Source organism: Chironomus tepperi, unplaced genomic scaffold (assembly GCF_022539635.2).
Source record: "Chironomus tepperi strain 1889 unplaced genomic scaffold, CSIRO-AGI_Ctep_v1 contig_99, whole genome shotgun sequence".
Classification (NCBI taxonomy): Eukaryota; Metazoa; Arthropoda; class Insecta; order Diptera; family Chironomidae; genus Chironomus; species Chironomus tepperi.
In genome coordinates, this window is record NW_027226221.1 from 1 (window position 1) to 144,179 (window position 144,179).

Genomic DNA, 144,179 nt, shown 5'->3' on the forward strand with positions numbered 1-144,179 from the left:
CATAGATTAAACAACAAAAAAAGGTCAAACCTGTGACAGATATATGAAAGTCTACCTGTCAACAGGTGAAGACCTGTGACAGGTCGCGCCTGTGACAGGCAGACAGATTTGACCTGTCGACAGGTGAAGACCTGTGACAGGCGATACCTGTGACAGGTCAGGCCTGTGACAGGCAGACAGATTTGACCTGTCGACAGGTGAAGACCTGTGACAGGCGACATCTGTGACAGGTCAGGCCTGTGACAGGCAGACAGATTTGACCTGTCGACAGGTCATCACCTGTGACAGGTGACACCTGTTACAGGTCGCGCCTGTGACAGGCAGAAAAATTTCGCCTGTCGACAGGCCATCACCTGTGACAGGCGTGACCTGCGACAGGTCAGACCTGTGACAGGCCAAATTTTTCTGCCTGTCAACAGGTAACGACCTGTCACAGATGGACTGTTTCTGTTGACCTGTCACAGATTGCAACTCTGGTATATGGAACCAAGTTGATTAAGATTGACTTTTCCATACAAAATTTGAATTGACATGATTGAAACCCAATATAAATGTTAAAGGCTCTATCTACTTAATTGCACAAGTCAATTAATAGATCAAAAATCTGGTCCACGCCGGAATAAAGTCACGCTGGACAGTTACCAGATTTTGGTATCGACTTGTGCTATTTGAGTGTATTACCGTATTAAATGGAAGACGTCTCCTTGTGACTTTAAATTAGAGCGATATAAATGAAAAGTCACGATCTTGAAGGACACTTGGTTTAAGTATGGAAAAGTCGACTTGAGTCTTCTCGACTCCTATTCAAGTCGACGTTGAGCTCTGGAAAAATACTTTGCCAACAAGACTTATTTAAGGACACATAATTTGTCCGTAACCGAGACAATGTCACTTGTGTTGCACAAAACTTTTCATGCAATTTTTTAATCATGTTTAGACATGAACCTTATCAGAAAATCAGCATATTAGTATACTAAGTAAATACAATTGATGTCTCAACCTTGTGAGCACGCTTCTTGTCTGTTCAGGATTAGTCAGGGACAATTGATGATCATTGTCATGAAAGGAATTATCGTGTCTATGCCTGAAATCCGGGAATTTTAATTTAAATCATGAATCATTCATCAATTCCATCAGTCTAAAAGTTTGTCAAATTACTTCAAAATTTAATTTCTTCTTTTTAGCGCATTTTTGAAGACTTGTTTTCAAAAGGTAGCTTAATACATGCAATTTGTTCGTAACGTTCGTTCGTTCGTTCGTTCGTTCGTTCGGCTGGAACGCGAGATCTCGAAAACTTTTCATCGTAGAGAGCTCTGGTTTGTAATAATAGCTTCGTCCTATCAACCTTATTGGGTTATCGGTCATATTAGAAGTCTCAAATCAACGCATAAATACTATAATTAACAGTTTTTCATTTTCATATACAACAACAACTTGTGAACAACACGTTTTTTCATTGTTTTACAGTGTTTTTCAATGTTTGTCGATGTTTTAACAGTGTTTACTGAACAATGTTTGAATTTTTGACCGTTATGAAAGTTTGAATTATCGAAAATCCGTTTAATGATGAAGTTCTTAAATTTGTGGAAGTTTTATATGGATCTTGTTTTTAAGATCTGGAAGTGACCTGGATCTTACTGGATCATGTATTTTAGTTCTGGAAGTGAACTGGATCTTACTGGATCTTGTGTTTTAGTTCTGGAAGTGACCTGGATCTTACTGGATCTTGTGTTTTAGTTCTGGAAGTGACCTGGATCTTACTGGATCTTGGTTTTTAGGTCTGGAAGTGAACTGGATCTTACTGGATCTTTGTTTTTAGGTCTGGAAGTGAACTGGATCTTACTGGATCTTGGTTTTAGGTCTCAAAAGTGATCTGGATCTTACTGGATCTTGTGTTTTAGTTGGAAGTGACTTATTAATACAATTACTGATCGCTGGGAAAAAATGCGCTAATAAGTGCTCGATCAATAACACGAGGACTTTTGTAATTTTTTACAGTACATTTCAAAATTTAGGAGGGATGCTTCACAAAAGTCCATGATCGTGTTGCTTCAAAAGCATCAGTTTTGATCGGCGTTGGAATTGGAATTGCTTTCATACAATTGATGGGTAAGGAAATCTAATAATTGCTTTAATAACCATATGTATGTATTGCAATTGTTCCATATGTATGTATTACATTAATATTTCTAAGGATGTTCCTTAGGAAAATCAATGCAATACATATGGAACATTTTGGTTACATGGGGCCTGATAGAGTCCTGCCAACTCTGATAACTAATTACTTATTATCCAATCCTAATCCACTTCCATTTCAATTCTAGGAATCGCACTTGCAATTTGGTTAGCACAAGCTATCAAGAAAGAGCAGGCAGCTGCCGCCTAAGTAAATTATTTTAGTATTGAACCAAAAATGTTGCTCTTTTTCACTTGCTGATCATCTTTTATTAATTCTTAAACAGTTTAGTATTGCCTACTAAATATATAAAAATGAAATAAAAAAAAGTCATAAAAAAATTGTACTACAGAATAGTATTTACCTATGGTTAATGATAATAAAGAATACATAACCGTTTAATTTGATGTTAAAAATTATGCTTAATCATTGTAAGTTTACTTCCATTTCTTAACGTTTCAGTGGTTTTCTAGCTATTGAAATAATTCTTAAGACTTTAAATCCTTCGTCTGTAGTTTGTTGTCTAAAGTCGGTCGTTAAACAATTCTTTTAATCAAAACATGAGAAATATTATGCTGATTTTGATAGTTATTGTTATGCTAATAAGCAGTGCATCATCAGGAAGTATTCGAGAAAAAAGAGGAGGATCTCGTAAGGAACTAGCAGAAGCGATCGACCAGCTTCAAGTACAAATTGTAACAATGACTCTACAAATATCAAAACTTCTTAAACAATTCACTGGAAGGGACTTAAATGTAATTTATATTCATGATTTCCTTTTTTTATGTATTTAAATTTCCATTTATAAATTCCACAACAGGAATGGTTGCAATTACTACCAGATAGGGGTGAAAGTATAATGCAAATACAGGAAGCAATGTTCGAATTTCTAGCACAACTTGCAGGTAATGGGGAAGAGTAAAAGGCGTTAAGAAAATCATCAAGGTCTACAATACGTTTTATGCCTGCATGCCATATGCTACGGAATTTAAAAAAGTTTGTACATCAGTCTCGTGTAAATTGTCACACAAGAATTAGGTTGAATAAAAATTTTTTGATTAGAATATGAATAAATGAAGTGTATTAATAGCTGTATATGTAGTAAGAGAAAGTAGAACAATAGAAATGTAATAAGGAACTGTGTCAGTTAAGAAACTTTTGTCGACGTGTGTCAATAGTTCCTTTTTGAATGAAGATGTGATTGAAGGAAGTCCATTGTTGAAAAAAGTTACATTTGATGAATGAACTCCCTTTATAACTAGTTATGGGGTGAAAATAACCCTTAAACTGGCCAAAAAACCGTTATAACTAGCTTTGTAAAATAATCAGAAAAGGACCTTTAATAAACAGAATAGAATTTAAAATCATAATATGTCTTTATACTAGAATTTAGAAAATTTGTTACATATGTGCCTTTAAAAAGATGCCCAGCTGTATCGTGTTGTATTTGACTTAATCTTGGCTTCACCTATGTCATACTTAGCGATTAAATCCTAGACCTTTTCGACCGTTAATAATTTAAATTGTCTCTTAATAATTTAAGTACATGGCTATATATACAGTGGTGAGCAACCTTTATGCCGTGTCACACTAGTGTGATCGAGTTTGACAGAAGGAAGTGCGGATGGATTGTACACACTTTAAGGAAACATGAAACAAACATTGTGAGACAGACTTTGGACAGGTTTTGGAACGTAAAAAGAAAAAGGAATATTAATAAAAAGAAAATCACATAGCGTACAACTGTAGAGAAGGAAACAAAGCAACAACACAAAAAACTAGCAGAAGAAGCCGTAGTAGCCAGAATCAGAAACCTGTTCATTCGTTTTATTAATGCTCTATGGTTATCAATGGATCAATAGGAACTAATCATCATACCACTAGTGTACCGTCAAATTTCTTGTAATGCTATGAACCGCAAGCCGTCTAGGGTATTGATCGTAGCTTGCAACCTAGGTGTGTCGCGGCAAAAAAAGGTTGTCGAACACTTTTTGAAGTTCCTAAATTAATTATTTAGGTTACAAATTTTTAAGTAGATTCAGAAAAAAGGTATGGCCTACTGAAAAATGTGCCTTGACATAGGTCATCTCTACGATACGCAGTGATTACACATCGGAAAAATTCATTTCATTCACAGAATATTCTCGTAAGAATTTATTGATTTTTTTGCATGACAGAGACATCCACTGTTGTGGATTTTTGAAGATGACAACTCTGGAATTTTTAAAAATTGTTTTATTAGACATGCTTACAAATCATTGTTGCTTCCGTAAACCTTACAAAAATGTCCAAAATTATAGTCATTCAAAAAATCTATTAATCTCCAAAAATTTTCATGATGAATGAATTTTATGAGTCTATATGAAATTTGATATTCCTAAAAATGTGGCAATACAGTTAAAGCACATGTAGCAATTCAATCCATGACATTCCAAACTGATGAATGCGTAACAAAAAATATTTGCTACAGAATCTTAAAATTGCTAAAAATGAGTAATCTAATTACTATAAATATACAGAATACATCACGAGACTCATCAACAGAAAACAGACAGTCATGGTAGGCATGATTTTTTTCAGCAATAAATTTTACCTGGATATCGATTTTAATCAAATTCAATGACGTAAATACAGAAAAGCGAGATTTATTGTCGTTATCATATGAACAGAACACATCCTAAAAATGTAGGAAAACATCCAATCGACATAAATTATTCCTCAAAAACTTCAACAGACATTAATGAAGATTCACTTCACAGGAAGTTTATGTGAGTTTTCAACATCAAACAAAATATTTCGAAGAAATAAGACATAAAAATTTATGTGACGAGCCACTTGTCAAAAGCGTTAAACAATCTCAACACGTGGTTTAAAATTCATCCACATGCAACTTAAAATCAATATCATGCTTTATTGGACAACAAACAAATAAATAAATACAACGTAGGCAATTTTAAATGCAATTATTTTTGATGTGGGAACGTTCGGAAATTATGTAACTAAAAATAACGTTTATAGACCATATCATACGTTTGTAAGTCTGATTTTGTAAATGACAATAGAACACGTGAGCGGCTAAAGAATTCTTAAAAGGAAACTGTTGACAGAGATAGAGTAGCACTTGGTATCAGTAATTGACAAAGGACAGCCAGCAATAGAGCTGGATCACAGCTGAACTTTATGTCTAGCGAAATAAGTAAGTAAGACCACACCTTAGAGTCTTAGTAATAAAATCATGAACAAAATCTAGTGGACAAAAAAAAGATTGAACTCGACATCAACTGGACATTAGCTTGCCATTGACTAGATATTAACTGGACATTAACTTGGCACTGATTATTTCTAACGTATTTTTGTCCACTCTGACAAGATTTGTACTCCTTAACCAAATTCTAAATCAGTGTTGGGCAATCTTTAATTTTTTGCGACATACCTTGATGGTGAGACTTGACCAAAAACGAGTTCATGGCTTTACCAAAAAAAATTATCGCCTCACTAGTGCGCCAGGGCATACTAGTTACCCATTACTATCGTGGTGGTAAGTCTCGACCGAAATATCCTACGGCATATGGTTCATAACATTTCAAAAAATTTCTGATTTCACACTAACGAGTCTCAGCCCACAGGTTGTCCACCACTGTTTTAAACCAACCCTCTCCCCTCCCCTAACCGCAACGAAATATCCCTATCTAAAAAATATTATTTTAATGTATGTAGACCATGCATTTCTATAGAACATTCTAGTTGATATCATGCAAATGACTCATCTACAATGCAAATCATTTCATCATTAGTATAGTACATTGTTGTTCATGAACAAAACAATTTTTTTTGTTGGATATAGAGAAGTAAGTCGATTATTACAAATTATTTAATTTAAAACAATGTGAAGATTCATAAAAGTTATATTGAAAAGTTTATAAGGAAGTGACGCAGGTGTCTGTTAAATTTTTATAAATGAAAGTTTTTTTTTTGTTATGTCCGAAAAAAAAGCTCAATGAAAAGAAAAGTTTCTAAAATAGCAGAGATTGTTTATGTAATGTAAATAACAATAATACCGGTTAAGGTATTTAATACACTGTATCATAATTCAATACTCATACGTGAGTCGGATAATAGTTTGTCGGTTATAGATTCAGCAAAACTCACACATAGACACATAACGTAAAGACTTTCATGTAAAAAATATTACAATGTCTTAATATCTCACAGACTGTCCGCTAGTTGTCGCTTTTGTAATGTTATAGAAATATAAAGAAAAAAAAATTATTTTAAAGGATTTTAACTATTTTCAATTGAGTAAATGGGACGAAAATATATCCAGCACATCATTAAAATGATGTAAAACGATAAAAACATCGGCTTTATCGACAAAATGTTTAAAAAAGGTAAAAAATTTCAAAAAATCTTGCACTTTAGTGAAGCGATTCATTTTAATCGCAAAAAAAAAAAAAAAATTATTAGTTCATCATCATAAGGAGGAATATACAGCAGACTCATTATATATTGTTATCATCTTAATCAAAAACAATGAAAGTGACAAATATAAATGTTGAGTAAGAATCAATAATAATAACAACTTGTGAATGAATATCGTGATTGTGAACCTTGATATAAGCTCCATTGATGACAAAAAAAAGAGACTTTTTTTCGGAATTTCACTATCATCGTAAAAATCCCCAAAAAGAAAAATATGAGGAAAGAAAAAAAAAATATAAAAATTTAAGGTGTGTTATCATGAACGTAAATATCAATCCGTCAGTGGAGCTGAATTTTCATGAAATTTTCAAAACATTTCTAATTAAATGAATTAAATTTTACAACATTTATGGCGTAGTGAAGAATTCATTACATATATTTAACATTCAGTAGTCACAGTTGCACGTTCAAAATATGTGAAACATACAGATATATAGGCAGAGAAGAGGAAAAAAAAAATATGAATAGAATTACTTAAGTCAAGTTATTTAATATTTTTGTGTGATTCAGTGTATAAATGTGATCATTTAAAATATATACGATGATTTTATATAATAAGTCATAATTGTGGCAATTTCTTTTCACAAAATTTATAATTATACAGTTTTGTGGTAGTGACGAAAACTTTGCGACTTAAGAGTCAATTAATTAGCTTGTAAATGCGAATCCAACGAAGCTTATATTCAATGCAATTGTGCCTTTAAAACATTGACATTTTAATTGCAAATTATAAGACACAATTTTCATTTTTTTAAATTAAATATTACACAAAATGAGTCAGTGACTAATGTGCTTACTATGATAATAATTATTCTATATGAGTGTTTCATACTTAAAAGTTCAAGTGAAATTTAAATTTTTGTTATCAAATGTCAATTATGTTGGCTTGAACAAATCAATCAAAATCAAATGATATTCTATCGAGAAAAAAGAACTCCTTGTGCTGTGAATTAATATGTGTACCTAATAAAAACTTATTTGTTAAAGGCAATCAATTTAGATTATCATAAATGGTTCCATAACATATAATCAATCAAAACAGAGTTGCAATTCTATTGATATTGTATAGAAGGCTACTTTAATTATTATAGTTAGTGTCGATGTGACTTTCCTTGGACAGACTATGCTAATCTTTCGAACAATCAAGGAGCATGGTCATGAGTAAGCTTACAAAATTAAGCATGCTCAGTTATATTGATTTAATTAAGCATGCTCATTGCCTGCTAGGGTATTTGAGGTCTACGGATTTTATTTCACTGTTTTATGAGTAGACACTGCATAGACAGTGTCACTGCATAGACAGTATCTAAATTTTATTCAAAAAGGCATGAAATATCCACTAAAATGTGAATTAATTGTGTCCAGGGAAAGGCATGATTATGGAGCATGCCTGATAAAGGAGGATAAATCAGTTTTCGTATAGAAAATGCCTCTATCTACTGATTTAGTCATGCATCTACATGTCTACTATAGATCATGTCTGGTACAGACAGAGCAATCATTTTTTGTCTACGAAGTGCCTCTACATACCAATGTCTGTCCTATTTAGTCATGAATCCACTTCAATGTAATCTTTTTTGATTCAGAACATGACACCGTCTATAGAGCATGTCTGGTAGAGGCAAAAAATTCAGTTTCAGTGTCTAGAAACAGCCTTTATCTATTATCTTCCGTATATCTCCAATGCAATCAAAATATTCCATATGCATTACACTGATATTCAATCTAAGATCTGGCACTGATTTGTGCTATTCTGTTCGTGTAACCAAAATGTTCCATATTTATATATTACATTAAAGTTTCTATTCTGTCCGTTAATGGAACATTTTGGTTACACGGGCAGAATAGCACAATTCAGTATAATTAGTACGAACTTTAATGTAATACATGCATATGGAACATTTTGGCTACACAAACAGAAAAGTAAAATTCAGTACCAGATCTTGGATCGACTATTCGAATTGTGCCATTCTGGTTGTAGACAGATATGAATGCTTCCAAAATTAAGTTACCCAAACAGGTCAAGAGAGGTGGTTAGGTACCGTAGTGATCTTCCTGTACTAAGAAAGCATGCTCTATGCTTGTTAGGAGTTAGCCTTCATCACAAAGTCAACAAATTGAACAACTCTGAAATCAATAAATTTATATACCTGCATACATTAAATGATAAAAATCGACATCCATCTAAAAATTGTTTCCATTCCTTTGCAGATAAGTGAATTTAACTTCACCAAAGAAATCAAATAAAATAAAAAATATTTATCATAAATGAGTACCGGATAAACAAATAAAGAAAGTGAAGAGTCAACAGAAAATTATTAAAAATAAATCGCAAACAAGACAAAGTCGAAGGAGATACAACACACAAATAAAGAAAAAAAGAAAGAATCCTCTTCAGTGAAATTTATTTTCACGCGGAAAGGAAAAAGAAGGAAAGGCGGTGTGATTTGAAAAAGAAAAAGAGCACCAAGAAATGAATATCAGTAATACAACAATTCAAACAGGCCATCATCATCATCATCATCAAAACACAACGTCGAATGCAAGCTCATTATCAAATCAACAATCATACCATCACACAAACTCAGTGACAATACAACAAGGTCAACATCAACGAGCAGTCGTCAATCAAAATCCAAGTGTTCATAGATTTCAGACTCTTGATGAGAATCCATGGTTATTACAATCGTCGCAACCGGGACCTATTCCACCTCAACGACAACATAAGAGATTAGCAGCAAATACAACTGTTGTTGCTGGTCATCCATCATCTAGTTCTACATGCTCTCAGACACCCAAGTCACAAATAAGTCAACATCCACAATCTATTAACAATTCTACCTATAATCAACCTGTATACCTTACGAGTACAGCACAAACTCAAACAACACCTGGTTTAGCACCACAAACATCAATGCATCCACAAATTTCACCAAAATCGCCAAGTCAAAGTTTTCCACAACCAACCGCCACCGGTTTTAATTTAATGTCAACATCTCTTAGTGGTAACAGTTCGAATATGAATCATATGTCACAATTACATCACGTTGCCAATTTAAGCAATAACAATAATAATAGTGCTAGTAATAATAATAATAATAGTAACTTTGATGATTTAAACCTAAACGGTTCGTCTTCCAATAATACGCCGAGTCTTAAAAAATTGGAAATGAAATTAAACTCAATGCCGTAAGTACCTCTTTAATTATATTCTTCATGTTTTTTTTTTTGGGTAGCTGATAATGAAATTATGCGACGACAATGTCAAGTGTATTTATTTAAAGAAATTCAAAGCTTACTGTCGTACTTGTGTGTTTGTCAACGCGTTAATTTTTTTATTTCTATGAAGCTTTAAACAAAATAAGGTCACGATGATGATTATGACTATAATCGAAATACTTTATACTTGTTTACAATGAACATATTAGATTGATCTATTTCGCATAAAGAATTTCAGCTACTTAATTCCACGAATAACCGCGATACAGTTCTAATACTTAATTCCTCAATTCTCTCATTTTTAGATGGTTTTATGGAAGTATAACTCGAGATGAAGCCGAACGTTTACTACAGCCGCGCGAAGAGGGATTATTTTTAGTTAGAGAGTCAACCAATTATCCAGGCGATTATACACTGTGCGTATGCTTTCAAGAGAAAGTTGAGCACTATCGAGTGAAATATCATGATAAGAAACTTACGATTGATGATGAGGAATATTTTGATAATCTAAGTCAACTTGTGGCACATTATGAGCAAGATGCCGATGGTCTTTGTACGCAATTGATGAAGGCATTAGAAAAGTCTCATGGATTATCGTACATGGATTCAACTGATTTTATAGCTCAAGGATGGGTCATACCTGAGCAGGATTTGCAACTTAAAGAAAGTATTGGTAAAGGTGAATTTGGTGATGTGATGTTAGGTTATTTAAAAGGTGAAAGAGTTGCCGTGAAAATGCTTAAAGATTCAACAGCAGCTGCACAGAAATTTTTAGCCGAAGCATCTGTAATGACGTGAGTATTGGGATTATTGAGAACTTGAATAGTACAAATTGGTTAATTTTGGCATGGAGTGACTTTATGAGACCCCGGGATGACCCTGGGATATTCCAAATCACTCTGACATGGAGTCATCCTAGGACCCTTTAGGCCACTTTGGCATGGGATGATCCTGAGAGCTTACGGGTTGACTATGGCATAGTGTTTGATTTATACCTTATCCAGCACCATGCCAAAGTCACCTGGCATTGAGTTACCGATTAATCTGGCATAATGTTAGATTTAAATCAAATTCCAAAGTGACATTAATCTGGCATGATGTTAGATTTAAATCAAATCCTGCATCATGCCAGAGTCACCCTGGAATGATGATTCTGGCATGATGTAAGATTTAACCAAATAAGTGATTCTAGGATGCTCTGGGATGACTCTGGGATGTTGCTAGATTTAAATGAAATCCAGAGTCATCCGGGATTTAAAACATATTCATGATCTGATGCTGGATTATGGATCGACAAACCTCCATGTGCTACTCAGGGAACATGTTCACTTACTAATGAGTTTTTCATTTTTCATTACAGAACACTAGAACATAAAAATCTTGTGAAGTTTCTTGGTTTAGTTTTGAATAAACAACATATTTATCTTGTCACTGAGTATATGAGTAAGGGTTCATTAGTCGACTATTTAAGATCAAGAGGACGTCAACATATCACAAGGAAAGATCAAATTAATTTTGCAAGGTAAGTCATACGCACTAGTCTTATTCCTTATCGTCTTACAATGAACAAACAATGAGTCGCATTTAAATTTCTGAAGGAATTTGTAATTATAAATTTTGCATTTAATTACTGCTACACTGACTGTAGGTGTGCAGGCTTAACAAAAAAATATATATTCCCTGCTCGTTTTTATTCTATAATTAATTTCAATAAACATCTTCATACAGCAAATGATCACGTATGTTTACATACAAAACAGTTTGTGCTCAAACAGATACTGAGCGAGATGAACATAATTAATAGTTTTGGCGGACATAAAGAAGATCAAATTAGACAGTCTAATAGTAAATATTTTGATTCAATTTCAACATTAATACTTACTAATTTTGGGAAAATGATATGATTGCTAAAATGATTGATTACTTCCGATGCTGTATGAAACCACTACTCATCGTTATTATTCACTATTTAATTTCATGACTAAACTTGGTTAATCAAATGAAATAAAAAATATAGTTATATGAATAAAAAATTAGATTAGCTTAATAAGGGAATTATTGCTATTTAAGTAAATAACTTTTTAGTCATCAAGACTAAGCAAATTAGAGAAATTTGAATGTTTTTGTTGTTTGTTTTAAAATAAATGGGGAAAATCAAAATTTGACTGAAAATCACCAGTGGTGGGCAATCTGTTAAGGCAACCTAATGGTTAGAGCTTCGGAATACCGACTCTAACAACCCGGGTTCGATCCCAGGGAAGTCCTTGTCGGGTTTGAGCGCATTTTCGCTGTTTCTAGTCACACTAACTCTTTATGTATTCGCGATACTCAAGCTAGTGTTGGGCAACCTGTTGGGGCAGCAAAAAGACTTAGTAGTTAGAGTGTCGAATACCGACTCTAAAGACCCGGGTTCGATCCCAGGAAAAGCCTAATCGGATTCGGGCGCATTTTAGCTGTTTCTAGTCACACTAACTCTTTATGTATTCGCGATACTCAAGCTAGTGTTGGGCAACCTGTTGGGGCAGCAAAAAGACAGCGTAATAGTTAGAGCGTCGGACTACTGACTCTGACGACCCGGGTTCGATCCCAGAGAAATTCTAATTAGATTCGGGTTCATTTTCGCTGTTTCTAGTCACATTAATTCGGTTTATCTATTGGCGACACTTAAATAGCTTGAAATAGAAGAGAAGTAAATGTCAAGGGTTGAAAAATTCCCCATGACGTCTAAAAAAAGCTTTTAAAATATCCAAAATCGTTGACCGCTGACATAAATCTCGTTTGCAAATTTTAATAACAAAGAGAATTTGTCATCTATTTCCTGCTTTATGTTCCTTTGTTATACAAAAACTTTAATACTATGATTTATGTTTTTTATTCATCACATTTAGTGACACATGTTCAGGAATGGAATATCTTGAAGCAAAGAAGGTTGTTCATCGTGATTTAGCGGCGAGGTAAATTATCAATTTGTTTATCTTTAATTTACATTTTCTATCATAAATGTTAAATCTCTTGTCTTTATAAAACAGAAATGTACTTATCTCAGAAGATTGCGTGGCAAAAGTTGCAGGTAATTATCACGACAAAGAGTCAGAGTTGGTGATCCAGTTCAAACTATTTCAATGCCAACTTTGATTCGTTGACAATATTGTAATAAAATATTAATAATTTGATTATTCACAGATTTTGGACTAGCTCGAGAGGAGTGCATCAATAGTACAGATATAGGAAAATTGCCTATCAAATGGTCCGCACCAGAAGCTTTAAAAAGTGGCGTAAGTAACATAAAACATAAGTTCTCAAGACATGATAATTAATTGCACGACTTCTTCTTAATTATTCCATTCAGCGATTTTCAAACAAAAGTGATATTTGGAGCTTCGGAATTTTATTGTGGGAAATTTATTCATTTGGTCGTGTTCCATATCCGAGAATTGTAAGTTCTTTATTCATTTGATTCACACATTTTTTTATTTTAATTTACTTAACGGTTTCGTGATTTTTCGTTATTTTTAGCCACTTGCTGAGGTCACAAGGCATGTAGAAGCAGGATATAAAATGGAAGCCCCTGAGGGATGTCCAACCGAAATTTATGATATGATGAAACAGTGTTGGGACTTGAATCCTAATAAGAGGCCAACATTTAAAGAGCTTGCATTAAAACTTCATCATTTGAAGGCAAATACAACGTAAATGAATGTAAGAGTGCATGATTTAAATATTTTAAGACATTAATCGTTAAAATAGTATTTAAAGACGTCAGACAAAAAAAAAAAAGATTTATTGAAAAAAAAAGCCGCAAAAAAGAATCTTCAATCAACTGATAGAGTTGGGCAGAGAATTTATTTTAAATTATTTAATAATTTCAATAATGAGATTTTATTTTGAGAGAGGTATTAAAGTGGAACTAAAACTCTGAGCGACACAATTGAGGAGGGTATCAATATGGAGCAATTAGGGCTTCTTCAAAATTCCATTTCATTATAGTCAAATGGAAGTCTAATACAAGGTCTATATTACTATAGGCGCCCTATATAGAGCATAGGGTCTATATTACTATAGGCGGCCTATATAGTGTAGGGTCTATATTAGTATAGGCACCTATATAGAGCATAGGTCTATATTACTATAGGCGGCCTATATATTATAGAGTTCTATATTACTATAGGCGGCCTATATAGAGCATAGGGTCTATATTACTATAGGCGGACCTATATCTATATTACTATAGGCGGCCTATATAGTGTTGGGTCTATATTACTATAGGCGGCTATATAGTATAGGATCTATAATACTATAGGCGGCTTATATAGTGTAGGATCTATACTAGTATTGGTGCACTATATAATATAGGGTCAATATAATCAGGAGGGCCATCCAAATGGTGATAATAAAAGAACTTAAGCAGAACCTTCTTCATTTGAATCGCTCAGGAACAGACAGTAAATACTATTCTAATAATGACCACAATCACTTAATCCTTGACTTATGGATTTGAATCATGAAGATAGAAAGAAATCTCTGAATCTTACGAGAATTTAATTTTTGGTCTACATAGATAAACAGACATAAAATTTACTTAAGATGTTTTGTACATTTTTTGAGTTTTGTTTTATTATTTAAAACTTTATATTTTTTTAAAAAATGACGAAAACGTGAGAATATTTTTGGAATTTCAAATAAGTGCAATGAAAAAAAAAAAGAATTAAAAATATTAAAAAAGGAGAAATGGGAATAACTAGCTCAACTCTGATTGAATTATAAAATTATTACAATAAACATTAATAAGTCTATCCTACGAGTAGGCAAAAATACAGTTCAATCTCAATAATATGATAAAAAAAATTATATATATGAATAATATTCGAAAAATCTTCGTAAAATTTGATGATGCATTTGATGTGTCAAAATGAGTACTGAAAAAAAAGTTTTAAATTAATTTTTTTATTATGAAAAAATAAAAAACAATGTTAAATGTTTGATAATGATACTTTCCTTATGCCGTCTTAAAAAAACTTTTCTTTTCTATTTATTTTTTATTATTATTATTATTATTATTATTATTATTATTATTTAATAACTAAAGAAAAAATAATTTTTATATAAATTCAGTTGATTTTTGTTAACTTAAATGATAAATAATGTAAGCCAATATATACATATCTGATCATGCGTTGGAGATAATGACCGTTGAAATTTTATCATGTCCTTTCAGAAAACCTTTTATACTTGCTTATACTACTTACATAATAATAACAACAAGAACACATTCATTACAATCTCTCATGCATTTCCTAAGCTTTTCCAGTATTCTACTTGACGTATGCCTTTACTAATTGAGTATACTACATTTAGTATACTCCATTTAGTATACTTCATTTAGTATACTACATTTAGTATACTACATTTAGTATTCTACTAGATTTTGTATACTTCAATTAGTATACTATTTTAGTATACTTAATATATTATACTAATTTAGCATACTCTAATAGTATACTGAATATGTATAAAATTTTGTAAACTAATCTAGTATACTAATTTAGTATAACTTAGTATTCTACTAAGTATACTTCCTAATTAGTATACATTTAGTAAACTATTTAGTATACAGTTTAAGTAGTATAAATTTAGTATACTTTTAGTATACATTTTAGGAGTAAACTAAATATAATATACTTAATTTAGTATGCTCTATTTAGTATACTTTGTTTAGTATACTTTGTTTAGTATACTCTATTTAGTATACTTTGTTTAGTATACTCTATTTAGTAAACCATTTCGAGGTATACTATATCTAGTATACTCTATTTAGCATATTCTACATAGGATACTCTAATTAGTATGCTCGTTTTAGTATACTTTATGTAGTATACTCTTTTTAGTGTACTTATTGAGGCATACTATATTTCTATTTTTGTAGACTTTTTCTACTTAGCTAATATTCTCTTAATTATGGTCGAAAACGATCAAAAAGTCTATTCGGATGATCATAAATGTATATATTGTAATGAAATATAAACTATTTGAAAATTTATATTTGACGTTTTTTAATGAATTTTTAACAGTGCATCCAATGAATTTTTTAAGAGCAATTATTAATTAAAAATAAAATTTTATACAAAAATATAGAATCTAAACAACAAGGAAAAGTATATATAGTCAAATATAAATGGCTTCAAATGGTACAATATTGAAAGAAAATCTTCATTTATTGATATGTGAGATTAATTTTTTTCTTAAAAGCATAGTAGGAAGTAGAAGCTACAGAATTTGTTGAAATTTTTTCACTCTCTCTATGTCTTAATTTTCTTTAATTAGTGTCGAATGAGGGTTGTTTTGTAAATTTTTAAAAAAAATTGTATAAAATTACTAATTCCAAACTATTGTACTACATAATTGATTGTAACTTCCAGACGATACGAAGCACATACTTAAATAATTTATGTGTCAAGGACTGTTTCGCCAAAAAAAAAAATTATAAATATTTATAGAATAAATGACATAAAAAACGAAGTTGAGAATTAATAAAACTTATGTAGGTACTTTATATGATTGATAAAAAAAGACCATTCGTATCATTCTACTTCCTAATACACTTTAAAGCTTATATTATATTCTTAGTTGTCCATTAATTGTGAGAAAAAAAAGAAAGAAAACAAGAAGCATAAATTAATAAAATCTATAAATTTAGAAAACTAAAAATTGTGAAAAAAGGAAAATAAAATAAAAAATTATGTACATTAAAGTTTTTTTTCATGTCTTATATCTCAATTCATTTATTATCAAGTAGCTTTTAAATCTACCTATATATTTTATATTACAGGCAGAAAAAGGTACGACAAATATTTTTGAATGGTAAATAAATTTATTATTTATTTTTTTTAATAAAAATTCAACAGCTCAGCTTTTTAAACTATAAAAACTTCAACATATGTTAAGTTTCACCAATTAAAAATGTGGTGAAATGACAAAATATAATATGAGTTATGTGTGTGCCGAGAAAACTCCATTTAATGAGCAACTATGCAACTTCAAGATGTCAAGATTGTAAAGTTTACAAATTTATCACAACTTGATAACATCATAATAATGCAAAATATTCTCATTAAGTAGTTTTCCTTCATGAGGTGACATTATATAAAAATTTATCAGTAAATCTGTCAAAGTCTGTCAGATTAATTTGAACTAAACAATTTTTAATTAAAAATTCAATAAATTAACAATAAAATGTTTAATTTTTTTACATTTTGAAGCGTATTTTAACGTAATTCAGTGGTGGACAACCTATGTGCCGCGGCACACTTCTTTACCGTTAATAGCTCGTATGGACAAAAATATGGTATAACTAGTTGATGGCAAATTAATGTCCAGTGAATGACAACACAGGTAGCCTTAGGTTTGGCAAGAAACATTTCAGATTTGAGTAGGAAATGTTCAAAATTATACCTAACATTTGGTACCACCTTTCTGGGTTTCTGAAGCTCATCTTTTCTGAATATCTCAAATCTGTTAGTCGGTCAAAAGTCCGGCTCCAATCTGGCGTGATTCTGACTTGGCTCTTGCACCATGCAACAATTAAGCTGGTCTGGGAACCGATTTTGGACTGAATAACCGATTTAAGGTGTTCGTGTTTCAATCAATAAAATGTTGAACACATCTAGTATCTCACGAATGAAGAAAGGCCCGTCAAGGAGCTTTTAAATTTCCTCGAAGTTCTTTAATTACATCATATTGAAGATGCCTCAAATGAGCATCCATATCGAAGACACTAGGTGGCTGCTTCCGTTTGATGTTAATTAAAGAGCGTTGAGGAGCCCTCAAAACTCCGGAGAGAATCCTTCTTCATTTGTGTCACTTGGGCATATTAGTCTGCCATATAAAAAATCATTTTCTATTTGGTGTGTCAAGCCCTAACATGCAAAGATCATGCTCTCAAGAGCCTTTATCACCTTAATGCATGCTTGTGAGCATTGCAACTCTGATCTTGAGAACAAGCCATTTGCCTGCTAGGATAACACATCTCTAAGGCTAACGTGTGCCAAGACACAAAAAATGGTTGTCCACCACTGACGTAGCTGATCAATATCATTATGCTATTTAACGTTTTTGTGCATTTTAATGGACATTGTAGGATTAAATATGATTTTCATTTATGATATTCTATTAACTGCAAATAAGTGGTGCTTTTTTTGGTACTTAAAAGAAAATAAAATAATGTCTAAATTTTATAAACTACTTGCAATGGTGAACTTAACAATTGAAAAATAATAAACAAGTCAATTTAACTTATATGCTAGGTTTTAAATTATTTTCTTTTTTATGTGCATCTTGCTGGCATTAATTGTGATCGACTAACTTACAAAAATGAATTCAGAAGCGCAATTTTCTTTCTTTATTACTAATTATGGAAATTTGCATATATCCACAACTTCCAATACGTAGAAAAAATGAGCCTTTTATTGATGCGTTAAAATAAAGTTCCAAGTAGAAATATTTAAGTTTCATCAACGTTATTAAGTAGTTCGTCTTGATAATTAATAATTAAGGTTCTACGAAACTCTCTCGTCAAGCATTTTACACTCTATCTTGATGTTATTGCCTCACTTGTTGTTTATTATTATTTAGCATACGATTAGTCTCATGTGTGTCAGTTTCATTTTTCGGAAAGTAAACTACAACATCATTCGCTGGATTATCCCAAGGTTGTCTTTTACCTTTACCAAAGATGATGTAGAATACTGCACATACACCATAAATGGTCGATGCAATCAAAAATACAATCTAAATCAGAAAAAAGTTAATTAGTGAGAAAAATACTGTTTTTTTACTATATAAGTAAGTTGTGCATTCTTTACCCGCCACTGCGCTATTGTTGGCTAAAAATAGAAAAATACAAAAAAAAATCTCATTCAGAATTTGCGTTGTGAACATTACTAGTAAGTATCAGTTACCTTTCCTTCTATTATATAACCACATGTAATAGGAGCCAGCAAACCTATTGAAAAGAATATACATTAATTCCATATAGAAGTAAATTTTTTGTTGACAATGTGTCAACTAAACCACAAATTACCTGCCATATTTGCAGATGCATTAGTTAAACTCATCAAAATTCCTGCATAACGAGGCGAAATATCCAAATGATTTATCTACAAAAAATAAGGCACAAGTTTATTAACATAAAGTCTATTGATATTTAAATCTATTCTCACCTTAAAGCCACTATATATACCACCATTCAAACTTATACCGAGTGTGAGTAGAAAAACAGTCAATGCTCTATCGCATCCCGTATATGATACAGCCGCTAAGCATATTGCCGGTCCAAATTGACCAATTGAGTTGAAAATTTTTCTTGTCTTTGTAATAGAAAATTTATTAGTGGAGATGAGCCAGTCAGCTACCATTGAAAGTAATATTGATGAGATCCACATTCCTAAATATGGAACGGAGCTTAATACGCCGTTCTAAAATAGATAAAATTCATATTATTTATTGAGGAACTATGATTAATAATTTTTATGATCGCATACTTCTGTGATTGAAAACCTTAAAACTTGTTTCATATATGTTGGTAATTCAGTCATGAGGAATTCATATCCATAATTTTGAGCCATCTGAAACGATAATAATATTTACATCAAAAACTTGTTGACAATAAGAATAAGGAATTTGCTTACATGTGCAAATAAGATTGCATAGAATGGCATTGACGTTAATACAGACATCCATGGAATTTCAGGTGATCGATTAACAGCCTCATTACCCCAAATGGATTTAACAATAAATTCTTTCTCTTCTGGATCAATTTTTGGGCATGCTTGAGGTTCTGTGAATCATAGTAAGGTGTAGACAAGTTTTAATACTTGGCAATTATACGCAATTTGTCAAATAACATAATTATTTTTTAGGGGAAATAGTGATAAGCAATCTAAGTTTTATATACCTTCATATACAGTCCATAGGAAGATAATACTCTGTAGTAAAATGTAAAGATAAAGTTTCACATTTTTTTTTTCATGATTTCACAAAGTCTGAATACTCACCCACACCACACCCATAGCACCAAAGACGTAGAATATGGAAGGCCAAGAATACTGAGCCAGTATACCTGATAACGGCATTGATATAATTGTACCGAATTGCGCACCCGCATATACCATAGCTCCAAGACGACTTCTCTCTATAATATATACTTGCCATGTATACAATATTGAATAGTGATAATATAAAAGATAAATTTACCATTTGGAGGAATCCATTTCGCTAAAAGAGCGTGCGTACATGGCACCTAATACATATGATTGATAATTGATCAAAAATCTCTTAATTCAATAAAAAATGCAAAACTTACGATTGGTCCTTCTCCTAGACCTTGAATAAATCTCACGATAATCAGCCATGTGACACCCATCTAAAAATATCTTTTAAATATTGAGGAGAAAATATTGATTAATAATAGATACTAACGTGTGCTGATACGGGGACTAAAAATCCGAATACACTATTTATGAACATTCCCCATCCTAAGAACCCCAAACTTCCATATTTCTTTGCCAAAATTCCAAAAGGAATCTAAAAAAGAATAACGTTTAATATCTCTATGATATTATTTTATGTCTATGATATAATGTTTGAATGATAAAAAAAAGAGAATGATTCACATACAATATGAAGGAACAGACGACAAAGCCATACGCGATAAGGAAGATTTGCATATTTGAAACTACTTGTCGTAGTTCTTTAGATACAAAATAAATAAACATGTTATTGAACTAAAGAATATCGTCTATTTATATTTATATGACAAACTTCATCCACACACTCGAGATTTAAAAGCTCTTGACAGGCACGTTCTGCACTTTTTTTTTGTTCCTTAGACGGGGAAAAATGTCGCATTCACTTTTCATCTTCTTATATTTTTCGTATCAGTGAACAATTATTTAATTTATATTTAGATGACTAAGTGTAAGCGCCATAAATTATTATAGGATTTCATTATAAAAACAAATGCGCGATTATCATATGTATATAGTCGCATGAAGAGAACAGTTTACATTTTTAAATCACGTTTTGGTCATGAAATAAATCATCATGATTTCCGTCTTTTTTTTAAGTATTATTAAGCTATCAAAATATGATTACTGATAAGAAATTGCGGGGATGGAGTGCAATAGCATTCTTCGAAAAAACACGTCATCTGTCGTGATCGCATTAAGGATTTCCTTTAGTGATTTTGATCAATGAGATCCAGAGCTAAGTTAGGGCGTTTTGTGGCTAATGAATGTTTAACGTATGAGGGATGCGTCAGTTCACTACTGCACCAAGTTTAGCTTATAGAGAAGATCATCTGATCCTTTGATGACGCTATATTCAGCTAATTGACTTTAGCCTACAAAGTGAGGCTGTGAGCTGCGTTTCCACTGCATATGATTCGAAAAAGGACTAATGAAAAAGTTTCTTCTGTCGAGTTTCGAACCCATGACCACTTGGTCGGTATTACAATAATTAGGTGCCGAAGGACGAAACCATTCGGCCACCGAGCCACTTCGACTCACATTGAGCACATTAAGAATTTCCTTTTATAAGCTGATAACTCGAATAGCTATTTGTGCTTAAAATTCCGTGGAAATGCAAAAATTATTGCAAAAATAATTTACAGGTGGTAATAACGTCACCGGGAATATAACAGTATATTTTCAGAAAATATAATATGAACATCCTAGCCAAATAGATGTGTGGAGTTTGTTTTCTTCGATTATTTTTGTGTATGGTATATTTAGCGTATTTTGGCGCAAAAAATACTAGTCTGTGTTGATGAAAATGTACTACAATATACATCTATTCAAACATTATAATGAACTTGATTCTAAATTTTTGGAAATCTATGCATGATGGATTATTAGAATGAATAGATGAATAGCATACCTGTGTTATGACATATCCGTAGAAGAATGATGATAATATCCAACCTTGTTTCTTTGTGGACCAATCAAATTCACCATCCTGCATATAATCATGCGTTGAATTACCATAGTCAGTGTCAGGACATTCATCATCAAGTAAATCAGCATCTGAGTGGATAGCTGTGTGATTGACCATAGCGACTATAGCCACTGACATATTCTAGAATGTTTAATAATTCAATTATGTAAAGTATGTGAATTTTATGAAATACATCCATAAGAGACATAGAGAACGCTTTTTGGTACCGTAGTGGTTGAAAGCATGCCCTATGTCTGATGGGGTATGTCTTACAGTTCGCATGATATATGCATTAGCCATTCCCAAAAATAGCATAAAGGAAACATAATGTCGCGTTCCTACACCTGGAGCTGTAACAAGAAGTAAGTTAATAATTATTTCTTTATCAAGTAATTTAAAACATCATTAAAAGATTTTTAAAATGTCATAAGTGATGAATGATTGATGTAAAAATAAATTATTAAGCGTGGGTCGCCAACAAATCACGTTTTGATCATATTTTTCCTTATCATGTCCGATACGATTTTTACTTTTTTTTTTATTATCGCTTCTATAAAAGTTTATCAAAAATTGCAAAACGACGATAAAATCCCACCAATTTTGGGAGATTTTTCAGATCACATGAAAAATATTTTATCGTAAACGCCGTAGTAGTGCTTAAATGACAGCACGTTTCTTATTGGAACTTTGCACTACCGTTGATATTTCTATCAATATTGAACGCTAATAAAAAAAAAATCTTTTTAAATTATTAGACTACATCAGACACATGTGTATGTCCAAAAATATATAAATGTCACTGTCTTAATAATGATCAATCAGCCTAGCAACAGCTGAGCTATTACGCATGAATATTCCTACTTAGCGAATCACTAACGTGCTAAATGAAATGAAATAATCCGTTCCTTAACCTGTGTTCTGAGTGAAAGTGCTTGTCAGTGCCAAAAGTTGCATTAATCGTATCTTTAACACGCTCTAATAGCATGTCGATTGAGTGCAATTTGATATATGTTTTATTACTCTGATAATGTTCTTTATCAGCGGCTCTAAGAACAATAAAAATAGAAAACGCGTCACGTACAAAAGAAAAAAAAAAATTAATATTGAATGGCCTTGATGACCTTGATGATCTCTCTTAATTCTACTGACTGTCAAATTTAAATTGATGATGATAAATTTCAGCACTGATCAATTTTCATTCTCTCGCATATTCAAGGTCGAGTAAGCAGTATTAAAAGGAATAGTCAATAGAAGAAGTAGGTAACAAAGAAAAACGACTAAAAAAGTGATAAGAATTGGAATGATCTTGCTGACACTCAAGATGAACTGAAGAAAAAAGCATTATTTGTTATGTATACTGTATAAATATCCCTCAATCGATAGTGATAAACATGTGTGCAAATAGGTATCTTAAAACGTGTGTACCTATACAATAATCACCCATAGAGGAACGAAAGATATAGTTTTAACATTTGTCAGGCGTTTATTTTTTTGTAAACATGACTCTCTTTTTTTATTCTCAAATAGCTAATGATTTCATTTTCAGAGTAAACTTGTAATTAACTCGAGGAGAAGGAAAGAAAAAATCTTCACGTGACGAAAGGACAAAATGTTTTGCGAAATTTGGCAAAACACGCAGAAGAGACGACGAAAATGAAATATTTTTTAATAACTTTTCAAGCACCAAGTCTCTCATATATCTAAAAATATGAAATTATACTAGAATAATGTCCCGTTAAGAATGATGGGAGGAATCTCTTGAAAGGAAGGTGTTGATAGAGATAGTGATGCACTTGGCATTGTAATTTGGCATGAAAAAGAGTCAGCTTCAGTTTTCAATACCGGTATCGAAATACCGGTATACCGAAATTATTTGAAAACCGAAATACCGGTATGAAAATTTTCGAATACCGGTACGGTATGGAAAAATATAAGGGAAATTTTAATGTTTTAGTAAATTTCCGGTAAATTTTAACCTATGCGCGAACAAATTCACCAAAAAAAAAATTTTTTTCTGACATGAAATTTTTAAATGGAAATTTTTAAACGTCATGCTGATACCAAAATCACGAATTGATCAGATTCCGTGAGAAAAATATTTTTAGGATGCTCCACGATCATTTATACTGAATATAATTTCTTGCGCAAAAAAATATAATTTCTTGCGCAATTTCGGACAAGTAGGCGATTAATTTTGACGGAATAAAACATCATTTTTCTGATTACTTACCCTCTTTTACAACGCTGTCTTACGGATGGTTCTTGATCATTTTAAAATATTTCTGAGGTTGAAAATTCAAAAAAATTATCACAACAAAATTTTTTGTGCTAGCCTACTTGTCCAAAATTGCACATAAAAATTTCAAAATTTTGTTTTGGTAATTTTTTCGCGTTTCCAACTCTGAAATATTTTGAAAATAATCTAGAAGCATCCTGAAGCCCTTTGAAACCAAAACAACGTAAGAAAGGAGGGTTAATCGTCCAAAAATTAAAGATTTGTGTCGCCAAAATCAATCGCCTACTTGTCCAAAATTGCGCAAGAAATTATATATTTTTGCGCAAGCAGCAATGGAGCATCCTAAAAATATTTTACTGACGGAATCTGAAAATTCACTGAATTCTATGCTAGTGGGCAACCTTTCTCGAGTGGAATAGAATGCGATTAGTCGATCGTAAGTTTAGTAGCAAATATGTGACAATATGGCAAATTCCACAAATTTCAATTAAGTAACTAGAAATACCGTCGGGTAATCGCAGCCTGTTTCACTTAGGTTTGATACTTCACGGCACACTTCTGTGGTAAATCTCCATCGAAACCGGTCGCACAGATTACGGTCCTTGACATTACCGACATACTATTCTCGGCTCACAGGTTTGCCCATTACTGTTCTATGGGGATTTATATGAAGCTGTAAATTCCGCTAATGAAAATGTAGTTGAGGATTAAAAAGCAGACAGACAGTATGACAAACAACCTAAATTATAGCACTAAAAATATAATATGTTGTTTCAAGAGATCAAAATTAATGTGTATATATATATAATAAAAAATACTGATCTACATCATTCGCAGAGGGAAATGACATTGTTTTCATTAAATTCTGTAGCGGTTTTTAGTAATGATATATTGTTTTGATGAATAAAATTGTTTACTCTGAAATATTCTCTAAATTTTTTTAAGCTTCCTAACAGTTTTAATAATCTTTTAATGAGATTTGATTTGATAACAATAAATTTGATGCTATTTGTCCGAACAGTACAACGTGTAAGCTAGGAATGAAGTATATATATATAATAAAAAATAGTAGGATGGCATCCCCATCTTGGCCCCACCCCATGATAGCTTTACTCTAGCTTTAAGCCAGATTCACTGAAATCTAGCTTCAGACTAGAGTCAAATCAAGAGGGCAACATTACAGTACGACGAGTAGTTGACCTGAACGCATCATGACGACTGACTCCGATCCACTTTTATGGCAATAATTACTCTTCAAAGCATTGCCCCGCTCGGGATTGAAGACTAATTGCGAGGATAAATTTAGATTTAAATGACGTAATTCTACATGGTTATCTCTCATTTTCACTGTCACTATGATGATAATAGTTTTTTTTATGTCGAAACCGCTTAGCAAAAAAACATTCAGATAACACTCAAGTAAGAGTTAATTAGAAACACTTCAAAATAAAGGACAATCCACGAAGAGAACACGGGGAAAAGTGATGAATAAAGCAATTAGCGGCATGATCTTTTATCAGAATTGTAAGGTCATTCCTAATTACAACTGATTAAATTGAACTGAAATACTAGAATCATCCTGACTATCGACTTATCAGTGTCACTGACTGCAAGAATTATTTCAAGGATACTTAGTCATTTTTTTGCTGATAGAATTGATGATAGTCAATAAAAGATCGGTTTTAATAAAATATGCTGAATATGCTTCTGAATACAGAATCCTTCAAATAAGCAAGCCTATTTCCTACTTTAGTCTGCTCATATGAACAGACAGTGAACTCAACAGTGAATAAATCATAAAATTATTTAAATTCGTGGACCATCAATTTACATTTTCAAGATATCAAATCAAACTACAAAATCTACGTAAGAATCATGTCTGAAAAGACTTTGGGCATGGTTAGGTTAATTATACTGCTTGAGCATGCTGTCTGCTGGAGCATTATGAAACCGGAAAAGTTTATACATTTTCACTGGAAAATTGGAGAAAATTTTGGAAAAACTCAATGGAAATTTATACTTTTATATTCATTTTTCCTATAATCATTAGTGTGTCACGGCACGCAGTTTGAACACCACTGGTCTAAAGATCGTTCATGACCTTTTATGATTTTTAGAAAGAGAGTTCTAGAATACTGCAAATATCCTCAATGTCACCCTTGAAATTCCGATGCATTGTGAAGAAATTTGAGTACGAAAATGCTTTCAATATACTCAGAGAGTTCCTCTAAAATTCAGGATTAATTCTCAAATATTTGGATTTTTTCATAAAAATTAGACGAACGCCGCAGTAGCTAATAATGTGTAGGCATTGAATTTATTAAATATTTTTCCAACAGATTTCGTGGAAATAATTTTTATTTACTCATTTATGAAATTCCTTTATTCCAGGTATTCTAAGTCACAACGTCGACATTGTGCGCAAAAAATATAAAACCTTCAATATTGGCATCCTTTTCAAGAACAATATATTTTTAAATTGAATTTTGACTAGAAAAAACTATGAAATGTTCATGAATAGAATTTATGGCAAGCGTAAAAGTTGCAAATTTTTATTTTGTATGCGGCAGCATTTTTCATACATTTTGCAAAATCTACAAGAATTCCAAAAAGATAATCCGATTCCTTTATTCAATGAAAAACACAAAATGCTTTATGTCACGTGTATGAATTAACAAAGGAGAGTTTTTACGTAGACAACAATTCGATAAAATGCCAAATTCTATCATGAGATATTCTCGTGTATTTATTAGAATAAATTGTAAATTTATTGCGATTTAATTGAAGTAAGCAAATGTGTATGATTGCAAATGTATAGCAATCTGCTAGAGAGGAGGAAGAAAAAGTATTAAGGGAACCTTACACTTTATCCTTCAACGTAATTCCTCCTTCATGAATATGTGAAAAAAATAAAAATAAGCAACGCAACTTTTTTTAGCGCAATTTGAAAATTAAATGACTTAAATGCAGTTTATTTGACTGAATGGCTGAGGGACTAGATGCCACTACTTTGAAGGGTTCATCCAAAACGTGCATGCATGGAGCTTCGGATGAACTATATGGTACAATAGAACAATGCAGATCTGCGAATCTAAAATGCAGGAAATGCAGGTCCAAATAGACAAAGAGTATGCTCTTTAGAGCATCTAAAATGTACTGGATGATCATATCGTTCTTGAGCGTTCTCTGCTCTTGAGAGTATGATCTTCAATGACTACGACTGTTAGGGTTTAGTTTCGTTTATTGAAATTGAGACAAGAACCAGATAGATGACATGGTTATAGTAAGTAAATAAATAAGTAGGAAGACGTCCTCAGGGAGAGTAAATAAGGAAAGAGACATCCTCAGATATAATAAAATTCTAATGTCGTTATCAAAGCATTTTGGTTTATTGAACAACTGAATACAGGTATGAGCAATTAGCTACATTAACTAATGAAAGTCTATAGATACAAGATTGTGTTTCTACTCTAGTTGTAATGTCTTGTGCGAATACTTGTAATATGGACAACATTTTATACAGTGATTGAAAGATCGGTCTCTTGTATTCATTATTGACAAAGGGCAGCTAGCGAAGAGTCAGCATCAGACGTAACCTATGAGTAGACATGGATTGCAGATGATCTATTGGGCCAGCGAAGTAAGTAAGATCGATGTCTAGTGAGAATCGAACTCATGTACTCATAAAAGAATTATTCAGATATTCGGTCTGTTACTTAATCACTCAGTCACAATGACCTTACTCTCGAATTAGCAAATTCGCCAGAATATGGTGAAATACATCAGATAACACTCAAATCATACATCAAATTAGATTTTCTAACTTTAATAATTTCAAACTTTCATTAAATTTAAATTTACTAGAATATTCAAAATATGCTAATCAAATTAATGTACATATTGCTACAAAACTGCGTTCATGTTCCCGCGATCAATGACACGAGGACTTTCTTATAATTTATTTTCAAAACGAGACAACAAGTAAGCAAGTTGAAGAATGAAAAAAAAAAATAATAAATAAATCTGAAATCATTTCATCAAAACTTTGTAGTAAAAAGAAACACTCACATTTATTGATAGCAGCATCGTTATCACTCTCCATTTGTGTCTGATGATTTCCTACTAAAACGTGACCGTTCCGGTGATTATTTCGTGATGATACCATATTGATTTTAGACAAATGTCTTTTTTTCTTCTTTTAAATTGTAACGAGAACGCCGCTTTCCCAAACGTCGTGAAGGAAAATTTTCCGAAATTAATAAAATATATGTTTACGTCTTTTCAGTTGTAATCTTGTGATAGCTGCGTGTTTGAAAAACGTTTTTTTCGCACGACTTGAAGATCACAGATTCGTCAGATGAGATGAAATATTATCACAGGTTTTTTTTTTTTCGTGTTTGTAGTCTCCTTCAGAAACCCAGAGAGACGTAGATATACTTTTTTTTTTTCTTACTTTGCGCGGCCAAGTTCTTTCTCTGTCGGCACGTTTTTCCGATAGGAGTTTGAATATTTTTGAGCAAAGAAAAAAAGTCACAAGAGAAAATAAATTCTATTTTTAACAATAAACAAAAATATAATTTCACTAAGATAATAAGAACTTCTGTCTTGTGATGTGTGTCGCCCTCCTACAAGCTTCACAATTTCCGAAAGAATTAATTTTTTTATGAATTCTCAATTTTTTTTTTGCAATTAATAAACTGTTCGATGTGATCGTTGTATTGTATTTCCGACCGGTGCCTTAATTTTTTATTATATATTCCATAAGCTCTTTTATAAACAAATATACTTGTGGAATTTACATATATATACTTCCACTTGTGTGTATTCTCTTATTTTTCCTTTTAAGTTACATTTGAAATAAATTGATAAGATATTTGAATCAACTTAAAACACATGGCTTTTTTTTTTTAATAATTGTACATCCACACAAGGTCTTTTATATTGTCATCAGAAGTACAAAAAAAAAAAAAACTTTCTAATTAGTCTCTTTAAGTAATGTTTATATCACCAAATTCCACTGAACAATAAAATAATTTGCGTGCAGGTTCTTCTTATATATTTTTTTTATTTTTTTTATTTCTGTTCCTTCCTATTTTTTTGTAGGAAAAATTATTCTCTTTCTAGTAAAGTTTTAAAAGAATATGTTTACGACTTGAATGATTTCAGTGATCTGTTCCACACAATTTTTTATTTTCTCATTGTCGAGTGATATAGAGTGATTCACAATCACACTTTTACTTGCATGTGGTATAGAAAAAAAATATATTCTCAATTCTCTCAGTAAAGTTATATACAGTTTAGGTTTTCAAATGCGTACACATGAATGAGACTCAGGGGTGAATAATTAAATTTACACATATAAATATTTCGAACATGTGCTTCTTTCTAACACCCAAAAAAAAAAACCAGTTCGACTCACAAGCCAATTCTTATCACTTCTTTTTTTTGTTGAGTATTCTCTCATTTTTTACGTTACTGTGTTAATAGAGTTTTTATGACTCTACACAGAACAGAATGAAAAATTGGTAATTTTTGCTAAAGCTCAATGTCTTTTTTTTGGAGTGTTGGACACGCTTTTTTGTAGACACAAATTCGCCATACATTTTCGTCCTCTCATAGTGCATGCGATCACGTAGTCAGTCATCATCTCTCATCATCTTTATCATACTGCAAATTTGAACATTACACACAAAAAAAACCGGGTGAAAATGTTCAAATATGTTTATTAAAGGAATTCTTCATTCTCGGGGCGACACTGTCAGTCAAAATGTCTTTGAAATTTGCTTTATGTATGCTCTCATTTTACATTGTAGTTCATCGTATGATATCATATACCATTAACAAAAAAATATTATCTTTGAATGGAAATAAATATGCGACCCGCTAGTGTGTCATTTTGTTCTCTGAATATTTTATCAAATTTTCCATTTAATCGATTTACTTATTTTTGATTTAAATTTGTCGTTGTATTTAGTTGGAATTTAGTGGAAGTTGTTATCTAACAGCAGGGGTTCTCAACCTTTATAAAGTGCTTTTTAGAGGCGCAATTGCGGATATTTGCATATTTCGAAGTAGAGATCCGGTGTGGACAAAAATGAACATTGACCTGACATCAAGTAGTGATACCGTATTTTTGTCCATTCGGGAATAGATCCAAGTCAGTCGTCATGGTGTCGACAGGACAATTTCTCGTTTCACCCAAGTTTTGCCTTTAATTCGTCGATGTAGCAGTGTCCAATTGAATACGTTGAGTTAATTGAGATACAAGCCAAAACCTTCACATCTTGATCAAGATATATAGATGCAGTCATATAGAATTTACTCGACCATACCAAATTTTGTAAACTAATGTACTTACTTACTTTCTGGAACCATGCTCCGATGTGGAGCCTAGATTTCTACAAAAGGACTTCCATCTGACTCTGTTGCTGGCCTTATCACAAAGTTTGTTCAAATTCTCCGTCTTTGCATCTAACTGACATTCTTTTAAAACCGTCCTACGCCATGTTGTTTTGGAGCTCCAGGTCGTCTTTTTCCTCGTGGATTCCATCCAAACAAACTTGTGCCCGCATTGACATTTTCTACTGTGATGCGTTTTTGAAGTGTGTGACCTATCCAGCCGTACTTTCGCATGAGAATCTCGCGATAGTAACCTAATGTATACTCTTGTGATCTTGATCCTGTTTTGTATGAAAATTTGGCTAAAAACTCTAAAATTGCTCATGCTTAGTCTTTCGGGACAAAAGTGAGTTCTCGTTGTCACTACAGTAATTTTTTTCTCTTGAACCTGACTTGTAGTAAGGTTCTCGAATAATTAGTATACAGCGGAGTATAATTTAAGTAGGCGCAGCTTTTGTATACATTGTTGTCTAAATATAATTTTGATGACAGACTCATGATGATTTTTCATGGTTAATAATTTGAGTAGCACTGTATTACAATTGTTTTCAATGTTGTAATGAACATCTGATTTTCGGCACCTCCTTTCTGATGATAATCTTAAATTCAAGTGTTTGTTTGTGATCCAGAAATGGGGACTAAGTCATTAAACTGAACGAAAAAACAAAATTGAGTGGATAAAAAACATTAGTCATTAACTTGTCCTTACTCTATCCGCACAGATTTACAATGGCAGCCAGATGTATGCGACATGGCACCCAAGTGGCAATTTTTATGAAGATAACATTAAACTTGCCTCTGGACCACTAGAATCCCATGAATACTTTGTGCCTATTGCGTTAACTAGTCACTAACAGGTCCTTAACAATTTATAACGTCGTATCAGATTATCGTTCGTTGGAGCATAGCTAAGTCACTGTATAGCTGCATAGCAATGAAATGACGTCAATGTGGCCTGACATCATTTGATTATCGTTACGTATGTTTTATGAGTATTTTCCCAATAAAAAATTAGCATAATATGACTGTGACGATCAGGTAACTAAGTTGTTTTTAGCTTCTGGAGGGAGGATAAAAAAGTAATGACCAGGGATAAGACATTTTGCACGTAGAAGACAACAGCAATTAGAGATCGATATTATGAAATAACTAAAGGAATCTCCGTCTAGCTATTGATAGCCGTGTATTAGAATCTCGTGCTTTAAACATTCTAGAAAGTTCTATTTTTGAACTGCGTCATTTACAAATGTGTCGTTAACATCTATGACAGTTCATTTATTATTGCTCAAGGAAGATACACCCGGAGATGTATAAGGAAGGATATAATTAAATAAATATTAGAAAATAAAGAATATCTCCCTAATTAAAATATTAATATTTATATTATAAGCGCTAATTGTACCCCATTTCAATCTTATTATCACCTTGATATGAGAGTAATTAAATCTAGAGTTTTTGTCCTGAGGGTACGTACGATAGTGATACATCTCAGGGACAGTAGAATTTATAATATAACCTGCATTACTGGGGTTTTTATCTGATTAAGGTTTTATTTCCATTCAATTAAAATTATGAAATTTCAGACAACAACTTTATTAATAGACACATAAGCAAGCATTGAGAAAACAAACAAAATTGTTTTTTCAAAAAAACCACGTGCAAAAGAAATGAAAACTCAGAGAGCGAAGAAAAAACGAAGACTGTAAACAAACCATTGATTTTTATAGTCGGATCAATTAGTTTTATTAGAAATTCTGATGTATATGCAACTGTCAATACATGTTTCTTCTATTTTGACATGCATACGTCGTTTAAAAATTAAGATCCAATTGACAGATAATTGATTTATTTTTATCATTAATTCGTCTCATTTGTCATGTAATATTAATTGATTTGTTTATTTACAGATTTGTTGTTGCATATTATAAAGCATAAAACTGTTTTTGTGAATTTAATTAATGGACTTCTTTCGTAAAATTTTTGGTTATAACCGTAAGTTTGAATTTAAATGATTTTTCAAAAATAATTTTGAATTTTCAAAAACCGTTGAGCTTACTAAGATTTTTAATTAATTTCTTCTATTATTTTATTAAATTATGTTTAATCCTAATCAATTAACTGAATTTATTCATGTTAGTGTGTAAATTTGATTGCAAAACAATTCTCTTTTAATATTAAAATCCATTTTAAATTTAACGGCTAATGAAAATTCAAATGATTTTTGTTGTGATCAAAATTGAGGTCTTTTGAATGAAAATGATGTAAGTTCTTTATTTATTTCCTTGTTTTAACCATTTAACTCATGCAACCATCTCTAAATCTATATAGTACTTCATTTCCAAAATGTCCCCAGATCCTATGACAATAAGAAGTCTTAAGTTTGATACAATTTTTGGACATACATCATTTTCATTCGTAGCACTCAATTTTTTTTCAAAACAAACCAAAATAAAAAGAAGACTAAAAGAATATAATTTTGTTAATTTTCCTAAATAATGGCCAAAGCACGAGCTGGAAAGATCGAAAATACAATAGAGCTATGTAGAAGTGAAGGCAAATGGCAAAAATCAATAGAATTAGCAGAGGAATTAAAAGCTTCAAGTCCAAGTCACGGTAATTAGAAATTTTCAATTATCCAATGACAAATTTTTCTGACTCATATCCAATTTTTAGAGGCTTTATCGAATTTTCTAATCGGAGAAGGTAAATTAGAAAGCTATTTAGAGGAAAATCCACCAGTTGAGACAAATTTTGGAAAGGCACGAATAGGATTAGCAGATGCAAAGAGATTGTTGATTTCAGTTTGTGGAGAAGATGGACGGAAAGCAGGGCTTGCTCTAGATTCTCATTTATTACTTGCGAAACTGTATTATGCGTGTGGCGAATTTGAAGAGAGTTTAGAGCATTTTAAGCTATCAGATATAGACAGTCTTAAACAAGAAATTACATTAAGTTCAAGGACATTAAGGATTTTAGCTGAATCATATGCCTCAAAAGGATTATGTATCGAAGCAAAAAATCCAAAAGGTACGTCGAAATTCAAAACTGCCGAAATGGAAACAGAAATGGTAAGTTAACATCCATTATTCTCAATTTTAACGCAAGGCTATAAAGCATTAAATTGCAGATTAATTGCTTTGAACGTGCGGCTGACATTGGTCTATTATATTTGCAAAGCCAAGAAGGTCCAGCGAATATGGGTGCAATTTTGGAAACAGCACTACAACGTTCACCAATAGTTTTAATTAAATTAGATAGATTACAAGCTGCAATTGATCGCTATCGCTGTATGTTAAGTGCTGTTGAAACAAAAGCAACTCAATCATTACGATTAACATTAGCACGTCAATTGGCTGAAGTTCTATTACGTGGAGTCTCAGGTACACTTTATACGCCACCGTCAAATAATAGTCGAATGAACACAAGTGGAGCGAAAAAGTTGTGGATGCCAAGACGATATACGACTCGAAATCAATTTATTCCGAAAAATCAACACGAAGAAACGTTATTGTTGCTATTAATAGCTGAAGCACTAGCTAATCGTGATGCTGTTTTATCACAAAGTCCAGAATTTCGTATCGCACGTTTACATGCGTTAGGAAATGTTACTGCCGTTTATGACTTATTGACCCTAGCTACAGTTCGATGGGGTCAAATATCATTTCTACACGATTCATTTGAAAAGGCATTAAAATTTTCATTTAATGAGCCACATATATGGAAACAATATGCATTAAGTCTTATTTCATTGAATCGATACCAACATGCATTAAATGCATTAAAAGATTCCACAAAATTATCGCCATGCGATACTGTTCAACTATTAATGTCAGCTAAAATATGCTATGAGCAATTAGGATTAATCCATGAAGGTCTACAATTCTCATATGAGGCTTTGAAGAAGGAAACAAAAGGAATGAGATCAAGAGCTAATTTATTCATTGGCATTGGATTGCAGCAGCTTGCCATAACAACATCATTAAAATCGGAAAGAGATTTATTTAGTCGACAAGCAATCGAAGCTTTTGAGAAAGCTGTTCAAATAGATCAAAATGATCATTTAAGTGAATATTATTTGGCACTACAGCATGCAATCAATTATAATATTTCGGAAGCACTCGTTCATATAAAAACGGCACTTATGTTAAGAGCAGAACACTCACAAAGTCTGCACCTTTTTGCTCTACTTTTAACTGCTAATCATCGACCATATGAAGCTATGAAAATTATTGAAGATGCTCTTGATGAATTTCCTGATAATCTTAATCTGATGCATACACGTGCTCATCTAGAATTGTACTTGAAAGGATCAGAACAGGCTTTAAATACACTCCAGAAAATGATTAGTCTGTGGAAGGACTTGTATGAGTCACAAACTCAAGTGATTAGTGGAAGTCTTAACGAGTTTCACGACGATCGATATTCGGAAACGAAAAGTGTTGTACAATATCAACCGTCTCTTATATCCGATAAGGATTCAAGTAAGTTCTGCTGCATTTCTAGACATTCTTTTACTAATAAAATGATAACTTTACAGATTCAATTCATCCAGCCTCTCTGGCAGCATCTCGCGTAGATCATGCATTGAGCGAAGCAGCTAGTTCCTTATCTTCATTTACACCTCGTCCTGGATCACCAAAAGCATGGTCAATTCAATTAAAAATTTGGATCCTTCTTGCCGACATCTATCTTGCATCAGAATTACCAAATGAAGCTGAAAACTGTATTCAGGAAGCAATGTCGATTAATCCCTTATCACATCACGTAATGTACATGAAGGGGAAAGCAAATGTGTACTTAAATCAATGGCAAGAAGCAAAGCAATGCTATCTTAATGCCGTATCTGCTAATCCACTATTTCCTGAAGCTTTAAGAGCATTAGGAGAAGCTCATTATTATCTTGGAGAGCCACGGCTTGCTGAAAAGTATTTGAAAGATGCAGCCAAGATTGATCCTAACTGTCCTAATATTTGGTGAGTTTATTATACTTTACGTAAAATACCTGCGTATTACGTTTACGTATTATAATTACGTATTACGTTTACGTATTACGTTTACGCATTAAGTTTACGTATTACGTTTACGTATAACGTTTACGTTTACGTATTACGTTTACGCATTACGTTTACGTATTACATGTTACGTTTACTTATTGCATATTACGTTTGCGTATTACGTTTACGTTTGCGTATTACGTTTACGTTTACGTTTACGTATTACTTTATGTATTTCGTTTACGTCTACGTATTACGTTTTCGTATGACGTTTACGTATTACGAATTATGCTTGTATCTTACGTTTACGTCTTACTTATACCTATTAAAATATTCTACAATTTATAACTTATTGTAATGTTGTCTTACAGGTATACACTTGGGAAAGTGATGGAAAGTCTTGATGATTTTACAGCTTCATCGGACTGTATGGCAACATCGTTATCACTAGAACCGTCATGTCCTGTTTTACCTTTCACATCAATTAATTTAGCTTTTGATTGAAACGAACCATTCCAAAGATATTAAAGGAAAAAAAAAACTCATCTAATTGCAATATTATTTTATTAATTGGTGCCATTAAAGGTTGCAAAAAAATGAATATTTGTTGAAGGCATAAGCTAGTTATTTGTTTCTTAATAATCATATGATAATGTTGTTGTTTTTTCTTCTTATAAGAATATTGGAGGTAATTTTAATGAGGTATGGACCATATTCTCACTAAACTGTTATACTATTTATATGTAAAAAATTTTATTCATTAACGGTATTTGAGGAACTTAATCAAAGTTAAAAAACGAATCGCAACTTAACGTATTAAACACATTTATTATAAGTATCGTAATGGATATGATATTAGCATTTCATTCTAAATTTATGGACAAAAAAAACGAAAATATTTATCCTAATAGTTGATGAGTTTTTTGAATAAATCATTCAATAATTAATTCATAATAACAAAATTTGTTTTGTAATAAGAATTAATAGATAGAAAATATGTAAATAAGTATCCGTACGAAAAGAATAAAGACAAAAGTATTTATTGATGTGGAAATAACTAAAATATAAAGTGATTTGAATGAACATGCGATAGTTTACAGCATGATAGTTTGCATGCAAACTTATTAGATTCATTCAAAGCTTCTATTTCCTACGCCTTACGGGAAGCTTAATTTGAATTTTTATAAACCGTTGAAAGCTTTTAAAATTAAATAACTTGTTGATTTATTGGCACTTCTTCATAATTTTCAAAGCTTATTTATTTCAGCAGTAAATCTTAATTCAGTAACAATTAACGTTCATTTCATGAGAAAAGTTAGTATTAAAGAATTGAGATTTATAGATTCAATTTGAATAAAGAGATACTTACCACTATATTACCGAGGATATTATTCATGATTTTAGTGAAATTTTAAAATCATAATTGACTACATTATAAAGTTGATTGGAAACAGAACATGCATTCCATACATTGTATTAAGGACTCATAAATGTGTCCAGGTGTGCTAAGTTTAAGAGTTTTTTGGCTCAAATTTCAAGTTTTTTCAAATGATTACAAAGTTCTCAAAACAAAAGGAAGGATGACTTCTCATCAACCCCTCCGTCAACCTCAATGGATGTCCTTCTATACCAAGGTATTGATCAAAGGCATTGACACTCATAATCATTTCATCCGATACAAAGTCAAAATTTTATCCAGGACAATAGAACCTTTCGTTACAATTAAATTCAGTGTCAATGCCTTGATGCGATCTAAAGAAGGCTTGATCTTAAAGAAAGTCTAGTCGGATTCGAGTATTTTTTCGTTGTTTCTAGTCACACGAATTCGGATACTATATTCGCGACACGCAAATTGTGCCTAGATACATTGCATTGATATTTTCTGGGCCAGTTGTGGACAACATGTGTGCCTCGGGTCACTTTTGAGTTGCCAAAAACTTTGGAAATACCATAGATCGCAAGCCGTGTGTGGTTTTGATCAGAGCTTAGCACCAAGTTGTGCTGCAAAAAATAAAAGGTTGCTCACCACTGGTTATGGGTCGTGCAACTGTTCAGAGTTGGAAAATAGCAAAACATCATTTATGACAATTAATCAAAGAATATATATAACCTTTAAAGAGAGTTCTAATGAGGAATTGGGGAAGCCCAAGCATCTTATCTGAAGGGTGGCAGCCCTACATTCAGGCTAGGAATGGTATGGCTTACAATCGACCTATTTCTGAACTCAACATGTACAAAGAAAGCAACTTCAGGAGTTCTAATGTTGAGGACAATTAAAAAATTGGAGCAACCTTATTTACCCTCCCGATTTTAGGATTTCCAATTTAAGAATAAATCCATAATACATCAGCAAAATGTCAATATATTTGCCATTTCAACTCGATTCCAAGAAACATTTTCTATTTAAATGCAAATTACTTTTATTTCCATCCTTTTAAATGTTTAAGTAGGATATTCATAGACTACATGTACATATATGTGTAAGAAATACCTCGTTAGATGGTTAGTATAAATTGCTTATGCCAATCAATCAATAGCCATCAACGTCTCATTTTCAAACATGTTAAGCTACTCCGATAAAAATTTTCTCATTTCAACTGTGTGTGGACGCTCAATGGAACATGGCAAAAGTAAACATTTTTTTGCAAATTCATTCAGTGCTTATTGAGATGCTAAGACACAAATTCTCACATCATTTTCTCAAGCAGCACAAAAAGCTCTGAAAAGAAAAATTGAGCAAAGATTTTCGACTTGAGTTTCAAGTTTTTTTTTCTTCTCAGTTTTTCATTCATTAGTTTAATCTCGAGAAGAACGGATGAACAGACTGAAAAGTTCGCGTGGCTGCTCGTTGTGCTGGCTGTGTGTGAGAATTAAGATATGATATTAAAATAGATGAAAAGTATATATTTTGTGACATTTTAAAATAATTAAACAAATTGGATGAAAATTTTGGGTATCTTGTTAAAGGAACTGATGATGATTTACGTGCCGTGATATGTTTATGTGAATGACATTAGTGAATATAAAAAGAATCAGTGAATTTTTTCCATAAGATATCAATTTCCTGTGTGGGATTTGAAGGAACAGTTTATAGAGTGTGAAGTGAAAATATTCATGATGAATTTTCAGTCATTCCTACACTCCTTCCTTGTTACAGGTAACAAATTAACTCGCATCTACGTTATGAGATTTTTCATTCATTTTTTTATAATAATTTATGATTATGAAAACTCATTGGGTAGCGTTAAGCACTTGAAAAATCTGAAAAAAGTTGTGGAGATCAAAATTCAGCTGACTCAAGTATTCGGACTTTGAAATTAATGAATTTCATTTCTTCTGTTCACAAAAAAATGTTAGTCATCTGGAGATGAATTAAAAAGTATTTTTTTTTATGGCAAATTCTTTGGAAGTTCTTAATGAATTGAGATGATTAAGATGCTGTGATTAAGATTTATTAATAATATTCAGCGATGAGATGCAGGCCTGCATTTCCTGTATTTTAGGTGCACAGGATTAACATTTTTGGCTGTATCTTATAGATCCTCCATGACCTACAATTCTGGACGAACCTTTTTTTCTTATAAATAAGTATCCTTTATTTATAAATTCCAATTTACGGTTCTTCTTATAAATAAGTGAAATATTTCGCCATCAAGTGAAATTCTGTGCAAATTTTCTGTGGCTAATTCATTGATTATATAAAATCAGAATTAAAATAAACTGAATATTTGGATAGATCCCGATGCAGACATACATTTCTAAGTATAATTTGTTGTATATAGATTCAGTCTGAGCTCGAAGTCGACTTGAATTTTATGTAGAGTCGAGTCGATCCAAGCCAACTTTCCCATACAAAATCTGAGTCGAACTCGAGCTCTGAGTTCAGTCAAAATCAGTCGACTAGGTGCCTGACTTCTTAACCAACTTGACGATTGCCACTTTTTCGCTGCATTTGACTCAGTGCCGTTAAGGTACCTTTCAGTTATTTTGACATCTGCTTGATGACTGTGTTATGCCGCTTAGATCAGTTTTAAAAAAGTCATTTGTGAATTATTCTTTAGAATTTCGAACTTACCCAGAATCTCTTCGTTCAGTAGTTGAAAGCTGTCATAAAAATCAATTTTTATTTAATTTACCCGAGGCACAATTTGGTGAGCATTTTTCGCCATAAAAATTTATTGTTTTACGTGTCGTGGTTTAATACGGTGACATTGTGGTCCTAGCAAATACGGTGTACTGTTCGGGTTAGAAATTAATTTTTTTCCAATCTTCATTTCTTAAATTACTTTCTTACTTATTTCGATGGCCGTACAGATCAACTGTGATCCATGGCCTCCTTCAGATTATGTCTAAAACTGGTTCTTTCGCCGGCTTCCGCCTGCCAATTGCCAATATCAAATGCAATGCTGACTCTATCGACAGCTTCCTTCCAGGAGTTCTTCGGTGTGCAACGAGTTCTCATTTCTTAAATACCGTCAAGTCAATTTCCGTCATGACAGCATTCCCTAACAGACAAAAAGACCATTTTTAGGTTTGTCTGTTAAGGTTTTGCACCTTAAAATATATACAGCAACGTGTCGGTTCCCTAGCAAACACGCTGTGCTGTTCGGATCAATCACTAATCAACCTCTAATCCCTCATCAGTCACAAAATTTCCTACTCATTTTCTGAATGAAATTTTTAAAATAACTGTGATGTGATATCAAAAGCAATAAAGTTAAATCCACCGTTTGACGAAGAAAATATCTTGATTATCAATGATCTAAAATTAACGCAAGATTTTTTATTGTTGTTTCACTCAAAACAAACAAGTTGTTTGATATGACAATTAAAAAGAATTAACCCGTGCTGCATGTTGTGACAAATCACAATTTTTGCAATAAAAATAAAGTCAAAAACAGCTGTTAGGTAGCTTATAAGGCATTTTGTTGTCATTTTGAGATTGAGCAGACCACACTGGTGTCCTTGTGAATGTCCCGATGGCACAATGCGCTATAAAAATAGTCAAAATTAGCCGTCATGTTACTGTCAGGGCAACATCGTTTAGTGTTGCAGCGACACACTGTTGCAGCGACGTAGTGTTGCTTTATCGAAATACGTTGTGTTGTTCAGGTGTCATGTCGCTCTGATAAGAATGTCAATGATTCTAACTATAAACAGCTTCAATTCTAAATATTAATGCATAATTTAAAAACAATTTACAACCATAAAAGCTCAATGAGCAGCAGTGCTATACTTATTAAAATTGAATTTGACATTAGAGTGCGATTCACCGCACATAATTGTAACCGATATGGTGTAATGAATTTATGACGAGAAATTTGTGGCAAGCGTTTGACATTGATCATCCATGCCTTCATCTTCTTTCTCACATTTTCAACGTCACTTGTGAATCAGATGTGAGAATAAAAGTGAAAACAGATGAAAATCTTCACATTGCAAAAATAGCATCAGTTAGTCATTTGCGTGGGATGAGATCGTAACACGAGTTATCTAGAAAAAGCACAATATTATGACTGAAGGTTTGGACGGCCAAACAGGTGTAGAATGCATTGAACATTCCATCCACACTAGATTTGACATGTCCACCTTCTCGAAACATTCACGGATTTAAAGAATTTTTCATTCACGAAAATTCAATTTAATTTAATTTATTAGCTAAGCGTGGAGATACAGCATCAATGACAGATATATGGATGAACATTTACACATTGTAGACTAGAAATAAATTTGCAGTTAAATTAATGCTAATCAGATACAGCTTCAAAATCACATGAAAATTAAAATTATAGGTTCTGGAAGTAATTAGCAAGTGATACAAAGTGTTCTTGTTATGACATTTAGATCTAGTTTGGAAGTAATTGACCCGATGATCACTTTGTCTTCGCATGGAAACCTCAATGTAGTCATCCAGACGCCATATTGACAGTAAGACACAAAGTTGACTTGACGGCACCGTGACGGCTGATTTTGATCCATTTTCGGTAGTATGCTGCTCGGGCTTATTGCTTAATCAGACATCCCGAGCGACACAATATGTCGCAATAAAAATATGTCGAAATCAGCAGTCGCGATGCTGTCAGGGCAACTTCACGTCTAACCGTCAATACTACGACATAGCTGTCTCCTAGCAATCCAGTTGTGCAGCTCTGGAAATGTTCAATCAAACCTCAAATTCTACTTCAATAAGTTTCATAACTCATGCATTATTCTTCAAAAAAACGTCACCGTGTGCCTTAAAAATGCATTAATTAGTTGCCTTGATCAAAATTAAATTCAGAAATTTGTGTGAGTGGACACTAAAAAGGCAATACAAATACGACTGATAATTTTTATGTCACAAACTTGTATTGCTACCAATTTTGTACATATGTATGTCCACTAGAACACAAACAGATCGTTTTTAGATTAAACAAGCAAATTGATCGTTGTTATGACTTAATTTGATTTTGTGGTCGTTTAGTTATGACGTATAAGATGTTTTATGGGAAAGTTTGAGGGTCTGGAGTTTAAGCAGGAATTGATCATAAATGTTGCTGATTTCGGAAATGGTTAATTGGAAACCTTATCATTCCTTCCTTGACTGTATGACTACCTTCCTATACATAAGGTAGTTCGGATTATTATTGGCTGTCCTTTAGCATATTCGTTCCTGCAAACTCGATTATCTGTCCTGTATTTAGCGGTATATGCTTGACATTTGATCAGTTTTGGAGTCAAACTTCGACTTGCAAATCCAGCAACCGTTCACCAATTACGTCTGTAAGAAATGACCTTTTGATACTTACAATGTACAGCACAGCTTTAATTCTTTTATTCGAATGACCCCTAAACAGATTCTTGACGTCATTTATTAAGAATACCTAACAAGATGCAAATGCTTAACATTTTTGATGAATTAAGCTGCAACTTATGATTAATTCTAATAAAACATTTAAGATAATAATATAGTACAAGTGTTATGCCTTGTACAGCTATATATACTTAAAATGCAAAACAATTCTCATGCATATTATCTCATCGTTAGTTGAGCTAATTGACGATTAATCGTGTAAACTCAATAAAATAATTCAATATGTTCAAAATGCCAGAAACCATATAAAGTAAAAGATTCGCCGATTAAATTAATTAAGGATGACGTATGCATCGAGTGCATTTTTACTTGATTCATGTCAGAAATACTTGTAATTTCAAGGATTTACATGTTCTGCTTTGATTATTTGGCTTATTTATTTGTGGCTGACTATAATTTGCCAACTTTCCATTTCTATAGTCAATATCTCAATTTACGTCATTTAAATTAGAACGGATTGAACCCGAACAGCACAACTTGCTCACTAAGGCACTGATGCGTCGTCGTTTTAATCGTTAAGATGCGAAAGTTGCTCTGACAGCAACATGCAGATAGTTCGGTGCTATTGATCCATCATTCGGAAATTGTCGCTCGGGAAATTGATCAAGATCAGTGGTGGGCTACACCAGTGTGCTGTCGAAATGGCTGGAAATGCCATGAGCCTATGCAGTGTATGCAAATTCAGTAAAGGCTGAGACTAATGTGCCGAAAAAACAAAAGATTGCTCACCACTGATCTGGATATTTACCTCCAAATCTTAGGGACATATGGACAGTCCAATACAAAATAACCTCAAAAATTCTGCATCATTTAACAAAATCAAACACATTTATGTGTAGGACATGTGGAATTCCAAAAATCTACTTTCTAAATAACTCAATCCCATACTGCCTCACTTAACAGCTAAGCTGAATTTACGGTTTCATATTTCCCGCATCATTTAGCTTATCAAATCACCTCAAAAAATGTCACAAAGTATTTTTTTCGACGCAATAAGCAGGCAATAAGCAGAAGAAGATACTCAAATGTGTTGATTAAAACAAGACTAAAATATGATAATTTTCAGCACATAATTTTGGTGATTTTGAGCTGTGTGACCCGATCGGCATAGATTTAAATGCTGTCGTGATGGCGACGAGGAGGCACAGTATACTTGGAACCAAGAAACAGCTAATGTTCGGAAGCAACTGAATTAGCTGGTGGATGCAACTTGGTTTTAAGTACACAGCCACCAAGTCGCCATAACAGCAATAGAATCGGATGGAAGGCCTTTTGTAATAACTTAGGCTCTTTACCAAGTTGGAGCATCGTTCCAGTGGTAGTAGTAGTAAGTCACCATGACGGTAACATATTAATATGCGCTGATCGGATAAATTTATCCAAAAAGCTAAAAAGCCTCTAAAGATTCAATTTTGGCGCGAAAAAAAAGAATTTTATTCAGTCAGTCGTACAGAAAAAGATGTGAGCATTTGATGCCAAAACGTTCGCACGACAGATTATTTTTAGTGAACAAATAACAGAAACAGAATTTATTTTGGTTATTTTTTTCTACTGTGTGATGAAAATTATGTCTGAAATATACAGAGAGGTGGGATAATTGGCAATACCATCGTCTCTATCTATTTCTCGTATAGCTGTATATATTTTATTCACGTGAATTTCCATATCAGTAACATTACTTTTGTGGCATTTAATTTGAATGCTCATATTTATACACATATAAGTGCCTATAAAGTGCCTTAATTTATGCAAATTGCATAATAGAAAACCCTCAAAAATAGAGTATAAAAGAGAATTTAAATGCTCGTTCTAGCTCGCTACTATTAAGAGAGAGAGGAAGGAAAAAAATATGAAATTTATTGGCTTGAGAAAAACTGTGACTGAATGACTGTATTTATGGGCTGGGTAATTTGTTTCATCTTTACGTAATTTGGAGCTCATTTTTCATGAACAAATGTTCAGATAAATTGGAAGTTGATTCTGGGGTTTGATTTTTGCCACTACTTAAGGTATTCCGAGCGGCAAAATGCGGAAAATTAAACGCTACGGTATCACAAGCGGTATTCAATGCTGAAAGGACTTGTAAAACATGAGTCCCCGAAGGAAAACATACTGTGTTGTTTGCCTTAAATTCGGCATTAACAGATTGTTTAGCCGGTTTTTAGCCGATCGGCTGAGAAATCGGCTAAAGTGCAATGTTAAGCCTGAAAGTTAAGCAAATATGGCACAGAATCCAAGTATTTCATACATTCTATTTGACTTAATGCTTAAAGGACTTGTAAGACATGTAAGGCCATATTCGATAATTTCCTTCAAAATATCCTGAGGCTTAGGTCTCGGAAGACATACTATGTTGAAATGGCAGAAAATGCGGCCCCAGCCCAGTATAACTCTAGGATTAGTCTAGATTTGATGAGATCTGATCTCAGGTCAGAGTCAAATTAGGGTCTCAAGTTAGGGCTGGGTTCGGTGGTTCAATATAAAAATTTTCTCCAAAAAAGCATTATTGAATCTTTCAGATAATATATGTGACTAGATTTCAAAAACTTATAGTAACTAGTGACAACTGGATATGGTTCAGTATACGATGGTATGATTTCCCTTATACACACCACTTTAGTAAATATACAATAGGTGTATGAAACTATTTAAACTCAACAAAGAGCAGCAAAATTGGTACAATAACTTCGAACCACTCTTTTCGTCGTAAAAAGAAACAAAATACAAGAAATTGAAACCATATCCAGTAGTTTGTACCGTTATGATGTCGTCAGAGTCAATCTTGATTCTTCCCATCTTGACCGTCAATACAGTGACTTATCGATGCCCTAGCGATCATTATGCGTATTCTTTGGGACACTGTTTCAGTCATGTGGTTATTCAGTACCTAATACTAGAAATATCTGCCTCTAATTTAGGTTTAAGTAACTTTCCATTGAAAATTTCGAGACAGAACTCATCTCTTAAATCAGCATCAAATTCCTCTATAATTTTTTACTTGAATTAAGTTCCACAGCTGATTTCAAGTTCAAAGTCTCATTTCCTCCTTCATTGTGATCTTGATTCTCATAATTTTTCTCTCTCTCCCTTGCCTACATTAAGGCATTGATAAAATTTATTGAGTTTACAAAACTGATCATAAATTGAATGCTAGATTTTAAATTGTCACAGTGTATTGTCATTGATCTTCAAATAAATGCTCGAGTTGAACTCATTTAAGTGCTGTATAAAAAAAGAAACGTGAATATGTCACATGTGGACAAAATAGGTGCGCCACGGCATTTAAAATTCTAAATAAAAATGATTTTTTTTTCATCAAATAGAGAATATTCACAGAATTTTGGATGTCGTATAGTCGATATTGCGTGTTCATTCAGGCAGACACAAAATTTTCTCTAGAAATGATTTTTAAAGACTTTCCATGTAAATTATTAAGAAGTGGACAGATTTTATGGCACACAAAAATTTTTGTAGTCCATTGACTTTTGTGATATATGTCTTCATGTGGATATCTCTGGTTCTGATCAAGAAACAGCAATAAAAATTTGTAATAAAATTATCAAAAAATTTTTTGAGGAAATGATGACGATTCCGTTTTTATTGATCATTTCAAGTTACTTCAAATAACAAAGAAATCCAGTTTTATGCCCTTATAATCTTTATTGGTTTATGCTGTCAGTGGTCATTTCCATTTCATTATTGATAAAAAATTTGATTTTCAATTAGTCGGTCACTAAAAGATTCCAGCCGGTCAATAAAATAATGTAGAAAAAGTTGTAAAATTTAATATTGTTATGACAATAAAATATGAATCAGTGCCGCACATGGAGTTAAGGAATAGACCCGAATAACACACGTTGGCTGGTTGATTTAATATCTGGTACTAGGTCGGCGGTACTCTAGCATTGAGTATCAAATTCGGCACCAATTCGAGTGGACGAAAATACGTTAGAACTTGTCATCAACTTGTCTACTCGGAAAATGAGTTACGCCAATCTGGAGCTGGATTTGTGATCGATTAACCGATTTGTGCTTATGGAGATTCTTTGGAGTTTCCGCAAAACTGATCGTAGGAGAGTTTTATGCTTCTTTCTCATGTTTGGAGTCTACTTTCTTAAATTACCGGAACAACAAGGAGCACATATCACAAAATTGAATCATGCTCAATTGTATTGATTGATATATTTATGAGCATGCTTATTTAGGCATATGCTCATTGTCTGCTAGGTAACTCTGTATTAATTAGGTAATTATGAGGAGTATGCTGATATTTATCAAAGATTTAGGCATACCTACCTTAGACCATAGACCAAATTGTCAGAAATCCATTGTGGATGTGCTTTCAATGGAGTCTGGACTTCAAGGCATTTCCATTGTAGATAGCCTAACAAACAAGCATTTGCTCAATGAGCATTTTACGATATCAATGATCATGCCCATCAGAACCTTAGGAAGTCTGCCCCAGAATTTAATGTTGTTTACAAAATCAGAAAAAACAGAGCATACATGCTCAAAAAATACAAAAACATTTCAAGGACCCTTTAAAACTTACACACTTACTTACCTCAAAAATGACAAATACTCGAAAACTCACAAAATGTTAATCGTCATCATTAGCATCGAAATTGTGACATCTGTGCTGCCAAGTTTTGGTTCACCTACTCAATCTCCATGATTAATGTGATTTTTATCACGTTTACTAATTAAAAGAAGTTAATTTCAGTTAGTTTGTTAAACATTTTTTCAACAACTAATTCATTACAAAGACAATCATGCTGGGCTGCTTGATACTGAATTCCTCTAAAATTCATGTAAAAATTAATCAAGCTTACAGCCATATCAATTCACAAAAAAGAGTAAATAACTTCATATCACGTGTAGATTTTGTTCTATTTTTATTAGACCTCGTAAATCATTGGATTCGCCGACTCTCAAAAGTATTTACCGATTTTGATGAGTTTTTCATAGAGAATTAAATCATTTTAGCTTAATGGGATGTAAAATTATTTTGATGTACGATTATTGGTTGAAGCTTTAAATTGAAACGATTTTTAATGACAAAAAATTTATGAATCTTGAAATTTCAATCTTCTTTTTGAGTTTTTGGCATGACTTTTTCCCATCAATATCAATAATACATTTTTGCAAAATTACGTGAATTTGACTGGGGGAATTCATCTATTAGGTAGCACAATCTTAGAAGGGGAGCTTAAGATTTAACCTCAAAAAATGAAAACGTCTAAAGGAGATCTTGTTGCGAGGGATGGAAGTCATGACTTTTTGACTATTTCTCGTTACATAATATGCGTACGATCCCTCTGCAAATCTCTGATTATTATTTTTGACTTTAGACACATGCTGCTTTATCTCCCAGAAAAATAAAAAATCAAATTTGAATGATATTCTCTTTGAAGCATCTTGGATCTATAGCAGAATCATCATAAAAGTCATTGAATCAAGTTATTAATTCTAAATTTATTCCAATATCAATTAAAATTAAAATCAAGATCAAGATCATTAAAGCAAAAATTAATCAAGCAAAAACAGTGATAATGAAATAATTTTTTGGTTTTTGCGTTACTAGGCTAAGTTAAGGATCTTAGATTCACCAGAACGACACAAGGTTTCATATGCTCAACAGACAAGTAGCAAGAGTTTGTACACAAAGCTGAGCATGGTCAATTATATTGACATAAGTAACTCATGACCATGCTCAATTTAGTCAGTATGGTGACTGTCAATTAAGGATGGTAGACATTTAGAAGCCACACTAAGTTCCAAATTCAAAAGATTCCGTTTTGATCTCATATGGATGTCAATTTCTTGTAAGATCTTCTAGTTATATTAAATGACCAAACTTAAAGTCGACTCGAATTTTGTCTGGAAAAGTCGATTGCAGCTCGTTCGTATCCGAAAAGGATCTGCAACTCGATCACTTGGGAACCGCTACGACTTTGTTTTAACGATAACATGTAATATTGTCCCAATGGCTCCATAACGGTTGATTTTGACCCATATTTACGACAATCAATGTTCAGTACATCGCATTTTCTGCTTGGAATATGAAATTCGGACGTAAAGACTTCAAGTACTTAAGAACCGTTAAGTTTAACTCGAAAGCAAATAGAAAGATTGAACTCCAGAAATGCTCAAAAATCTCAAAATTAATTTCCGCAATTCCTTCTTCAAACTCTTTAAATATTTTCTAAATTTAAAATTTCTTCAAATCTATTCTTATTATATTCCCATTAATTCAATTGAATTTAAACTTGCGAATTTTTCGATCCATTTGGTTTTAAAATTAACTAGCTTCCACATCATTTGACTTGTCATTTCGCATCAAAATAGAATATCATTCAAATGAGCAATTTCAAAGTTATATTGTTGTCTCATTGTAAGTTCCAATAGAAAAAGTTGCAGTCGATGACTGAAAGAATAGATCATGTCAAATAGTTTTATGAAATGTCAACGATTGCTCTTGATTGACAATTATTTTATATCTAGAACAAAATTGATTATGCAAGCCAATTAATCGATAAAGTATTATGATGTATCATGCGTAGATCTGATGGCAGTAAGACTAGATAAATATTACATTGTCACGAAAATAATCAAAATTCTATGAGCGTTGACACAACTGTCTCTCACGTACATAACTAAGAAATCAAATAGTTTAAAAATCTTGAGAGAATTTTAATTAAATTTCAAGGAGAAACGTGAGTCCATCATTCATTCTATGCTGTATAAATTGTTTTATTGTGACTGTCTTAATTAGAAATTTACAGTCGTATTTAAGTTGTTTGCTCTACAGAAACACAACATTGCTAATAAAAAAGTTATAGATCAGAAACAGACATGACTGTAAATGTATATGATCGCAAGTTCGAGGTCAATATTGATCTACATAAAAGTAACTGGATATCACCCACAAAATAGATCATTCTATTGTTTAATTGATAAACTTCATTTCTACACATAATTTGACCTTCGATCGAGACTTTATAGTTTTAGAATTGCTCCTGCAAAACATGATTATTGTTTCTGTTTGAACAGATGTTTTCGAGCAGGCTGCATTTTTGATTCAAAGACACAGCACGAGTTTTTTTAGACACGTCTTCTTGTTGAATCCATCTCTTTTTGGTTAAATGAAGATTTAATGATTGTACAGGAAACAATAAGCATTTCCAAAAGGTGCAATTACCTAAAAATCTATTATGTGCTTAGGTATTGAATAAGAATCTTGTTCTACGTCAAGAGCAAACATATAAAATATTGAGTTCCATTCTATTATACAGTTCATTGTCTTTCTATGTCGAACAAAAGTTACGTTATGTCATCTCATATAAAGTTTGCAAACATTCATTTCTTTTTGCAAAATGTCTCGATCACAGATGATTGATTGATTGTTGAATGACTTTTGGAAATATGACACTACCGCAAATTGTTTCAATACACATAATTGGCATTTGAAATTGGAAGTTGATTTTTCATTCTATTGGATATTTGTAAATAAATGGATGATGACAAATTTCATCTCAGATGCTGGAAATGATCTATTGAGCTGATCTATGGAGCTAATTAACGATTCCTATCGCTTACACATTATAAAATGTTGAGAATATATTAACGGTCGTTTGAAATTTAAATTTTGTTTCTTAATACAATTAGTAGATTTCTTAGTTGGAAGCCCCTCTTTTGCAATATTCAGTCTGTTTTTAAACTCCAAAGAATAAACATTACAGCTATTATTTGCAATCCGTAAGGAGTTCCTAATTACAATTACACTACAGATACAGTCAAAACAGAAGATTCAACGTAAACAGTACCAAAAATTATTATTTCCTACAATTGTTGAAACATTTATGTAATTAAACAAAACTTAAATCCAGATTTTCGGATGTTAGGTAAGGAAATTGAATAGTTTTAAAATCATTTCGATAACATTATTTTATGCTTAATAAGCACTTAATTATAGTACGTGACCCTACGCATGTAATCAAACTATTTAATTATATTAAAATCTTTTTGTTTACATTGAATCTTCCGTTTGCGTATTTACATTGATGTAGGTCAATCCCATTAAAATTTCTTTGAGGCTGTAATTTTACTTTATTTGACCAATGCTTTCAATTAGAGGCAAGAAAAATAAATAGAGGAAATTTAATGCGAAATCTTTTTTTGATATTAAAGGAAGAGAAGGGAAATAATGGTGGGAAGTGATCAATAACAGAACGATCTAAGATGTAAAATAATTAGACAGAGGAAAGAAAATGAAAATAATTTGGTAAATTGGTAGGAATTGGAGGTTGGGAAATGATGGCGAATTGGTACGAAAATAGATATTAAATCAGTGGTGGACAACCTGTTTGCTGCTAAAAACTATCGTGGTGAACAAGAACCGTAATGTGCAGTTACGATCGAGGCTTAAAACCGACAAAAACTGCATTAAATTTTAGATTTTTTTGCCATGAACTATATACAGTTATGCGGACGTTGTTTTGAATCCAGGAAAAAATCTGCCATCTTGAAAAACATCAAAACTTTTAAAATTTTTAGTTTTTCATGATTTTTAGCTTGGTTGCTTCATTTAAATCAAGATGTGTTGCGCAATCATTTAATCGAAAAAGCTAAACTAAAGCTTTAAGTTAGTTTTTTTCAAAAATTGTCCAGATTTTTGGTTTTGTTTTCACCACTGCATGAAAAACATAAAAATTAACTTTTCTTCATCTTTAATTACAATTTTTAGGGGTCTTTAAAACCTCGCTAATTTAAGTGGTGCCAAATCCGAAAATAAGATAAAGCAATTCCAGTAACGTTCATTACAGAGTCAAGTCATTCTGGTACCCTGTCGGTCATGTTGCACCATCTTTAATCGAGTACAGTCTTTACATAAATGACACTTATAAATATTGACCGAGTTACAATTTCGCGAAAATCATTGGACGACAGACTATAAAATTTCAGAGACACCAACTTGGCAGTGACTATAATTGGAAAAATAGTCATTTTTATAATGTTGTTAATCTTTCACACCAGATTATTGCTCCTCATTATTCTAGTTAAAGTAGGTTGATATCACAGACATAAATCACTCGTATTTTACACAGAAATGCAGTGCATTAAATACAGCAATAAACTGTTGACACGAGAAATGAAATGTTTGGCGGATTAAACTTTAACTTTTTGATGCACAATGTATTTTATTTTATAGATTTTTTTTATATCACTTTATTAAGAATGGGATGAGCCAAGTGAGGAGGAATTTTATAGTCCACATAAAGTTTTATGCTAGAACATGTAAAGAATTAAATAAATATTATTAAAGGTATCTTTCCTACAAAGTTAAAAGAGAAAATGTGTGACTTAACATTATGAAATATTTCTGCAACGGGAATTTCGAATTCATTTAAGAACCATTAATGTCAAAATGATCGTTCTGTAACCCAATAATACTTTTCCTGCTTTAATAAAATTAAATCATTTTTGTAGACGAGGAATCAGAACATTTTAATGACCAAAAATGACAAGCAATTAAATGTTAAAATATTTTTGGGATGAAAAGATAAATATCGGAACCGGGAAACAGTTTTACAACATTTTAGATACTTTTTGACCATCATTTTGTCCAATTATCTTGTTACTTAGTGATAATGTCCATGATAGTCAGTCATACTTTGCTGTCCGTAAATATCAATTATCATCCATGGCCTTTCTCGGATGGCGCCTTAAGTTGGTTCCATTACTGGCATCCGACTGCCAATTTCCAATATCAAGTGCAATGCTATCTCTATCGATAGCTTGATAGTCATTGATAGTAGTTTAGTAGTAATTATAAGGGCTTTGATCAGGTTCCTGAAATTTGAATTTGAATTTGCCGCTGATAAAACAAGTTCAAATAAGCTTTGATGAACTCTGATTACACATATTCAAAATTATGACAATTTGCCGTCAACACGGTGACTTGGCAGTGCTCTAGAGACTAAGTTGTTCAGTTATAGATGTACACGAACAGCATTATGCACCGAACTGCTTTTAGATAAAGATGCTCGCATAAAGATGGTTCGGAATCAGCCATCCTGGTGTCGTCAGGGAAACATTGCATCTTATCGTTAATACGGCAACATGTTGGTACCCCAGAGAACATGCGTGAGCTGTTCGGGATACATACTCCTCAAGTGCTACTCAAAAACATATTCAATTTCACTGTTGCCCAAAACTATCATAAGAGCATATCCATTTGATTATTTCAATCATTAAGTTTCAAAATATCATCAAAAAAATTTTGATTTTGATGTAATACACAAGAGCATCTTTCACACATCATAAGTGCCTGTAATTCCATCTCAAACATAAACATTCAGTTTTTAGAAGTATTTTCAATTGAAAATGATAAATTCACATCTTCTCACTTGTCATCAAGTTCAAAAAAGATGATGATTATGTTTATGAAATCAAGTCATGTACATTACTCATTGCCACACACAAGTGATGAAAAAATTGACTGTCATTAATATCAAATAAGAGTAAAATTTTCAAGAAGAAGTCCGAGACTTTTGACAAATTAACGATCATTGCTGAAAGGAAAATTAGCTAGACGATGCCAATAATGTTGTTTTTGCACATGATGCTTTTCAATTCACACTTCTGAAGTGTCGTCGGTTGCTAGAGTAAATATTTACTCAAAACTAACAATGATATGTCACTCAGATTTGTTATTGACTCTTTCTTTTACTGGAGTAGGTCAAGATGAGTATAGCTTGATAAAGTTAGCATTAAATTAAATGGTTTTACATCTGAATAAGGAATATAAGTTATGGTTCTATTTGAATTACTGCTTTAGTGGCATTTTTGGCTTGTGATCAGCTGAGCTGTCATCCAAAGACTGACCCTGACTGTGACTATCAAAACAGTCTAGCTTGTAGATCCAAAAAGAGTTGGTCGACGGCGATAAGCAAAATGCGTCGAATAGTATGACTACTGATGTTAGTAGGTGTCAATAGTCAACGGACGGATGTCATAGACACTGCTGGTAGAAGTTAGAAAGTACCCAAAGACAGCAGATTGCGAACTCTGGACCGAAAATTTGCAGTTATTGCATCAACATTATTTAAGGTTAAAAACCATGAATTATATCGATGTTTCAATATCAGCGATCATTACGTAATCAATGAAGTGAAACATAATGGAAGCTGATTAGAATCTATTAAGTCATAACGTACAGAGAAATGCTCTCTTTCAGTCTAAAATCATGATTAATTGACATTTGTTTTCATTATGCAATCAACAGCGATGCTAAAACAACAATTATTATTCATTTACGTCTTTTGGGGTCGATCATAAAATGTAGGAACATCAACAATTTATGATATGTGCTGCATCGCCGCAATACGTCGGATAATCGGTCGATAGCACAAGTCGGATAAGCGATCCTAAATCCTGAATTAGGGTAACGTTACTCTGAGGAAAAGATAAAGTAGTCTTAATGCAGTGTGAGCTCTAGGAGCGTGACTGTGGGTTGGTACTGGATTTAAACCGAGTCTAGCACCATGTCAGAATCACGACGGCTTTTGGCGAAATTTTCGATTGATTAACCTATTTGTGTTAATCAGAATAGTGCCAAGACTTACTGTCGTTATTCAAAATTGGACGTAATCTACAAACGATCCCACTCATTTCCACTTAAATCATTTATGAAATTGATACAAATCGGCTATGAAACACATGCTTATAAAAATCTAAATGCATGAAATGTGATTTTTTCCACGGGTTTTCACTTTCCATTCTCAAATATGTACAATATTCAAATGGAATCGATTGGACATGTTTGTCTGAATAATGTATAATAAATGAATTTTTATAGCTTCTGGTGAAATATTCTCAGTGATCATTGATACGAAAAAAAAAAATCTGAAAACTGAAACTCAAATTGAATGCAGAACAGCACGAAAAAAGTATTTGAACAGCAAATATAGAAAAAATATAGATGGAGGCAGTAACTGAATAAGCACGTTTAAAACACAATGAAGTCTTGACATACTTCTATAAAAAATATATTCTACATTTTCATTCTAGGGAAAGATCAAGTTACTATTTTTGAATGAATTTTGTGCACTGCAAATGAGATGAATACACAAAAGAAGGGATGATTACAATGCGGTACAAATCAATCGTTTAGATCTTAATTTTAAAACAATTTTCAGTTTCTGTAAATGTGAGAAAAACGTGAGCATTGAATGTAGCAAGTTGTTCAATCTTAAAATACCGAGATGTAGAAAGAAAACATGTACAAAATCAGATTCTTTTCGTTCAAGTTCGAGGTAAAATTTTATAATGTACACTTGTAAACATTCAATATTGTGTACACAGCGAATGACTCACTTTAAAGTACATTAATTGATATTTTAATTCTCATTTTCGATGTATTTTTAGATACCAAGGAAGTGCTTTTTTTTTGCAAAAATTGACTGTTGTTTTAGTTATAAACAATTTGTAGACCATTTCATTTACTATAAACATTGAGGGGTCGTTTACAGTTGGTGAAATTAATGCATTTATTATGGCCAAGTAGCACAAATCGGTTAATCAATCAAGAATTAGGCCATAAGCTGGTATTGACTCTAACTCTGACTAAGTGTCGAATTCAGTTTAAATCTGACACCATGCCAGAGTCATGCCTGTTTGGGGCATCATGCCAGAGTCATACCTGTCTGGTGCCGGATATCCGATCGATTATCCGACTTGTAATATTCGAGAGGATTCGCCGTGATTAGATTTTGTTAGTTAACGAAAGAAATTTACTTGACCTTAACGGTCAAACCTAGACTCAGTTTAAATTGAGTTCATAATCGTTAAATTTTGAAATTTTCAAAATTGAGGAACTGACTCAAATAATTATTTTAGAGCGTTTATTCAGATAACTTCTGTCCGGATTTTACCCAATATCTGGATATTGAGGCATAATGTTTTTTTTTGCCATATTGACGTTTTGAGATCAGTTTCTGGTAGGAATCGAACCCATGTCCTTTTATAAGAGTGATTTAGATATCCGGTCTGTTGCCTAACTACTCGACCACAGAAGTCTTACTCTAGCACTGATTGATTCACCTTTATATGGATCGATACGCTAGAGTCCACTCGGCTCATATACCACAGATCAGTGGATCGTCAAACTATTCGCGATGCATCTAAAATCGTGTCGCATATCATATTTTGAGAAACGCTTCTTTAAAGAATCTCATGTGGTGATATGCCTTGGTCTTATTACGTTCGTAATAATTTAAATGTTTGCAAGCTTCTTGTTCATTTTGCAGTTAAAATAAACATTTCAGACTTGGAAGGTGATTTGAATATGAAATTTAAATATTAGATAATTTAGCTTAAAACAATTCCATCAAGCCAGACAAGAAGAATCGATTCATCCGAGAGTTTTGTTTAGTTTATTTCATGCACGAGTAAATCTTATCTTTAATTTACATATTTTCTACTTCATTATTAATCCTTTATTTATTTTTCTCGTACATTCCTCAAAAAATATTTGACTATCTATGTCTGTTAAGAAAGTAACTAAAAGAATGCATTCCTCCCTCGAATAGATAACAACGATCATAAAAATAAAACATACAATTAAGAGAGAAATGTAAAGAAAAACAAAAAAAGAAGGAAACATTAATGTATGCACGTAAAATATTTAACTTTCCTTGTTGTCTTGTAACGTCTATTCCTTCTTATTTCTGTTTACTATGCATTCACACGTTATTAGTGTACATTAGTGTATATATTAGTGCAATAATAGTTTATTACAGTCAATAATTTCCTTGGGTATTTATTTACTTTTTTTAAGGAACAAGACATTTTACTTTCAAACGTGATGATTCATAAAGGATGTCTATTTTTTATACTTTTTCAAGGTCTCTCAAAGCTAAAAATTGCATTTTAAAATTTCTTTAGATTGTATATCTTCATGTCGCTTGAAATAATTGAATGTCACAGTCTTTTGATGTCTATCTTTTGTAAGATTGTTGGTGTAATTTTGCAGAGAAATGCTAATGGAACTCATTTTGACTAATTAAAGCATTTGAATTAGAATTTTTGAATCTTCAGATCTGCCTACATATGTTACAAATGTTATTGCAATTATCTTCTTCAAATATCGAATTTTAAGACTGTGGGTTTGTTTTGAATATTTTGGAATTTTGTGATAAACAATCTTTGTATCCATAGTCATGTAGCAAAGGGAAGTGATGGAGTATGGGATAGTAGTAATGTAACAGGGGGCAGCGATGAGACAGGGGGCAATGATTTAGCAGTGGACATTTATGAAACAGGGGGCAATGATGTAACAAGGGACAGTGATATAGTACAGGGCATTAATGATGCAAGATGGAGGCAATGACGCAAGGGGGCAGTGATAAAGCAAGGGGCAGTGACTAAGAAGGGGGCAGTGATGAAGCAGAAGGTAGTGATGTAGCAAGGGGTAGTGATTTAGCAGAGGGCAGTGATGTAACAAGAGGCAATAATGTATCAGGGGGCAGTGATGTGGCAGGGGCAGTGATGTACATGGGGGTAGTGATGAAGCAAGGGGCAGTGAAGTAGAAGGGGACAAAAAAAAACAGGAGACAAAGATGAAGCAAGGGGGAAATGATGGAGCAGGGATAAATGTAGCGGAAGGGCAATGATACGGCAGAAGACAGTAATAAGCAGGGAACAGTGATGTAGCAGAAGGGACGGGGATTGAATATAACTCTTAATGATAAAATTCTGTACAGGGTACCTAAATCCCTTGATAAGTTTCTATCAGTTCCATCAAAAAACTCACAGATAACTGAAAAACAGTCAGTTATTAAGGCATGACTCAGAAAAACATTTACCTAATCTTCAGTTGTCGCAATTATTTATCTCACAAGACCTTTCTACAACTCTAATGACTCATCATATCTGTAAAAATTTATTTTTTTACTAAATCATGAACTAATTCAATCAAGATTTATTTCCGTTTGAGGCACCCGTATAATGAAGGACCCGACTAAGAGGCCATCCAATTATCTCGAAAATCTCATTCATTGACAAATTTCAATTTATTGTAACAGAAGAAATGGTCGCTGACCTTTAAAAAGAGATTCATTAATATGGCAATTTATGGAGTCCATTTATTTGGTCATGGAATTTACATTGATTTATATTTTTATGGGAGGTTTTAAGGGAATGAAAATTAACAAAGAATTTTTAGAATGACCAATTTTCTTTTCCTATTTTATTTATAGCATGTCTGTGCTTAGTCATCGTAAATGTTACTTTTGCCGGCAGTATTCATGGTATAAATAGATTTAAATGTGAAAACAGAAATGCAATACAGGTAGAAAATATAACATTGACCTTAATTCCTTTCATCTTCATGCATGCACACGTGATAAAATGTTTCCCAAATTCTTTTACAGAAATTCCAAAATGAAAAGGAAGTGGCTGAAAGACGAAATCGAATTGAGGTATTAAGGAATGAAATGCGTGTCAGATCATCACAGTCCCATGAAATTGATGCATATATTGTGACAACATATGATGAACATCACAATCATCTCGACGACGATGCCGAAGGAAGACTTAAATATATATCAGGATTTACCGGGCCAATTGCTTATGCTGCGGTATGTTGATAAATTGGATTTTAATGCTTATAAATCAGAGTATTTAAAAAGAATTTGTGTCATCATCGTGTGTTGATGTTGACGCAAGCTTTGAACATCTTCTTGTGTCTTTTTGTGTATATGACATGAGCGCATGGTATAAGGGTCGTGCCTGAATGTCATATGTCAGTTAATCGATCGATAATTCGGGGCTAGGTTGACGTGACTCTTTTTTGATGGCGACATTGGCTTAAATCCGGCATTAGCTCGGCATGGTGTCGGATTTAAACGAAATTCGGTGATAAGTTAGAGTCATGCTGACCTGGTGTCGGATATTCAATTTATTATCCGATTTGTGCTATTCTGGGTGGACTCTTCTTATTATAAATCATTTTTTAAAGCCAGTATTGGCATATACAGTTTGTACTGAAGTTACCCCTTAGATATAGTCAACAACATTACTTCATACGTCTAGGTAGATGATTCATAGTATGATTTACAGTAAAAATGCAAATATATAGTATTTAAATACCCAAACAGACCATAAATAAACCAAAGAACTTATAAAAAGTGCGCTAAAGCAGAATAACACACATACCTAAAAGAAGAAAATGTCTGGCAATTTTATGTCGTCATAATACATGAAGGAAAGAAGAATCAAAAAGTCTTATTAATGGCACTCTCACACGCTTTTCAATGATCTAAAATTTCTGACTGATTTTATATTTTTAGATAACATCAAAATCAGCTGGTTTATGGACTGAATCAAAATATTTCGAGCTTGCCGATCGTGAGTTGGACTGTGAATGGAAAATATTTGATATTTCGGATGATCCAACGATTGGAATGTGGCTTGGGGTAAAATAACTCAAATTTTTAATGAACCTTAATTAAAATGATTATTTCTGCAGAAGCAACTACCTGAAAATTCCTTTGTTGGTGCTGATCCAAAGACAATTCCACATCAATTATGGTTTGAATGGGAACGAGACTTAAATCGTGAATTCTTAAGCTTGTCGAAAGTAAAGAATTTGATTGATATAATTGGAGAATCGAGCGTTACATCACCACGCGATTACAAAATCAGAACACAAAATTCAACATTTTCAGGTTTATCATGGCATAACAAGACCGAAGCATTACGTGATATATTGAGAGCGCATCGATTCGATGCAATGATTGTCACATCACTTACTGAAATTGCATATTTGCTGAACCTTAGAGGCGGTGACTTCCGTTATGTTCCTGTTTTTAAAGCGTATCTAATTGTGACACATCGGGAAATTGTTCTTTACACGAATCGCACAAAAGTGTCAATTGAAGCGGAATTAATGATGAATTTTGATAACAAAACGAATTCATGCTTTAAGCAGAAATGTGTAATGTGAGTGTCGGAATACATGTTTGCTCATTGTGTAATGGATAATCATCATTATTGCTTTTATATGTATCATGTCTCCCCTTGTTTTTAAATGTAAAATTTTCATTTCTCGCTTGAGGGAAATTTTTCAGGAAAATTTTTTAATGATTCATTCATGCTTTAGCAATTTAAGCGAGAGACAATGATTGACATTGAAAATTAGGGTTTGATTATGCTTATTATGGTTTTGATGTCTATGATTAGAGTATAGTAGTTACAAAAATCGGATATTTAAGTACGTCAAAAATGATCTATTTATAACAGTGGTGGGCAACATTTTATATTCGAGGCACACATTGGTGGTTAGCCTCGATTCATGCCTCCACATGAAAAAGATTCATGCCTTTTGGCATGTGCACCAAAACATAAGTTGTTCACCACTGTCTTTAATGATCTATTTAAGAGACATAAATTTACATTAGTCATAAAAGATGTCCAAAGCATACCCGAACAGCGCACCATGTTTGCTAGGGCATTACTGCACCGCAGTATTCACAGTAAGACGCAAAATTGCCTTCACTGGATTGTGACACTGGATTTCGGTCCATCTTTATGATGAGCCTTAACATACAAAGAGCATGCTTACATTAATGAGTATACTCAGAGTATGCTCTTTGTCTGTTAGGGGAATAATGCCTTTCGCCATATTGTGCCGCTCGGGATGGAAGCTATAAAAATATTTAAAGGGGGGGAGCATAAAATGATTTAAAGTTTCGACAATTTTCGTAACAATTTAAATTAATTGAAAAAATTTTATGAATCACAGATGATAATCAATTAAAAAATTGTGCTTGATACTTAAAAAATTTATGGCTTGTTTGGATCTATTATTATTCATTAATGAAAATTCTCCATTCCTAACTATGAAGTAATGGTGCACTTGCATGACTTCAGTTTAAAATGGAAAATTTATCCCCTCTTTGAAAAGTAAACCCATCTCAATTAAATATTTTCATCTCTTCCTACACAAATAATTTTTGCACATTTATATCCCTGCTATTATTGGGCAATCCATAAATTTTAATTTTCGCACCCTCAAAACAAAAACTAAACAATAATGGATGAAAACTTTATTTTTTTTAATTTATGGACATAGAATCAAACATTATAATGATATTTGGAAGGATTTACGAACATTCTCAACGAGTTGGAAACGTATTCTAATGCCATCAATGAACAATTTCGATTTGGGGGTCTCGGAGGCTATTTATTCATCAGTGAACCGGGAAATTATACATGAACGCACCTCACCGATTGTTTACATGCGTGCACAAAAGAATAATGTGGAGAGAGAGGGCATGAGACATGCGAATATACGTGATGCTGTGGCGTTATGCGATACATTAAGTTATTTAGAGGAACGAGTATGTCTCTATTATGCTAATTGAATTTTCATATTTTTTTAACTTTATTAACTCAATTGAATTGTACATTTTATTATTCGTATCATGTCTAGTATATGCACGGTGATCAATGGACGGAATCTTTACTTGCACAACAGATTGATAGGCCAAGACATGAACAAAATTTAAATCGTGGATTGTCATTCAAAACAATTATTGCTTTTGGAAAGAATGCTGCCAAAGAATATTATTATCCAACAAACTATTCAGATGCTGAAATTACAAATACAAATTTATTATTGATTGATTCTGGTGGTCAATATCTTGACGGCACAACATCAATAGCTCGAACTATTCATCTTGGTGTGCCAACTGCTGAACATAAACGAGCCTATACAAATGTTCTAATGGGAATGATTAGACTTTCTATGCTGGCATTTCCTGAAGATTTGAAACCATCAGAAATTGACGCTTTGATAAGGGAGCCATTGTGGACGGCAAAGCAAGATTACCCACATTTATCGGGCTATGGAATTGGATCGTATTTAAGTGCTGAAGAATGTGAGTTGTGAAAAAATCAAATTCTATTGTTCTAGATGTTTTTGAGATTTATAGACAGTGTGACTTTTTATCAGAGATGGATTTCGGGGAATTTGATGGACACAATGCTTATATTGATAAGTATAATAAGAGGAACTCCCTTACGGATTTGATAAATGTGATGTTTATTCTTTGAAATTCTAAATCAGACTAAATGTTTACATGAAGGGGATTGACAACTTTAAAAGGGGTCTAACAACTTAAAAAGGGGAAAACAATTTATTGTAGTTTAGAAATATAATTTGAATATTAAATGACAGTTAACATATTTTCAACTGATTTTAATTATTTGGTTGATTTTTCGGGTGATTTCAGCCTTAATCGAGTAACTTGTCCCCACAGATCTAACAATCAATATTAGATCTAATGATTAAATTTCAATTTCCATTAGTAACTGAACTATTATACTTAAATAAATGAGTTTCCATTTGTACACGTCACAAAATATTTAATTAATCAGATTATGCTAAAAATTAATTTGAAATCCCACAACAACAAATTCTTTACAACCCATAAACATCAACATTTATTGTGACATCCAATTAAATTGATTAAATTTCTTGTCTATCCGTATCAACATTCAACAAATGTTCAACACCCAAGAATCCCTCTCTGAGAAAATAATATGACAATAATGTCGATAAATTTATTGATTGCCCAATATTCAGTCAGTCACTTTACATGAATGCTATTCACATGCTTTCATTAATTTTATTAGATAATTGAATTAAATCTCATGAATATTTCTCTTTTTTATGATGATTCTTTCGAAAGATTTCATTTTTCACACTCGATTTCTTCTTCTTTTTTACAGCTCCGATCTACATTTCATACACAACAAAGAATAAATATTCACTCAAAGATGGATATTTCTTCACGGTTGCACCTGGTTATTACAAACCCAATGAATTTGGTATTCGACTTAAAAATGTATTTGAGGTTGTTAATTCGGATCGGAAGGGATTTTTGGAAATTCGTGTAGTATCGTTAGTGCCATTTGAGACTAAATTGATTGACAAAACGATTTTGAGTCTTAATGAAGTAAGTTGAGTCCCGAATGACGCAAATGAAGATGGCCTCTTTGTGGAGACCAAATAGGGATCTTCTTCACTTGTGTTACTCGGGATTTTGGTTCCACAAAATAAAATTGTGACTATTTGATATTCTTATTCTCTTTTGTGTCTATTAGAAAAAATGGCTCAATCAATACAACGCTAGAATTCGTGAGGTTGTTGGCGATGAACTTAAACGTCAATTTAAAATGCCAGCATTTTACTGGCTAATGAATCACACTGAACACATTCGAGAATATCTCACGGAAGATGAATATCGCAAGAGTAGTTCTCATAGATTACAATTTAATCTCAATTATCTTATAATACTTACACTAATCCTGAGATTAAAATCTTACATCTATTAAGAAACAATTTCACTTCTTTTAGAATTAAAAAACTTTTAATTGTTAATAAATTGATGCTGTTCAAGAACCTTTCGCTTTCTAATGTATTCAGTCAATTGCGGATGCATGTATTGTAAATGAAATTTAGTTACCTTTTTATACAAAATTTGAACAGTTCTTATTTTACGTACACAGTTGCTTTGATGTTTGAGGAGTCATTAAGATAGGGGACTGTTTTGTTAAAGATGCAGTTCAAAAGTCAGAACTAATATATAGCAGCTAAATGTTTGTAGAGGAAAATCTTAAGTCACAATTTTGAATCTAGATCTTCAATCGGCTTTGGAATGCTCTTTTCCGTTCTCAAGTATGTTTTGGATGGACTTGAAGTGCCTAGTCAGATGCATACACACTAATACTTAATTTTTGAGCGATATACCCTAAAAGATGATGACCGTACTCACCTAAATGAACATACTCTTGAATATTCTCAATCAATATAATTAAGCATGCTCAATTTTGTGAGATCTTTGTCTGTTCGCGACATATACATTCATTAGAATCTTTAAGCACATCCAATGGATATTTAAAACGGGATTTGTAGGTTCTTTAAAAACCTTGAGGACATTTGGCTTCACTTTGTAGAAAAATGGAAGTCAGAGATTCCAATGTCCAATGATTCAATGACATTAGAGGTATAATGAAGACTAATTAGGCGTTTAGTAAAAATGAGATGGAAATTCAATTGAAGCATATGGAAATGTTGTCACCAAGGCTACGAGGAGGCATCATCTTTAGAACCAAGTGGCAGCCAATTGGGAAATTTAGTTATTTATGTCAAGTGGTTGTCACTTGATTCCAAATATACTTCTGCTTTGTCGTCTTGGTGTCAACTTTTCATCATGTGTCGATCTGGAAAGTTATGAAGCATACCTTGATCATTTTCTGCTACACGTCATTTGTGGACGAGAATGACTTTTTCCTCAAATTTCCTCACAAAATGCAACTTTCTGTTACCAAAGCATCAAGTCACAAAAACACAAAAAAATTAGACTAAAAGAATCTTAATAAATTATAGCCATTCTCATCATCATAAATGTAATCCCTTAGAAAATTTTCCAAAAAAAAGAAGATATGTAGAATGAAAAAAAAAACTCTTACTTAACTTTAAATTTAGATTAGAAAGGCCAGGAAGAGAAGATATGTAACATAAGTATATGTATAAAAAAATCCCAAGTGATGCTTTCATTATAATTTATTTATTTCTATTTTCGTTTTGAAATTATAATCTTCGATGTTAATGTATAATATTGTAATAGTTTGGAGAGATACATACCTAGGCACAAGAATAAGGCAAAAGAAAACTGATGTAAAAAATAATAAATTTGAAAATTTTAAAAGATAAAATTGAGTTTTTATGTTCGTGTTCACGGGAAATTTTCGGTGCTATTAAGGAATATTTAACATTAGTACGATCAATTAAGATGCACAAATGTGTCACATGACTTGTGACTTGTAACTTGTGCCACAATGAGTTTTTGTATTTTAGTAACTTAAGGGCATCAATTGATGGAATTTTGGAGATGGAATTTCAGAAATCAAATTAGATTTTATGGACTGCTTGAGGAGAAACAGACCCGAGTGACACAAATTAATCAGGCTCCGCAACGTTAGGATACACGGATTTTTAAAATTTTTTAGTAATTTCTTACTAACTGCATTCATGTTCCTCTGTGGAACTTAGGTTTCAAAAAAAGGCTTTTCATCAGACTCTGTTGCTGGATCTGTTAACTAGTTTGTACAAATTCTCTGTCCGCATGATAAGCTGTTATTCGTTCATCATTGTTCTGCGTCAAGTATGTAGCTTCTGGGGCTCCTGGTCGCCATTTGCCTTATCGATTCCATTCAAGGGCTGTGGAGCAAACTTGTGTTTCTGACCCAGCTAAGACATTTTCTGTTGTATTTTTCGACATTTAATATTGATTTGTTGGACATGCTATGAGCCGTATCGAATGTTCCATTTTGTTCGAGGCTTATCACCAAGGTGTGCCGCGAAAATAAAAGATTGCCTGTGTATATGAACTGTATTAACACAAAATGGAAGCCGTCTAAATTTATCAGCCAAATGATTATGCGGAGTCAATAAAACTCCTTTGCGGTGCATCCTTTATTTATATCGCTCGGGAGTTGACAATGATCAAATCAAGAATTATATTTACAGGAACTAAATTCAAAATGATTTCCAAAATTTTCATCATCCAAGCAAACATATTCAAAACAGGAAGAACTGCTCATAACATAAATTATTCAAGAAGAAGACATCGAGATCCTTGAAATTTTAACAATTTTTATGTTGTGCGAATGAAGCAAGGAACGAAAACAAAACAAGCAAAAGGTTGAATTATAAAAATTTTTACCCCTCTGCATATTTAACAATTTCAATGTCATCGATTTTTCTCTTGTGTGCAGGCAGCCGCCAGCTTCATGTTTATACTCTGTTCTTATGACATCATATTCATCCCCTTGAAGTTCATATAAATTGCAATGATTCATTTACATATGTGTGTATGTGTGCATATGCACATCTGAATACTCATCACTATTTCTATAGAACGGAATCAAATAGGCATGAAAACGAAGCGTAAACAAAAGGAAACATGAAAAATATTTTCTCTCTCAATTTTTTTGGTGCTCTCTCTCTCTCTTAATACCGGCAATTCTCTCGAGAACCCGAAAAATTTCAAATTTTATGTTTTACACTTTCAGTTGCCTGCGTTTCTTGAAATCGTCAACATCAACATCCAAAAGCATTAGTCGGAATATTGCGTGTTGAAATTCTGTTAAGCGTGATAATCATAAGCATATAGTCACCGGTTTTACGGCTAAACTCGATAGTTTCAATTTACTGATAAAAGCATAATTTAGGCTACAATATGGATTATAAAATTCTTATATTGTGCGTTACGCTTGCTAATTTGTGTAAGTTCTTGATATATATTTTTACACCATATGAAAAGTGAATGTGCAGCATAAATCTATTGCATTATGTGAAAATTATAAAAAGAGTTATGAAAAGGGGATGAATCTGCAAAGTCGATTGTGGATGAAAATTTGACAAATCCGGATTAAAGTGATTCATGCTGATTATTTTTTATTTTTTTGGATAGTGAAATTATTCAATTAAATATTTTTTTTTGTGGCTTAATAGAAGCTTTATAATTTTTTTTGGCCAATTTAAAAATCATGAACAACATCAGTGACTATATAAAAAAATGTCAACTATTTAGCTAATTGTCATATGACTTAATGGACTATTTCTGTGAAAAATGTGAATCACAAAGTAACAAAGAAATCAGGAAATTAAATCTGCTTCTTATTTCAATTTAGCTTGTCGACTCATTAAATTCTATTCAACATTTTTCTTTATTCATTCCTGAGAATATTATAATATTATGGCAGTTGGGATACATATTTAGCATTAGTCACATTCGCATAATTTTTGTCTAAGAACCAGACATCGAAGTTGACTTGAATTTTATATGGAATCGAGTCATTTTGTGCCGATTCTTCAGATGACTTGATTTGACTTTTCTACACAAAATCCGAGTCAACTTCAACCTATGCTAAGAACACCAAGTTCTTTCCAGCAAAGGAAATTCTTTCGTTTAGTGCCTCAAATTACAATGTTTAAAGCTAATATAAATCCGATGAAGTCAAGAGTGTATCAAGTTCAGCCAAAATATTTATTGTTTATTAAGATTACTTGATAATCTTAAAATAGCTCTGTACAAAATTGCCAAAATAGTAATGAGCATCTTTTATTAGATTCTCAATTTTTAAAGTAAGGTCTTTTTAGCAGTGATTTGAAAATTTAAGTGCTGTGAAGCATGCTATTAGAATAACTGAATTAATATGTAATACCTGTAATAGATAAAAGTAATACATAAAACTTGGTATCAGGATTCCTGAAACTAAAAAATAAAAATTCTGATTTTAAGTGTTGTGGATGATATTTAGAGTATGACTGTATTAAAAGTTGCACCTGCATGCAGCTTGGTATCTAGATTTTATTTTTTGAAACTAAAATATACAAGCATTGAAAAATTGTAAATTTAAGTGCCGCTGAGAATTGTTTAAGCATCACTGAATTAGTAGAATCACCTATATAATGCCCAATGCCAAATATTCAACTAATTTTTAGATAAATTTGACTGGAATTCCAAAATTCTGAATTTAGGTGCCATGAAGAATAGTTTGTTGAATACTGATTTAGTTCATATGCCTTTATACAGCTTGATACCATAGGCTTGAAGATTCCGGCTGTACCTTACAGCTTATCCAATTTTTATACCCCAAAATTATGGACGAACCTAAAACATTCCAAATCTTCTAAAAATAGTCCACAAAATTTCAATTCCTCTAAGAATTACCAATTCCTGGTTGTGATCTATTCAATTTCAACATTAAATTCCCCTCCAAACAAAAGAGTTGAGTGCATCACATCACGGAAAAAAGTAATTCAAAGGGATGAATAAAAATAATTTTTTTGCTATAATTTATGAGACTTTATGTGACTGAAGACTAGAAATTATTGCCACAGGAAAGCAAAAAAAAGAGTAGTAAAAAAGAAGAAATGAACATAAAACTGATGATAAGCATGAAGTTAATGAAATCATGCTTCAGTGGATAAAACTACGTTAGAACAGATAATTTTGGTGTCATGCACAATTGGAAATGAAGGCAGTTTGAGGATTGTTCTTGAAAATATATATTTTTTAATATGACAATTTAAATGACTTTATGATGCAAATTGAATACAGAATGTAATGCTTTTCATAAATCATTGGATTCCATGTTGACATTTATTTCCTTTGAAGAAGGCAAAAAGGGAAAGAATTAAAAAAAATATTTTTTCCATTGCAATGTGTTGCAGAAATATTCTTTTATTTATGGAACACAGCTCTCTTGCCTTTCTTTTACTGGTGGGGGAAATTGAAAATTAATGACAGAAATTTTTTTGTGTTATGGCTGTGATGATCTTCCGAAAAATGCTATAAATTTTATTACATTTGATGACAAAATATGAACTATCGAAAGATAAATTATAAAGTCATCCTATTACTTCCATTAACGGAAATTTGTCACGGTCGGAAATTTAAAAAGTCATCGAATAGAAATTCGAGTCAGTTCCTACCCCAATTATATTTGACTCCGAGAAAATTTATTCGATCTTTTATTCAACAATCAGAACTAGAAATTTGTTATTCAACAAGATGGACAGCCCTAAAAATTATAAATTTTATGTCTCCAGTCACTGCCTATATCCACCAACTTGTTCATGATAATAGAACACAAAAAGTATAAAGCATAAAGAAAATTTGTGAAAAAATGTTGAAAGTAATAAGTATTTGATGAGTGTATAGAGCGCATTTTCAAGTCACGTGCAGTCTTCAGGTGTTCCTTAAAATTCAGCATTTCTAATGATTTCAAATTTGACAATAATATTATTTTTTTTGAAAATTGAGATCTAGTTCCGAATCACTAAGTCCCTATTTATGAGCTTGTTATCAGCGTTTATTACCGGTTCTCGACGTCTCCACTTCCTAAAATTTTCAAGATCGAGACAGTCTTGATAAATATCTGTGCTGGATTAGAATTCATGAAATGGCTTCTCAACAGTATATCAGGGAGTGTAGTAGCAAGAGGGAAACCCTAACAGATAAAGAACATGCTTTCATGGTACATTAATACCACTACGGTACATAAAAGCTGTCCCTTTGATTGTTAGGGATGCTGAGAATTTATAATTTATGTATGACGTTTAGCCATAAAATTGTAGAATCCCCGATAGCTCAGTGACATGATCGTGTGACTGGAAGTCATTGGACGACATGGGTTCGAGTCCCACTCAGGATCCGGAACTCAGATATATTCTTCTTCTGTTTAATCAACAATCTAGCTCTAGAGAAGCCCATCTCGTGAACCCATACAAACTTGTCATTAAGCTTGACAATTGGACTGCCAACAATCCAAACTGACAAATAGACAACAACACAAAAATCTTAATACACGCGTACAATTTAGTTTCTTTTATTTTCTATTTCATAAAATATATAAAAAAGAAAAAATTTGAATATAAATTGACATAAATTCTATGTTGCCGCGCATTTATTGAAAGAACTAAAAATTGAAAAGAGAAAAAAAAGGTTTCATTGTTAATGTTCTCACGAAAGGCCAATTTTGTTCTTTACATGTGAAGTCACACGATGATGTTTTATAAATGTACGGAGTACAAGTTAATAATAGAGGTTTCTTCAAAATTTATAGGATGAAAATTTGTAGTTCGAATTAAAAAATTCTTTTATCGTGTGACTTTCATCAAAATACGATAAATTTTAATTTTTTTTGTGCCTCATCTTAATTTATGATTTCTTTTTTATTCAACATAAAAATAGGCATGGCAGAGCAAGCAACAATCACATACATATCACCTCCTCAAACTAAGAATCCCGATGAGAGTGTGACCTTCAATTGTACAGTATCAAAACCAAAGGATGCAACTGTGGTGTGGATGAAGGATACAAAGACATTAACATTAGATACATTGCTTGCTTTCCGTGATCCAAGACTTAGTATTGTACTTGATGAGGCAGCAAACACATATAGTTTACGCGTAAGTATATTAATTGAAACTTGATACTCTACAGGACATATTGATTTACCAATGAATTTCCCCAATTTACATAGATACAAAATTTAACGACGAAAGACACCGGCAAGTATCGATGTCAGATTAATTTGGATCTATCGACCACTGTTGGAAAGGAAATAGACTTGCAAGTCACGCGTCCACCTGTAATTTTGGATAGTACGGAAACCAATTTTCGGGTCAAGGAAGGTGAAGCAGTCACATTGTTATGTTCGGCCGATGGATTCCCCCGTCCTGAAATCACATGGCGTCGTAACAACGAGGAATTGATGCCTACACGTGGATTTAATTTCAAGTAAGTTGGACTTTATTGGATTATTTGAATTAATTAAGGCTTAATTGAATTAAAATACTTAATTTGAATTTATTGACAATTTTTGCAGAGGTGCAAACTTAACAATCCTCCAAGTAAAGAAAGAAGATCGCGGTCACTATGTCTGCGAAGCATCAAATGGAATTGGAAATAAAGTCAGTAAATTAGTTCTTCTTGAAGTCAGTTTTGGCCCAGTACTCTCAGCCAAACGTCCAAAAATCGGACAAAAAGAAGGCTATGAAGCCAAACTGATATGCAAGGCAACATCATACCCGCCAGCATCTATTTCATTCCTTCACAAAGGAAAGGAATTGAATAACAATGAGCATTATCAAATTGAATATCTTTCAAGTGTTAATGAAATAACTGAGGCAATTTTGACATTAAAAGAAGTTAAGAAGCATCATTATGGTGAATATGAATGCAAAGCAAAGAATGCATTAGGTGATGCTAAAACAACACTTGAATTATTTGGTAAGGAAGTCATTAATTTTCTTTTTTTCTCTTTTTACTTTTTTTCTAATTTTTCTTTCTCTTGTTCTGATCTACTGATTATGACTATTATGTTGGTTGCTTTTTTTTGTGGCTTAGTGTGATTGCTTACTTTTATTTTTACCATGTTTATGTTATGCTTTTTATGTTTTCTTATAAAAAAAAAAATAGAAATATTTTGGAAGAAAACGAAGAATTTATTTTGGTTTCTTGAGCTGCTTGCATGCTTATGGCTTTCTATAGAAGATTTTATGTAGATTTTCACTTGCTTACTTCATAAATATGTATATATTTTTGATAGGATAAGCTAGCTTGCTTATTTGCAGAGTTGTTGTTAAGTACATTGCGATATCTAGCCTTAATAAACAAGTATATGCTCTATGATCATCTAACGGTATCAAATGAGCTTGCTCATATGCTTGAATGTTAGGGTAGGGTCGATTTATTCGGTACGATATCAATACACCACGGGAACGGTATGATGTTCCCCGAATAGCACAAGTCAGTTAATCTATCCGGAATCCGGCACTTAGCCTGCGTGACTCTGACGTGGTTTAAATCCGGTACCTTGTCAATCAATCCATCCTGCGACCAGATTTTTCATAGATTAACCGAAGTGTGCTAATCGGGTTTCACTTAGTATACGAAAGTGGGCTCGGTTAAAAACTGGAGGACTGGATTACTCGCCTTTCGTATACTTAGTGAAACATTATCAAACGTCCCAATGGTGAGGTTATACCTGACCGTACCATTTCAGAGATTTGGTCCCAATCTTAAATGCTCTATTTGTACAGATGTTTGATGTTTCTATATTGACAGATTCTTGAGACTGAGTCAAATAGAAAATTTCAGGCTCCATGTCTAGTAATTAGTAACATTATTTCATAGTTTACTCAAGTGGATAGACTAACTTTTATTTAGATGCTGGTCTTTCTGTGACATTATATTTGGCTATTAGAGCTCTAAGAACAATTATTGCCGTCGTGATGTAATGTGACTTTTCGTCCTTAAAACTAGACATACAATTATTCAAATAACACCTGTCAAACCTAGATACTGAATACTATCAATAGAATCTTAATATAGACATTCATATCAATTCCATAACTATGTAGGGAACAACTCTGCATTCCATGAATCTTTCCTATTTGCTGTTTATTTGTTTATCAGTAAACGAGTTAATTTGGTTTTGCTTTCATAAGCATAATCATAAATCACGACGAAGATTATTAACGATTAAAAATGAGGGAAAATCATGTGGCTGATATTCGAGAAAGCAATTGCACTGAGCTCCACAACCTGCTCTAATGTGTGATAATTAATGTATAAATTTCATATTTTATTTTATTTTCTTATTTTCTTTATTATAGAGACTGAAATACCCGTTTATCCCTTCAAATTTTAAGAAAATGATTATTATTTAGATAAAATGTTATTATAGCACAAAATGCACATGCACACCATTTATCTATATAGATCTCACTTCTGCTTCTGCTCTCAGCCATACTTTACTATTCATTTTCTTTAACTCTTGCAATTGAAGATGATGATGATGTTGATCTTTCTATTTTTAATACTCACGCACAAATACACACACACGCACGCTATATAACTTATAAGATTGTACATTTGATTGACTTGCACTATCCATGTTGTTTGGTTTTGATTGATCAAAATTATTCATAAACGCATTTTATGTAGGTATTTAAAGTCATAAATGAAAAGAATAAATTTTTTTTCAATTCTATTGCATTTTTTTTTTTCGTTGAAAAATGAAGAAATTGCTATTGTTAGGGCTAAAGCGTTAGTAGAATTTTATTTGGTTAATTGCTTTTCTTATGCTTGAATGATTTAGCACTTTTTACGCATTTTTTTTGTAACAATTTGGGAAGCATTTCTGTTTCTGTTTGAAATTAGGGACGGTTTGTCATGTAGAAAGTTGTATTTTTTAAACATTTTTAGTGAATAAGTTTTCACATTTTCATGTTAGTTCCTATTTTGATATTCATCGTCATATCCCAGACTTGAATTCCCAATCAAAGAATATGCTCGAAGTGCACACATCGATTTATCGATCAAAAATTGGATCCAAGGCCTGTGTGACTCTGAATTGATATCAGATTCGATTAAAATCTGGTATCATGTTAGAGTCACATGGGCCTGATGCCGGATTTTGGGTCGATTATCAGATTTACCCTATTTGGGATAGCAAAACTCATTTGCAAGCTGGTCTGAGTGGCATGCTGCAATAAATCTAAATGTAACCCTTTAAATTAGACTGTAAACACTAGTCATGTTGTCCTTAAGGCACCTCCATGTCATTATGATAAGTACAGGGCGACATAGTAGATTAATAATGACTATTTTGTGTTGCTTGTGTTAGACACACCACGTAGTTACGGCGGATAAACCGAATTCGATGAAAAACAGTCACATGACAGAGTAATGTTGGCCTTCCGCTAGATTATCTGTCTTTTCTATGCCATGTGCATCCCAGGTTTTATCATTAGGCCAAATATACTTTTAACCAATCATATATTGGATATCTGTGGTGCATGATCACTCTTAAGAATTGAAATTAGCAGATATTAAGTTAATTTTAGTTTAATTGAAGTTTATCCAAGAATAATCCTCAATTTTAAAACAGAAATGCGCTTAACTTGCTAATCACTAGTGCTGCTTATACTTTTCTTCTTATGATTTAAATATCTACATAAAATTCTTTCCTCTATTCTTCATTGATGAGTGAATTAAATTTTTTTATTGTTCCGTTTCTATTTACCACATCTATTTTTCTACTGACGCTTTAACTCTTTAATGTTATTCTTTTTTGAAAAATTATTTTCACTTCTTGATCACGTTCAATACTAATTTATAATCAATTTTCTTTCATTTATTTTCAGAACAAGAATTACCAAATGAAATATTTTCAAGTCTTAGACAATCAAGTGGTCATCGATTCATTGGATTTCATCACATTTATGCAGCGATCTGTACAATTATCTACTTTAGAATATTCAACTAAGCATATTTATTGACGGAGTGTGGAGAATAAATTAAAAAAAATCTCAAGAACTTCTAGGAATCTCCTTAATCTCTTTATCAGTTTTCTAATTTTATTTTCAAAAATAAGTATTCATTCTTTGGGGGCTGATCTCATATTAGGTAACGCCAAAAATCGATTTTTTGATTGTTTAAAAGCAACCTGTTGCCCACCACTGGTTTCGGTAGACTTAGTAACGGTGTGTCCAACCCCCTCCTCTCTAACCCTCTAGCAGGGTTACATAATAAGTGAACAGCCCCCACCTTACTGTATGTATTTAAAAAACCCACAATTCTTGGACTAGGAAATCATAATTTAAGAGCAGTCGCAAAGTGAAAATTCTTTTTCTATTTTTCTACTTCCTTTATATTTTTATTGTATCATAACTTTTTATATCTTCATCAAATTTCAAATCTTAGAAATGAGAAAAAAAAAGAACTTTTTGTAAGTAAGTTAAAACTTTAAAAATAAAATAAAATTTTTTTTGTGTATTGAAAAGATTATGTAACTTGTTTCAATGATCGGTAGCTGTAATAGGAATAATAATAATAATTCAACTAAAGTGCCCTCAAGGGAAACCACATAACGAGCCATAAAAAGGAGAAAAATGTTCAACAAGAAAATGATCATCAAGAGTATTTTTAATTTGATGCATCTCGAGATAATCGAATGGGATTTCTTTTTGGAAAGAATCTTTCGTGCCTCCATGAAGTTCTTTTTTGGTTCATCAATTAACATTCTTTCTAGATTCATAAAAATCTATTTGATTTCCCATTCCAAAATGATTGAAGAGATTTCAATTCGATTTGGACTACTTTTCAGATTTTTATGATGTATTTTGGTGCTCATTAATTGAAACTATTTTTCTGTTGGATATGCTGAACTGATAGTTTGAGTATTTTATGGGTGAATAGCGATAATTAAGGTGCTATGATCTGGATTTAAATAAATTTATTGACCGAAAACTAGAGTTTAGATTTTGAATAAACTCAAAACAGTTTAAATGTTAGGGAAGGAAGAGGAAGTGGCAAACGTTGAAAATAAGTATGCCATGCATGTTTATTTGAACTAAATCTCTGTTGGATTCAAAATTTGTTAGAAAGATTAGGGCAACTAAGGTTCTACAGAAAAGTTACAATTCTTCACAGCTCATCTCGTAGCGGGACTCGAACCCAAGCCATTCTCGATTTCATGTCAAGTGCTCTTACCTACTGAGTTACCAGGAGTTGCTGGAGAGTGTCACTAAATGTTCAATTAAACCTTCTTCTCTATACAATGATATTATTACCAAATTGGCACTTTCAGGTTCGATCTATTAATAGTTATTAGTTTTACTAGGATCCTTATGTCCTTTCATTCTGATTTTTAGTGCTTCAATTCAAGTCTCTGTTTCGTTACTTAATCCAAAAATGTTCAGAGCTTCAAATTCTCATAGATCTCATTGGCAATGAGCAGTCAAAGTATCTACACTTCTGAAAAAGTATCTTCAATTTCCGAACAGTAGGATTTGAATGACAACAACAGTCAAATTACCAGAACAACACATTGTGCTTATGTCCTTCGTTCCCATTTTTCTCTTCAAGCTAAAATCCGACACCGCATTATGTCGTCTACATCTAAAAAAGTATTCGAACCGACAACAATCAAGCCTGTTACTCTATAAAATGCAGTTCTTCGCATTGTTCTAAAACCAGAAATTCTGGTTATATGGCAAGTTCTCACGCATATTAAGAGTATTCTTCAAATTTCAGACCATATCCTTTGCGAATGGCTAGACTCTTTTTGCTTACAAAATTCTGTATACAGCAACGACTGCCAAAAAAAACCTTTGCCGATTATTGAAATCCAATTTTTATTTTGCATAAAGGTGTTCTGTACAGCAGATGGTTTTCAACTCTCGATCACACACAGTTGGTAGATTTTTTTATTGTTTATATATTCACCGACAGCGGAACTGCAATCTTTTAACATCACGCAATGTATTTTTAATCGTACAAGGCACGATTTCTAAAAAAAGGTTCCCAAGCATATTTTTTATGTCCAAAAGTGGAAGTTAATCGCCATCAAATTATCAAAAAAATATCTTTCTAACTTACCGGAGGTAACAATAAGAACATAAGTTGCTGTAATCACGAAAGAAAGAATATAAAGGCAAGAATATAGAGTCTTATTATGATGATGTCTTACAGCAAACTAAGAAATAGTCCGGAATTGCGTGACCCAATAAACTGTAGTGATTGATATCAGCTATCGGTCAATTGGCTTAGCATGCCGACAAACTTATTTATTTTCTTTTATAGATTAAACATTGATGATTTTCAAAACCTAGAATCATTAGATTAAGCCATCAGTTTTGTGTTATTCTAAACATTCATTTTAATTCCTTTGAATTGAATAATTCATTGTTTATAATTTCAATACACCGGCATAGATAGATGTAGAATGAAAAATGACGCAAACAAGAGAATGAGAGACATAAACAACAACAAGATTCTTTAATTATGATCTTTACAGAACCGGCGTTTGTATTGAATACATTCTCATCATCATTACTATCATCGTCTTGGTCGACGACGTGTGTATTCGGAGTAAAAGAGCTGAAAAAAGACATAAGACATGAGCAGTCATGAGAGAAGTTGAGACTGTACAGAACACATTTTAAGAGAAGAATTGTAAAGACATTTATACAAGAGTAAAACAAGTTGGAAAGGCTTGAAGGTGAGTTTATTGATTTTTTGGGAAGTAATTGACTTTGAACTTCATTAACAATATGGAAGTATTGAGGTAGTTACTTATAATTTCGAATTATACCACTGGAACCATCGAAATTCCAGTACTAGCTTGAGTTATTCTATTTTTAAACAATAGAAACTTTGAGAATTTAACAACTGGACATCCATAATTGAACAGTCATTATGGACTGACCATTTTCAATTAAATTTTACGATACAACACTAAAAAAGTCACCCCAACTTAATTAAATCAATCGACTGATACATTGGATTCTATTGATTAATTTAATTTAATGGGAAATACCAAAAAAGAACCAAATGCGAACTTCCTAAAAATATTGAAACCTTAAAAATTCATCTAAAGGCAGTGGGTCTGAAACTTTGGTCCGCGACACACTAGGGCAGTGATGTTCAAATTTTGAGTTACGGCACAACTTAGTGGAAACCCGAAACCCCGCACGACATACGGATCATGGCATATCCCTTAAAAATTTTGGGCACAGACTAGTGTGCCGCGGCACAAAGGTTGTCCACAACTGCACTAGGGTATCGTCATAACCTTCATGTGCAACACAACACACTCAATTCATATTAAATAAATGACTTATTGTGTCGCGTTCTTAAAAGTTTGAGAAACACTGTCACTGCCTACATAACTAGCAACAACATAGTCAGTCAAACTGAATACGTAAATCAACTCGTTTTTCAAGAATTGCATTAAAAATTCAGCACAACAAAAAAATAAGTTACAAAAATAATTTCTCGGCCTCTCCCGCAGTTATATTTATTTCCATTCAGTACATGTGTCGTTGTCGACCGAGCGAGACTCCACAAAGCATACATTTTTGTTTTTCGTTTTTGAATTGTCTCACAGAACATAACTTTTTTTTTGCTGTGTCTGTTGAGTTCATATTGTGATTCATCAGTTGAGACCATTTTTTAAGGCATTTAAAGAGTGAGTGTAATTAGCTGTGAAAATCAAAAACAAAATCTATTTTTTAATTTAGGGGGGTCGTTCACCTATGACGTTTTTTTTAACTGAGAGAATGTAGTAGTAAAGCTGAATGTTGTAGGGTATGGATGAGACAATGCTTCATGAGATGCGGTGAAAATGAGATAAAAATTACGAAAGAATTTTGCAGGCACAACATTTGTTACCTTGACTGTTACAAAATCACTAAACCAGGGGTGTGCATTCTGTGTGCAGCGGTACACTTGAAAATTTTGAAAATACTATAAACCGTATGCTTTTTCCGGTTTTGATCAAGATATTAACTCGAAGCATGCCGTGAAACATAAAAGGTTGTCCATCTCTGCACTAACCAAAGTTTTGTGCTATTCCACACTATCTCGATCCCGAATTTTGTGGCACACAGATTGCCCACCATTGGTATAGATCCAATCCCCTTGATAAAAATTGCAATACAAATCCACTGCCAACGACTGCAATTCAGTACTCAACAGTCAAGTCGAGTTTGTATCGAGCAGTGTCGAGTTTCAATCTGGTCGGGCCTGAAAGACTCTAGCCCCTAAGTCAGAATCGATGAAATCCAGCCTCAGCCCAGACTTTGGTCAACCTCAATTTTTCGGCATTTCTATATCATAAGTCTACCGAGACTAGTTCAGTAAAGTGAATATCACAATTCAATCTAGTTATTCACTAGCACCAACACTCCATGACATACGTCATCCATGAACGTTCCCCACATTTGATTCTTCTTCTTCACTTGTTACAATGAGTAATCCCAAAATGTTTTTATACCTACAGGAAGTTTAATGTGGAATTTTGAATTTTTGATTTCAATACCTTACATTTTAGTATAATGTTCATTATATTACATAATTTCATTAATTTTAATGCTCGAACGAGTCTTTCAAGGGTGGGCGAAACTCGAAACAATTAATGGGGAATTTATTGATTAGTTTTTGTTCTGCATCAATTGTTTTTTCGTCTATAAATATTTCTTTCTTTCCATTTTTATTGAATTTTAGTTCTTCTTCTTAGATTTCATGTTGAGGAACTAACAATAGTTCCCGAAAAAAAATAGGGACGGTAAATTGCATGTTGTTAATTTTACATTAAATCACACAATCAAGATTTTAAGATTCTTTAACGTTCTTTTTTAAGGCATAATTGCATATTTCACATCTATCAAATAATTGATGCTATTTAAGTTCATTTCCTTCCTTTCTCTTCATTCCATACCCTAACTATATGCTTCAATTGTTACTTTTTTGGAATTAAAATTACCATTCTGGATCTTGATAAGATGGAAAAGTTTACATATGTAAATGAACAGTTTGTTATTCATTATCACGAACGCTGTACTGTTTTAATACTTCCAATAGTTTCTGGTATCTGCTTTATAACGGTATAAATAGTATTTAAGAATTGTTATAGTAGGCGTTGAACGTTTACGTAAATTGTAACATTTAGAATTAAAATTTAATGTGTTTATCTAGTCAATCAATACTTACATTTATACTTACTTGGTAAATCATTTGTCAAAAACAGCTGTAATATTCAATTTTTTGAAGAAGGTCTAGGTGAACAGAATTCTAATTGCTTTTGTATCCTGGTAAGATTTATTTAGTCGTAATTAGAATCTGCTATTTCAAAATAAATAAATCTTTGGCTGTTTAGACTTTAAAACAGATTCAAATGTAGCTACGCTTTAATTGCATCGTGAGCAGGGATTGATACTTTATTCATACTCAAAAGTCGAGTTACTTGATCATATTTACATAATTAACTGAATCCACAATAATCGTTTGAGTTTCAGTCTCTGCCTGATCGGCATACATTTTTCATGTCAGCCACATGGTCTCCAAGTGACAATTTTCATGTTAATTGTAACCAAATTCATCACTTGGACACCATCCGGTCCCCACTTGAATACTATGATAAACTTGTACCGATCGAGCTGTTCTCAAAGTTAAAGACAGTTAGACTATTGTAGGTTTGTCAAATCGAGCCAAACATAGAGTAGGATCTGAACTACTCGTTGGATGACATTACTGCCTGCAACATAGAAAAGATATGCCATGTCTTGTTCCCATGATCCATGGTTGTCCAGACCAAAACCACATGTGGATACAGTTCATGACACTTCCCATTAGTGTGCCACAGCACATAGGTTGTCCACTACTGCCATAATCACTAAGAAGTAAAAAATCGAAATCTGCCGTCAAGTGCCATCAGAGCTACTTCGAGTCAATAAGTCGATGTAACAGTGCCCTAGCGAACACGTTAAGTAGCAAGTAAAGAGCATGCTCTCGTGAGCTTGCTCATCTTAAATATTTTACAAATATGAGCATGGTCGAGCGTTACTACCAGCTTACTCTGCCCCTGAGAGCACACTCTTTGCCTGCTAGTGGTCGTGCTGTTCAAGCAATTATATCCCGAAGAACAGAACCATTATTAGAATATCATGCCTGAATTGTTAATTATATTTTCATGAATCAAATTGAACAGAACTGGTAAATCAAGTATTACCTTTGCTACAAACTCGTTTGACTAGTTACTAGCGAATATTTATGTGCCGAACAATTGCTGTTCACCGCATAGCTTAATTGGAAACAATCAGTAGAAGTTTGAAAGTGCAATGTTAAGTGCTTGAGACTTGAGAGTTAGAATTTTTATGTGAGTTTGTTCATGCATAGTCATTTATGAACTATTTATCATGAAGTGCCTCATAATTTTCAAGTTCAGTGCTCATCTCGCATCTCCAAAATTATCAGCTCGAGCATGAATTAATTACACATACATTAACAGCCCCAAAACCCGATAAGAGAAATGCATTTTGTAAAAGAAGTAAAACAACATCGAGCACATACTTTAATGTCTTATCTTATACGCAGTAACCAGTTTGTTCCCTTTCTATACAGACTTCATGTGACTTCCTGCAAACCTTTAAATTTTTAAGAATTTCTTTAAATTTTTATCTTTATTGTTGATACTTGCAGCATAAAAATGAAGCTCTATAGTGTTGAAGATGGTCCGCCTTCACTTGCCTGCCGCATGACATTTAAGCATCTCAACATTCCGTTTGAACTTGTCGATGTCAACTTTAATGTTGGTGAGCATTTGACTGAAGCATATGCAAAGGTACGGTACTTAATCTTTATAGCTTCTAAATTAATTCATCTGACTCTTAATTCCATTAACAGCTTAATCCTCAAAAAGAAATTCCCGTCTTGGATGATAATGGATTCTTATTGAGCGAACACATTGCCATAATGCAATACATTTGTGATAAATATGCGCCAGACTCACCAGCATATCCAAAAGATCCAACATTACGTGCATTGATAAATCATCGATTGTGCTTCAATATGGCACATTTCTATTCAGCCGTTGCTCCTTATACATTGGCGCCAATATTCTTTGAATATCCGAGAAATGCAATGGGACTTAAGAGAGTCCATATGGCATTAGAGGTCTTTGAAGAGTACTTGAAACGTATTGGCAAGAAATATGTTGTTGCTGACCATGTTACAATTGCCGACTTTCCCTTAATCACATCCATGATATGTCTCGAGGGAATTGGATTTCCTTTTGATAAATTTACCCGAGTCAAGACATGGTACGAGACATTTAAGCGTGAGAACCCGGATGTATGGGCGATCGCTGAACAAGGAATGAAAATTATTCAAGATATTGAAAAGAATCCACCGGATTTAAGTAAATTGGACCATCCAATTCATCCAGTTAGAAAGACACCGAAGCAGTAAATGAGTTTATTTGTCATACAATAGCTGATCATCATCAGCAAGTGTTAATGTAATAACGTATTGTTTGTCCAACCATAGTATGGTCGTTAAATAAAATGAACATGCTGTAAATGATCATGTCATAATGCACTTGCTGGTATTTTTCATTTTTTTTATTGGCAGTTCCCACAAGGTCAATCAATCTAAATCAAACAAACACTACCTGCGGGTGTAAAGCATTAAAATCGACATTAATACATCATTTTTTTGTGGAGTGTAAAGGAACCATCTGCTATGGTTTTTTGAGTGCTACTCATACCGAACATTACAATCGTCATGTTCAGTTTGAGTTATTTTGAGGGTGATTCCTCAATAACAATTTTTTATTCACATTATAAAATATATAATTGGTCATATATGTGAGCATACATTACATGTAATTCATAACATCAACATGAATCTTTTAAACGAATATTTTCATGGTGACTGCCTCGATTGTCCTTTTTACTATTATTATTTTACAGATATTAATGACATACACTTGACAATTTTTCTACAGGTGATTTTTTATTTTATGTCCAAATTTAGTGACGTGCATATCCGGTGAAATGCTCCTTCACATATAGCTTAGACAAATGAGTGATGAGTTCTCACATGTAATGAGCCGTTAAATTAACGGTCGATAAAGCAGTTTTGAAATTTGAAAATGATGGTGAATCCAACATTGCAATTGAATTATATTGCGGAGTAATTGAGTAAGAACTGAAGGAATTAAGTAACTATTTTAAGCTTGTTTCTTGATTTGTGGCAAGTCATAATTTTCGAGATTCCTCTCCATAATTATCCAATCAATAACTTATCAAAAGGTGCTCTTACCTTGGATTTTCACAGTTTACATGGACTTTGTAAACAAAAGTCATCATCCAGTGAATTTTAATTAAGCTATAACTGTGGTTTTCAATAATTTATAAATATTGCTAATGCGTAAGTATTGCAAATCAGTGTTCATTTACATTTCTCCTTAAACGAGCCTTTATCCAGTTTTGGATAATATCTTTGTGACATCAATTTTTGACAATTTCGTACTTATTGTGAAAGTTGACCTCAAAAAGTTCAGTATCCGATTAATAACCAAGATAAACCGTAGTTGTCATAGACATTTAATTGACTTTAATTCAGCAAACATGATTATTTTTAAATTTTCACTCTTGACATTCATACTGCTTTTCTCATTAACAACATCCAGAACAATGATAAATTCGGTACAAGGTATGTCCAATAATTATCTAATCTCCAATTTATCTCGTGAATGAACGAAGTTGTCTTAAAAGCTCCACTTGAACAGAAATTGATCGTTTTATTGATATAATAATCCTTTAAATGAATTAATTTCCCATCAATCACTTGCTCGTCAGCCAAAAACCAGCAATCATGAAGAAACAAAATAATCGAGTCTTTGGAATTATTTTCATTGTAGTTTTGTGTGCTGTTGCGATTACATCTGTTTCAATTACTATTGCTCTTTCAGATAAGATGAAGGCTACCGGCGATGCTCTTTCAAGGCTCCGTCATTTAATGACTGGAAGTACTCTCGATATTGAGCCATTGTTTGCATACATTGTTCCATCTGATGACTCTCATCAGGTAAGATTTTTAAGTGAAATGTGAAAAGTAGAAAAACTATTTTTGATATCATTGATGAATGAACCCCAATATCACTTAATACATTATTAAGGCTTACGTCCAAATCATCATTTAGAGTGAATATATTGCACCGAGAGATCGTCGACGAGCTTTTATAACTGGATTTACAGGAAGTGCAGGAACAGCTGTGATTACTCAAAAGGATGCTCTTTTATGGACTGATGGACGTTACTTTCAGCAAGCTGAAAAGCAATTAGGGGAAGATTGGACATTAATGAAAGATGGAATGCCTGAAGTTTTAACCTTGACGCAATGGCTTCAAAAAAACTGCAAACAAGGTGATCGTATCGGCGTTGATGCTAATTTATATTCAACTCGTGCATGGAATACATTAGCAAATGCATTTGAGAATCAAGGTTGCATCTTGACTGCAGTCAAGCCAAATTTAATTGACTTAGTGTGGGATAATCAACCAGCACAGCCTAATAATCCAATAATTCCACTAGACATTCAATTTTCGGGCAAATCAGTCGATCAAAAGTTAAAAGATGTGAGAGAAAAAATGGCTGCACAAGATGCCAAAGTATTAGTCGTCACAGCACTTGACGAGATAGCATGTAAGTAATGAGATAAAATTCTAAAGTACTCAACAATCATTTCCTTGAAAATAAAGGGATTTGTTGAGTGCTTTTTGTCTGTCTGGGTAACTGAATCAGCTTGAATTATCGGAATTTGACGTAAGCCTTACGCTGCGTAAACTAAATGAACGTATGTTTAATTACGTAAGAAAATACGTACGTTTAACTACGTAAGAAAATACGTACGTTTAACTACGTAACAAAATTACGTACGTTGAATTACGTAACGTATTATTTTTACGTACGTAAAATTTTATTAAGATTCAAATCAATTCAATCATTTATGACTTGATAAGCTTACCAGACGTGAAAATGCGTTATCGTCGAGTATAAATAATCAATAATAACATCATTTTGTTTTATTTTCAAGATTTACTCAATCTTCGTGGATCCGATATAAACTCTAATCCAGTATTTTTCTCATACGTCATTGTTACTGATAAGGATGTGCTGTTTTTCGTTGAAGAGTCGAGAGTAACTGATGAAATTCGTACGCACTTTACTAAAAATAACGTCAATGTTCAAGTGAAAAAATACGATGAAGTTCATAGCACTTTAGAAGCATTAGCAAAGGAAACTGATGGAAAAGTTTGGGTCAGTTTAGGATCAAGTCAATCATTGACTGATTTAGTACCAAAAGAAAAACGTCATCAAGATATTACACCAATTAATGTGATGAAAGCACTAAAGAATGATGTTGAGGCTCAAGGAATGAGAAATTGTCATGTCCGTGATGGTGTTGCATTAGTACAATATTTTGCATGGCTTGAAAATGAAGTGCTTAATAAGAGAAAAGTTACAGAAATTTCTGGTGCTAAGCAACTTGAAGAATTTAGAAAGACGAAGCAACATTTCAAAGGATTAAGTTTCGGAACAATTAGTGGAAGTGGACCAAATGGAAGTATCATCCATTATTCACCAAGTCCTGAAAGTGATCGTGACATTACGGATCAAGAAATGTATTTGTGTGATTCTGGTGCTCAATATTTGGATGGAACGACTGATGTTACTAGAACATGGCATTTTGGTACGCCAACTGATTATGAAAAGGAATGCTTTACTCGTGTATTAAAAGGACAAATGCAAATGGGTAGCTTGATATTCCCAAATAAAGTCAAAGGTCGTTCTTTAGATTCTTTAGCCAGAAAATTCCTATGGGATTATGGACTAGATTATAATCATGGAACTGGACACGGTATTGGAAGTTTCTTAAATGTTCATGAAGGACCAATGGGAATTGGAACTAGAGATTATCCAGATGATCCAGGTAAGATTTAATTTAATTACATTTATGTCCATTATTCAGTTCTTTCATTATCAACAGGTCTACAAGTTAACATGTTCCTTTCAAATGAGCCAGGCTATTATGAAGATGGCAAATTTGGCATTCGTATAGAGGACATTGTTCAAATAGTCAATGCAACAAATGCTGCCAACAATTTTATGGGACGTGGTGCTCTCACTTTCCATACAGTTACCTTATGTCCAATTCATACAAAACTAATTAAGGTTGATTTGCTTACTGAGGCTGAACGTAATCAATTGAATAATTATCATAAGAGAGTCAATGAAACTTTAATGCCTTTATTGGATGCTGATGATAAACTAACGCGTGATTGGCTGTTGAAGGAAACCCAACCAATTTAAAAATCGTTGATGATTTATTGCTTGTTATATGTTTTGTGATTTTTAAACCGGAAATACATTTTTTTATCAAATTATTACCCAAAAATCTAAAGAGTTTTTTCAAGTTTGATCATAAATTAGCGTAAGCGTGCCATAGAATATACTTAAATCACTCATGTTGCTAATTTTTGCATCAAATTTATGTTGCCACTAGAATAACATGAGAAACTACAAAACCAATAATCTATTTTTCATCCTTCTTCCTCATTCTTCATGTTTATGTGGTTGAACTTAATTTATGCTTCATTATTTTTTATAGCTAGCTCAGTCTGCTTTACTCTCTTACTCATTCCTCTCGCCTTTTACTGAGCATTATCGTCAAATGAAATATGAAATGGCAAAAAGCATTGAAATAAATTTTTTTTTGTCGCTTTTCATTTATAGGATATCGGAAAATGTTAAAATATAGTCCGTAGTTTGTCTACTGGTTTGTATTCCTGTTTCCCTTTTTTCGTGGGTTTCACGTTTACGTTACGTAAAATGAACGGTTGCGATACGTAAAATTAAAGATTACGTTACGTAAAATGAACGTTTACGTTACGTAAAATGAAAGTTTACGTTACGTAAAACGCAATGTTAAGTTTTACGTTATTTAGTTCTACGTATGACATTACGTAAGTCTTACTTTACGTATAATTTTTAACATGCTGCCAGCCTTACGTGAAGTGAATCAAGGAAGTATTAATGAAATTGTAGTCTTTCCAAAAGGTAATGAATTATGTTAAGTCTTATTACTTCCTTTAACATTAAAATGCGCTTTAGCCGGCCAAATGCAACCACATCTGTACAAGCTTATTCCTTCGTCAAAAGCGGAAGCAGGCACAACAGAGAATATGAACAAAAAAAAAAAACTGAAAAGAGAATGAGAAAAAATGCTGTTGAAGCATAAATTATATCGGAAAATCATGCAGCGCCTCTAATTTATGTCGAAAGCTATTTGGCATTTTTTTCTATTTTTCTTTTTTTCTCTTGCATTTTTCCGCGAAAAGTCAAATATTTATGAAGAAAAAATTGGCTTGATTAAATAAAGTTATGAATTATTTTTATTGCGGTTTTTATGGCTCTACTTACTTGCCATATTTTCTGTTCATTTCATATGTGTTGCGGTACTTGCTTTCGCTATGAAAATGGTATTGTGCTGAGTGGGAGAGAAGGCTTATTCTGAGGGTGGGCAACTGTGAATTGGATTAAGGAAAAGGAATTTCTGAGATTCTAAAGCATTATTAGACCTTGATAGATCCTTGATATACCAGTTGATCTGAAGACCAAAGCTTTGCAAGTCATACATTTGTGGAGGGAAATTTCGGAAAATAGTAAGACTTCTGTTTGGAGTTACAAGGTATGAGTACTTCTCCGTTTTTAAGGCAAGCCGTTAAAATAATGTGGAGGTGTCTGGACTGAACTTAGGCAGTCTGAAGGCTGTGATTAACTCAGTTAGTGGCAATGTGACATTTTCCACAGCGTGGCGTTCAATTGTTGTAAGACCTAGCGGAATCTAGCTCGAGTGGACAAAAATACGTTATAAATATTTGATGCCAAGTTAATGTTCAGTTGATGTCTAGTTCTAACGGATTTTCATACACTCGAGAAGGCTGAACTGATGTTACTTTACTCAATACTCAAGTAAATAGAACAGGCTGCGATTAGTGGACTTTATGACTAATATCACTAGATGACTAGGAGAATTAGATATAAGGTTGACTAATTGCATCTTGTTCCAATCGGTCATGAAATAAGAAAGTCGGATTGAGTCAACAAGAATGTCCTGATTATTGCATGTATGAAATGTATGAAATTGATCATCACGCGTTGAAGATCTGCTCCCAGACTGACTTGACTCTGATCTGTGGCCAGCATTGTTTGAATCTTGCCGGGGGCTATAGTTGGTCTGAGCCAGGATCTGGTTCCATGTCGACTTATCTCTGATTCTCTGATCTGAGACTGGATTTCATCTAATCGAAGTCACACTAGCCTAAGGTCGGATTATCGATCATTTGGCTACGTTATGTGCTTTCCGGGATAATCAGTCGTAATCCAGTAATAAACTTGTAATAAACATTATGTAACACACATAACCTTCTGAATGCTATGATTCTCAAATAACGAATGGAAGCAAATTTAACGTTTAAGCTATTACAGCCACACATTTCAACCCCTTGAGCTCATAACGACATTAAACTGCACCAAAGCTGTTTGAAAACAAAACTATATGTGAAAAGATTTATGGTACAATGCTTATCATGAAATGAGATGAGATTGCAGAAAGTGTAAACGTAAATTATATTTTTTTTCGGCACCTGCTTTTAATGAGATTTCCTTTTTTAATTTTTTTTTTCATTCCTACCACCTTTTTATTTATTGTTTAAATGCATGCAGTGGTAATAGCACACCATTGTAGCTCTATAATTTCAGAAATTCCATGTTTTAATGAGGATTGAAGGTGGAAAAACTATTTTCTCTAATTAGAGGTATAAGCAACGAAACATTCCATCCATTTTATTGTATTCTACATGTGAAGCCTTTCTTGTCGTCATTCAAGACATACAGAATGTATGTCTACGAAATATAATGCCGATGTGACAATAATTATTCATAAAAATAAAAATTTTCTTTATAGCTTTCGGCATATTTTCATGCTGCTTCTGTATGACTTTTTTTTTTTTGTGAAAATGAGACTGCTGATTATGTGTATAAGTGCAAAATCCTTTTCATGCTATTCAAGCTTTAAACATTTTCTACCATTCTTAAAAAATCTCACATGACTATGTAATGAGTGTGATGATAATTTTTTTAAGTATGCCTGAAACTTCTCTACAGAATTTCAATTTGAGCATGTAAACTTGTGTTTTGCTTACAAAAGATGTTCATTAGGCTGATGAGAGGTTGAAAATTTTGTTGAGATTTTTAAGTAAGTTAGTTTGGGAATTCATAATTACTTAGTTAGAATGCACACAGTTGGATGTAGCTAGAATATATTAAAATGATTTGAATCTTTAATTGAACTGTGTTAATTAGGAACATTTTGGCATATAATTTGCATTACTTAATATAAGGCAAAAATTCAAAAAATATCTCAATTACGCGGTACATTAATAAAATTTATAACAACAGATATTGTGGCACATAAATGTACTTAGTCATCCAAATCATTTGAAAATAGTCGAGTTGGATTCAATAGCCTGCTTTGAGCCCTGAATAGACAAGCTCATGAGTATGTTCATCAAAATTGACCCTCATTTGGATAGAGTGTTAGTTTCAGTAATTAACTAACAACATATATGTATTCACCGTGAATTTACGACTTCCGTTTCTGTTTTCATGCTTTAATTATGAGTACCATGAAAGGCTTTGTTACTGGGTACTTACTCTGTTGCTGGCTCTGTCACCAATTTTGAATATAATCATATGTTCGCACCTTAAGCTAACATTCCTATCAGTTTTGACACCAATCCTTGATTCTGGAGCTCCTTATCACCGTTTCCCTTGCGGATTCCTTTAAAGGCAGTAGCAAACTTGTGCTTTGTCCCAGCAATGACATTTTCTCTGCCATGTTTCTTCCGAGGATTTCCTACATGACTTCCTCAATTCAACTGAGCTGTTCATTAATTCTTAGATCTTGTTATCAAACTGCGGAACTAAGAATCCAAACTATCTAAACTTTCCAAATATCACCAGGCTGATGGGATGATTCCAACTAGGGAGCTCAAGTTTAACATCAATTTAGGGGAATTGACCCGTCGTGGCCAGGTGAGGATTGGCAGAATCCAACCGAAACACGACATAATTTGAAAACCATTACCTAAGTTCATTTGCTTACTTTTTAGTTTAAAGTGATAATTTAATGAATGATTCAATATCAGTCAAATTTTAATAGAAGTTGGGTTTTATTCTCTAAACTTATTGCTTCAAATTGATGAGTTTAGGTTTGTGGTTTCCACAAATTTGTAGTTTAACTGTGGCATCAATTCAACGATTGATGTCAGTGATTACTGTATCATAAAACTGAATATAAATTGATTCTGTATGTACTTTCTGTTCAGTTCTATTAGAAATCTAACTGCAGTATAAAAAGACAATAATCCTATAATCTTAAATTCGTGTTTCTATATTTAAAGAACTTTTGTTTCTTCATCAACAACAAAATCCAATTTTCCACTCTAAATTTTTCATTTCTATTTCTATTCGTTCAGCAACAGCGATAGATAAAAGCAGACAGAAAGCAACTGAAGCAAATGTGACAATCAACATCAGGAGAAGGCAATTTCTTGAATTTTTCAAAATAATTTCTTCTTCTATTTGTTTCCACACACTTTCACATGAAGGAAGCAGCAAAAAAAAAAGGAAAAACCAATTGATGTTCAATTTATCTCAAGCGAGCAATTTTTCTATCATGTTTGATGCTGCTTCTCTCTTTATTTGTGTGTCTCCTTCTCCTTCTTCATCCTCAACATGTCTCCATGTGGCTTTGCTAGATTTTCCAGGTCGTTTTGTTGTGGCTATGTATAATCTCATTCTACGGTTATTTCCTGCAATCATCCTTTATCTTTTATTCCTTTTTCTTTTTCTGCTACTACTGCTGCTCTCATTGCCATTGCCACTGTATTTATATGTGTTATACAGTTGTTATATAAAGTTCTCTACCGATGTCCACAATGTTTGCGGACTCGATTTGCCATCCAGTTTAACTATCATGGGGAATAGTAATTTTTAATGGACATTGGACTGGCTTAGTGTATCTATCTATATATATATGTTCTATCTGTGTATCTATCTATTTGGTGCTATTTCCCTTCTGGACATTCATTCATACTGCTTGTGTATTTTTTTCTCTGTTGTTAGCTGTTTTTGTTTAGATTCTATTTGGAATGCAGGTTGGATTGTCCTGTATTGTTGCTTTCTAAGGCTTAAGCTTGAATTTTTCGGATGGCTTTTCTTATTTTGTGCCGATTTTTGATGTTACTTTTCAAGTTCCTTTGTCCATACTTGGAAAACACACGGTGTAGATGTGGCACACCGGTATGGCTCAGGTTTGAAGTTAGATTTCACAGACTCTGGTCAAGGTCATAGTCACACTGTCTTGGGGCTGGATTTTTGGCCATTTTTACGCTGTATGCTTTCTAGGATAGCTGTCCACAGCTCTGATTTCACCCATATTGAGTTACTGAAAAGCCATAACTCAGCACAATTTTGGAAATTTAGGGATTCGAACCAATGACCTTCAAGTTTGAATTCTACTCAAATTTGAGTCTATCAACTTGCCGATTACTCCACAGAACGCTTAACTCCTCTAAAAAGGTTAGGTATTAAGAAGTATACAATAATTTGACACAGAACCACTGCAAACCTGTCCATTGTAGACAATATATGCCAAATCAAACAATCCACAGACATTTAAATCTTTACTAGACTGACCTTTTATTGCACTTTATATAATGCGTCGCCGGTCAACAATCCAAAAACCTGTTCATTTTGGTATTATGCCAACAAAAATATTCAAGAGTTTATGTATACACACATACTTCTCACTAGCCATATCTATAGCCATAAAGAAAAATAGAGAAAAAAAATCACTCAGTTGAGCTTTATCACCTTCCACAAAATATTTCATGAAGAGCTGTAGATATAAGTACAAAATGCAATAAATGAAAGGAGGTAAAATTATTTTTCAACATTTCACAATTGTCATCGTTGCATATTGTGGATGAGTAGATAGATAGAAAATGGAATAGTTGAAATGGAAGAGTAAAGTGAAATTTGCTTAAAGTTGAGCATGAACAAAAAAAATTTTTAAATTGTACATGAATAGAAAAAAATGGATGAGCATTCACTCATGAGGGGTTTACCATGATGAAAATGAAATTGGCTTTGTACATGTCGACTCTTACCTGATATGATATGTATAAAAGGTATCAGCATCATCAACCATTGCGTTTCTAATGTTTATTTCCGCATATACTTTTGTTTCTCTATTCCGATTGCCTGAGGGATTCTTTTTCCATGCTTGATATCTTCCTTTAGATCCTTTTTTACACATTCATGCGGTTAGGGATTAGAAAATGTAGAACATGTGAATGAGAATGGAAGAAACAAAAGGATTCGAATTAAGTAGAAAGTGTTTAAGTAAATTCTACATGAAAGCCATGAAGATTCTCACAGCAGTGTGACAAAATGAACAATGAACAGACATGCATGAGGGGATGATTATCATGATAAAGTATTAAAGATTTTTCAATTGAAATCATAAAGAGCTTTTGGTATGAGTTTGATATTGAGTTGACTGTACAGAAGATTATTTATTTCGACACTTAATGAATGTGTACATCCCACAAATTTACAGAACATTTATCATTGATATGAGAACTAAAGTAGATTTACTTGTTTATTTTGTCTGAATGACTTTTAGAGAACACTTCTTATCAGTATTAGAGCTTAGAATCAAGTTTTGAATATAATTTTATAATAAGGCTTTAAGATATGGTGAGATTAATGCTGAAAATCATATCTTATAGTAGCTTATAGCTTATAGTTTTGAGAATTATTTATGTTATCTTGAAGCTTTCTGAGGATTAAATAATAGCAGCTTAGAGGATGATCTAAGGATGAGCTTTTGCTTCTATTTTGAATATTCGATAAACTTCTGAAATCCTAAAACGTAAAAAGTAAGAAAAATAATGTTCCTTCCAATTTGTTCGAGTGTTTAATCATCTTTTGTCATCATTCCATACCATTAATTCTTCCTGGATCATAAAATTTGAAATAAAACTTTCTTTTAAGATTTCCAAAATCTCATGAAAAGGTTTAATTGAATAATTTACTTACCAATAGATTTTTTTAGCTAATATTGACTCTTTTCCTCTATGTTTAAGATTCTAGGCAGTTTGCTTAGTGCTAATTGCATTAGATTGACTTCTTAAGTATTATGCTGACTTTAAATTAATTAAAAATCATTAGATTATTTAAAAAACATTCTTTCTTTTTTTCAATGTACGGATTAAACTATGCGATCAACATGAAGTTGCCTTTTTGTTTCAATGAATTTCACGAAATAAATTTTGAATTTTAAATGTCCGTTATCATGTTTTTAAAATCTCAATTCTTTAAACTTTAAAAATTCTTATAATTTATCTGTAAAATTGAAAACAAAAACTCTTACTCAGATTCTAAAATATCCACAAAAATCAGTTGTGCATTCAATCATTTCCTAAACGTGCTGAGTGAAACATAAAAACTTTTTTTTAGAATTTTTTTGAAAATTGCGCAGAAATATTTGATAAACTTTTTTCCGCATGAATATTTCAACACTCATCGTTGCGGAACTGAATGGGTTTGATAAATATTTTCCTTCAATACAATTCATAACAAACAAGAACAAATATTTTTTTCGTGAATATTTCTCAAAAAAAAAGAACCGCATTGCTCTATGATAAAAAAAAATGTTTTTAACCCATTAAAAAGGCATCTGCGGCTGGAATTTATTCCTCATTCCTTGTCACGAAAAAAAAAAATACTTCTAAAATGCACTTTTTTCCGTTTAAATGATTTTTTATGCTTCCATCTTCCTGCATGTGCATATTGAAGAGCTCAAAGTTATCATGCATTCAATATTTTTTTTCGCATATTTTCATTCATTTATCCAAGCCGAATCATTGCCGAAAAAAAAGGAGAAAAAAAACTTCGATCATAAAAACCGCAATGGAATCTCGCGTGTGTATGCAATAGAGCTTAAGCTTTTTCCTAGTTGAACAAAATAGTGGAAAAAATTGCATTGCATATTTGAAAATAAAAAAAGAGAAATTCCAATTTTCAATTTGTATTTGCAGCACAGCGTGAAAATGCTATTTTTCTACTAGCAAATAAAATTGAATAGGGTGCTGAAGAGCATGGGTAAATGCAGGGAAAATTGTAAAAACATACAGTGATAGAAACTTTGAAGCTTTCAAAATTTTATTGGCTGATGATCATGACGCATTATCAGTTTGGGTGGTCCTTTATTAGAAATTTGTAACTCAAACAAGTCTAAATGTCTGTTTATTGATTGTAAGATCAGACCAGGAAGGACACGTTCATATAAGAAAGGGGAAATGAAGTACTAGGCTCAGTTCTGATCGAACTTCACAGCGTATTGACGGCAAAACATGAATTTGCCTTGACGGCATTGTGACGTCAAGTTTTGACCCATTTTTATGACAAAAATGGGAGTCGTCGCATTGTGCCGCTCAGGTGTGACTTTATCGTTGAGACGGATTATACCGAAATTTGAGGTATTGAAAATTGGCAAAAATATGCCAGCGATAGGGCCAGTTTCAGACGGAATCTAAATGAGATCATTGATCACAAGCAAGAGAGTTGAGAAGCACTGCTCAAGTGGATCACCCGATCGACACATGTTGGAAAGCGACGATACAGCAGTTTATCAGAAACAAATGTCAGTTCTTTTTTTAAAACTAAATTTGCCAATTGGATGCCATTCAGATCTAATTAGACTGCCACCTAGTCTCCGTGGTGCAAACATTTCAATTCTGGCCGATCGGTTAGCTTTGGGATTTCTCGACCGCACGTTTAATTTTAAGCTTGACATTTGTAAAATGCAGTTACAGACAAACATTTTCAAGAGTTGACATAAAAAAGGTAGCCCACCACTGATAAAATGAGACACAAAGACAAAATACTAAAATCCAAATCCTCCATACAAGTAAGACTTCCAATAACATCCCAAAAAGCACTCAATGGTACGTAATAAAAATTATTATTTATTTACGCTGAAATAGATAAAAAAAACATTCAGTTTTCAATTCTCTTCCTAGTGTGTCTATAGATTTACATTTCCTGAATACGTATCCATTTCAATGGAAATAAAAAGCCATACAATGAACTCACAATAGATAGGAGTGAGAAGGAACATAAAAATTTGCAATTGCAGCTTTCTGCGGTCAATAAAATCTCCTGTTTGTGAATAAACAAATGGCTTGAATTATCTAATTGTTAAAACGCGTTTTTAGGTAGCGTTGCTAGGCTTTGTTACTACAGAATAAATTCGGGTGTATGAAACGGACTGTGAAATGAATGTGCACATTTCCACACGTTTTTGTAATGGCTTAAACAGTTTGAACAATTGATCAGTATTGATCTGATTTTAGGTAGTTCACAGCAATTAATTGGACTGGTAGAAATGACCATAGGAATGAAGGAGATGAAATTATCCGCGAAAATCAGATAGTTCCATTAATTATTTCTTGTTTCTACTGTGGAGTATTACCAGAGTGGAATCTGGGTGATTGAGTCATATATAGGCAAATCTACCAGTGGCAGAGTAAAGCCTCTGTGATCAAATTATTAGACAACATGCTGGAAATCTGTTCTCACTCAGGAAGTGAGTTCGATTCCTATCAGAGACCGATCTTGAGTGCTGTCGATAAGGCAAGCCTGGAAAGCACATGATAGAGGCTAGCGTGACTCTGATTCCAGGCCAAATTCGATGAAATGCCTAAGGACAGACTCAAGTTAATCTGGGGCTGGATATATGACCATTTTGTGCATCGTATGTCTTCTGATAAGGATTCACACAGTGCTCACGACATTACATCCTACCATAATTTTTACGCATTCATCTGATATCTGATTCCGTTAGTTTTCATCAATAAGTGCCTTAAGCCACAGCTAACAACGAATGAAGTTAGTAAGCAGAACATGAAAAATTAACGTACAATTATTCCATTTCATTGTGTCCATTGAAAGTCATAGAAATAAAAGGAATTTCCTCCTTTTAATTAGATTGAAATTTATTTCTCTGCCTTCATTCAGCCATAAATAGCTGCCATTGTAGGATGAAAAAGATGGAAATTAAGTTCATTATTGTAGCTAACTACACATGTAATGATGAAACGAAACAAATGGAATCTAATTGAAATATTGCATGTAATTTTGTTGAAGAACTACTGCAAGGCTCATCGAGCAGTCCGAGTGACGCAAATGAAGAAGGTTCCTTAAAGGAGCTCACACGACTCCACTTGATCTCTTTCATTGATTCCAAATGGAAGACTTCTTTTTTTGGCAGCCTTATGGACGGTAAATTGAAGTTGGAAGCTGCTACCGTTGAGCGGATCCTCGGAAGATCAGTGTCGGAGCCTAATTCATTTGTGTTGCTCGGGCAGCAGATCCGCGATTCAATTTACCAATAACAATACTACACAAGTTCAGCATTTTTAAGAGTAGTTCTCCAATGGTCTTTTTTCCTTTACATCAAGCCATGCATGAATTTACTCAAAACAGGAGAAGAATTGATACAAATGGAAAAAGTTGTGCGAAGCAGTGCAGCGAGAAATTATTTTTGTTCTCAGTTTTTCATTCTTATATGAGGAGAGCATGTACATGTTATGTAAAATATTCTGCTGCTTAGTTTTTTCAATTGCTGTAAGCTAAAATAATATACAGAATAAAAAAAAAGTTAAGTGTAATGTGAGTATGTTCTGCTCTAAGGATTTTATTTATTTCTCCATGAGAATACTTCTCTTATGAGGTAATGAAACTGCATATTTGAGTTTGAAGCACAATTGAGTTTAAAAAGTATGTTTGCATGCTATTGGTATATCTAAAGAACAAAAAAATATAAACTTTGGTTTTTGTGTATTAGAGTTAGTGAAATAATAAAAAATTTTATTGCTAAACATTAAAATTTAGAATGGAAATTTTCAGTTGATTGCTTTCATTTAGAGTAATTCATAAAAAATTCTAAGTGCTTTTATTATTTTAAATCTTTTGTGAGGATTTTGGAGGTGGTTTTAGTAGAAGCTGAGAATATTGATTGCTGTAAAAATATTTCTATTCTCGTAATAGAATGCGGTTCCGTGATATAACAGGCTATAAAATTCTAGAGCCATTCTTGAAAAAAGAGCAACAGGTGTGGACTTAGAGAGGAGCTTTAAACATATTTCCCATAAAATCCATCAAATTGGAGAGTGTTTTTTTGGTCGAGTGGAGGTTTATCCTAATAGCACATAGTAGGTTAATCAATCCTCAATTCAGCACCAAGCAATGACTCTGCCTTAACTCAAACTAATTAAGACATCTAGTCGAGGTTACGTGTGGCGTCGGATTCTCAATCGGATTGGGTTAATTCAATAAACCCAACCCTGGTTAAACTTTTGAGTAACACAGACTTAGATTCTGAACAAGTCTCCCTCTAAAAACTATCTGAAATTAGAAAGCAAGTCTGTAAATGTATAAATTTTGACTACTAAGATCCTTGTAGTATATGTTTGTAAACCTAGTATAAAAAATATTCTGTGTCAAAAACTACTCCCAACAGACATCGAGCATGCTCAACTAAATAAAAGTGCTCATGGTCAATCCTTAAAAAAAACTTATTTATTAGAAATACTAATCTAAAATCGTCCAAGGTTCAGTTTCTATCAACATGCTAGTTTAAAATCCTACATATTATAATATTTAATTTCAATTATATTATTTAAAACTATTATTTATTCAGGTAGAAACAGAGGCGTATCTAGAGAGTAACTCCCTCATTGGAAGAAAATTCTCCAATTTCCTAGGTTCTCTCGAGCCAATTATTTGAATGCAAAACATTCCATACAAAAATATATTTAAATCCTCCTTAAACAGTTTTTTGGCAAACAATTTGATCGAGTAGACACTTTATTATTCAAACATAGATCTACGGATGCAAATTGAATTCAATGACCTTAACAGACAAAGAGCGTGTTCACAAAAGGACAGTAAACATAGTAACGAGCATGCTCATCTAGATTTATGAAACTCGAGAGCATGCTCTTTATCTGTTAGATGGAGTATTAAATTATAATAATTAAGCTAAAAGTTATACTCAATTTGCAAAACTATTATTAAATGTCCTTAAATGAAGTGCCATCAAATAAAAACCAATATTCGTAATATCCAATTTTCAGTTAGTTTTCAGCAATAGAATAACTTTTATCCATAAAAACAAAATAAAATATAATATCTAGTATAAAAAAATTGCTAGACCAATTTGCAAGCCAAAACTACTATTGAAAATTGAATGAGAGTGGAAGGGATTTCATTTTATTACATAAAAAATAAAATAAACTTTATTATGTTGCCATAAATCACATGAGAGAAAAACAGGAATGGTAACAAAAAAAAGGGTAAACTTTGTATGTTGGTGATTTCTTTACCTTTCAGACATACAGCAGTAAGAATATTCAGCTAACTTCTTTTTCAGTCGTTATGAAAATTATCCACAAAAAAAAGAGACTTCTAACAAGCATTTCCATTAAAATTTTTGGTTCCCTCCTGAAAACTTTCAATTTTGTTGTTTCTTCATACTTTTTTTTGTGTGTGTGCTTCTGGCCCTTTGTTGTTGCTGCCGCCGTCTTTCGTGCATTCTCCTTAAAGCATGAGTCAAGAAATAAAATATAATAAAAAAAATTAAATTGAAAATAAGCATGAATGAGAAGGAGCAAGGTTTGGAGCAATGAACATTACGCTTTTTAATAAGACAAATTTAAACAAACACATTCCCGAGTCTTGTGAATGAGAGTTGACAGAATAAAATAAATTGGATTTTTCATCAACATAATCCTTTTTATTTTTACTCTTTCTTAGTTTTAGCTCACTTTTATTTGGCTAGATGCACTTTGAGTTAGTTGTTTCTTATTGAATGAGCTGGGAATGAGATTTGGAAATGTATGAATCATGCTAGTTATTTTAAGATTTATTACATAAAGTCAATAACTGCAATTTTTGGATTCTTGACGAAAAAAGGGTTTTCAGTTCTTATCGCTCATCGACTCGAGTGAAATATGGATCAAGACACATCCATGGCTACATTTAGCAATACTAAATCGAAATCGCCATTGGGAGGAGTCCAAACATCACAATGTTTTCGCTTGGGACCCACAACGTTACTGTTTTAACGACAGAACACAAAGAAGATCTGACTGCCGCTGATTTTAGCTATTCAGATCATTGAGATCCAGTACTGATCTAATACGATTCGCGGCTATTAATTGTTTAATTAGTGAGGGTGAGCCTGACCTCTGCACTCAATAGACCTTCAGTTTTTTAGTGGGGATCGAAACAACTCCGTTCATGTCATTACTGTCTGCACCCAAAAAAGGAAGTTTGTTAGTCGCTTCTCTAATACATATGATTCGAAAAAGACATGATGATCCCAGATTCAGCCGGTTTGGCAATAATTAGGTACCGAAGTATCCGCCAATGAGTATCTTCGACTCACTGCTGATATCGATTCATTTTTGGAGCGGGGACTAAGCCAAGGATTTTTAAACACTCACTGAACTGCCATACAGCACAAAGCGCCACCAAAATCAGTATCTTGAATTTTAAACTCATTTTTAGAACCTAATGTCAAGGCAACACGTTCAGAAGAAAGAAAAGCTAGCAACAACTGCTAGAGAAAATTTCCTTTCGTTTTTAACATAGAGCAACATAGATTGATGAACGGGAGTAAAAAAAGGATTTGAAATAAAATGAGACGGAATGAGACAAATACAATCAATCAACATAAAAGGCAAAGAGAGAGAGAGAGGAATAAGAAAACTTTATGATGTGCTGCACAAAACTGAGATCATTTTCACATGTTTAAATTCAATAAAATATTTTTAACATGAGCACTGCATGTATGCATCTATATTTCTAAAATATTCTACATATCAAGCATGTCTTCCACATCATATCGCTCTATTCAAATCATTTGCATGCATAGTGCTTTTTTTCTCGATGAAATGAAAGAAATTGTTATATTCATACCAAAAAAACAGAAAAAAGGAATCAACATTTTCATTTCTTTTTCTTTTTTGGTGTTAAAAGGAGAAATTTAATTTTATTGAAATGAATTCTACCAAAAAAATGTATAAAATGAGGTCAAATGAATTTCAATTCACTAAAAACACATTTATTTCTTTTTCTCAAAAAAGCAGTAAAAAATCGTATTCAAAAATGAGTGTCGCACAAGAGCTGTTACATTGGAAAATGTAGAAGGAATGAATCATTCAGAACGATCTGATCAGGGATGCATTTAAGTAGGTGATGAGAATTTGTTGAGTCGAAGTGGTTCAGCGGCAAAATGGTTTAGTCTATCTGAATCTAATCATAACACGCGCGAATTTGCGATCATACATAGGTTTGAGATTCACTAGGAGAAATTTTTGTATTAATCCCCTAACAAATCAAAAGAGTACGAAGTAGGCCCAAGAACTCATGGAGAGAAGCTGTTTATAGCGATAGTATTTCACTTAGTATCGGTAAGTCCCATACGGAACCAACTAAAGATCCAGATATTAGACACGTTTTAGGGCTGTCATGGAACATAAATGATCTGTACGACGCAAAGAAGTAAATGCGTGTACTCAAATTTGTGAGCATACTCAAGACCATGATCCATGTCGGGTGTCCTTTTTTGAATCATATGTATTAGAGCAGCAAACAGCCTTATTTAAACTTCAGGTCTACTAAGTCCATAGCTCTGCATCCCTCACTATTTAAACAATCATTAACCACGAAATATCCTACTATGCTACTCTGAATATGCGAACTAAATTAGGTAATCAAAAATTCAAGTAGTTATCGGAAAGCACAAGTCGGTTAATTGAACCAGAATCCGAAATTCAGAATCCAGAATCCGCCGTGACTCTACCATGGTGTCGGATTTAAATTGTATCCGATTTGTGCTAGTCGAGATTTCCACTTGATCTAACTGAACTACTTCAATAACTACCCATTATGAATGCATAAGCAACAAATCTTTTCTTAAAATATCAGCTAAAAAGAAACTTTTTGGAAAGCAACAGCAGTACCATTATGTTATTGTTATGCACATAAAATTAATTTTGTTGAGTGAATTTCAGGCAATAAAAGCACTCTATTGTATTTTGAGCAAGAAGAATTAAACGAAAGTGAGGGTGAAGAACGAAGGAACGAGAGAAAAACAGAAGACTTACAAAGTCAAATCTTGCTCAATTTCACTTAACTTAAAAAATATGTAAACTTTTATTGCCATAGACAAAAAAAAAGTGTGTATAATGTTAAGTGTATTTCGAAAATGATGATAGAAACAAAGGAACAAGTTCCTTCACTTACTTACTTTTTCATTTAATTCTGCTTTTGAATTTCAAAGTTTGAATCAAATTAAAAGGATTACTTTGTGAAAAAGGAAAGGTGTATTTAAAGGTTGGAACGCGATTTTCTATTGTTGTGACGGGAAGTTCAACAGGTCCGTCATGGACCGAGTGATACATCATGTCAATTAGGGTTACTTGAAGAGTGCTAGGTGTTTGCTGAGGCATTACTACGACCGTAAGCTTCGAGGTATTAACAGTAAGACAACAAGTTACCCTGATCGTATCCTTTTCGACCAAAAATCCGCTTCGTGGTATTGTGTCGCTCGGGTGAACCAGATTCATTATCATATCATCGTTAGTTGAAGCTTGTGTGCTGCTCGTTCGATAGAGATGATAATGCACTTGACATCGGTAAATGGCAAGCGGATGCTAGCGATATACCCAACTTTAGAAACAAACTAACGGAGGTTATGGATCACAATTGATCTGTACGACCAATTCAATTCACACGATAATTGTGTGCCGTTCGGTTGCTCCTTACTTAATTCCCTAAAATCTCAAGAAGCTCACCTGCTCCAAGCTACCGAAAACAGCGCTACAATTTGTTTACCCACCTGCATGCACATCAACAAAATAACGAAAAATAAACTTTATGTTTTGTTTCACCCGCTTTCTTTCCACTCAAGGGATTTAAACTTTTTTTTCCTTTGATTCCATCCACATTCTGATGATTAAAATTATTTTTACTCATCTTGGAGTGGGTTAAAGGAAAAGAAGTACAAGTTTCTGTTCAAACTCGAAAGCTTCAGGTTGTCTCATGAATTTTAATTATTGACTTCAAAGAGCAACACTGTGCTGCTCAATAAAAAATAAGAGTGTTCGCATCGAGTCTATGACTTTTCTTCACTTCCAAACTGAAAAGTTCTTTCCTTTCATTGATAAATAATGAAAAAAAGAAGAGATTGAAAGGAAAAATTAATTCGTAAAGTGTTTTCTGTGCATGTTGTGCTTTATCGTACATGCTTAATATTTTTTTGTTCCACTTTTATTGCACTACTCAATATGCACTTAAAAAAATTAATTTTCTTTGAGAATGAAAAGTGAAACAATTAAAAAGTTATTTTAACTTTGTTGGGAATGTGCTTTAAAGTGCATATTTATAGATGTGTGGGATTTAGACTGTAGACAAAGTTTGTGGAGAATTTGGTAGTTATTAGTGAATTTATAAGAGATTTAGAATTTAGATTTTTTATGGGTTTAGCTTAGTATTGCTGTATAATCGAAGAATATGGTTCAATTTGTAAGACATATGTCTCTAATTGTGCATGATTAAGTTTAGCATTTAAACTTTTCGTTTTGATGAAACAGAAGTACACAGTCGTCCTAAGATATAAGCAAGTAAGTGAGCATGTTCATTGGTACCGTAATATGGTCATTTAGCATATGGTTGGATTCACATACTCGGAAAATACCATGCAGATTTTTAACGACAAGCTGTTTGCTGGAATTCGTCGGGCAGACGAAATCAATGCTGACCTAGTTTACCTTGCGAATTGACTATTTGTAAATAAGCTGCTCAACTTAGCAAACTGTTTTAAGTGGACTTCTTTAATGTTAAATCATTAGAAGTGCAGGAGTAAGGAGGATACAGAAAATGTGTAATTTATACATGGGATTTGCCGTATAGTCGAGTAATTCCGGATAACACAGTGATAGGAGCATGTTACTTAAAAATGGTCGGACGTGGGTTTGAGTTCTACTCAGGATCCGTTATTCGAATAAAAAATCAACAAAAATCAGCTTAATGAGCTTGAGGTCTTGGCTGATAATTGCATGAGATTCAAAAGCTTCGTAACCGCCCTACAATTTATAATGGAGTAAAAGGACATCCTTGTCACTGACATATCTCATTACATACCCGATCGGCACATATTGAAATGTTGTCACCATGGCGACGGAAGTAGCAGTATACTTAGAACCAAGTGGCAGCCACTTGGCAAATCTGGTTGTTTTCGACAAGTGGCTGCCACTTGGTTCTAAGGTATACTGCCACCTTGTCGCCGTGGTGGAAACATTTCAATACGTGGCGATCGGAATAGTAACATGACTTAATGTACTAACAATATGACAAGCCACAACAGCATACTGTGTTTGTAACAGCACCTCTACTTAACCGTATTAACAATAAGACGTGAAATTTTCTCAGTGGCAGGGTTCGCTGAATTGTGCTGCTCGTGAAGAATATAGCGACCTGGTCGAAAAAAAATTCTACGTCAGTAACGGATAGTTTTTGCTAATTTACTCAAATATTTTCCATCATGCTATATGATCCTATAGAACTCACCGAAATACACAATTTGGTACCAATGTTACACATTTTCGATGCTTTGTTCCTTTGTTAACATTTATGTGACCACCGAAGAATTTTAGGGATTTGGTAATTTGAGCTTACGAAGCCATTAATAACTTTCTTTGTTACCAGCTAATTTAAAAATTTTTGGACTCAAATGAGCTTCTCGCGTGACTATTAAATTTTGAATTACCCTTGTTTAAGAAGTGTTGAAAAATTTTGCCGGTTGGCCATAAATTTGTCAACGAAATTTAGTCGGCAAAATTAATGTAAACAAACAAAGATTCATTGAAAACTAATTAAGTAATAGAATCTAGTATTCCAGCAGAAAATGATTATGAATTTTATTCTGTGCAATGATCGATTTTAATCAAAGTTTAGATAGTGATTTTCTTTCAATCCAAATTTTTGTTGCATTCACACAAATTCTTCAAACCGTTATTGAAATTTCCTCAAATTTTCGACCAGGTCTATAGACAATTTCAATGACATTTCAATAACCTCCCCAAACTGACTCCGAATTAACTTCCATTTTATAGCTTAATTGAGCTTCGAAATTAAAAAGTCATACTCTACTTACAAGCAAAAGATGAAGAAAATACTTCATCAAAAGAAAGAAAAAGAATATTTTTTTAAATATAGATCAATCTTCTGATAACATTTGAAAAGCTTTTGCAATTCCTCACATGTTTTTTGTGTACTCTTTACTCTTCTGTACAAGTGCTTTTTATAAATATTCTGTAATATCCATTTAAAGAATATGAAGTAAGTCACATGGTGAATGATCTAAAAAACAAGTAAGCTGTTCAATCACATTCAAGTATGTTGCTTGAGGGTTATTCACATCTTGCATTTATTGAGTCACATTACATGGCTAATGGGAAAAATTTGATGGCAATAATAATTTCAATATATCAGACCTTTATTGCTTGTAGGTAGAATGGAAAAAACAAAGATTTTTCAAGTGAGTGAGCTTTTATATGAAAACTTTAAGTTACATTGATGTGGATCCAACAATATTTTCCATTAAAATTGTATAATGTTTTAGGGTCCTTGGGAAAAAAGGTTGAAAAGTTTTGCATTTTAATTTTATTTCTTACTTCTTATTTTGAATGATTTATTGAAAATATTTTATTAAAATTTATTTGTCTTGTAATATAAAAAAGGGTTATTGTATGTCTTTCCTGTGGATATTTATACTAAAATTTTCAGTATTGTTATTCACATGCTTTCTTTCTGCTGTCAATATTGAAATTCTTTTTAAAAATTCAAATAAAATATTATTTTGGCTCATACATCTGTGGAACTTTTTCTTGACGAGCAATCTAAAAATACAGTGAAGTATGCTACAGGTTTAGTTGAAGTATGTGAATAGTTTTGAAAGATGCAATGTAGAATATTTCGATGACATTTACTTTTAATTTGCACTTTAATCTTTGGATGGGTTACAGCAGTGGTGGGCAACCTTTTATTTTTAAAGGCACACATTAATGGCAAGTCTCGATCAAAACCGTCCACGTCAAAAATGTTTAGTCAAATTGTCCATTCCTGGGTTACATTTGAGTCAACTGCCCGAATTCGTAACCAACTAGATCATTGCCGCTTTTTCCCTGCTAATATAGCCTGTTTAGACACCCCGTTCCTTCATCACTTTGTAAAAAAAATCCTGAATCATATGTACTCAGTAACATCCGACTTCCAAACATTTAAGCTGCAATCAGTCGATTGCATGCCTAGCTTAAAATTTGACTTATCATGATTAGTTTAACCCATATCAAGTCTATATGGACCTACATGGATCTAGTTCCAGACTTGGCATATCATGGTGAGTTCAACAAATTTCAACTCTACATGAATCTTGCCATGCCATTCCAAGTCTTGAACTAGACATACCACCAGACTGATTACAACCTGTCTTACTCGGAATAAAAATGAATTTCGAACCCACATTAATAAAGAATACTATAATAAGCCTCGATTCTTCAAATAAATCCTTCCTCCTCCACTGATTGATACCATCATTCAGCACATAATTAAACATCTTTAATTAGTTCCAAGCATTAATTGTAAATAAACGTCGAATTTTCAAGGTTTATTAATTAAATAATTATTGGAGCTAAAACCACTACGCCATGATTATACTTAAAAAAAGCTTTCCGCCTTCATCACATACAAATTTCATACATTTATCATGTTAATTAACAGTTAATTTTATTTGTAAATATAAAGCCTCTCTGCTTCTGCTTTCGCTGGAATAATTTTGAATCAAATTGTATTTTTCACATTATTATTCATACTTTTTTTGATTAATTAAATATGGGATGTTCATTTGGTGTTTATTCACTTGCGATAATTGGAAAGTTGAGCTTTAAAGGATTAAATTAAATTTTTTAATATAAATATTTTTCAGTCAATATTTTCTCAATGATGATGATGGATGTATTATAATGCTGGAAAAAATTCTCTATATTTTGCATTTTGGTATCCTCGAAAGGAAGTAGATGGACATTACTTAAGATCAGGATTATGTTATTTTTCCTGAACAGCACAAATTGATTGATCGAATCAAAAATCTGGTCCTAGGCCTGCAGGGCTCTGACTTGGTGCTGATTTATTCCTGCTATTCGGGTATATGTCCGGAGGACTTCTTAGGCCAGCGGTGGGCTGACCTTTATATTTAGCAAAACACCTTGACTGTAAGCCCTGTGGTGATTGAAACCGCATACGAGATACGGTTGATGGTATTTCCTCACTGTTGTGCCCCGACACATATGTTGTCCGCCACTGTCTTAGCTTTTAATACTAATTTAAGCGGCTTCCATTTGGTGTCAATAAAAGAGGTTTAGTGGAGCCTTAAAACGTCCATGGTTGACCCCGAATAAGTGATGACATTACGGCAACATGCGAGCATGTAGCAAGCAGGGTGAGCCATCTTCATTTGTGATGCTCGAAAGGCTATCCTAAAATGAGTAATTATTAACGACCCTTGCATGCTGTAGCTTTAAAATTTCCATCCCAAAATTATCCGCCATCCTCTTTAAAATTCACTTTCATTTGCAACTAAAACCTCGAAAATGCATTGAAATAAATTAATTAATTTATAAGATTTATGCATCATAAATCGTTTAATTAATTAAATTTAATGAAATGAATAATTAAAAAATGTTTATGAATAATTTACACTTCAAAGCACATAATTGGTAACAAAATCAATGGAAAATTCCCTTAGGGGATTATAGTAAATGTGCTTCATACATAAATTACACCGAATAGTGCAAAAAAGCAATTATTCAATTATTGCAGTTATAAGGAGTAGGAGAAGTAGAAGGAATGGAATGAGAAATAGAAATATTTCCTTCAATTTCTCACATTTACATTTCAATGCGCACATGGAAGTAGAAGATTTCCGAAAATTATTTCCATTATATGCTATGAAAAAGATGAATGGATAGAGGAGTTAGAGACGCTGAGAATAGCCGCAATTTGTAGGAAAGGATTTGCACAATTAATTTCTAAATTGCATTAAATTATTCACTATTGCCTCTGCATTGTATTAATTCCACTTGAATGACTCAATTTCCAACATTCATCAAAATCACAAGCACCGAACATTTCCTGATTTTGTGTGGTATTTTTGGCTTTTTAGAATGTCATTTACGCATGTTTTTGTGGCATTTGTGGAATGAGTGGGGATGAATCAACAAAAACCGCACCGGTAAGCATCGTTACGCACGCAAATCAATCATAAATGAATGATCAAAAGTTAAGATCCTAATTTCACGCTATTTTTAACATACCACTTATGCCATGTTCCTTCCCTCTTACTTTACTTTCCTACCATCATGTATGTTTGTACAATATGTAAGTTATTGTTATATAACACCTTGATAGAACATATTTGAAAAATTGTAAATTGTCGTAGCGAACATTTAGACTGCTGCCCAACACATTAATTATATCGTCGAAAGTCACGGTTATGTCCTGTATTTTGTAAGTTAGATTTTTTGACTGTCAACACTTTGTCTGCTTCTGCATGAGAATTGCAGAAAGGAGTAAGCAGAATCAATCTTTAATGGCTTAAATTTCCTGAGCAGCATTTAGCGGCAAATCTCATATCTAGTCAACATTATAAGCCAGTAACCAGGTAACCATAAATTTTTAAGGATAGGGACTCAAAAATTTGAACTCAAAATTTCTTCAGGATTTTAAGGATTAAAGAATATTGAAATATATTTATAGCATACTAAGGCCAATGGTGGGGGTATGAAGAAGCCGTAATCTGTCTCTAAAGCTGACCAAATGTCAAATTTAAACCCTCTCGTGGTATCATCTGATACTGCTAAATACACCACTGGCGGTCGAGCTATTTGACATAATAAGTCCGTAGATTGGATAGAGTTAAAGCCTATCCAAAGGACTTCGACTCAAGATAGGCAGTTACACAGCAAGTCTGGGGATGGTATTGTTTACAAATGACCGTGTCCAAAATCATATTGTACAAAGAATAGAACATAAAGGAGGTCGAGCGAAGTTAGAAGGCTAGACTCCCCAAAAGCCCTCTTCTCTCCCAAAAGCCCTCCCTTGTTATAAGATGGCAATATCAGGATATTTTCTCGTCATTATGCTAGTGTGTTTCGATGCGTGTTGTATAGATGCAGGGGTTCATTACACCTCAAACTTTATATACAGTCATTTTGATGGAATCAGATATGAGATAGGAATTTTTTATTTTTCTGTCGTGATTTTCTCGAGTTAGAAATCACTTAACAAAATTAAAATCGACTGCCTTTTATATTTATAATACTTTTTTTTTGTCGTCAACATCGCAATTCAGTTGTTATTGCTTGGTGCTTACCGTGGAAAAAAAGAAATGTTTGTTTGACAAATAAAAATAAATCCAAGCGCTACAATTTTCATTACAGTCAATTTGCATAATATCTAATTTATAATATCATCAAAGTCGAAAGTGAAATGAATACGATAGGTTTTTTTATTCTGTTGCTGCTTGTAATTTATTCTCTCATGTTTTATTTGTTTGTCTCATTCTTGCATAATTTCCACATTGTATCATTAAAATGTAATGAATAAATGATAAACAGTCGTGGTTGGAAAAGAAGAAATGGAATGCTTTATATCACTCTTTTTCCTTATTCAATCCATTTTGTTCATTATCATTGTTATTGCCATTATTCTTATTATTTCGCATTATTTTCAGATAGAAAAAAAAGGAGAAAGTTTGTTTGTATGTCTTTTTTTCGTTATAAATTGTTATCAAGTTGCTTGTTAAAACTATGGTGGGAAGAACAGCAGAGAAGAGTAAAATAACAAATGAGTCGTGCACGAAATGAAAATGATAAGGGTATGAAGGAATTAAATATCATTTAAATTTTAATTACCGAGTTTTTATCGCTCTTGCTTTCCTATGCTGTTAAATTATTTTCTCTCCATTTCTTTTTGACATATTTTTCCACTTGGGACGGAAGGTGTGAATGCAACACACTTTGATTGTCTGTCTGCTCATGTTCTTAGTTGTCTTTTAATGAGTTTAGAAGACGAGCTAGGGGATCGTTCACTTATTAGGTAAAGCGAAAGATTTACTTTTTGGATTTTAATCTGTTGAGGCGTAAGAAAATCAGCTCTTCCACCTCATAAACGTTGCGTAATAATGGAATGTCTTCTAAGATCCTGATTAGACAATAATACGTTATAACTAGTTAAAGGCATGTCAATTTCCTGTCAAGTTTACGAATTATTTACGAATAGTGAATGTTAGTTAATTGATTCTAAATCCGGTACTAGACCCACGGGATGCTAATGACTCCGGTGACTACTTGGATTCATTTTAACTGGTTCAAACGTATTTTTGTCACATTCTCACTTGTGGCACTCCTTTCATATTCACTAGTCTATGTTTCTAATCCTTCTATCGGTACTCTAGTGAATTTGAGATCAATATATTCTAGTATTGTCTTGATCTGGAAAATTTATAGATGACAAGACTTATAGACTTATAGATGACAAGATTGCCTTATGACAGCAAATGCAAAGTGTGCAATGCTGATATAATGAAACATTACCCAAATACTTTATACTATCTCCAACAATTTCTATAAAGGAAGAGCTATGTTGATAATTGTGCATTATTCAATTAATCTTCATGCACCAATTCCTCACTATTCCTTCAGTCCGCATGTCTAAAATCAACTAACCCAGATAAATAAATTGACAACATCAATTCAATAATTTATTGAATCTCAAATGTTCATAAAATCTTAAGCATTTGCCTTTGTGACGCGAATTTATCAAAGGTGGTTCTTACATAAATCCACTTTCAAGTGCCTTGCAAACTTGCCGAGTTGTTTGCATGAAAAAAGAGTCTTCTACATCATCATGATGGTTATGAAAACCAAAAAGTTTTTCTTTTAATGTTATTTGAGTTATACTTTTTCCTCATATTAAATGACCTATATTTCCCACTGAAAGATAGTTCCTTTTTGTGCACAGGAACAAATAAAAAAGTTGTTATTAAGGATTTTAATTTTCAAATTTAATATTTCATATAAAAAACTTTTTCTCACATAACTTTTTGAAGGGTGGAGATTAAACTTCTGTTAGTGCTTTAATACTGTAGTTAAACTGCTTTAATTGCTCCGGAATTAAAGCTTAAGAATTTAATTTTGTTGAGTATTTCAAATGAATTTTTTATAGTCACTTTAAGTGGTTGTTACATAAAAGGTTAATGATTTAATCAAATTGAATTCATTTCTAATGAACCGAGCGACATATATGCAGAAGGATCCGTCAAGGAGCTTGCCAAATGGCAGTTTTGTGGATGTCACATGGAGACGGTTTCCATTTACTGCTTCCATAGAAAACAAGCGATCACGTGAACACCCCAAAAACTTTTGTAGAGATGCAGTTGGCATCGGTAATTGGCAAGTGGTTGCCAGCGATAGATTGAGCTTCACACGCAAACTTAGAGAGGTTATGGATCACAATTGATCAGTATGACTATCGAAGTAGGTAAGTAAGAATGCAAAAAACCGTGGTAGATTTCATTTGTGCTGCTCGGGTATTAAACATGTCATTTGCTACATCCTCTTTTCAAAAAAATTGTAATTAAATTCTTCATTTCCTTTAGAGGTTTTGTATTATTTCAAACAATAGTATAAACAACTTCAATGGGCTTTATAGCAAGCATGCACTTCAAAAAAGAAATCCATTAAACCTCAAAACTTCACATTTTTTGATGCTTTTAACATAACAGGAATAATAAAATTTTCCATGATTTTAAAATGGTCATTTAGGAATTTATTTGAATTCACCCCTTTTTCCATTTCCGTTTATAATTCCGGTTTTTGTGAACAGCATTTTTATGAGACAGGACACATTTTTATTTATATTTAAAGAGCATTAAAAAATATTCATTTTTTGAACGTTTTATGCTAAATTGAAAAAGTTGAAGGATGTTTCGTTGACAAGAACAGTAAATTTTTTATTTATTTATTTTGGGTCACTTAAGTACAATGTATATCACATCAAAAACAAATTATAAAGGTTGGGGACAAGATTGATGAATTTTTTCCTTTAAAATGTGATTTTGTGAGGTGAATTTGAGCAGAAATTTGATGATGCAGATGCTTGGTGTTGCTTAAAATTTAGTCTTTTTTGAAAATGGTCTAAAATTGCATCTAAATTGAAGAATATGGATGTCAACTGCCATTTAATATTCAAATAATATTAGCAACTTCAATTAGTTGATTTTCCCCTTTCATAGTTGTCGACCCCTTCATATTTACATTTCAGTCTGTTTTCTGACTTCAAACAATAAACATCATTCTTATTTATCTGCTCATCAACGCTTAAATCTGATAAATTCATCCTAATAGCTTAATATTTTCCATACGGCAGAAATATTTTTCATCTACGCATAAATGCACACGTATTACCAATATATTGATTTTCATTTTAACCATAAATTCCACTTTTTTTTTGTTTATCAATCCTTGTTTGCTTTTGATTATTTTTAAGAGTTTTATGGCCTTTATTTCAATATTTTAGTACTTTTGAACTCCACAGTGAGATAGAGACGAGAGACATTACGTCATATAATCTGTTCGATTTTTTCTTTTCAACAACGAGCTTTCTTCGTAAATTTTTGAAATACAATCCTTATACCCTATTGAATGTCATAAAGCTTGATTTATCTTCTCAACCATAAAAAAATGTAACGAATCATGTATGTACAATAGACATTCAAGAGGCTGCATGGAAGATGTGCATGCACAAAAGAGGAAAAATGAGAAGGAGAAAAGTAAACTGAGTGTGATGAAAAATCAATAAGCCATAATCTGATATAAAATGTCATAAAATTTTGCGGACATGATTTTATGCATCGAGTTTCTCTGTAAAAAATTTATTTTGCGGATCTTTGAATAAAAGCTTCAAGTTTGTCTAAGGTCTTTGTGAGGTTAAGTTTACTTTATTTTATTAAATAAAAGCTGTTGGTTTTGCCATGTTGAATGATCAACAAAAATTTGGGTGGATTTATACTGTTACTGATAATCTGAATGCACAACAGACTTTCTGTATCCGAGGGAAGTGATGATGACTTGTGACTTATTTTATGTATTGAAGGGCATTCATGACACTGCCTTTTAAAGCAGCATTGATATTGTATCCTCATCAGCATGGTGCTAACCCGAATCCCAACAGCAACTTATCGATCCAAAATCCGACACCAGTTTGGCATGATGTCGGATTTGAATCGAATCACCAAGTCAAAGTCATGCTTTGCCTGTGGCTAGATTTTGACAATAAACCGATTTGTGCTAAGTAACATTCTATTCTTTCCATGTTCCATGTTTGTTGTCACACTGCATGACTGTTGACTGACGTCAGTTTCAAATCACTTTCAACATATAAATTTAAGAACATTCAAAGGTTTCATCCGCTAATGATGTCTATTAGGTTTCAAGCAGTTTTCAAACTCTTACTTATCTCGCAGGTCGTACAGATCAATAAGCCAACGTATCCTGTATCAACCAGATCCTCGTTCCTCACCTACTATGTGCTTAGATTGACGGTCTCTACTTGGTCTCTACCTGAGAACTTGAGAATGGTGCATGGTGGAGTTAAACTAGGTGAGACTAATGCCACATTACGAGTTCGCCACCTTTAGGCTTCACAATCCTAAAATGTAACAACCTAGGCTCCAAGTCGGAGCATGGTTCCAGTAAGTAAGGCTTCACAATCACAAATCTTCAATCATTTATTCCTCAAAATACTGCATGGCATAATTATCCGACTTCAGCATGACAATATCATTTTATGCATTGTCATTTATAAGAATGCGCCTAAGTATTCCTCAATGTATGGAAAATTTCATTCATTCTTTAACGTAAAAAAATGATAAAAAATATTATACGATTTGAGATATTTTTCAACAATATGTGCTGAAATATTCTTTTTGTCATTATAGTTGACATTTCATCGAGTGAGACGAACATTTTTTTTGTGTATGCATGAACATTTTTCGAATGTCATCGAAAATACATTTTTCTGAAGGCAAGAAGTGAGAACTAAATGACAGCAGTGATTGGTGAGATTTTTTATTTCACTTCAAGGACGAAATATGATGAGGAACAAAAGACAATAAAGTAAAGTTTTTGTCCAACAGATGCTTACATGTCCACAATGAATGTGATATTATGGTGGAATATCCAATATTTTTATCATCATCATAAATTGAGAAGCTTGTTGCAATATTTCATACACAGTATTGTGCATGAATTATGAGCACATGCATATGAATATTCAGCGATTCTCTTTTTTTGGCACCGCTTGATACTTTTTTCCAATCACCTCGACAAACAACTATGACCGAGTCATTTCCATATTAATCACATTTAAACGATTCGCGATTGTAAATATTTGCTTATGAAACGACATGAGTCCCAATTTTGTTCATCTTTTGACTTCTTTATGTGACTCATGATCTTTTCAATTTCCATTTTGGTCGCCTGAAATGTCTTTTGCCGATGCCGATGTTTGTTTTTAATTTTTAATGAATTTTAATTTATTTTCAGTGACTTTTTTATTTTTTATTCAAAATTCAGAAATCAATTCAATCCAAGGTTCTCATATAATATCCAATAAAACGCCTTAAATGCACACAATTATAATAAGAACGATGAGAATGTAAAGTCAAAGAAAGAAAGTGACACATACTAAGTGTGAATCACAGCGTGTTGTCTGTTTTGTTCAGGTCTTTGTTTTAGGCAGAGCTTGAAGTTGACTCGAGTTTCATATGGAGCTGATTAGAGTCAAGTCGATGTTTCCATGCAAGATCCGAGTTGAGTTTGAGTTCAAAATTCAAGCAAATTTTGAAAATGCTATAGCTTGTTGATAGCAAGAAACAAGTACTGTCTTAGTTATTCTTGCAATAATCCGAACAGACAAGGAGCATGCTCATGGTTATGCTTTTGAAATTGAGCATCCTCAATTATATACGCTGATTTAGTTGAGTACACTCATCTGTCTGTTAGGATAATTTACAGACAAAATATGTAAAATTTAGAATCCATATGGGAAACGGCGACCAGGATCTCCGAAAGCTAATTGGCACAGAACAATGATAAACAGGAATGTCAGCTTATCATGCGGACAGATAATTGATAGCATTTTGTTTTCACCTAAGCTCCACATAAGAACATCATTACAGTAAGTAAGTAATTATACAGAAATTGACGATTCCAAATTCAGCACAAAAAGACTATCAAATCTAATTGACACACAATTAAAAATAATCATTCCATGCAATTTCGAGCATAAACAGACACATAAGAAAGCCAATAAAAATGAAAATTTCCAGTCGTGTTCAGACAGCATTAAAATAAATCGCTGATAAGACGTAAGGCGCTAAAGTATTCATTGAAAATAACGGAAGTTGTAAATTTCATTAAGGAACCATTTGCTACCGAGCTGCTAAAGCTTGTCTTATCCCTATTAAATTTCAATTTCGAAACACGAAAAATTAACAAGATGAAAGCCGGATATGAGGAAGGAAGAAGCCATTGAGAGAAGTCAAGCAATGACAATCGAAATTAAATTTTCTATAAAACTATCCACAAGAAATTTCATGCAATGTCATCAGTATCCAACAATGAAGCAAGTTGCATCTTGTTGAGATTTTAACGAGAAATTTTTTCCGTATGAGGAATGAGCAAAGACACGAAAGAATGTCATGAAGAGGCGACAAAAGGCGACATCAGAGAAATAACCTTTCATTATTGCCAAAGAAAATCAATAAATTTTGTAATTGGATACTTTTCCACTCTAAAACTCTTCAATTTCATGTTTCATTCCTTCTTCTTCTGTCTGTAAAAGTTCTTAACAACAACAAATGGTCTCTAAAGTGTCTGAATGTGCACTGGTATCTTTAATGTTCAAGGAAGTTTTTTTTTGTTTATTTTCAAAAGTGAGAAAGTAAATGGAGAAGAAATAATTAAAAACTTGGGTATTTAAAGTTGTCCTTAAACTTCCGTGCTGATAGGGGCAGATGCAAAAATCTCAATTTTTACCTTTCGTGTTGTTGCTTTCTTTCATTTGATGTGGACTAAGATTTAGATTGTGACAATCTGAGACTGTCATACTCAGGTAGAAGGTAGTAACCTACAGATAGGATCATCGGCGCAAGATGGCAACCTGCAATAGGGGCATAATTCGGTAATCTTAATTTGGCGTGCTTTCGTAGATTAAATCTTCTTGGAAGAAAACTCTGACAAATGGCAGCACATTAAATTCCTTACTTTAGGAATTATGACACAAGGGCACAGCGACGACTGATTTCGATCCATTTGAGAATTGTGGTTCGTTGCATTGTGTAACTCAGGTTCGGGTTAAAAATCCAAATTGTTGCATGTTTAGTATGTCGTCGAGATATACCTAAGAACACATAGCTACACAGAACTGTGTCCCAGCAGCATATTTTGAGAACACTGTTCTAAAACCCAGCACGGAAGTCCAATATAGCAACAACATTGTAGTCGTTGTTTTTGGAAATTAATTATTCCGAAAACATACACGTGTATGCCTGTCAGAAAATATAATATCGTAATCGAAAGCAATTTGCTATCAATTGCCATACGATCCATTGATTTTTATATTTAAAAAACAACGAGCATTTAATTAGAAGCAAAATTTATATCTCTGGCGTCTTTTCGATGTAAAATGAGAATTTTTAAAGATCTGAAATGTTGATATGACAAAATGAATAGTACCTAGCACTTTGTAAGCATTTTAATTTTCTGAACAAATTAATTTAATTATATTTCCACTTAACATTTTGCTTATCTTTATGTTTGATCAATGTGCTGAGAAATTTGTAGTTTTTTGTGTTTAACATTTAAGATTTTCAACTAATTTTTTTGTTTCTTTTATTGCTTAAGGTTTTGTGTTTGACCATGCAAAGCAAATATTTTGATGTAGTCATCAACCTAATGTTATTTTTGGCAAATACTACATTTCTTGCTTATTCTCTGAATTAATTAGAATAAAAGATGATTTTATTGACTAGAGAGACTGAATAATGCATTATTTGTGCAAGAAGTATGTAAGGAACATAGACCGAAGAGCAGAACGGACTCGTTACAACACTAATATCTGACCATGTCAACGGCAATATTCAAAGTATTCCTGACAGCAACAAAATTGGTGATTTTGCGTCGAAAGATTAGTTTTGTCACATTGTGCTATTTGGGAAGTCTAAGCTTGAACTAACAAGCTGCATGTCCAAGCTCCGGCTAGCACAAGCTCCAGTTAGGACAGTGTTTCTTAAAAATATGGAGACACTTGGTTATTGAGATCCAGAGCTAATGATTATTTAACGAATGAGAGTGCGCCATACCACTGCATTTAATAAACCAAAGTGGGATCAGATCCTTTTATGACACTATTGTCAGCATACTGTTTTTAGCCTACAAAGGAAAAATGTGAGTCGCGTTTTCATTGCACATGATTCGAAAAAAGCCAGGTCAAAAAGTTTCTCTAGCCAAGTCTTGAACTCATATGACCGCTTGGTCGATATCACCATGATTAGGTACCGAAGTATGAAACTATTCTGCCACCGAGTCAGCTCGACTCACAGACACTTGGTAGACACTCTTAAAATTGATCTAAAATTTGATGTTTTTACCATTGAACTTCTTTATTCTACATTAGTAAATTTGATTATCTAATAGTAAGTCACATGGGAATTTATCAAGTTCCATCATATCTAGCAAATCTTAAAATTAAATCCAAAATAGGCCCTTGCATCTTATTTTTGAATACTTCCAAACTGAACATTCTTATCTTAAAAAAATTATGATAATACCAAAATAAAATTTATTCTATAATAGAATGAACTAAGAGGAGCAAGTGAACAAGGAAAATATGAAGTGAACATAATATGAGATTATGCAGTATTATGTTGATTTAATTTTCATACGAATTTATTTACTTTAATGGAATACAACACAACATAACATAACATAACATCCATATATCAGAGCATTATTAATATTATTTCTGATGATATTTATTTGCGGAAAGAGGATTTTCATTCATACATTATAATATTTATGTGCATTAAATCTAAAGAGGAAAGTCTAGACATTATGCTTTATGATTTTCTATGCAAATATTCACAAAGAAGAATTTTCGACACAGAGACACTGAGTGACTTTGGGTTCCTCTTTGATACGGGAATTTTCTCTCATTAAATTTTGAAACTTCAACATCATCATCATCAGCCTGAATCAAATTCATTTGTTAGGATTTATGTTTTCCATACATTAAATCCACTCAGCCGGTACAAGACACATATTTTAATTCTTCATTGCAATTGTGGGGAAATCTATAGATGGAAGGATCGGGAGCTATTTGTGTAGCTGCAAACATGCCTTAATTATGTTTTAGTAGGACCGTTTATTAGTGATTATTAGTTTATTAGTCCAGAATAGAACTGATTTATATTAAATCATATTGGTATGGGATTCCACTATATATTGTACATATGGCGCTTTGTCATAACTGTCGGTAGCTTAGTGATAGAAGTCCGGAGTAGGTCAGTGAGACCGGAAATCATTGGATGTGGGTTCAAGTCCCACTCGATATGCTTCATTCAAAATTATCCCTTTTCTATTAGATCAACATAACTAGACATAAAATTGATTTATATTGAGTTTAATGCCTTTATAGGCAGAACCCGCCTCCCTTAATCCAGGACATACATAATTATAAGTAAATTCCGATCCCCCCCCCCCATGCCTTAACCAATATTCTAATCACTCATATTCACTTGAAATCCTACCCATAGCATGTGAATATTCAATCCTAAATTCAATTCAATGCTCGAAGCATTGAAATGAAAAATTTAAATTTATGCAAATCAATTAGGTCGAAATGTGATGAAGAACAAGTAGTAGGAGCCATAACATAAACTCACAGACATTCACATAATATAATATAAAATCAAGTGAAGAGGTGAAACATTGCAAATATCAATCTGATAAAATGATTATGCTAATTTATCTTGATTGCGATGATGATGCTGATGATGCTTCAATCAAAAAAGATCAAAGGCAGTTTTTTTCATGTGTTCCTGTATACTGTAGTATGCTCGTTGATATTTTATGATGAAATTTAAAGATTGCTCACATTTTTCGTACGATAAAAATCAAAATTTAAGCGTCAGCCGCACTTTTTGGCTTTAATTCTTTGCTATACATTTACGAGCATCGTGAATGTACTTTATACATTTTTGAAGTAGTGAGATATTTGAATAATTCATAAAGTATCGTACGATAAAGGCAACGAGAGGAGGAATATTTTTTTTTTTGTAGAATTTATTCAGAATATTCATGGAATTTTTCCTTTCAGCTTTTTTTTGTTGTTTCTCATTTTTTTTCCGTGAATATTTTCTGCAAACATGTCCACATTTTAGCACAAAAGTACACAAAGCCTTACATTTCCATCAACACAAAGGAAACTTTTTTTGTTGCTTTGTACTTTGAAATGTAAGCATGAATGTTTTGATGGTGTGTTGTTGAGGGATTTTCTATGACTAACAATTGAATGTAGAATAGAGGCTTTCATGAATTGTTTAAAAATGATGTCTTTTTGTGTTAGAAACTGGCACAAGCTGTTTGAAGATAGAGACAATTTTCGATGAATTTTGAATGGACAATGGGAATATGTGTGGCTTTCCCAAGTAAGTAAGGAAGTAAATTATAAATTCAGAAGATGAACGTTTAAAATTTCCTAAAAAACGTATTGTATGTCATTAAACAAATCTCAATTGTTCTGTGTGGTTCATCATGTGTTCTGTGCTATTTTATACGTGTGTAGCATTCTTCAGAAAGAAGGACATTAAGCTAAATATAAAAGGCTGTATAATAATAGACGAATAGATAAAAAAAGAATTGAATCGCTAGTTTGATCTGCTGTAAACAATCAGTGTAGAAATAGATGATTTGATTCCCGAACCACATAAATGAAGAAGCCTCCATTACTGACCTTCGAGGTGTCTTTCATTTGGTGTTGATAGAGGAGTCTTTGAAGCTCCATGGTGTATGTTGCATGATGTGCACACAATCCCAAAGAGTTATGGAACACAATCATGAGCATGTTCATTTGGGTGAGTATGCTCATCGAATGTTAAACAATTGAGCCTGCCTAACACAAAATAGACGAAAGATTCCACTACAAATCAATTCGTGGTTTTTTATGAGCTTAAAACTAAGTGTAGCTTTGTGACAAACGTGTGTAGTTGCAATTTGTAGATACTCACTTAATTACTCTGCTACCCATACAGATCAATTGTGATCCATCAGGGATGCCCTTGATGTATCGGTTGCCTGAACCTGACTCTATCGCTAGCTATCATTTGCTAGCCGCACATATCAATCGTGATCCATTAGATAGACCCCTAAGATGTCACTTGAACCTAACTCTATCGCTAGCTATCACTTCACTTGTCAATTTCCCTTACCAAATGTAATATAGTAATTTGTAGATAACAAAATATTATTATTATGTAGATCTGTGTCTAGATTTCCTCCTTCATTAGCATTTTTCAACAAGTTCACTATTGATTATTTGGACGAATTCCCTCAACTTGTTTAAAAATGCATAAAAAACTTAAGATCATCTTTAAAGCAGACAAAAGGGAGAATGAAAGAACAACAAGAAATCTTGATGGAAAAAGTTTCAAATTAATTCAATGTCATTTAAGACATTGTCCTAATTTTTTTCTCGTCTCCTTTCAGAACTGTCGTATAAAAAAGCTCTTATCTCTATTAGTTATCTTAAATGAATGTATAAAGGAAGTAAAGGAAATAGTTTTAAGTGGAAATAGGAATGGAATGTTGTATAAAATGTCATTTTAAAGGATGACTTTTAAGAATTGTTTGCGCACATAAAATTTTATAATGTCAAAAAAAATTCCACAATGAGAAAGTTTTTTTGGGAAAATTCCTTTTTAAAGTTTCGGTAGACAAGAATGGGTATGGGTAGACGGAAAAGCTGCAGTATAAAACTATTAAAACTTTCTTTCTTTTGCAGTTTTTTTGCTCCTTTTGCTTTTGCTTTGATAGGAAAATATTTAACTTTACTTATATAATATGGACATAATGTGAACACATTTGAGCAGCAGAAGAAGAAGAAGAAGCAACTTTTCAGCACATAAAAGAGAAAAATTCCGGAAGAAATTCTCAATATTAATATGGAACATAAAACTTGTCGAATTATTTCTTCCTTTGAAACAAGCAGCATGAGAAAAAAATAAATCAAATAGAAAATTGCTGCAATGGCAAAAATAATTCTTTACTTTTCATTCTTCTATTTCTTTGGCTTCCACTGCAGTCACTTTAATGCTCTTCAGCAATTTATCCTCTCCTCTACCTTACTCTACAATATACTCGAAAGATTAATGACACATAAACACTGTACACACAGTAAGATTCATGTTAAATTTAATTGGAGTTTAAAAGCAACTTTCAAGTTTATTTTTATTTTATTTACACACCTTAAAGGCAATAGGCACCTTTAATGTTTACTTAGCGAGCCGTTTAAGTATGAAAATGTGGTCATTATTGATCTTTTGACTGTTTGGTAAGTTGTCAGATTAGTCAGAGTATCAAGCTGATATAGGCAAGTCTGTCAGTGTGACAGCAGGTTCTTTGTGGTGAAGTGCACTAGAGCGGTCAGGGAAAAGAACTGGCATTTGTAATGTTCTCTTTTTTGAAGACATGAGCTCGATTTTCATCAAATGCTGATTCTTATTACGAAGAGTTTGCATAATACTCAGAACTAAACGCATGCACGAATATCATGAATCGGTTATCCGAACCAAAATCAGGCACATGGCTGGCTCGATTTTGTAATGGTCTGGATTTACATTGGGATCTAAGCCGTATCCGACACCAATTTAGAATCACACCAAATTATGATTGAATGCTTGATCGATTAACTGATTTATTATAGTTCTTGGAAGGAGACTGTAGATAGAGACAGTGCTGCATTTGGTATTGACACTTGGCAAAGGGTAATCAGCAATGGAACCAGAATGACGTCAACTGAGAGAGACCATGGATTCCAGCTGATCTTTATGGCCAACGAATTAATTAAGTAAGTAAGATTAAAATAAGTTGTATAACAGGATACTGTTCCTTATTCTGTTTAAACGGATCGACAAGAAGCCCAGAATTTATGAAAGAGATCAAATTTTGTGACATATTTTTGTAAAAATTACAGAATAATTTCTTGAATGCGTTCCTAAAATTAATTGCCCAAAAACTATCATACTCGACTCAATTCCTTTATGTGTCTCACACCCACGCACAATTTGCACAGACAGACACGCGTATGTATGTAACGTAAGTCAGACAATCGATAATAATCTACCAACATGAAAATCACTCCATCTCATTTTTAAATTGTTTGTTTATTTGAGGAAATTTCAATCATTCATTTTTATTGTTACGTTGCTTTATTTGGGCAACAACAATATGCCGAGTTCCATGTGAAGACGATATAAAGCAAGAATGAACAAAAAAAAAAAAAAAGAGAATAATTTAATGTGTAAGCAAAGAAGATCTCACCGTGTCGTTTTGTTGTGTTATGATTGAATGTCGCGACGGCTTTCTCTTCACACAAACAATATGTGTAGCTGATTTTTTTTGTATATTTAAATGTTTACAAAGGCGGTGACACCTCCCAGTCGTATACATTGTTTAATCATTTGTAGATTGCATTTAATATTGTGGGATGGCTTGTCATGTAGTTCTTCAAATACGAAAACCAAAATTTTCATATTGTTGTGTGAATAAATAACAAAAAAAAAAAGAAGTATAAAGCGAGGCTCAATAAAATCCAATTAAAATTACAATAAATAGTCGATACGATTACATTTTTTTTTATTTTATTTCATTCATACATTGTCGATAGGGGGCTTACTTGCTTGTGATGTGGAGAATACAATTATTACAATAACGAGAGTTCTGTGTATGAAAATGATTCACACTTATTGTTGCCATTGTTGAATTTTTTGTTTGCAAAATTTTTTTTATGTGGCTTCCGATTTAATTTTTAATTTCTTTCCATTCTGTACTTTATTTTATTTAGCTATTGAGCCGTCAAATAAACAATTCTCTGGAAATTTTGATTTATGTACGAAATTTTATTTTATTTTTTTATTATTTGTCATAGCCATTATTACAAATTGCTGGTAATGAAGTGAAAATGTACATGTGTTCATGTACTGTAATGTTTACTGTTGGGTGGTGTACATTACGCATTTTTTGACTGCAAATAGCATGAAAAATACTTTATAAAAAAAAACTTTTTAAAAAAAACCTCGTTTTTCCCATAGACTAAAAACTAAAAAATAAAATACTTTATAAAAAAAACTTTTTAAAAAAAACCTCGTTTTTCGCGTAGACTAAAAACTAAAAAATAAAATACTTTATAAAAAAAAAACTTTTTAAAAAAACCTCGTTTTATGAGTGGACTAAAAAAGGGAAAATAAATTTTATTTTGTGCTGTAGAGAAATTCTTTTGAAAGTTGAGACCACACATGAATTAAAAACATGCACCTTGACCTTATCGTATAGTTATACAACTTAAAACGAGGGCGCTTGTTAACAGAACTTCATCAAAGCTTTGCGCCCTCGTTTTAAGTTGTAGAACTATACGATAAGGTCAAGGTGCATGTTTTTAATTCATGTGTGGTCTCAACTTTCAAAAGAATTTCTCTACAGCACAAAATAAAATTTATTTTCTCCTTTTTAGTCCACTTATAAAACGAGGTTTTTTTAAAAGATTTTTTTTATAAAGTATTTTATTTTTTAGTTTTTAGTCTACGCGAAAAACGAGGTTTTTTTTAAAAGTTTTTTTTTATAAAGTATTTTATTTTTTAGTTTTTAGTCTATGGGAAAAACGAGGTTTTTTTTAAAAAGTTTTTTTTTATAAAGTATTTTATTTTTTAGTTTTTAGTCTATGGGAAAAACGAGGTTTTTTTTAAAAAGTTTTTTTATTTATAAAGTATTTATTGTCGCAGAGTAAAGTTAGCCTCAAAATATCGTTAATCCTTTTCGTTGACAATAATATTTATTCATTGATAGTTGGATACAACGAATTAAATTAAGAATGAAGAAATGAGGAAATGAGGATTTTGATCTATAAAATATAATTAACAATTGTAAATATATAAAATAATTAATGGCAGAATAAAACTTACGAATTTTGTAGAACGTCCTCACTCTGCAACGTTCACGAGTAAAAAGAAATAGTAAACAAGCTTTCGCGCACTTTATGCAGGGCACGTCAACTTACTATAATACGTTAGCAAAGGTTTTTTAAATGCAGAAAAACCGTTAGAAATCAGTTTGCATATATTTTGCCATTAACTTTACATTTAATCAGTTTAGTATTAAATAAGTAATTTAGATTAGTTCAATGCATGAATTTCATGCTAATATTATACATTATAATGATTTATAAGAAGTTCAATAAATAAATGTAAGGTAATTAAATCAGATGAAAATAATTGAACTTAAATTGAACTAAACTAAAGTAAAATTAACAATATTGATATAATTTCATAGTTTACAATATTAAATATAATTCAGGTATTTTAGCAGCTGTCACAGTCAGTGACATACTCCGGGGAGCCGAGTACGATTTGTCCAATTAGAGTGATCTGAGTCGATAATAGAGTTGAACCTGGAGGATGTAACTTGATAATCCAGTTGGATGTTTCACAGCCGCTTTATGTATTACATTTACTTTTGACTCTTGGGATTTATGTGCACTATGTGCATTATTACTTGGCTTTAAGCTTAAGTTTAAGTTTAATTGCAATGATACATGATGTTTGCTCAAGCATCTCATCTTCTTAATTCTATATCCATATTTAACTTTAACATTACAATCTATTGCTGTATGACTAGTTGCTATCAAACAGCTAATGCATTGATTCTTATCATTAGCATAACTTAATCTATTTGCGGTTTCCATTTCACGATAAGTCTTGCACTGTATCGAGAGATGTTGGAATGATTTACAAATATAGCATCGCTTTTGAATTTGTTTTACTTCACTTAATTTATAGTCAATACTAATACTTCTAGCAGTATTTTTATTTTTAATCTGATATATAAACTCATCATAAATGCTTGATGAGTTAGGCTTTGATGATTGAGTCGTTGGACTAGAGCTCATAAAATCATCAGTCTGTGCGCATTGATTCTTACAGACAACAATATTCTTATTGTCATTTAATGGATCAGAAATATTTTGGAATGTAGTCGAGCATAGCTGAGCTTCAATTGAATGATTCTGTACTGTATATTGAATCGATTCATTCCAAGTTATAACAGCATTGTATTGAGCTTGAAGCTCCTTAAATTTCTCAAGTAACTCATCATATGATAAATCTTCTAATCTTTCTATTGATTTTACATTGCCTGACTGTGTTGCAGGACTCTTAATGAATGATAAGATTCTGTCATTAAGTGATAACAAATGTCTATCCTTACAAACCAATGCTTCTGCAGCATTGTTCCTGGGATTGTTAACACAAAGATGACAGATCCATGGCAAACTTTCTTCATTTATTGAAGAGAAATCAAGATTAGAGCATCGTTCATGAAAGACACGATCGCAAGCTATACATAAAATAAATGACTGCAAGTTACTTTCGATCAGGCATGCAGTACATTTAGCATCATTCTTAATATGTGATGCCGATATTAAATAATTACTTAAGCTTGCGCTTTCTGGATATAACTGTCGATATGATTGCTTTGCATATTCATTGTATATGAAATGCTCAGCTAAAGTTCTATAAGCTTTAAATTGTTTCATTTGATAGATCTTATGTGCTATCAGAATTTAAATTACTTTATGTGTTTCGATTTACGAAACTAATAAGCGAAGTGTTTTCAGGGAGACAACTTCAAATGCCCTTTTTATTAGGGACTTCAATGTTTCTATAGATGAGAAACTAAAGGTGCTGTATCTACAGCGATTAATGTTAAATAAAGTAATTTATGTTCGAATGATCTTATCAAATATTGCGCTTTAAATTAGCGACTTTATAAGCTTAATAACTTGTTAATTGATAAGCAAATTTAACGAATGAATTAAGAATTTACTTGATTTAAAATCTAAAATGACAGTTTATCATAAATGCGTCTTTATCTAATCTAATAGCTTTGCTACTTGAAATAACAAAAGCGTCTTATGCAGACGATTTGCAAAATTATGCGTCTTATAAAGATAATAATGCGTCTTAGCACAATCACTTAGTGTGAATTATTACTTGAAACACTGGATGTTGTAAAGATCCAGTGAAGATCCAGTAAGAATTAATATACTATTTATGCGACTTTATCAATGACTAGAAATGGATAATATGATGCTATTAATGTATTTAATCGATCTAATACATAATTAATGTGTAAATATGAGCATGACTGGATGTTAACAAAGATCCAGTAAAGGTTAATTATATGATAAAATTATATATTGTAGAAATTCCACACCATTCACGACCAGCCTTGCACTGATCTAATGAATGTTATATCAGAAGTGTCGCTCGTTGCCTGTTGAGCTCATTGACACTAAATTCTGACTATTAATGTGTTCAAATGATAAAAATAATCACAAGAAATTTATAAACAATTATCGCGTGACAATAATATCGAATTCACTTAATTAAGTCTCAAAAACACTAATTCAGCCACTGGATGTTGATAAACTTGATCCACGTCGATTGTAAATTGCCGTAGAAATATCCCAGCACGTGTAATTGATGTCCTGGATGTCTAATGAAACTTTTTATTCACTTTATCTCACCGAACTTTGAATTGTGTCCTGTTGCTTTTCCTGTGATGATAGTGATGATAACTACTAGTTGATGATGACTTCTAGTTGATGATGAATAGTGTAGCGTGAATTAATTAAAATTCATCGAAGAAGAATTTTCTTTTAAAATTCATCAAAATATGTCGCAGAGTAAAGTTAGCCTCAAAATATCGTTAATCCTTTTCGTTGACAATAATATTTATTCATTGATAGTTGGATACAACGAATTAAATTAAGAATGAAGAAATGAGGAAATGAGGATTTTGATCTATAAAATATAATTAACAATTGTAAATATATAAAATAATTAATGGCAGAATAAAACTTACGAATTTTGTAGAACGTCCTCACTCTGCAACGTTCACGAGTAAAAAGAAATAGTAAACAAGCTTTCGCGCACTTTATGCAGGGCACGTCAACTTACTATAATACGTTAGCAAAGGTTTTTTAAATGCAGAAAAACCGTTAGAAATCAGTTTGCATATATTTTGCCATTAACTTTACATTTAATCAGTTTAGTATTAAATAAGTAATTTAGATTAGTTCAATGCATGAATTTCATGCTAATATTATACATTATAATGATTTATAAGAAGTTCAATAAATAAATGTAAGGTAATTAAATCAGATGAAAATAATTGAACTTAAATTGAACTAAACTAAAGTAAAATTAACAATATTGATATAATTTCATAGTTTACAATATTAAATATAATTCAGGTATTTTAGCAGCTGTCACAGTCAGTGACAATTTATTTTCAACTTTTTAGTCCAAATATCGATCTGTTTGTGTTTTGTTTTTCATTTATCCTTGTAACGGGTTTTGAAAATTTTCACGCTATAACTTTTTTATACTAAATCATTTTAGGATTATCTGATGAATCATAGTTTTGTGTTGGGTTTTGAAAATTTTCACGCCTTCACTCGCTTCGCTCCGTTCAGGTCGTAAAAATTTGTGAGCTCCGCTCAACCAAGTCCGAACTTCGTTCGAACTATTTTAGTTCGAGCTTCGCTCGAACTTTTTTATACTAAATCATTATAAGATTATCTGATAAATCTTAGTTTTGTGTTGGGTTTTGAAAATTTTCACGCCTTCACTCGCTTCGCTCCGTTCAGGTCGTAAAAATTTGTGAGCTTCGCTCAACCAAGTCCGAACTTCGCTCGAACTATTTGAGTTCGAGCTTCGCTCGAACTTTTTTATACTAAATCATTATAAGATTATCTGATGAATCATAGTTTTGTGTTGGGTTTTGAAAATTTTCACGCCTTCACTCGCTTCGCTCCGTTCAGGTCGTAAAAATTTGTGAGCTTCGCTCAACCAAGTCCGAACTTCGTTCGAACTGTTTGAGTTCGAGCTTCGCTCGAACTTTTTATACTAAATCATTATAAGATTATCTAATGAATCGTAGTTTTGTGTTAAGTTTTGAAAATTTTCACGCCTTCACTCGCTTCGCTCCGTTCAGGTCGTAAAAATTTGTGAGCTCCGCTCAACCAAGTCCGAACTTCGTTCGAACTGTTTTAGTTCGAGCTTCGCTCGAACTTTTTCTTACTAAATCATTGTAAGATTATCTAATGAATCGTAGTTTTGTGTTAAGTTTTGAAAATTTTCACGCCTTCACTCGCTTCGCTCCGTTCAGGTCGTAAAAATTTGTGAGCTCCGCTCAACCAAGTCCGAACTTCGTTCGAACTGTTTTAGTTCGAGCTTCGCTCGAACTTTTTCTTACTAAATCATTGTAAGATTATCTAATGAATCGTAGTTTTGTGTTAAGTTTTGAAAATTTTCACGCCTTCACTCGCTTCGCTCCGTTCAGGTCGTAAAAATTTGTGAGCTCCGCTCAACCAAGTCCGAACTTCGTTCGAACTGTTTTAGTTCGAGCTTCGCTCGAACTTTTTCTTACTAAATCATTGTAAGATTATCTAATGAATCGTAGTTTTGTGTTGGGTTTTGAAAATTTTCACGCCTTCACTCGCTTCGCTCCGTTCAGGTCGTAAAAATTTGTGAGCTCCGCTCAACCAAGTCCGAACTTCGTTCGAACTGTTTTAGTTCGAGCTTCGCTCGAACTTTTTCTTACTAAATCATTGTAAGATTATCTAATGAATCGTAGTTTTGTGTTAAGTTTTGAAAATTTTCACGCCTTCACTCGCTTCGCTCCGTTCAGGTCGTAAAAATTTGTGAGCTCCGCTCAACCAAGTCCGAACTTCGTTCGAACTGTTTTAGTTCGAGCTTCGCTCGAACTTTTTCTTACTAAATCATTGTAAGATTATCTAATGAATCGTAGTTTTGTGTTAAGTTTTGAAAATTTTCACGCCTTCACTCGCTTCGCTCCGTTCAGGTCGTAAAAATTTGTGAGCTCCGCTCAACCAAGTCCGAACTTCGTTCGAACTGTTTGAGTTCGAGCTTCGCTCGAACTTTTTATACTAAATCATTGTAAGATTATCTAATGAATCGTAGTTTTGTGTTAAGTTTTGAAAATTTTCACGCCTTCACTCGCTTCGCTTCGTTCAGGTCGTAAAAATTTGTGAGCTTCGCTCAACCAAATCCGAACTGCATTCGAACTATTTAAGTTCGAGCTTCGCTCGAACATTTTTTTACCAACGAGGATAAATGTGGGGTTTTCTTACGTTCGACTTTTATTAGATTACAGTAGTGTCGGACTCCACTTCGCTTCGCTTCGTTCGTCCGACTGTTATTAGATTACAGAAGTATCGGACTCCACTTCGCTTCGCTTCGTTCGTCCGACTGTTATTAGATTACAGTAGTGTCGGACTCCACTTCGCTTCGCTTCGTTCGTCCGACTGTTATTAGATTACAGTAGTGTCGGACTCCACTTCGCTTCGTTCGTCCGTGTTTAGATCATGCTGATAGTTTTGAAATGGATTTCTGTAAATCTGAAATTTATTTCTGTTCAATTAGTACCGGTAAAAGTAAATTTTCCAAATAAAAACCAATTAATTAAGTTTATTAAGCTGGAAAGAGAGCAAATATAAATTAAACTACATCATTATTATTATTATTATATTTATATTTATTCAAATTTTTTACATGTTTAAAGGAAAAAGCCGTCTGAAAAGTACTTAAACTGTTTCAAACGTCATAAAAAACCTTTATTTTATAATTCAGTGTTTATTAAAATTTAATATTTTTGTTCATTCAATCTGCAATTGAATAAATTTTGGAATGTGATCGTATCTCCACATTTGAAAGTCGGCATGCTCGTCCATTAAACGTCATCATCTGGAGGCTGATATTGACGCATTCTTTCCATTTCAGCCAAGGCTTTTTCATTGCATGTACTTTTTGGGTCGGTTAATTTAGCACAGTCCAGTTCTTCAATTCGCAATCCTTCTAGAGTCCGTACTCTGCTTAATGCTACATATGCTTGTCCTGGAGCAAAGAGTTTATTTCCTAGATAAACAACCGCAAAATCGCATGTACTACCTTGCATTTTATGAACTGTACATGCCCAACAAAGTATTAATGGCAACATTCGTCGCTCAACTGTACCTTGATTATAGTTAGCTGGGAATTGAATAGATCGAGGTTCAATCAAATGAATTCCCTCGCGTCCAAAATCAATACGAAGAGTAGGTAAATCAGTCTCATATAATTGGTCTCTTCGGAAATGGGGCCAAATAATTTCCGTTATATTACCAATAATGCCATTAACGAGACCCTTTTCAAAATCTATATTAGATCGAAGCATGACTCTAGCGCCAACAAATATTTCTAGTTCTCTTGGATAACCTCCAGTGCAATTTATATCTTTTGGTACTGCAGTATCCATGTTTATGTTGGCGTTAATTCTTGCATCAACAATTTGATCTTGAGCTCGAATTTTAAACATTCTTTCTCCTTGTGCTCGATAGTAATCAAGAACAGATTGATTGAATGCTGCAACTAACTTTACTGTTGGGTAAACACGAATAGCTTTATTTATTGCAAATTCACCAGTTGCATCTTTTAACATTTTAGTCTTGAGCAGATCAATATGTTGAGCATTAATTTTTCCAACTCGTAAAGCATTAAGGAGATCAGCAAATGTTGTATCTCCTTGCTGGCGCATATTCTCTGTTAATTCAACTAGAGAAAAGAGTCTCCATAAGTTGGGGGCAGGATAGTGTTCTCTAGGTTGTTCGAAAACCGGTTTTCCATTACACGGAGGCAATTGCATTAAGTCTCCAAATAGAATTACATTAAGACCACCAAATGGTAAATCTTCTCTACTCTTCAACTGTCTTAAACGTGAATCGATATTACATAATGTTTGGTATGAAACCATGCTAATTTCATCAATGAAAACAAATTCTATTTCTTTCCATTGTTGACGCATGACTCTCAAGTAATTACCTGATAAAGATGCAATATTTGTTGAAACATATCCATTCTTTTCAATGGGCAATTTCAGTAAACTGTGTAATGTAACACCATTTACTAATTTTGCAGCAATGCCAGTTGGTGCAGCTACTTTAACTGCTTTTCTTCCAAAGCATCTACTTACTTGATTAGTCAATGTGTTGAATGTGTAAGTTTTGCCTACACCAGCACCTCCGGTAACAAACAATCGTAAACGTCTAGTACTACCTTGGAGTTGTTCGTGAATATTGCTCGTAATTAAATTAAAAAGCTGTCTCTGCTTTAAATTCATAGCTGAACATGCAGCAGTGAACTGTTCGTCTGTCATGCCTGGATCTAAAATTTCCTGATGCAGTGATGTCTCAAAAAATTCTTCAGGTTCTTCGAGAATGTTAAAGGCTCTAGCCTGATTGAACGCATTTTCAAGCTGTCGATCACGTTCACGGAACGTTTCCATGTGTGTGTTTTTTTCTTTTAATTGAGCTTCTCTTGCAAGAAACGCTTCTCGAGGACTGTTATATTCATCAATAAGCTCATTTTCATTTCGATATGGAACATATTGCAAAAGTAGGCTGTAGAAGTAATTGTCCGGATCGTTGTGCATGATAAAGAAAGGTACTCGCACAACTGCTGGGACTTTTCTTACAACCATTTTCTTACCATCGGTAAGTGTAATTAATTTTCTTCTTTGTCTTGGTTGTTCAGAATCCAAATCATCCTCAACTTCTGCATCTATACTCTCCTCAGTGTTGTCATTGCGTGTGCCATAATGTGGCTCAAACAACATAGCGAATTCAAGCAAACACATTTCATTAAAATTGTAATCATTATGTTCTCGCGGCCGCTTTTCATATCGTTCGAATATAGATGCACAAACACCTGCAGCTTGATTTCCCTCAAATCTGAGAACATGATAACGTTGTTCGCGTTTACGAGCATTGAGGAAAACACAATTTCGAGTACTTCCGCGTAAAGGTAAATGACACAATCTATAAGCACATTCGCTTGCAGAAATGTGTCTTTCTTTTAATATTCGCATGCATACTTTAAATAGTTTTCGAGAAACATTAGTTTCTTCTCTACGAATCTCTCTAATAGCCTGTGCTATACTTGGATTCACATTTGTTGGCTCAGATTTAGAAATATATTTTGCTATGTAATGGGCAATAGCTTCATTCGATCCGCAAGGTTGAATGTCCATATTGCCATTCCATAACTTCAGGATAGGAAGTGAATAATTATTCACGTATCTATCGTGGATTCCTCTTTTAAGAGTACAAATTCGTCCACCGTTTCGAATAAATTCGTCAGAAGTCTGAGGAACCATTCGAGTAGTCGTTGATACTTGACGAGGAAAGCCAAATCGACAATTAGTCGCATTTCGCTTATGACAAGTATGAGTGTGACGATGCATTTGGTTTTTTTTCACCAAATTATAAAGTTCAGAATTTTCATCTTCAGAAGGAAGATGACAAGATAACACATCGTCAATTAATTTAATTCCGTCATCAGTTTCAAATGAGGGTACATTCTCAATCCATACAACCATATGAACGTGAGGACTACCTCTATTTTGAAACTCAATTCGCCACCAGTAATCCCTGACTTTGCCACCAAGAGCTTCATTATTGTTCTTGATGTACTTTATGAAAGCATTTACTCTTCTCATAAAGTGACGACTAAGAACTACTGGATAAAGTTCAATCAATCTTTGAGCTTCATCTAAACTTATACTACTTGGATCTACATCTGGTTGATTATCAGCAATAAGCAAAGCTTTTCGCATATCAAGCCAATTCAAATCATTACAACTAAGTGTAATGAACCAAGTTGGTGGGCCAAGACAGCGAATTTGAGCTACTAATTCATTATTTGCAGTTTTCCAATATGCAGCAGAGCCTCTTAAATTTTTCAAGTAGAGATGAACGTCTTCAACAATTCCTTCTCGTCCTTGAACTTTTTTGCAGCAAGCTGCAATAGTAGATTGAATTCTACTATATTCAAAATGTGACAGAGCATAGAATAGATATTCTTTTGTTTGGTATCGAGTATCTAATCCCTCTACTCTCGATTGAAAGTAATCTAATGGAGTAATTCGAACTGGTCGGTTCTCATTCAATCCATTCTTGCCATAAGGAAATAGATGATACCACGCAAATTCTTCTGCCTTCTTTTCGTGATTAATATTTACAATGTTATCTTTCGTTTTACGAACGATTTCATTGATATTTTCACTCTCAATTAGTTCATCTTCAACATCAGGTTGAACTGCGTCAATCGGACCCATAAGAGATGTCTGAACATGCATATGCTGAGACATAACCTCTTGATTTGGATCATGTTCGAGAGCTGTAGAAACTTGTTCTGGAGCATGTTGTCGTAAATAGTCTTCCATATTCATTATATTACCTTTTACAATAACATCAATATAGTGAATGCAAAATTGTGCATTTTTAGACTTAAGAGTGCGTCGAACGACACGATGAAATTCTTCGATCGTGTCACACTCAATCACACATGCAACTCCAGTATTATCATTTAATTGTATGCCTCTAGGATTGCAAGAATGAGAATCGGTAAAGTAATATTTCTCATCATACTTCATTAGACCAAGTGACATATCTTGAGCAACAATGATTCCCGCTTTGTGAGTCGAAAACAGTTCATGAATTGCATCAAGTAATTTCTTTATTTCTATACCGTCATTCATTTTGTCGTCTAAATTTCCATAACATAACGAATTATCATCATAGTCAATGGAAAAAGCTTCATCAAACATGAGGAAATCAGTTTTAATGACATCAAGATTTTTTATTTCCAGATATCCTGAATTAGGTATTACAAATGCTCCAGGAAACCCTTGATTCGTTTTAAAACGAATTTCTTCATAAATATTATCTCCTGCAATCATATTTTCATCCAATATGTCTTTTTTCCATTCACTTGGATGAAGAATTGCTGATCTAACAATATTTGCAAGTGCCATTGCAAAACATTGGCTCCCTGCGTATTCAGAAAATACTATAGTATTTCCCTGGTTCCAAGAAGCGCGTAAAATTCTGGATTTATTAGATTTGTTAAGAGGTTTGTAGCTACTTCGTGAATTATTATTCATTTCATTGCCCTCTTGTTGTGGTTGCATTGCAGGGACAACTCGTACTATATCGTTCTGATCAAGTCTTACAGAATCATTGATCGTAACGTCTTTGTAAAGAGGATTGTTTGCAATGAGCCACCGTAAAGCAGTGAAAACGCGATCACGATTTATTGTGTAATCTCTCGAAACATTTAAGTTCTCAAGAGTCTCAGTTACAACCACAACACTAAGATCATCACTAGCTCTTGGTAACATATCAGGTAGTTTTTCACTAACCTGGAAAATGTCAAGAGCAAACAATGTAGCTTGGCCTTTGAAAGACCATTGGCCAAAGCGTCCGTCAAGTTTAATAACTTTGACGAATGGTACAACACGAAGTAGTAGTCTTCTTTCAACCTCTGTTAAAGCTTCTATTTCGTCTGGAATATCTCCTGGATACAGGTTATTCCAGTAGGCTTTAGGAGGAGCATTATGTTTACGGCCATTCTTAAGATGTGTATTACATCTATGACATACCTCTAAGTTACATTTATCTAAGAGTTCTTGAGGTAAATATGACTTAGGAGTATTCAACCGATAAGTTACTACTTGATTTGGATAACACCGCTTCAAGCAGACATCGCAAATTCTGTCGCAAAATGTGTTTATAACACAATCAAATTCTTCTGCATCACCTGAACGTTGAGCATAAGCTTGGCGAGCTCGACATAATCGAGCATTGTGCTCTTCTTGGGTTTCATTAAGTCTAGCGTTAGCATGTCTTTCATTGTCAGCTTCAAGACGAGCCGCTCGATGTTCTTGCGATTCAATCGTTCTTGACTGACTTTGACGTTCTTTTTGTGCTTCAAGACGAGCCGCTCGAAGATCTTGCGATTCAATCGTCCTTAACTGACTTTGGCGTTGTTTTTGTGCCGCAAGACGAGCCTCACGATCTTCGTAAGATTCAATCGATCTTGACTGGATATGTCTTCTGTTATCCGCATCAAGACGAGCCTCACGCTGATCGCAAGATTCAATCAGTCTTGCTTGACTATGACGTTCCCTTTCCAAATTAAGTTTAGAAATACGCTGAAGATTATTTTGATTTTTCGTAAGCTTTCTTCGTTTTGTCAATCTCAAACGTTTATCTTCGTCAGACTCAAGTGAACGCTTCAGCTTGTATTTTTCTTTAGCTTTATCTAAACGCCGTTTTCTTTGCGTAGCTGTTTCCTGCATTTTTTTATAATAAATCTTATAAAATATTTTAAATAAAAAAACTTACCTCTGAAGTGATAATTTAAATACTTCTTTCACTTACTCCTTTTATCACAAACAACTCACTACTTTATATTTTCATCTATTTTATTATTATTACTCACATATAATATTTAAAAATTAATTTATATACTGTTCCATTCGATAAACCCTAATTATTTTATATTGTATATTCACTGTTTTCAAAATTTATTACTTTTAATCATAATTTTCCTGCACTTTAAGCTTTATATAAACTGTTCATTTAGTATTATTTTACTTGTATCTAAAACTTTCCACCAAATTAACTCACTTATTTGAATTTTTATTTAATTAATTTCCGATTTTTGTCGCCTTATGTTTTTTGTACATATATATTTGTTTACAATTTATTCAAAACCTAAATGTCCGTTAAAAAATTTCCATGAAAAAGTGACCATTAAACAATTTTGAATAATTGATTAAATTTAATGAAGTTAAAATTATTTAAGAACGTTTGAATCATGTTATTTCAGTATAATTGATTTAAAAAATATCTTTATTTGTGCGTTAATGCCATTAGAAAGTTTATAATTTTTAATTCAAATTACATAAGTGACTTAGGATTAATACATTATTGCTGTAAAAAGGTTATGTAAGTATAAATTTAAATTATTAATTAAAATCAAGGATATTCATTAACATTTACAGAATTTTTTGACAATGAACGAGGACTTGAATGAAGTAAAAGCCATTGGTGCAGCTGTTGCAGTATACTTCCACAGTAATTATTTTTTTCAAGCAATATATTTTTTTCACATTTTTTGTATCGTTTTTTTTTTCTTCTATTCTTCTAGCCAAAGGTAAATTAAATAAACAAGAAACTAAGCAAAATCAACAAGACGCCGTTCAGAAACAATCTCAAGGCAGCACCTATTCAGGAAGTAAAGTGACATTTTTTTCTCAAGTTTTTTGATTTAATTTTTCTTTTTTTCGTAGGACGTTTCCGTCAAAACCAGCGCAAAAAAAATTACAAAAAAAAAAGATCGGATCAACATGATCAGCCTCAACAACTGGACAGTCAGCGAAGAGCTGAACAGATGGCCAAAGAAGTGCAACAGTTGCAGCAAAAAATCGACCACATTAATTGCCAAAGAGCCGTTTTGGACAATCGTTACGTTACATCAAACGTAACTCTTCCAACAACATCGGATTTAAATCGACCACCGGGATCAAAATCGGATTTAAATCCACAATCGGATATTTCACCTCCCGGAGGAGATGTAAATCCATCATCATCGAATCTGAAACCACCATCGGATGTAACAACACTGACAACATCTGATTTGAATCCACCATTGGATCCAGCACCGTTTGTTCAACCAAATGCATCTATGACATCATAATTTTTTAAAAGTTAATATTCAAAATAAATTGCGTGGATTTTCAAACTTTATTGTGTTTTTATTAGTTTTTGTATAGAATTTACAGTTTTAAGATAAGATAGACACGATTATATAATCATTCAAATTATTTACCTGTATATTTTTTTTATTAATTTATCTCAAATTTTTATTTTAAATGCAGCATAAAAAAGACATACGTAAGAAAACATACGTCATTAATAATATGTGACACACATTAATAATATGTGATCCGTGTGTTTCTACGTACCTATTACATAAGCCTCAAAAAAGCTAAGTATTCAGTATAATCAAGATATATGATTGATGAATGCTTTAATTCTGTTTTGTCATTAAGAAAAATCAGTCCGTCTGTATAATAAATTTGTTCTATAAAAACAGCATACGTACGTTTTACGTACCTAATACCTAAGCATTTTTTAAAAAATTAATTAATCATAGTATAATTAAGCATTTCTATGGCTTACGAATGTTAAAAAATTATATTGTCATCGATGCTACACATGTATAAAAAATTTCAGCTCGATTATTAAGTAGAAGTGGTTGAAAAAAAAAGTCTGCTCATGTCTAGGGTTGAACTCATGACCTTATGTTTACTTATACCTGCACTCTAACCATTACGCCACTACGACTTATTATTCACGTTTAGCAAATGGCAATTCATGATATTAATAAAAAAAAGTATTTATTTGAAATTATTATTATTATTATCAAGAAATTTATAATATAAATTTGGTTTCTGATGATTAAGGAATAGTTTTTTCGACACTTTTAAAAAAAGTACAAAAAAGAATTGAAAAAGTACGACAAAAAAAGTTTGAAAATTTGAGACTTGAACTCATGACCGGGTTGGAATTTTTGAAAAATAATCTTTTTAATGGCTATGTAAAAATTACGTACGTAAAATGTACGTAATACGTAAGAGTATTTTAAAAATTAATTAATTATAGCATAACTAAGCTATATTGTGATTAACTAATGCTTGAATATTGTATTGTCATCGAGAATACACATCCATAAAAAATTTCAGCTCGATTGGAGCTGTAGAAGTGGTCGAAAAATCGATCGCAAGATTTGACCCGGACAGACAAACAAACAGACAAGAAAGCAAGTTAAGAAAAACGAGGTAATAATAAAATGAGGTTTTAGCAATCAATTTGCGATGTACATGCAAATGACGTTTTATTTACTCAATAGGATATATTTTGCATTTTTGATTCCAGTTGATTGAAATATATAGATTTAATTTTCCCGAGCAATACACAATAGAATGAGGCTCATCTAAAGCCATGGATGCTAAACGGACGCGATGTTCATTAGATCCTGAGCGATGTGGTTTCCAATTTAGTTTTATCTCGGGGAGGCAAATAAAGAAGGCTCGGAGCTCTATCACAGCGCTAATAGGTTCTGCTAAAGCTTCTTCTATTTAGCAGCCATATGAAAGATACATGAAGGTGACTTTCATTTGGTTCCGAGTGGAACACGGATCGATGGAGAGAGTTCTGCTAGTTCGGAATGTTAAGGAATTTAGCGTCCTCATCTACACATCTAATCCAGGAAATTTTTGGTCATGTATCAGATCTTTTACCATCCACAAAATCCGCTACTTTTATCTTATATACATGCCCAGCCTACATCAAGCGATCTACTCGGAGAAATGTAAAGCATCACTAAAGCCGCTTCTAATTGGAAGGTCATACGTAAGCCATTAAAAGCCATTGAAGGTCATCTTCCATTTGATGTTAATAAAAGAATATTGAATATTTTTAGCTATGTCGCTCGGGTTTATAGATAGTTGAATTTCTAGAAAAACTAAACTAACTATTTCATGTTGACCAAAAAATGTTTCTCGCCTACAAATGTTCAGCCTTTTGCGATTTGTTTGTTTTCAGTCTAAAACATTTGTGACAATCGCCATTGATTTAATCCAAAAATTTCAAACATGCCGCAATTGTGACATTTCACGAAATACATATAAAACTAGTGTATCGGGTAGAAACCCAATGCGGATATATTCACACCGTCCAATAAAAAGTCTCGCGGGTAGGCCAAGCTTCGCTTGGCGAATGTTTGAGGAATCAAGCTCCAGCGGGGAGGCCAAGCTTCGCTTGGCAAATGTTTGAGGGATCAAGCTCCAGCGGGGAGGCCAAGCTTCGCTTGGCAAATGTTTGAGGAATCAAGCTCCAGCGGGGAGGCCAAGCTTCGCTTGGCAAATGTTTGAGGGATCAGGCTCCAGCGGGTAGGCCAAGCTTCGCTTGGCAAATGTTTGAGGAATCAGGCTCCAGCGGGTAGGCCAAGCTTCGCTTGGCAAAGGTTTGAGGTATCAAGCTCCAGCGGGTAGGCCAAGCTTCGCTTGGCAAATGTTTGAGGTATCAAGCTCCAGCGGGTAGGCCAAGCTTCGCTTGGCAAATGTTTGAGGAATCAGGCTCCAGCGGGTAGGCCAAGCTTCGCTTGGCAAATGTTTGAGGTATCAAGCTCCAGCGGGTAGGCCAAGCTTCGCTTGGCAAATGTTTGAGGTATCAAGCTCCAGCGGGTAGGCCAAGCTTCGCTTGGCAAATGTTTGAGGAATCAGGCTCCAGCGGGTAGGCCAAGCTTCGCTTGGCAAATGTTTGAGGTATCAAGCTCCAGCGGGTAGGCCAAGCTTCGCTTGGCAAATGTTTGAGGTATCAAGCTCCAGCGGGTAGGCCAAGCTTCGCTTGGCAAATGTTTGAGGAATCAGGCTCCAGCGGGTAGGCCAAGCTTCGCTTGGAGAATGTTTGAGGAATCAAGCTCCAGCGGGTAGGCCAAGCTTCGCTTGGCACATGTTTGAGGGATCAGGCTCCAGCGGGTAGGCCAAGCTTCGCTTGGCACATGTTTGAGGGATCAGACTCCAGCGGGTAGGCCAAGCTTCGCTTGACTAATGCTGAAGAGATTAAGCTCCAGTGAGCAGGCTTTAAAAATTTTTTGTAATTTTCATACAATGTTCAATGTTTCAAAAATCATAGAAAACATTGATTTTGAAATTTTGTATGAAAACGAAAGTTTTTTGCTTTTTTAGAAGCAACGGCTGTTCCTGCCATGCCCAAAATCTAATCAGTTCTTCTATAGAGCAGCACGGATCGATTGCAAAAAACTAGAAGTCTCTACGATGTCTCGTTATTGAGATTTCTTGCTGATTAACTTGTTTGCTTGTTTGCTTGTTTGCTTGTTTGTTTGCTTGCTTACAGAAAGCGAATTTTTCGATTTTCTCAGCAATGCCTCAACCAATTTCAAATCTGTTTTTTGATTATGGTGAGGAATTCCAGGCACAAACTTTTTGCGGTAGAACTAAACTTGCCATTGTGCTTAGTTTTGCTAGAAAATCCAAAAAACTGATTTTTCAATCTGAACAAATTCAATACATTCACACGTGAAAACGGTGTGAATATAAAAAGTTACAAGCCGATCAATCCACAGATCGTAAAAAAAATCTTAAAGTTTGCCTTACAAGCTCAAATGCTGTTATCTTTTATGTCTAAAACACAAAAAGTCTTGTTCAAGTTACAATAAGGTCAGTGAATTAATTTTGGATTAACGATTTGACAAGCTGGAACATTGGTATTAAAAAGCAGCGCTAAGTAAGCAAACATGAGGTGAATTAACACAACAAGTGAACAAAAACTTGTGACAGCCAACGCAAATTTTTTATTAAATTAACATAATTTATTAACATTTTTTTTTTAATTTTATTAATATTTCAACAGACTCAGCAAATTGTATGTGAAATCAAGAGGCAGTGCCATGAAAATGAAAATGGGAAAATATTGTGACCGCAGGAAAGATTTACTGATGATTCATTTGTTTTTTTCATTAAACATACATTTTTCATTGACATAAATTATAAAATAAAATGAAGGTAATTATAGGCTCGTTTCTCTTGTGTATCTCGTGCGGTTGATTAATTTTTAGCGTAATATTTTGGAAGAATGCTTGAAGTTTTACTACATCTTTTGGTTGGGTATCAAGTAATGTTAATGGAAAATGTCTTATAACTAGTCCGAATAGAACAAGTCGAATAATTGATGCAAAATCCAGAACCATATCGGCGTGATTCAAGCACAGTGCCAGACCAGTGCCAGATTTACAATGAATCCGTAATTAAGTCAGAATTACGTCAACTTGAGTTTTTAGTCTTGCTATCTTTTATTCTAAATGTTAAACTACTGCAATCATCAAAATGCAACCTGATTTCCAGAGCTACTCCTCATCGATCTTCAAGATCTTGTCATAGGTAACAAAAAATGAGCAGACCTAGCTGCAAAATACAGCAAACTGCGTTTAACGTCTTAAAAATGTTGGAATCAGCTCTCACGGTGACTTCATGTAACTTTTTATATTACCGTGAATTCGGCGTCATAGCGATGCTCTCGAACAATCTTGAACAAGGTGACTTGAGGAAGACCAACCTAAAGAGCATCCGGAACCAGCTTGGCATGACTCTGATGGCATTACTCTCGGTTTGAACTGATTTAAATCGAATTCGGCACCAAATTACAGTCATGTTTGTATAAAACTTGATTTTTCGCATTACATAATAAATGAACGTTCCCTAACCAACCATGAGGTGCTATTCGGCCATCAAATAATTGGACAAAATAACAATCGCTTTGGCCATAAAATTAATATTCCTTTCATACTTAATGCACCGGATGATTTGAGGGTTAAAAACGTTTTTTTATTTCCTTTGATCTTTGCCGATAATTTCTGTCAATTAAAACCGCTTCTCATGCTTCAGTTTTAAATTTCTTTCCATCTGCCGCTAATTAATCAAACAAAACAAGCAAAAAAATTGCACGAGGGGTGCACTGAAGCCATTTATAGCAGTTATCGTTATTATAAATAGGTAATGAGGTTTCTTTTGAAAATTATTTTTTATTGTCTTATTATTTTTATGTAAAAATATTCAACTCAAAGCTAAATTGAGGTTTTTTGTTGCCACACTAAAAAATTATACTTCTCTCGGTGCTGTTTTCTCAGTTTTTTTTTCGCAGAGTCAAGTAAATTAAAAAACTTTTTAATCATAACAATTCATGAATATTTTTTTCCAGTCGTGAAAACTACTTTGCACCTTTTTCAGCTTCCTTTATGATTCGGACTATGAATGAAGTTGTAAATGTAAATTTGGATATAAGCGTCTTTTTGAGAAAATTGAATTTATTTGACATGCTTGGATGCTTTTTGGAGCAATTAAGCATTAAGGAATCGTCAAGGATTCAGATTCAAGACTGTAGTGGATAGGACAGTCAGTAGTTTTTTATCATTCGCTCATGGGCTAAAGTGTCTCTATGGTGTCTATTATACGAGCGGCACAACACGGCGAACATAATTTTTTGCCTTGATGAGTTGCAGCTTGTCGTCATGATGTCATTGAAACAACTCCACTTCTTACCGTTAATGCAGCGACTTATCCTAGCGAACACGGCGCACTATTCGGATTAGTGCTTAAAAATCTGAAACAAATATATGACATAAACCTCTAACAGACAAAGAGCATGCTTTCATGGTACAGGAACACCACTATGGTACGTAAATTCGGTCTGTTTGTCGAGGGTAGCTAAAGGATAGCTGGAGAGTAGATTAACAGAAATGAGCATACTCATATAAATGAACGCACTCATGAGCATACTCAATCATTTTAACTGACCATGCTTAATTTTGTCAGCATCCTCAAGATCATGTTACTTGACATCCATGTCAGCTCGGGCTTTAAAAGCTACAAACTGTCCAAAAATGTTATCATAACCATTCGTTAGCAAGACAACAACTTCCATTTACCTACAATAATGCAATTTTACTTCATAAAGCTGATAAAAATTGCTCAAAAGGAAAGCAGCAAAACTTTTTAATTCAGAAGAATATAACACTGAATTATTCTGGTTAGTGAGAAGAGCAGCATAAAAGAAAAGAAAATTAAAATTTAATGCTTGCAATTTTCTCATCGCCCAACATCCAAGTCCCTTTTTGTCTGTGCTATAACGCGAAAAAGAAGAGAAGAAAAAGGGCGAAAAAAAAACAAGAAAGCTTATTATGAGTTTATAACCTTGCTAAGCATAAAAGAAAGTAGAAGAAATGAGAGATTCAGTGTGACTTACTTTTAAAACAAGAAGCATCTTTCGACTTGCTATGAAAATTATGATGATTTTTAGGTGAAAATTAATTATTAATTTAATTAGATTTTTTTTTCATGAAAATAGCTTTTACTCTTAGTTACTAAAGAAGTGAAGCAGATGCTTAAGGGAGATGCTTGAATGTTGGATGTTATTTAATGGTTAATTTTTTAGTGACGATACATGTTGTGATGAAGATTTTGTTATTTGAAATTCACGTTTTGCAGGCCTAATTTGAGTTGATTTACAGCCAGATACATAACTTTGTGGATAAATGGAGAGTTGGCATTAGGATCGTAGCCAACGCCTATTCCAACTATTCCTTGAGTGCCCCCATTCCTATTCTCTGAATACGTCGCTGAATGTTCTTGTTTCCTCATGCAATTTTTTGGTAGGTAATCTGCATCAAGTCGCTGAATTTATGTTTGCATCCGTCATTTGAAGAATTGAAGAAGCAGGAGTCTAACTCCGAAGCTGACCAAATTTCAAGTGTATACCTTCTCGTAGTACTCTCTGATATCGTAAATATACTTTTGGCAACCAAGTTAGTGCCGGAATAGTTACATTAAATAATAGAGTAACAGCATATCCAATACAGCTTGGCTGTAGAGTGACAGCCCAGAGTCAAATTTTGAATGGTAAGGCTTACAACCGACTATTTTAGAAATCAACTTGTTCAAAGCAAGGAACTTAAGGTAAATACAAACGGATTAACAACGAACACTCAACTTGAACTCAACATCATTTGTGGACATCCCAAATCATCATCTACATGATCCTCGTTCTTAATTGCATCAAAAAAATCCTCAAATGATAAGCAAAATTTGTTTATGGGAAATTTGAAACAAAATCTATAAAATTTAGATGATCTCATTAAATATTCAAATCATTCATGTGTCTGAACGTACGCATCTATATAATCTACATTTACAATATTGTATGAGCAAAAAAAAAAGAATCCCTAGCATAATCAAAAATTCAAACAACATTATTTACAAGTCTACAATGACTCATCAAAAGCTATTTTTATTTCCCATCTAAGGCCATAAAAAATATAAAATTTGATTAGCAATTTGAAATTCAGCAAAATCTCCCCAATAAATTTAAATTTAATCTAGTATACACTTACAAAACATCTACAAAATAAGCATAAAATGCTGTGCTACATCCCCAAAAAAACAGAAAAAGTTTAAAATTTATCTAGGAAAATTTGCATCACAAAAAAACTTTGAAATTAAGAAGAAATAAAGAAATATCTACCGACCTTATCCTGATGACTGCTTCTTTCTTATTCTCAGTCATTCTGCTTACGTTTCTGAGAAGAAAAAAAAAATCAGATCACGTTCGAGCACATGAAAATTGTTAATGAATATTTGTGTACTCAGTTCATCGAATGTCAGAATGATTTAAGGGTTGCTGATTGCAATAAATATATATATCCACAAGATAAGGAAAAAAAATATCCGTCAACATTGATCAATGTAGTCGGCAGACTTAACTACATTTGATGACTGAAATTCCCTCTTCAATTCTTTTTTGTACCATCATATGTGTATCAGTTGGCTATACGTGGTAAATACAACAAAAAAGTAGTAAGGAAGAAGAAAGAGTGATAGGTAGTAGAATGGATGGATGGGAGATACATCTATAAAATAAAGAAATTGAGGGTTTTGACGCATATAACGGAGAATGAATCAGATTTACGTGATGTGAATGAAAATCATATGAAATATTTGTTGGAAGTAGAGAGAAAAAAAATTGTGCGGTGATTAATTCACTCAAATGCATCTTTTGGTTAGTTACTGAAAATGAAAAGGAAATGAAGACAGTAGATGAATTTACATTCGGGACGTGTCTGAATGCAAAATGAATTTTTAATATTTCGGCAATTTTCTTCTATTTTCTTATGAGATTTGATTACAGGAAGAGTATTGATTGTAGGAAAATTGAAGAAAAATCTGGTTTAATTGTTGTAAATGAAATATTCAATGCTTATTCGCAAATGACGTCCGATTAGACAGGCATGTAAGGAGGGTCAACTAATAGCCAAGCTCGTACGCCAAGTAAGAGAGACAATCAGTCACAGTTAGAGCTCGGAGTTTATTCGGATTTTGTATGAAGAAATCAAATCGACTCCATATGAAATTTGAGTCGACTTCAACTACTGGTTACAGTTGATCTTTACGGCTAGCGACGAAAAAGTAGAAGATACCGGCATTGGATTAGTATAAACTAGCTCAAGTACAAAGCAGAACTGCCCTGAGAACTACTTTATGCGCAGTTGACACGATACTAGCCCATGATCAAATGTATGTCCGTGTACTATCCGGATCTCTTATATCTCCGGGTCCTAGTCATTGATCTGGACGACTATCGAGCAATAACATCAATTATCCTGGTCCCTGTGTAGTTAGACATTTCCTATTCTAGTTATACACATGACTATCCAATAAAATGACTATATTTAAATATATTAATCAGAAAGTTAATCATTCTGTATTACTAACTTTATTTTTGTATAGAAATTTATTATTGTCATATTTGTATGATGAACATCTCCATTTCCGATAACGCATCACGTGATGCAAATTTTTTGGTTTTATTAAATCTAAAATGACAAAATATGAACAAAGTTTTATTATTTTTGTCAACGGTGCAGCTTAAGTTATGTGTCAAGACACGCTAATGTGTCTAGACGAGATCTCAAGTGCAGCATAAAGTTCAAGATACATACCTCTTATTTAAGATGTATTTAACTCTTGTATTGCACACAAAAGTTAGGAAAATAATAGGTCCTTGCATATTGAACAGAACGAAAGCCACAAAATACAATCTAGGATCTCCAATCAGACTGGAGCTAACTTCTACGATCCAATGAATTCCCATTACAATAGCAAGTCGCATATAGAGTGATGATCTGTAAATTAACGTGATTAAGTCATAAGCATAGCTTGAAGTCGACTTCATGCTGAATCGACTTTAATCGGATTTTCCATATCGACTTCGAGGTCTGTCCTAGTAAGCAAAGAGCATGCTTTTATGGTAAAGAAATACCACTACGTCACCTAAAAGCGGTATTTTTGCCTGTTAGGACAAAGCTTAGGGAACCTAGGGCTTAGGCACCTAGAGACCGCTTTTAGGTGACGTAGTGGTATTTCTGTACACTAAAAGCGGTCTCTTTGCATGCTAAGGCTGATCACAAGCTTAAAATGATTTTAATACTTATTAAAGTTTATGTTCTTCTTAGAGAATATTTTGCATGAGGTTCCTCTCCGATATGCTGTAGTATTCTGTTGATGTTTGTAAATCTTTACAGAAGTAAGGATATAAAGGACTGTGTTGACAATCAGACAAAATGCTAATGGCCCATAGATATAAATTATTTTTGGAAGTTTGTCATGATTTGCAAAAATTTTGCATGATTTCACACCAATTTT

The 144,179-nt window shown here is 33.0% G+C and overlaps 8 protein-coding genes across 11 annotated transcripts in view; 6 read left to right on the forward strand and 2 right to left on the reverse strand.

The window, feature by feature from the left end:
• The first annotated feature begins 6,402 nt into the window (after positions 1-6,402).
• Positions 6,403-13,952, forward strand: Csk (C-terminal Src kinase). The gene is made up of 9 exons (XM_070635785.1): positions 6,403-6,564; positions 8,867-9,844; positions 10,180-10,668; positions 11,235-11,396; positions 12,763-12,828; positions 12,904-12,944; positions 13,058-13,149; positions 13,224-13,310; positions 13,391-13,952. Exons 2-9 carry the CDS (start codon positions 9,129-9,131, stop codon positions 13,565-13,567), a joined length of 1,830 nt encoding a protein of 609 aa, XP_070491886.1. The 5' UTR covers positions 6,403-6,564; positions 8,867-9,128; the 3' UTR covers positions 13,568-13,952.
• A 3,929-nt stretch (positions 13,953-17,881) lies between these two features.
• LOC139087090 (putative inorganic phosphate cotransporter) lies at positions 17,882-29,258 on the reverse strand. The gene is made up of 15 exons (XM_070635784.1): positions 28,167-29,258; positions 22,136-22,212; positions 21,806-22,003; positions 20,348-20,452; positions 20,232-20,291; positions 20,123-20,168; positions 19,924-20,060; positions 19,824-19,854; positions 19,558-19,706; positions 19,411-19,494; positions 19,090-19,344; positions 18,951-19,026; positions 18,829-18,872; positions 18,733-18,753; positions 17,882-18,658 (listed from the first exon to the last, which is right to left on the reverse strand). The coding sequence occupies exons 1-15, from the start codon at positions 28,261-28,263 to the stop codon at positions 18,470-18,472; spliced, it is 1,569 nt and encodes a 522-aa protein (XP_070491885.1). The 5' UTR covers positions 28,264-29,258; the 3' UTR covers positions 17,882-18,469.
• Positions 29,259-32,948: 3,690 nt separating this feature from the next.
• Positions 32,949-36,425, forward strand: Ttc7 (tetratricopeptide repeat domain 7). Its single transcript, XM_070635779.1, has 5 exons — positions 32,949-33,110; positions 33,171-33,565; positions 33,625-34,978; positions 35,035-35,470; positions 35,863-36,425. The coding sequence occupies exons 1-5, from the start codon at positions 32,993-32,995 to the stop codon at positions 35,993-35,995; spliced, it is 2,436 nt and encodes an 811-aa protein (XP_070491880.1). The 5' UTR covers positions 32,949-32,992; the 3' UTR covers positions 35,996-36,425.
• Positions 36,426-38,451: 2,026 nt separating this feature from the next.
• LOC139087087 (xaa-Pro aminopeptidase ApepP) lies at positions 38,452-63,054 on the forward strand. The gene is made up of 9 exons (XM_070635780.1): positions 38,452-38,648; positions 57,605-57,696; positions 57,779-57,985; positions 58,697-58,822; positions 58,876-59,348; positions 60,481-60,748; positions 60,841-61,288; positions 62,142-62,368; positions 62,517-63,054. Exons 1-9 carry the CDS (start codon positions 38,606-38,608, stop codon positions 62,745-62,747), a joined length of 2,115 nt encoding a protein of 704 aa, XP_070491881.1. The 5' UTR covers positions 38,452-38,605; the 3' UTR covers positions 62,748-63,054.
• A 2,448-nt stretch (positions 63,055-65,502) lies between these two features.
• Positions 65,503-73,432, forward strand: LOC139087088 (lachesin-like). Of its 2 annotated transcripts, XR_011544105.1 has the most exons (6): positions 65,503-65,702; positions 69,179-69,396; positions 69,471-69,727; positions 69,816-70,219; positions 71,608-71,934; positions 73,141-73,281. XR_011544105.1 is itself a non-coding variant. In XM_070635781.1 (5 exons), exons 1-5 carry the CDS (start codon positions 65,657-65,659, stop codon positions 73,260-73,262), a joined length of 1,047 nt encoding a protein of 348 aa, XP_070491882.1. In that variant the 5' UTR covers positions 65,503-65,656; the 3' UTR covers positions 73,263-73,432. The 2 variants fall into 2 exon arrangements, 1 of the variants encoding a protein (XP_070491882.1); XM_070635781.1 differs by lacking the exon at positions 71,608-71,934 and having other exon boundaries at positions 73,141-73,432.
• Positions 73,433-75,859: 2,427 nt separating this feature from the next.
• Positions 75,860-80,875, forward strand: gfzf (GST-containing FLYWCH zinc-finger protein). Of its 2 annotated transcripts, none has more exons than XM_070635787.1 (3): positions 75,860-75,998; positions 79,979-80,120; positions 80,183-80,875. In XM_070635787.1, the coding sequence occupies exons 2-3, from the start codon at positions 79,986-79,988 to the stop codon at positions 80,744-80,746; spliced, it is 699 nt and encodes a 232-aa protein (XP_070491888.1). In that variant the 5' UTR covers positions 75,860-75,998; positions 79,979-79,985; the 3' UTR covers positions 80,747-80,875. The 2 variants fall into 2 exon arrangements, with proteins under 2 accessions (XP_070491888.1, XP_070491887.1); XM_070635786.1 differs by lacking the exon at positions 75,860-75,998 and adding an exon at positions 76,805-76,967.
• A 721-nt stretch (positions 80,876-81,596) lies between these two features.
• ApepP (Aminopeptidase P) lies at positions 81,597-84,739 on the forward strand. 2 transcript variants are annotated; one of them, XM_070635783.1, is made up of 5 exons: positions 81,597-81,709; positions 82,254-82,369; positions 82,485-82,986; positions 83,378-84,274; positions 84,332-84,739. In XM_070635783.1, exons 1-5 carry the CDS (start codon positions 81,706-81,708, stop codon positions 84,652-84,654), a joined length of 1,842 nt encoding a protein of 613 aa, XP_070491884.1. In that variant the 5' UTR covers positions 81,597-81,705; the 3' UTR covers positions 84,655-84,739. The 2 variants fall into 2 exon arrangements, with proteins under 2 accessions (XP_070491884.1, XP_070491883.1); XM_070635782.1 differs by lacking the exon at positions 81,597-81,709 and having other exon boundaries at positions 82,121-82,369.
• A 58,538-nt stretch (positions 84,740-143,277) lies between these two features.
• Positions 143,278-144,179, reverse strand: part of LOC139087095 (G-protein coupled receptor Mth2-like) — a 1,368-nt gene continuing 466 nt past the window's right edge. Inside the window, exons 2-3 of the mRNA XM_070635791.1 lie at positions 143,477-143,659; positions 143,278-143,350 (exon numbers count right to left, since the gene is read on the reverse strand). Of these exons, the coding sequence (XP_070491892.1) occupies positions 143,278-143,350; positions 143,477-143,659 (256 nt within the window). The remainder of the gene's footprint in view (positions 143,351-143,476; positions 143,660-144,179) is intronic.

What these genes read in the sequence shown, in the direction of transcription:
- LOC139087087 (XM_070635780.1), top strand. Translation starts at nt 38,606, where the DNA reads ATGATGAATTTTCAGTCATTCCTACACTCCTTCCTTGTTACAG. An exon ending in GGCCAATTGCTTATGCTGCG is followed by an intron (nt 57,986 to 58,696) that starts GTATGTTGATAA and finishes TTATATTTTTAG; the next exon opens with ATAACATCAAAATCAGCTGG. An exon ending in TTTAAGCAGAAATGTGTAAT is followed by an intron (nt 59,349 to 60,480) that starts GTGAGTGTCGGA and finishes TTATGGACATAG; the next exon opens with AATCAAACATTATAATGATA.
- LOC139087088 (XM_070635781.1), top strand. Translation starts at nt 65,657, where the DNA reads ATGGATTATAAAATTCTTATATTGTGCGTTACGCTTGCTAATTTGT. An exon ending in ACACGTGGATTTAATTTCAA is followed by an intron (nt 69,728 to 69,815) that starts GTAAGTTGGACT and finishes CAATTTTTGCAG; the next exon opens with AGGTGCAAACTTAACAATCC. An exon ending in AACAACACTTGAATTATTTG is followed by an intron (nt 70,220 to 73,140) that starts GTAAGGAAGTCA and finishes ATTTATTTTCAG; the next exon opens with AACAAGAATTACCAAATGAA.
- ApepP (XM_070635782.1), top strand. Translation starts at nt 82,157, where the DNA reads ATGAAGAAACAAAATAATCGAGTCTTTGGAATTATTTTCATTGTAGTT. An exon ending in CATCTGATGACTCTCATCAG is followed by an intron (nt 82,370 to 82,484) that starts GTAAGATTTTTA and finishes ATCATCATTTAG; the next exon opens with AGTGAATATATTGCACCGAG. An exon ending in AGATTATCCAGATGATCCAG is followed by an intron (nt 84,275 to 84,331) that starts GTAAGATTTAAT and finishes CATTATCAACAG; the next exon opens with GTCTACAAGTTAACATGTTC.
- gfzf (XM_070635787.1), top strand. Translation starts at nt 79,986, where the DNA reads ATGAAGCTCTATAGTGTTGAAGATGGTCCGCCTTCACTTGCCTGCCGC. An exon ending in TGACTGAAGCATATGCAAAG is followed by an intron (nt 80,121 to 80,182) that starts GTACGGTACTTA and finishes TTCCATTAACAG; the next exon opens with CTTAATCCTCAAAAAGAAAT.
- Csk (XM_070635785.1), top strand. Translation starts at nt 9,129, where the DNA reads ATGAATATCAGTAATACAACAATTCAAACAGGCCATCATCATCATCAT. An exon ending in GATCAAATTAATTTTGCAAG is followed by an intron (nt 11,397 to 12,762) that starts GTAAGTCATACG and finishes CATCACATTTAG; the next exon opens with TGACACATGTTCAGGAATGG. An exon ending in CAGAAGCTTTAAAAAGTGGC is followed by an intron (nt 13,150 to 13,223) that starts GTAAGTAACATA and finishes TATTCCATTCAG; the next exon opens with CGATTTTCAAACAAAAGTGA.
- Ttc7 (XM_070635779.1), top strand. Translation starts at nt 32,993, where the DNA reads ATGGCCAAAGCACGAGCTGGAAAGATCGAAAATACAATAGAGCTATGT. An exon ending in CCGAAATGGAAACAGAAATG is followed by an intron (nt 33,566 to 33,624) that starts GTAAGTTAACAT and finishes ATTAAATTGCAG; the next exon opens with ATTAATTGCTTTGAACGTGC. An exon ending in CCTAACTGTCCTAATATTTG is followed by an intron (nt 35,471 to 35,862) that starts GTGAGTTTATTA and finishes GTTGTCTTACAG; the next exon opens with GTATACACTTGGGAAAGTGA.
- LOC139087090 (XM_070635784.1), bottom strand. Translation starts at nt 28,263, where the DNA reads ATGGTATCATCACGAAATAATCACCGGAACGGTCACGTTTTAGTAGGA. An exon ending in ACGGATATGTCATAACACAG is followed by an intron (nt 20,453 to 21,805) that starts GTATGCTATTCA and finishes ATTCTTTTTTAG; the next exon opens with ATTCCTTTTGGAATTTTGGC. An exon ending in TGCATCTGCAAATATGGCAG is followed by an intron (nt 18,873 to 18,950) that starts GTAATTTGTGGT and finishes TCTTTTCAATAG; the next exon opens with GTTTGCTGGCTCCTATTACA.